At 42.6% G+C, this 128,792-nt stretch overlaps 4 protein-coding genes across 8 annotated transcripts; 2 read left to right on the plus strand and 2 right to left on the minus strand.

The window, feature by feature from the left end:
* Positions 1–9,818: 9,818 nt before the first annotated feature.
* c11orf65 (chromosome 11 open reading frame 65) lies at positions 9,819–23,261 on the plus strand. Of its 3 annotated transcripts, none has more exons than XM_002934929.5 (10): positions 9,819–9,893; positions 11,584–11,700; positions 12,542–12,634; positions 12,841–12,894; positions 13,374–13,583; positions 13,880–14,013; positions 14,867–15,037; positions 17,513–17,568; positions 19,422–19,517; positions 23,000–23,261. In XM_002934929.5, exons 2-9 carry the CDS (start codon positions 11,608–11,610, stop codon positions 19,514–19,516), a joined length of 906 nt encoding a protein of 301 aa, XP_002934975.1. In that variant the 5' UTR covers positions 9,819–9,893; positions 11,584–11,607; the 3' UTR covers position 19,517; positions 23,000–23,261. The 3 variants fall into 3 exon arrangements, with proteins under 3 accessions (XP_002934975.1, XP_031753173.1, XP_031753172.1); XM_031897313.1 differs by lacking the exon at positions 23,000–23,261 and adding an exon at positions 20,229–20,411; XM_031897312.1 differs by lacking the exon at positions 23,000–23,261 and having other exon boundaries at positions 19,422–19,536.
* atm (ATM serine/threonine kinase) lies at positions 21,435–82,990 on the minus strand. Of its 2 annotated transcripts, XM_002934928.5 has the most exons (63): positions 82,868–82,988; positions 79,378–79,479; positions 77,594–77,706; positions 77,099–77,244; positions 76,115–76,279; positions 75,138–75,303; positions 72,478–72,716; positions 71,739–71,908; positions 71,240–71,406; positions 69,882–70,253; positions 67,649–67,846; positions 67,310–67,405; positions 66,286–66,508; positions 65,609–65,734; positions 65,295–65,420; positions 64,024–64,113; positions 63,638–63,803; positions 62,365–62,564; positions 61,882–61,964; positions 61,638–61,793; positions 60,925–61,000; positions 60,636–60,766; positions 59,491–59,590; positions 57,298–57,474; positions 56,394–56,563; positions 55,519–55,768; positions 55,141–55,259; positions 54,140–54,266; positions 52,404–52,603; positions 50,756–50,936; positions 49,251–49,415; positions 48,794–48,926; positions 48,593–48,688; positions 46,923–47,094; positions 46,456–46,597; positions 45,609–45,785; positions 45,239–45,416; positions 44,584–44,671; positions 43,586–43,744; positions 42,932–43,043; positions 42,194–42,282; positions 41,993–42,095; positions 40,394–40,542; positions 39,606–39,710; positions 37,943–38,062; positions 37,466–37,700; positions 36,988–37,155; positions 36,222–36,341; positions 35,701–35,915; positions 34,652–34,859; positions 34,462–34,575; positions 33,742–33,900; positions 33,434–33,572; positions 32,066–32,148; positions 29,507–29,647; positions 27,820–27,936; positions 27,386–27,535; positions 26,089–26,254; positions 25,655–25,741; positions 25,460–25,574; positions 22,753–22,816; positions 22,449–22,576; positions 21,435–22,320 (listed from the first exon to the last, which is right to left on the minus strand). In XM_002934928.5, exons 2-63 carry the CDS (start codon positions 79,447–79,449, stop codon positions 22,140–22,142), a joined length of 9,183 nt encoding a protein of 3,060 aa, XP_002934974.3. In that variant the 5' UTR covers positions 79,450–79,479; positions 82,868–82,988; the 3' UTR covers positions 21,435–22,139. The 2 variants fall into 2 exon arrangements, with proteins under 2 accessions (XP_002934974.3, XP_031753171.1); XM_031897311.1 differs by lacking the exons at positions 21,435–22,320; positions 22,449–22,576; positions 22,753–22,816; ... (4 more) ...; positions 27,820–27,936; positions 32,066–32,148 and having other exon boundaries at positions 29,558–29,647; positions 82,868–82,990.
* Positions 82,991–85,410: 2,420 nt separating this feature from the next.
* npat (nuclear protein, ataxia-telangiectasia locus) lies at positions 85,411–105,587 on the plus strand. 2 transcript variants are annotated; one of them, XM_031897314.1, is made up of 18 exons: positions 85,411–85,748; positions 89,928–90,046; positions 90,943–91,003; positions 92,034–92,106; positions 92,380–92,420; positions 92,626–92,853; positions 93,233–93,305; positions 93,495–93,606; positions 94,713–94,804; positions 96,197–96,281; positions 96,926–97,025; positions 97,580–97,705; positions 97,899–99,347; positions 100,238–100,353; positions 101,271–101,364; positions 102,566–102,632; positions 102,715–103,825; positions 105,141–105,587. In XM_031897314.1, the coding sequence occupies exons 1-18, from the start codon at positions 85,712–85,714 to the stop codon at positions 105,222–105,224; spliced, it is 4,068 nt and encodes a 1,355-aa protein (XP_031753174.1). In that variant the 5' UTR covers positions 85,411–85,711; the 3' UTR covers positions 105,225–105,587. The 2 variants fall into 2 exon arrangements, with proteins under 2 accessions (XP_031753174.1, XP_002934973.2); XM_002934927.4 differs by having other exon boundaries at positions 85,412–85,748; positions 93,230–93,305.
* Positions 105,588–107,616: 2,029 nt separating this feature from the next.
* Positions 107,617–120,172, minus strand: acat1 (acetyl-CoA acetyltransferase 1). The gene is made up of 12 exons (NM_001030401.1): positions 120,078–120,172; positions 114,327–114,374; positions 114,067–114,184; positions 113,605–113,700; positions 113,247–113,347; positions 112,541–112,684; positions 111,881–112,031; positions 109,671–109,766; positions 108,614–108,727; positions 108,303–108,367; positions 108,061–108,218; positions 107,617–107,839 (listed from the first exon to the last, which is right to left on the minus strand). Exons 1-12 carry the CDS (start codon positions 120,126–120,128, stop codon positions 107,719–107,721), a joined length of 1,263 nt encoding a protein of 420 aa, NP_001025572.1. The 5' UTR covers positions 120,129–120,172; the 3' UTR covers positions 107,617–107,718.
* Between the last annotated feature and the right edge of the window lie 8,620 nt (positions 120,173–128,792).

Here is a 128,792-nt window from a genome sequence, read left to right on the forward strand (position 1 = left end):
CTCCTAACTGAGTTTTTAACCCTTTAATCTCCGATATACATTTTGAATTATCAGCCCCTACATTGCTGGTTGAGGTTGCAACCAAACTTTTAATGGTGCCCTCTGCATCTCTCAGCCTCTGTTTGAGCTGCGCAATCTCCTTCTGGTTTTCTGCCATTGTTTGCTGGTTGCTAATGGACATAGCAGCAGCATTTTCAACAGAAAATTTCAGAGAATCAATTGTATCATTCAAATAAAGAATCTTTTCCTCCAGATTCTCCTTCTGCACCGCTAGAGTTTTATACTGTTCTGCTATCCAGCAGGCAGCAAAAACCAGTGCACTTTTCCCTTTTGACTTCGACATACATTTTTCCTGAATTGCCCTGGTCACATAAATCTGAGCCTTAGCCCATGGATCTGGAGATCCCTTCATACACTTAACAATCTCCCCTGAGCATGTGACCTTGGCAATCTTTTTAGCTAAGACATCCATTTTTTTTTTTTTTAAACTTAAAACAAAGACTAAAACAACACAAAACAAAACAATCGATTGGTTTGCTACACAATACTATACACTTATAAATATGAATTAAATGCCATGCATTGCTCTCCTGCCTGGCTCGCCATCTGTAAGATTTTGACTATATATAATAATAATATAATATTAACAATCACCCCTCTTACTAGGGTTCCGGTTCTTTTGAGAAGCAGACAAATAACCCACAACAATAAGTGTATATTAAAATGAATATATTGAGTAGCAAATCGATGGATTGTTACAATGAAAGATTAATTAACACAAAACAATATTTATACATTATTTACATTTAAAGATTAATGACAAAATCTACATTATAGCTACCGATGAACAAAGAACATGGCGGTCTGATTCCTTGCCATAGCCTCCTCTCTGGTCTGTCTCACATCCTGCCCGGTCACTTCTGATCCAGTCCCCAGGTGCTCCTCCCAGGTTCTTCCCCCAGGTTGCTCCCCCCAAGTTCTCTGTCCAGCACACATTTATACACCTTTCAGCCACTGTCCCCCACATACCAACTGATCAGATGGGGTTGATAAAAAACCACACCTTGCCCATTGGTCAGTAACTGTTGAGTTTTATGGCTTCTCTGAGACGTACTGTCCCACCATCCACAGAAAAACCCTTAGATATGGAGATTTGGCTTCGGGTGCAACTTGAAAAACTGGTTTATAGTAATCAGTTTAATAATCAGTAGAGCTCCCCCCATACTCAGTGTATAACACAATAGAGCCACAAACACACACATATATATATTTATATATATCACAAATAATGGCACCCAAATACACAATTTCTTACATGGGCTAAAAGGTCTTGCACCAAAAACTTGTTCCATCCCCCACCTCCACAGTGAATTTGCTCACTCGCACCCACTACTGCTACATTTACAGCTTCTGCAATACACACAGGGCCTAAGGCTTCAGGGACCCTATCCCCAGTTACCCCTTAGGAATATGTCTTTTCAGCCTTCCACTAGTTCCAACCCTGACCAGTACCTCAACATAGTAGTGCAAAGTGAAGAAAATTAATTCCCAGCACAGGTAATTCCCACTTCTCAAACTACAGAATCTTTCATTGGTTCTGTTTGTACAGGTATGGGACCTGTTATACAAAATGCTTGGTCCTGGGGTTTTTTGTATCAGGGATCTTTCCATAACTTGGATCTCCATACTTTAATGGGCTTATTTATCAGTTTTCAAGTGTGTGAATTCTAAATCAAATAGACTTGCATATCAAAAGCTTGTTTATTTATTAATAAGGAAAACTCGTTTAAATAAAAACTCAGATACCTTGAATTTTTACATACGATTTGTCGTGTTTTTTGCACAAAATAAATACAAGCCATTCAAGTTTTTGAAACTTAATTCAAATTTGAGGTTTTTTTTTTCGAATTGTGAAAAAAAAACAAACTCGAACATTGATAAATCTCTCCCCTAAGTCTACTAAAAATCATTAGAACATGAAATAAACCCAATAGGGCTGTTCTGCCCCCAATAAGGGGTAATTATATCTTAGTTGGGATCAAGTACAGGTACTGTTTTATTATTACAGAGAAAAGGGAATCATTTAACCATTAAATAAACCCAATAGGACTGTTCTGCCCCAATAAGGGGTAATTATATCTTAGTTGGGATCAAGTACAGGTACTGTTTTATTATTACAGAGAAAAGGGAATCATTTAACCATTAAATAAACCCAATAGGGCTGTTCTGCCCCCAATAAGGGGTAATTATATCTTAGTTGGGATCAAGTACAGGTACTGTTTTATTATTACAGAGAAAAGAGAAATCATTTTTAAAAATTAGTACTATTTTCTTAAAACGGAGATTATGGGAGATGGCCTTCCCATAATTTGGAGCTTTTTGGATAACAGGTTTCCAGATAACAGATCCCATACCTGTATTCCTGTATTTTGAAAGTTAGTTAAGGCATCTAAAACTACATGTTTACATACTTTACCTTGGTGCAAATCAACCAGTTAGCAAAGGATAAAAACCCACAGTCATTTCCAGAAGGGATGCATGGTTTGGTATTAAGCCATCCCGGGGGCAGATTCCAATCATAAAGGTCTAGAACCGAACAGAGGAATGAACGTGAATTAAAATGATGAGTATCATTACTGTTCCAAGGCACTGAAAGTCAGCCTAATTAACTGCTCTATCTGTAATCCAGTCAAGCAGAAATAAGGCTATCGGTTTAAGCCCACTAAACATACCATTTGGAGATTTGTGTTAGTCATTAGAATTGCTTGGGATGGCAGATCCGAGACAGATGTAGTAATTAGTTCATATCTCCTGCTCCATCCCAATTACAGGGTGACAAAATAGCAGCTTTCATGAAATGAAACTGTAAAAGTCAATGGTAAATCTTTCATCCAACTGCATATAGCAAATCATATAATTAACTTTTCCACGGGAAACCGGCAGATTTCGAGGCGGCGCTATTATGTGCCAGGGAACACGCTGACTCTGCTAAATAAAGAGAGAATAATGCTGTATTGTTAGTAAGATACTCACATCTGACTCTTATAGATAGTCACGGCATATTTATTTGGCACAGATTCTTACATCTATATATATAAGGGATGTACCGAATCCATGATCTGGTTCGGGTTTAGCCTTTTTTGACCGAACTGAATCTGAATCCTTAAAATCACATGACTTGGGGGCACATTCATCAAAGTATGATTTTTGTACCTTAAAAACGCAATACAAAAAATTTGTATTAAATCCAATATTTTCTGATGTGCGCTTTAAGTACGAAAATTTAGAATCGTGGTCGTACGAAAATATCGTGGTACGTAGTTACAAATTTTTCGTATCCGAACGATTGTAAACGGTGGGAAAGCCTTTCTGACTTTGAACCTTCTGTGCATGATTTTGGAAGCCTCCCATAGGGCTTAATGGCACTCTGCAGCTCCAACCTGGCCCAAGGAAAGTCTCCCATAGGGCTCAATGGCACTCTGCAGCTCCAACCTGGCCCAAGGAAAGTCTCCCATAGGGCTCAATGGCACTCTGCAGCTCCAACCCGGCCCAAGGAAAGTCTCCCATAGGGCTCAATGGCACTCTGCAGCTCCAACCCGGCCCAAGGAAAGTCTCCCATAGGGCTCAATGGCACTCTGCAGCTCCAACCTGGCCCAAGGAAAGTCTCCCATAGGGCTCAATGGCACTCTGCAGCTCCAACCCGGCCCAAGGAAAGTCTCCCATAGGGCTCAATGGCACTCTGCAGCTCCAACCCGGCCCAAGGAAAGTCTCCCATAGGGCTCAATGGCACTCTGCAGCTCCAACCTGGCCCAAGGAAAGCCTCCCATAGGGCTCAATGGCACTCTGCAGCTCCAACCCGGCCCAAGGAAAGTCTCCCATAGGGCTCAATGGCACTCTGCAGCTCCAACCTGGCCCAAGGAAAGTCTCCCATAGGGCTCAATGGCACTCTGCAGCTCCAACCCGGCCCAAGGAAAGTCTCCCATAGGGCTCAATGGCACTCTGCAGCTCCAACCCGGCCCAAGGAAAGTCTCCCATAGGGCTCAATGGCACTCTGCAGCTCCAACCCGGCCCAAGGAAAGTCTCCCATAGGGCTCAATGGCACTCTGCAGCTCCAACCCGGCCCAAGGAAAGTCTCCCATAGGGCTCAATGGCACCCTGCAGCTCCAACCCGGCCCAAGGAAAGTCTCCCATAGGGCTCAATGGCACTCTGCAGCTCCAACCCGGCCCAAGGAAAGTCTCCCATAGGGCTCAATGGCACTCTGCAGCTCCAACCCGGCCCAAGGAAAGTCTCCCATAGGGCTCAATGGCACTCTGCAGCTCCAACCCGGCCCAAGGAAAGTCTCCCATAGGGCTCAATGGCACTCTGCAGCTCCAACCCGGCCCAAGGAAAGTCTCCCATAGGGCTCAATGGCACTCTGCAGCTCCAACCCGGCCCAAGGAAAGTCTCCCATAGGGCTCAATGGCACTCTGCAGCTCCAACCCGGCCCAAGGAAAGTCTCCCATAGGGCTCAATGGCACTCTGCAGCTCCAACCCGGCCCAAGGAAAGTCACCATACTGAAGCTTGAATGAATCTTTTGTACTTGGCACGACAAATACGGTTTTGTTGCATAAATTTTGTTGCAAAGTACGAAAAAGTTGCGCAAATTAATGAAAAAAAAATGCAGAAAATACGCACTGTTCTATAAATTAGAATAAATATATTTTTTTTGTATTCGGGCTCAATTGTACTTTGATGAATGTGCCCCTTTGTGTCACATAAACACGGAAGTTGAAATTTTTTTTATTTATCTTTCATAAAGAATTATTTAGGGTCAGCCAAATTCCATATTAGCAGATTCAGTGCATTCCTAATATATATATACAGGGTGGGCCATTTATATGGATACACCTTAATAAAATGGGAATGGTTGGTGATATTAACTTCCTGTTTGTGGCACATTAGTATATGTGAGGGGGGAAACTTTTCAAGATGGGTGGTGACCATGGTGGCCATTTTGAAGTCGGCCATTTTGAAGTCGGCCATTTTGGATCCAACTTTTGTTTTTTCAATAGGAAGAGGGTCATGTGACACATCAAACTTATTGGGAATTTCACAAGAAAAACAATGGTGTGCTTGTTTTTAACGTAACTTTATTCTTTCATGAGTTATTTACAAGTTTCTGACCACTTATAAAATGTGTTCAATGTGCTGCCCATTGTGTTGGATTGTCAATGCAACCCTCTTCTCCCACTCTTCATACACTGCAGCAAGTAGCAACATAGCAACACCACAGAGAAATTCTAGCACAGGCTGTCAGTATCCGTAGTTTCAGGTGCTGCACATCTTGTATCTTCACAGCATAGACAATTGCCTTCAGATGACCCCAAAGATAAAAGTCTAAGGGGGTCAGATCGGGAGACCTTGGGGGCCATTCAACTGGCCCACGACGACCAATCCACTTTCCAGAAAACTGTTCATCTAGGAATGCTCGGACCTGACACCCATAATGTGGTGGTGCATCACCTTGCTGGAAAAACTCAGGGAACGTGCCAGCTTCAGTGCATAAAGAGGGAAACACATCATCATGTATCTAGTAGAATTAAGTCTAAAACAACTGGACTTTTCTGAGTTTTTCTTGAAAACGTTTCACCACTCATCCGAGTGGCTTCTTCAGTTCAAATGACTGGTAGGGAATTCCCCGGTATTGTCACAGACATCCAATCACAATGGTTCCATTGAACTTGTTCAGTTAGGTGTTAGCTGAAACTGACAGGTGTAAGAAGGTGAGATCCAATCACAATGGTACCAAGATTCTCATTGATGAAGGTGTTAATCCTTCAAAGTACATGACTGGAAGGGTGAACTGTTGTGAAACTGCCGGGGTAAGGATGTCAACGCGCCATTGTATGTTGGTGACAAGCGGTGTCTCAGGCCCCCTCCTCTGTTCAGGGATGGTTTTTCCAGGCTGGCATAAATGGCCTCTTTCACACCTCTTTCAAACCATCTGTCCTCTCGGTCCAAAATATGCACGTTACTGTCCTCAAAAGAGTGACCTTTTTCTTTGAGATGTAGATAGACCGCTGAGTCTTGTCCTGAGGAGTTTGCCCGCCTATGTTGGGCCATTCTCTTACAGAGAGGTTGTTTTGTCTCCCCAATGTATAAGTCTGAGCACTCTTCACTACACTGGACAGCATAGACCACATTACTTTTTATGTGCTTGGGTGTTGGGTCTTTCGGGTGCACCAGCTTTTGTCTCAGGGTGTTGCTGGGTTTGAAAAACACAGGAATGCGATGTTTGTTGAAAATTGAAGTTGAAGTTGAAGTTTTTCCGATGTTCCAGCACCGCTTGTCACCAACATACAATGGCGCGTTGACATCCTTACCCCGGCAGTTTCACAACAGTTCACACTTCCAGTCATGTACTTTGAAGGATTAACACCTTCATCAATGAGAATCTTGGTACCATTGTGATTGGATCATACCTTCTTACACCTGTCAGTTTCAGCTAACACCTAACTGAACAAGTTCAATGGAACCATTGTGATTGGATGTCTGTGACTCTACTACCATCAAGAGTTTAAATACCGGGGAATTCCCTACCAGTCATTTGAACTGAAGAAGCCACTTGGATGAGTGGTGAAACGTTTTCAAGAAAAACTCAGAAAAGTCCAGTTGTTTTAGACTTAATTCTTCTAGATACTGTATATCATGACCTGGATGAATGAGAATCTTCATAGACACATCATCATGTAGCAATTTCGCATATCCAGTGGCCTTGAGGTTTCCATTGATGAAGAATGGCCCCACTATCTTTGTACCCCATATACCACACCATACCATCCATCTATCCAATGTGGTTTAGTGTCAGACCAATAGCAGTGGTTTTGTTTGTTAACTTCACCCTTCATCTTTGGGGTCATCTGAAGGCAATTGTCTATGCTGTGAAGATACAAGATGCGCAGCACCTGAAACTATGGATACTGGAAGCCTGTGCTAGCATTTCTCCTGCGGTGTTGCTATCAGTGTGTGAAGAGTGGGAGAAGAGGGTTGCATTGACAATCCAACACAATGGGCAGCACATTGAACACATTTTATAAGTGGTCAGAAACTTGTAAATAACCATGGAAGATTAAAGTTACGTTAAAAACAAGCACACCATTGTTTTGCTTGTGAAATTCTCAATAAGTTTGATGTGTCACATGACCCTCTTCCTATTGAAAAAACAAAAGTTGGATCCAAAATGGCCGACTTCAAAATGGCCACCATCCATCTTGAAAAGTTTCCCCCCTCACATATGTGCCACAAACAGGAAGTTAATATCACCAAACATTCCCATTTTATTAAGGTGTATCCATATAAATGGCCCACCCTGTATATCATAAATTACTCTATTCATAAAACAGGATATAAGCCTAACACTTAATTGATATAAATTTACTCATGTTGCTTCTCTATACAGTTTTGCAATTTGTATTCATTTTTTATATTAGTGGTCTCAGATATTTGCAGTTTTGCGCTTTCAGCCAGTTAGGATTTTACATCCTTTACAGTATTAGACTTCGATGATTTAAAATGTGTTTTTATTATTATTATTTTTTCAAAGGAGACCGCAGTGATTCTAGTTATAACATCACAAAACTTTAATATCATATATTAAGAAATAATATCAGTTGTGAAAGTGCTTGGGCAATTTTGCTATCTGTTGTGAGGGTTCATTTTCTTTCAGTCAGTGAGCAGAGGAAAGTTCACTGGCTTCATTTGCTGCTGACCACAACCGGTTGGCCAAACTGAGCAACTTGGCACTGTTGCTATAAATTCATTATGTTGCCAGTGTAAGAAATATCTTTAAAGGAGAAGGAAAGGCTAAGTCACTTGGGGTGCCAAAATGTTAGGCACCCCCAAGTGACTTTAATCACTTACCTTGTACCCTGGGCTGGTGCCCCTGTTAGGAGAGAACAGCACCAGCCCGGGGTACCTGCAGCGAGCGCTTCCTTCTTCCACGTTGGCGCACTGCGCAGTAGAGTGAATAGTGGAACTTTAACAACAAAGTCGGCTTTTCACTCTAATGCGCATGTGCCTGCCCAGAGATTTTCCGGATGAAGAAAGCACTCGCTGCAGGTACCCCGGGCTGGTGCTGTTTTCTCCTAATAGGGGCACCAGCCTGGGGTACGAGGTAATTGATTAAAATCACTTGGGGGTGCCTAACATTTTGGCACCCCCAAGTGACTTAGCTTTTCCAATCGAAAAATATATATGGGGGGAGCACGAGACAAAATGCAAAATTTCTGCAAAAAAACTGCTTTTATTTTTATTCCATACGCGACATGTTTCGGCCCCTTTCGTGCCCTTTATCAAGTGTCAAGTGACTTAGCCTTTCCTTCTCCTTTAAAACAAGAAAAAAATGAAAGCTAACTGCAAAAGTGCTTAGAAGAGCACTCTAAGCAATTTCACTTTCATTGGTTTGAGGGTTTCTATTTTCCTAAAGTTTGTGCTTAAAACTGACCAGCAGTATATCAGATGACTCTTTTCTGCTCACTAATTTTCTAAGCAGAGCGACCTCGCAAGAGTTTTGCAAGAGTCATTATGTGGTGTAAAAAAACACCAGTAAAATTCAACCACACATCACCACACAAAAAAATGGTTTCATTTTTTTGTTTGTTTTTTCCCGTTTTGTTCACCTTTGAATTAACTTTTAGTATGATGTTGACATTGCTCTTATTTACCCTAGCAACCAAGCAGGGGGCTGAACAAGAAACTGCAATATGAACAGAAAAGGACCTGCATAGAAACACAGGCAATAAAATGTAACAATAATAATCCAATTGTAGCCTCACAGAGCAATCGTTATTTACTTCTGGGGTCAGTGACCCCCATTTCAAAGCTGGGAAAAGGCAGAAGAAGAAGGTAAATAATTCACAAACCATAAAAAATAAATAACGGAAACCAATTGCAAAGTTGCTTGAAAAAGGACATTGTATAACATACTAAAAGTTAACACAAAGGTCAACAACCCCATTTAAAGCAACTTCTGACAGAAATAACAGTGTCATATCTGCCATTCGGATGGTGCAAAATAAAACACTGATAAATTTGCTATTTTACACAGCTTTTTTCAGCAAATGTTGTTTATTAGCATAATAATTTGGCTCCATAGTATGTTGAAAAGTTAAAAATGTTTATTGTAGAGGTGCTTAGAAGAGTTCTGCACAAGTTTTCCATTAATTTGTACCAAGGGTTTACATTTTCTTTAGAGTAACATGGAGAGATGGCAACACAACACATTTAGGCATATACACCAGCAAAGAGAAGCAGAACCCTATGGTCCAGGGACAAGGTTATTATAACATTGCCATCTTTTCTGGAGAAAAATACCAGCCTATGTCTTTAAAGCCTGTAGCCTTTAAGGTGGTATTAAGGTGTTTTAAGGTGGTATATGTCTTATTTTCATTTGTTATAGGTTTATGTAAAAAAAATAACTAATTCCAACATCGCACAGACTGGAAATAGATAACTGTAAATAGATAAGTGTTCAGTTCTAACTTTTCCCTTGACATGCAGGGGGGCCAGGGCGCAATGATTAGATGTAAAAAAAGGTAATGGTATTGTTTTTTTTGCGTATGTCTCTAAATAGCTGTCAGGGTAAAGGCCTGACAGGTAGGGGCTGCTTTATTATACGGAGGAGTTCGTGCATGGAGCGCACCCTGAGGTTTGAGGCGCCCCTACACGAACTACACTTTATCACAGCATGAAATCACAACGCCCATTGGTCCGCTCCCGTAGGCGGAAGTTCCAGCAGTATCCCCGCCCACTGATACGGACCTGCGTTCCAAACAGAATCACTGCTTCTCATCGTCATATCCGGTCGAAGTGAGGTGTAACCATAGAAACGGGACGCTGCCATCTGCTACGCAGGTGAAGTATTGGAATGGGGGAAATATGGATGCATCTTGCTTCCAGGGCAAGTTTTAGGGTTGGGCCTGGAGTAACATAGTAACATAGTAACATAGTAAGTTGGGTTGAAAAAAGACATACGTCCATCAAGTTCAACCATAATGCCTATATATAACCTGCCTAACTACTAGTTGATCCAGAGGAAGGCAAAAAAACCCATCTGAAACCTCTCTAATTTGCCACAGAGGGGAAAAAATTCCTTCCTGACTCCAAGATGGCAATCGGACCAGTCCCTGGATCAACTAGTACTAAGAGCTATCTCCCATAACCCTGTATTCCCTCACTTGCTAAGAATCCATCCAGCCCCTTCTTAAAGCTATATAATGTATCAGCCAGCACGACTGATTCGGGGAGGGAATTCCACAACTCTCACTGTAAAAAATCCTTTCCGAATATTTAAATGGAACCTCCCTTCTTCTAAACGGAGTGGGTGCCCTCGTGTCCGTTGGAAGGACCTACTGGTAAATAAAACATTAGAAAGGTTATTATATGATCCCTATATAGTGTATTTCTCTAAATCCCTTAGAAATACAGAAGCCATTTGGGAGAAAATAGCACAAAGGACATATTTATGTTGTTTATTAAAAATATATATTAGCAGTCAGTGTATACAGCAGAGAGGAACAGCTTCCTACTGCCAATGGGTTTCTGGGAGTTGTAGGCGGACATGGGAAGGAGTTACTGAGCTTGACTGAGCTATATTATTATTTATTTGTTCTTTCAGCAAGTCTCTGGAGCTGCCCACGTCTCTGTGGCCCTTCATGATTCCTACTGGGGCCAAAAGTAGGGTTAGCAAAAGGCTGGGGATATGGTGAGAGCCCTCTATCATAGTAAAGAACACATGTCCATCCTAGAGGTCAGGTAGGGCAGCTCCCTTAACACTATGGTGCCCCACACAGGGTATTTTGGTTTCCAGCAGAATCAGTAGCGCTCAATGCATTTTTGGCCCATTACTGTTATTTAATGGAAATGCCAAGACTTGGAGTAGTAACGGGCAGCCTCTGTGGTGCCCTGTAACCCTTTCTTGGCACACTCCCGCAGAGCAGGATCACACCCTCTTTACCTCAGGCGCAGTTTCTGTGGCAATCAGGAAGGCAAGTCTCTTTGCTATGAAAGATACAGGGAACTGGGATTTACAGCTCAGTGTCTCCACCTAGTGGGCAGTGAGGAGCACACCTCGGGGGAATTACAGAAAGACCCCTTATCCATAAACCCCCGAACATTCTGGATAACAGGTCTCATACCTGTACAAATTTTAGATATTTTTTACAGTTCAAATCATGGTGTTTAACCTGTTATCTTTTGGCTGTTATTAAACTGCAGCTCTAAGGTATGATGCTGAGAATTGTAGTTCAGGTTGGACAGCCCTAATGTCTCAACACCTAGTGTCTCAACCCTTTCTCCTTGTAGATTGTAAGCTCTTTTGGGCAGAGCCCTCTTCACCTCTTGTATCAGTTATTGATTGCTTTATATGTTACTCTGTATGTCCAATGTATGAAACCCACTTATTGTACAGCGCTGCGGGATATGTTGGCGCTTTATAAATAAATGTTAATAATAATAATAATAATTGTATAAAAATATCTGAATATTGTTACACAATAGATAGATGCCTATATATAACTTAATTCTAATTGTGTGTGTATTGCAGGTTGAAAATAGAGAGGTGGGAGAAATGAGCGACTCGGAGAAAAGCTTTCCGGACAAGTACACTGCTGAACGGGAACGGGCTGCGAGAGTGATCCAGAGGGCATTCCGTCGGATTCTGGTTAGTGCCACCCACAGACACTGAAACCAAACATTGCACTGAATTGCCCTGAACACAGTCAGCCCTTCCACTGATTTCATGTTCCTCTGATTGCCCTTTCTGTAATTCAGTGTCATTAGCTACATACAAATATCTGGAACAGGGGTGGTATGTACAAAGGGTACCATGGTATTAGAGAGAGAGAGAGAGAGAGAGAGGGAGAAACAGGGTCCTGCACCACTCCACTCATACACCCTACAATTCTTATTATAGGTTCTGTCCAGTAACTTTAATTATAGGATAAAGCAAGGGCTTTCGCTGGCTGGACAACCACAGCTTTTCTCTTGAAATTGTGTTGCATAATGTCAGGCTTTACATACTGATGTTGCTGGATGGCACCATATTGTCTACATAGCATAAACCTATGTTCTTTACTATCCGCTGCTTTGTTGACCTCAGCATGAACTGGGCCAAATCGGGCTGATCCAATTGTTTGTCCTCTGGCCATTGATTAAAGGGGCCTATAGAGACAGGTTTTAACACTTTGTAGAACTAATTGGTGCTCAACTGCTCAAAGCAGCAGCTGTACTTTGTGTTTTTTTCTTGGGTGTTCTATTATAATGGCTTACTCAGGTTTACTGCCCATGTGTACCCTAGGAAACCTGCCAACTGTTAGAGGGTGTTGTATGGCATGTGGTTTCTCTGAATGGCATTAGGCCTATGTATGTCTGTAAGAGATGCATGTTCTGCTCTTATCTAGCACATTGTACTGGGGATGGAGGTAATGGGAGTTAACCAAAGGGAGACAGCAGATCAACTAAGACAAACTAGTAATATGTAACTACATTATTTGTTTTATTAGGACATACAAATCTTTCAGTTCTACAAAAATCTCCTCAGTTTCAAAGGCAAAGGTGATCCACGGCTCTTGCTGAAATGTGTAAACCCTTGTGAGGTGAGTTCTTTTTTATTCTGTACTGAAAATGCCCAGAAATATAGCATATTTGCCTTGGCAGTATCTGGAGCTAATGGGCATCTCTCCTACCTTTTACAATTTTCCTGGGTTTAAATACAGGTACCCCAACCTACCTGCCAGTAGCACTGCTACAGTACAAATGTAGGGTAGCACTAACAATTGCTTCCATTCTTTTCTCTTTATAGGCTGAGCTAATTGATGCTGCAGCAGGAGTCCATGCTCGCTTCAGATTAGGTGGGGTAAGTGAAATCACATATATCATCTGTTTCACAATATAAGCTACACTGTGCTTTACCTTTAAATGGGGCAGAGCAGCTGTAGAGGTGCACAGCCAGAGATGTTCTGCTTGCAGCACTGTGCCATCTATCCTACCAGGCTAAGCAGTTAGAGACACACAGCCACAGCTGCACTCTACTTGCTGATGGACTATAGGGGCACGCATATTTTCTGGGCCCCAAACATGAAGAAGACTTATTATATTATGTTAGCTATATAATATATATTAACAATGTCCACCCTAAAGGCATGTTCTTGAACTGCAACTCTTTGCATCCTAATGAAAGCCAAAGGCTTCTTTCTTCTTACATAACAGAAGGAATCTTTTCCAAATTCCTCAGCTTATTTAGGATAAATGTAACATTTCTGTTATGGAGAAACTTAAGAGATCAGAGCTTTAGCATTATGTATAAATAATTCCCTGACTCATTTCTATTCACAGACTCAGTTTCCGCCAAACATTTACTACAAGTTGTTTACTCACAGACCTATAGTGGACATGTGCGCCAATAGCCCGAAGGATTACACCCAGAATTGCCTGAAGCAGCTGTTGCCTAAACAGATGCACAATCGGGGGCTTGTGCCAAAGCAGGACCTCAGTGGCTGGTACGCACGCGTGGAGAACAACGGTTGGAGACTTCTCACGCCTAGGGTCAGTGAATGAGAACATAAATGCAATGTGCTCTCTAATAACCACAGCAGGCAGATTTAACACTTGAAAATTTGCATCACATAAAAATAACCTATACAGGAAGTAAATGAACAGTAGCTTGTTCTGTAATCGGTTATGTTGACTTTTCCTAATGTCAGTGCTTAAACACAAATGTACTGAAGCATTTTAGGATGGCGCCTGTGTGCAAAGCTTGCTCCAAGTGTAGTTATCAGTTAATATGTACATTATTGTGCCCACCATGGAACACTGACCACTACTCTAGGTTTGCTCCTCAGATATCTCACAGCCTAGATCTGGTAACCATAGCCGACAGCAGGAAGAGGATTCCGTTTCATCACTCCAAGCTACAGAGGAGGCAGGATGTGGAGAAAAGGCAGAAATATCGAAAAATTGAGTGGATGAAGAAGATGTAAGTATAATCAATCTGTCTACCATACAGGCATTTGTATAATCCCATGCCTATTAGAGAAGTACAGTGGGGGTAATTTATAAACACTGGGCAAATTTGCACCTGGGCAGTAACCCATGGCAGCCAATCAAAAGTCTGCTTTCAGTGTTATACCTGCAGCTGATTGCTGATTGGTTGCTATGGGTTACTGCCCAGGTGCACACTTCCTCAGTGTTTATAAATGAGCCCCATTGTCTCATTAATCAGCTGTAGTGTCTCAGCTTGAAATGGTTCCAAATACAATTCCTGCAAGGAGTTTGTTTGTTGTCCCTGTTCTTGGGTTTCTCCTTTGCATACTCTGGTTCCCTCCCACACTCCAAAACTTACAGGCATGTTAATTGGCTCCTGAGCATACTAGTTACCCATGGTATGTGTGAATGTGATAGGCAGGACCTTAGATTTTAAGATGCAGGAGTGGAAAACTAGTAAATAAGCACGGTTTAATACCTGGCACAGTGGATGCCCATTCTGTAAATGGTATTTGAGAGCAGCGCCACCTGCTGTACAGTGAGGGCTAAAGCTGGCCATTCACGGAGAGATGCACTCATTTGGCAATGGAATGTGGCCTAATTTGTACACAAACACATTGGGTCACATTGGGCTGATCCATTTATTTAGCCCTTGTGGGGGGGTCTATGAAGATCCATTAGGAGAGAACTGTATCAACATGCCCATGCTACCCCTGCCTGACTGGATTTTGAAGCCTAGTTCATTCTAACAATAAAAGATAAGAAATGAAATATGGATTCTTTATTATATTGATAATTAAATTAGAATATGTTAAATAACACAGCTGATGTTCCTGTTCGCTTAGGTATTATGAAGGCAGCCTGCATGCCGAGACCTCAGACCCAGAAATTGCTTTGTTGGTCCAACAGGCCACAGAAGGGGTGATCCAAACAGCAGAGGAGCACGGTGCAAATACCGTCATGGATTGGGAGGTGGATGAGCTGCTGAGTTGGACCAATGCACTCAGCTACGAAGAGTAAATATGCTTCTATGTGTCTAAATGGAATAGGCCTTCTCCCTGCCCAGCTAATGTGGCAATTCATTTTAACTGCTTGCAGCAGCAGCAGGGCATGCCAGCGTGCCAGAAGGGCTCAAATCATTTTAGTCGAGGGAGCCAGCATGATGGCAATAAAGAAAATATACAAACCATAAAAGCTTGTTAGCAGAGCAGAATTCCACAAGGACATCTGTGATTACATAGTGTGAGACACCGCCGGACTAAGTTATGACTCTCACAATAAATTCTTTTTATGGAAGGAACATCTGGGCTGGAGGAATCCGGCAGAATTATTGCTGAATTGGCTTTCCGCTCACTGGTCAGGCAACAAGTATATAATGAAATCACTATAGAAAGGCCAAGTTAGGTCAAGAACCCCAGGGAACCCGTATGCATGTTGACTCTAGCCCGGGGTACATCATCAGAACAGTGAGTTCTTTCCTGGCCCAAATAGACACATATCACTATTAGCTTAACAAAAAGTCTGGAACTTTCAGACCAATTCAGCCTATGTATTACAGGCTCATTTAGCCAGAGACATCTTTGTACTTTGTTACAGCAAGGAATCTCTCATATCTCAGTGCTCTTCAAACTCGGGACGCAATTTTTCTGACATATATGGTGGAGGGCCGGTAATGGAAGCGTGTGTTGTCCACGCCCAGTTTTTAAATCACAACCACTTAGCCCATGTTACCACACCCACCTTTAAGGCCAAACTGACTGCCCCACATTAAACGGCAAAGCAACTTCCAGCATCATATTGCACTGACTGCCCAACATTATATGGCACAGTTATATCCAGCATTACAGGCACTGACTCCCCAACATTAAATGGCACAGTTATATCCAGCATTACAGGCACTGACCCCCCCAACATTAAATGGCACAGTTATATCCAGCATTACAGGCACTGACCCCCCAACATTAAATGGCACAGTTATGTCCAGCATTACAGGCACTGACCCCCCAACATTAAATGGCACAGTTATGGCCAGCATTACAGGCACTGACTCCCCAACATTAAATGGCACAGTTATGTCCAGCATTACAGGCACTGACTCCACAACATTAAATGGCACAGTTATGGCCAGCATTACAGGCACTGACCCCCCAACATTAAATGGCACAGTTATGTCCAGCATTACAGGCACTGACCCCCCAACATTTAATTGCAAAGTAGCATCTAGCATTAAACCCTAGAGTAACCAGCATCAGTGACCTTCAAAATATATAATAGTGCAGGTACTCCCAGCATGTACCTGAACACCTTAAATTTGTTTTCCACAGGCATGCCGACCTCTTCAAGGGTAAGAACCCACTAAGTTAGTCGCCACAATAGATCTCTGCCATCACGGGCGAGTAACCAATAGTGCGAAGTTTCCTCCTGCTGGCAACTTCGCACGAGTTCGGAAAGGGCTTTCCCTCGGTGACTTTTATTGTTGCCGGTGGAAAGCCTTTTCAGAGTGGTTATTTGCACGCAATAGCAGAGATCTTTTGTGGGCGAGTAATTACCCTTAAAGTCTAATACCTTACTGTACTGCACTCCTCCATGCATCTGATAAAAATGTCTGTGTGCTCTCCTGTGTCTCCTTGCTCTACTGATTATGTCTGATGTCAGATGTAATTAATGGATCGCAATACGCAATACACAATACATCACAGGAGCAGATGCGAGGAGGAGTGCAATGGGAGGTTTTAGGACTTTTGAAGAGGTCAGCGTGCAACTTGTCCTTCTCTTCTGACTCTGTAGCTTTAAAATGGGGGTCACTGACCCCGGCAGCCAAAAACTATTTTTTTATACTTTTTTTTTATACTTTTTTATACTTTTTATTACTTATCTTTTGTTCAGCCCCTCTCTTATCATATTCCAGTTTCTTATTTAAACCACTGCCTGGTTGCTAGGATAATTTGATCCTAGCAACCAGATACCTGCTAAAATTCCAAACTGGAGAGCTAAAAAGCTAAATTGTTCAAAAAGCACAGAAAATAAAAAGACCAGTTGCAAATTGTCTCAGAATATCAAGCTCTACATCATACTAAAAGTTAACTTTACGGAGAACAAAGCACTCAGATGTTAAACCTCGCCATGTAAAGACCTGTGAGTTTATGTAGAAGTCAATGGGAGTTACCCTAGGCAAAATTCAAGCTATTTTTACAATTTTTGATTTTTTTTTGCCATCTTCTTCTCTTTCCAGCTTCCATATGGGGGTCACTAACCCCTGACAGCCAAAAACTATGTTCTGAGAGCCTACAAATGTATTAATATTGTTACTTTTTATTCCTTATCTTACTATTCAGATCCTCTCCTATTCATATTCCATAGTCTTTCATTGTCTGGTTGCTAAGGTAAGCAAGGCCATAGCAACCACAACTACTTACTGTACTGTTCAACCATGACTTAATGAACTTTACCAGTGTGATTAGCACTAATAAGTCTTACTGTGTGTTGCTCAGGTACATAAGCACTTGGAAAGAAATTGGAACCAGTAAATCATCCTGCGCATTTAAAGGTAAGCGAGTATTGTATGGCTGTGTATTAAGTTGGGTCGTCAGTAAATACTGTACAGCCTGCCCCATTCAGCTGCTGGAACAGAATCCATCACATGAGCCAACATGATAGGAAATACTTTCCCTTATCCAATCCTGCAGCTCCCCCTGGGGAATCATTTCTGCTGTATCTGGGCTAATGTGTGTACAATGCTGAGTATTCTGCTACACTGCCCCAGCCTGCCGTACAGCACTTCCCTGCAACGTATTAGATTCCTACCCAGAAATCCATTTACTTGCCCTCTCTGGGGAACACACCAATTTTTATTCTATTAAAACGACTCTTATCTTTTTCGTTCTTCATTTCTCTGTGCCGAGTGTGGCCGGGACACAGCCAGCTCTTGTTGCTTGGTAACTTATTTCCTATTACTCCTCAGCGCTCACTTTCATCTTCCTACACTCACTGCACATATTAGATTTACTTCCAAACAGTTTGTGATTAATGTCGTTTCTGTGGCTCTTCTTGTCAGTTCCTTACTCGCTCTGCAGTTGTTCATTGCTTTGAGCTGTGATTTAATTCATGTACCCAGAGTTCTGAATCCGTGCATTGTGCCTTCTGGCCTCTCCCAGCAAGTTCATGTTCAGCCACAATAGTGAGCGGTTCAAACACTGTTTGATTAATTGTTTCATGGTGGGATTCAGTGTAACTTGTATAATTTGTTTCATTGCACACTAAAGTAGATGGACAGCCTGTTGTTGAAAGCCGGGTCTTGATAAGGATCTTCAATTGGCCTCTCTTAAGACCCAGGTCTCCACCCTCTCTGTGCTGAGGCCAGATTGCTCAGGATCTTCCCCAATGCATCAACCAACCCCAGGCCGGGACCTGAATTTGCCTTGTTCCTGCTGAAGGTGGTTTATGCTTTCCTTTTAAACTATTACATTGTTATGCCTTCCTTTTGTTCTCACCCTAAGAATCCTAAGGAGGTAGCCCTTTATTCCCTTCATGTGGTCCTGGCATTGAAATTTTATGTTCATAGGGTGGCAACTTTTAGGAGATCCGATGCCCTTCTTGGTTGGCTTCAAAGACAACCCTTGCCAAGTGGATCAGGGGAACATCAGGTTGCTGTCAAACCTTTTCCCCTCAGACTCTTGGCTCATTCAACCAGATCCTTGGCCGCTTAATTGGAAAACAAAGAACCTTGTGCTTCTGTGGAGCAGATTTACAGAGCAGCCACCTGGTCCTGTATCTATAACTTTACATGATTTTAGCAAATGCACGTGTCCCCCCATGGCGGAAGCTACTTCTGGTAGGAAGGTTCTGCAGGCCGCAGTGCAGGCTTAGGCGTGATTTTTCTTAGGACTGATCTTGGATGTCCTTTTAGTGCCTTTTCTCTCTTCATTGAAAGGGGGACACATGAACTGAAGGCTTAACACTACCATCTGGTTGGAAGGGACATTCAAAGTACAAGGTCTTGACAACCCTCCCAGGGGGCGCTGCCCTTCCGTATTGATCCTTCCAGCCTCTTATGGTGAAGACTTCTTGGTGCATTTTTCTGTGTTGCAGCAGCTTTCCTTTGGATCCTTTCTGGTGGCCTTCTGTTCTGTGTTTATAATTCTGCCTGAATTGTTTTGTACGTTCTGGGTAGTGACAGCCCCTGCAGGGGGTGTAGCCTGTTAGGAGAGGAGGCCAGCCCCCTGGCAAGTCCCCCCCTCTGTTTTTTTAACGTAGTTTGAATAAAAAACATTTGGCCAATGTCTACAAACCGTTCCTACTGCCCTACAGTTCCCAGCACGTGCCAGCCACACTCCTATAAAAGCTTGAATATTACAAATCTTTCATTATACTTAAAGTCTGTTGTAACCTCTTCTCTTTTAGGAACCACATTTATTCAGTCTCCGTATGATCATTACGAATTCTCACAAATAAGCAGCCAGACTTCCCCCGACCTCAGCGTGACTGAAGAACATTAAAGTGAGCACTTGTTACATTGTGTGTGTGTGTGTATATATACACACACAAACACAGGTATAGGATCTATTTTCTGAAAACCCCATTTTCCAGAAAGTTCCGAATTACAGGAAGGTCATTTCCCATAGACTTTTAAAAACTATTACCTTTTTCTCTGTGGTAATAAAACAGTACTTTGTATTTGATCCCAACTAAGATATAATTAATCCTTATTGGGGGCAGAACAGTCCTATTGGGTTTATTTAATGGTTAAATGATTCCCTTTTCTCTGTAATAATAAAACAGTACCTGTACTTGATCCCAACTAAGATATAATTACCCCTTATTGGGGGCAGAACAGCCCTATTGGGTTTATTTAATGGTTAAATGATTCCCTTTTCTCTGTAATAATAAAACAGTACCTGTACTTGATCCCAACTAAGATATAATTACCCCTTATTGGGGGCAGAACAGCCCTATTGGGTTTATTTAATGGTTAAATGATTCCCTTCTCAGTAATAATAAAACAGTACCTGTACTTGATCCCAACTAAGATATAATTACCCCTTATTGGGGCAGAACAGTCCTATTGGGTTTATTTAATGGTTAAATGATTCCCTTTTCTCTGTAATAATAAAACAGTACCTGTACTTGATCCCAACTAAGATATAATTACCCCTTATTGGGGGGAGAACAGCCCTATTGGATTTAATTAATGTTGAAATGTTTTTTTAGTAGAATGGTATGGAGATCAAAATGATTGAAAACCAGGGGTCCAAAGCATTCTGGATAGCAGGTCTTGTGCCTGTATATATAAAATCAGTGCTTCAAAGAAGTGAAAACACAGAGTTCTCTGTGTACAGATATGTATATGAAATAAATCACATCCGCTCAGTGACAGCTGTTTCACACATCAAAGGAAAAGTCAATGTTTCTGTAACTGATATTTGTGGAGCTGCTATCATCAACAAGTACCGCTATTCCTTGTTCACCAATTGATTTATTCATTTACCGGGAGGTTAAACATGCCACAGTGGCAAATATGGTCATTTCGGGCCCTATACCAATTACTTACTTATAAATGGGGCCAGGACATATTTTTCCCCAGACACCTGAAACAGGGCCTGTCCCCAGGAGCAGACAATAATGACAATTTGATAAGAACACTGCAGCTTTAATAACAGATGTGCTTCCAACTATTAGAACTGTAAAGGTCCCCACACATGGGCCAATTCTAGCTGCCGATACCAGCCCCTTAGACCGATTCAGCAGCTTATCGGCCCGTGTATGGGCACTACCAATGGGCCTGCCCAACCGATATCTGGCCTGAAATTGGGCAGATATCGATCGGGCAGGTTAAAAAAATGTAGTCAGATTGGGGACCGCATCGGCACATTGATGCAGTCCCCAAACCGACTTTTCCTATACCCGTCGTAATAATTTGATCGTTTGGCCCCAGGGCCAGATTGAATTAGCCTGGATTCTCCTGATATCGCCCACCTGTAGGTGGGGGATATCAGGAGAAGATCCGCTCACTTGGCAACATCGCCAATCTGAAGGTGTATGGGGACCCTAAATGCCATGCCTACAGTGCGGATGACAGCTGCAATTCCATATAAACCTATAAGGCACATAATAAGAAGAATTTCTAAAGACACAAAAACAACCAGAATGGCTGACTGTTGGGTCCCCGCACACTGGATTCTCTTTCAAACTAAAAGAATCAAGTGGCATCAAGCACATAATACGTTGGCCTTTCATCCAATTAACTCCTGCAGAGAAGGCGTTGTACACCCCCATACCTAGTGAGCCCTATCTTTGGGCAGTCAGCTCTATGGCAGATTTATTTATGGAGTGTGGGAACTCTGAATGCAATGCAGGATGAAAGGCCTTAGTGTGGGCACAGTGTGATAGTGTGAGAGAAAGAATCCAGCATACAAATAAATACAAGAGATGATTTATTATATTTTTTGGTTTTATTAATAACAAAATATACAGTCCATCATTTTTCTTAAGAAATTAATCAATCACTCCCCACTGAAGTGAACATAGAACAATTGATGAAATAGCTACTGCAGCCAAAACTACAATGTTCAGGCCACAACTGCAATTTAATCTTAGATAACTAAAATACATTTGTGCCACACTATGCTACACTAAAGTGCTTTATACATATATTCGGGACTGCATGGCCTCCTTCCAGATACCTGATATACACCGCGGTGCTACTGAGAGCTGGAGGAGCCACTCACAGACCATCTGATCAGTTAATAATAACCATTGCAGCACTAGCCTATTAAAGACCTTGTGGAACCAATTCACCTTGAAACGAGAGGGCTGATTTACTAAGACAGGGGCTAAATTGCAGCAATGCAGATACCCACGGCAACCAATCAGAGGACAAAGGGCAATGGCTGAATTGTTTGGGAATTGTGGTTCAGCAGCAGTTGTTGATCACTTATCTGGGCCCTCTATTAGAGGGGTCTGATTGGGTCCTGGAGGCTCCACTAGTTTCACAAGTCAGAACCAGCAGTACAGATAATAGCAAGGGGACAGATGGATACTACTTTTGATAGCCATTGCATTTTAAAGCAGTCACTGCAATGTGCTGCAGTTGTATTAAACAAATATCCTCCACTCCCTCACCTACACCCAAGCCTTCCAGCCAGGGAACAGCCTACTGAGATTCTTTGGGTCCATTGCCTGCTGGATGAGATGATTGACTTGTCCCCCTACACTCAGAACCATCCCCTCTTCCACTCCTTTCAGCTTTTCCTGAAGGCGCAGGAGAACACGCTCTGCCACTTTATTGACGCTCTGGCTGTCACTGTTGAAGAAAACAAATTGGCCGATTTACATGTTGGTCATAGGATGTCAAAAAATACCTGTGTTGTGTGGTTGTGTTACAGTAGAACAACCCCAATAAACAAAAGACTAAACTAACAGCTTCTTTACCATGAATTTCTGTTGCATTCTGGGTCATCACCACCAAGGGTGGCATTGAAATCCACTTCATCCTGTTGCAGGTACAGAGCTTTAAGGGGATTCATTGTCCAATCAAAGAGCGGGTCATAGAGTAAAACCTGCAAGAAAGAAATATCACTCAGAACTGTAGCAGAACCAAGGCAATGGCCCTAAAAGCACTCCTGGGAAATGTATAAAAAAAGTGCTCCAATTCAGTGCTCCCAGTGTTCAGAGCCACCACTCAGTGACAACCTTTAATTGCTGTGAGAAAGGTTAATGCTCAAGGGCAACAAACCTCAACAATGGTCAGAAGAGCTTCTTGGTTGTTCCTCATGACTTCCATGGTCTTCTCACAGCACCTGAGGAAGTGGAGGCACATCAGTCACGAGACACATGCACCCTATGCACTAGGACCATTATGACACCATAACTAAATGATAGCAACATGCAATTTATGGCCCAAAGTATAGGGACACTGGTCGGTCCTGCACTTCATCTCAAAACCAATTGTATCAATATAACGTTTTTTCTCTTTTTTTCAGCTAAAATAGCCTTTACCCTCTACTCTTCTGGACAAGATTTCCTCTAGATGCTGGAACACTGTTGATGTGTTTGCTTCCATCCATATGCAAGAGGTTGGGCACTGATGTTGAGCAATCAGGCTTGGCTGCCATTGGAATTATAATTAATGCCACAGGGGTTCATTTGGGTTGAGGTCAGAACTCTGCGCAGGCCAGTCAAGTTACATAGTTAAGTTGGGTTGAAAAAAGACCAGAGTCCATCAAGTTCAAGCCTTCCAAGTAAATCCAGCACCCACAAACCCATACTGACCTATCTATCCACTCACATACAGACCCACACTGACCTATCTATCCACTCACATACAGACCCACACTGACCTATCTATACACTCACATACAGACCCACACTGACCCATCTATCCACTCACATACAGACCCACACTGACCTATCTATCCACTCACATACAGACCCATACTGACCTATCTATCCACTCACATACAGACCCATACTGACCTATCTATCCACTCACATACAGACCCACACTGACCTATCTATCCACTCACATACAGACCCACACTGACCTATCTATCCACTCACATACAGACCCATACTGACCTATCTATCCACTCACATACAGACCCATACTGACCTATCTATCCACTCACATACAGACCCACACTGACCTATCTATCCACTCACATACAGACCCATACTGACCTATCTATCCACTCACATACAGACCCATACTGACCTATCTATGCACTCACATACAGACCCACACTGACCTATCTATCCACTCACATACAGACCCACACTGACCTATCTATCTACTCACATACAGACCCACACTGACCTATTTATACACTCACATACAGACCCATACTGACCTATCTATCCACTCACATACAGACCCATACTGACCTATCTATCCACTCACATACAGACCCATACTGACCTATCTATCCACTCACATACAGACCCACACTGACCTATCTATACACTCACATACAGACCCATACTGACCTATCTATCCACTCACATACAGACCCATACTGACCTATCTATCCACTCACATACAGACCCACACTGACCTATCTATCTACTCACATACAGACTCATACTGACCTATCTATCCACTCACATACAGACCCATACTGACCTATCTATCCACTCACATACAGACCCACACTGATCTATCTATCCACTCACATACAGACCCACACTGACCTATCTATACACTCACATACAGACCCATACTGACCTATCTATCCACTCACATACAGACCCATACTGACCTATCTATCCACTCACATACAGACCCACACTGACCTATCTATCTACTCACATACAGACTCATACTGACCTATCTATCCACTCACATACAGACCCATACTGACCTATCTATCCACTCACATACAGACCCACACTGACCTATCTATCCACTCACATACAGACCCACACTGACCTATCTATCCACTCACATACAGACCCACACTGACCTATCTATCCACTCACATACAGACCCACACTGACCTATCTATCCACTCACATACAGACCCACACTGACCTATCTATCCACTCACATACAGACCCACACTGACCTATCTATCTACTCACATACAGACCCACACTGACCTATTTATACACTCACATACAGACCCACACTGACCTATCTATCCACTCACATACAGACCCATACTGACCTATCTATCCACTCACATACAGACCCATACTGACCTATCTATCCACTCACATACAGACCCATACTGACCTATTTATACACTCACATACAGACCCATACTGACCTATCTATCCACTCACATACAGACCCACACTGACCTATCTATCCACTCACATACAGACCCACACTGACCTATCTATCCACTCACATACAGACCCACACTGACCTATCTATCCACTCACATACAGACCCACACTGACCTATCTATACACTCACATACAGACCCATACTGACCTATCTATCCACTCACATACAGACCCATACTGACCTATCTATCCACTCACATACAGACCCATACTGACCTATCTATACACTCACATACAGACCCACACTGACCTATCTATACACTCACATACAGACCCACACTGACCTATTTATACACTCACATACATGTTTAAGAACTCATCCAAGTTCTTCCACTTTTATCTAAGCAAACTCATTCTGTATGCGCCTTATTTTAGGCATGGGGGCATTATTGTGCTGAAATAGGAAAGGGAATAGAAATACCCAAACTGTTGCTACAAAGTAGGAAACACGGAACGGTCGAGAATGTAGTTGTACCATATAGAGGCACCTGTGTTGGCAATGATGGGCGGTGCTTAAACTGCCAATATTAATAATAAGAAAGGGTGTCCGTGTATTTTTGCCTTCCACTCCCAAACCAATCAACTGTATCTGAGCAGCAGCACCTTGCCCTTCACAAGCTTTTTTGTTAATTATGTTAATAAAACAAACTTACCTTCTAAAAACCCCTTCAACTCCAGTGATGCCCATACCATCCACGATATCTCTTGTGAGCCGGAAGGGAACAGTTTCTGGTGTAGGCAGAATCTTACCCTGCTCGAAAGCCACTCCTGCCAGAGGTAACATGGGAATTAGTGCAGGGCATGACTAGATACAACAGTTGAGCTAAGGGAATTCAATCTTCCCCTACCTAAGTCAATGTGTACGAGTTCAGCGCTCTCCTCATCTATAAGGATGTTCTGGACATGTCTGTCTCCGAGCCCAACAATGTAGCCGACTAAGGACACAGAAGAACAATATTGAGTTATGGTACATTTCTTTGTAAACAACCAACAAACCTGCGGCACTGAAAGCAAGCAGCATGGACTCCTACAATGTGACTGCTCAGATACAATCTGACTTCTTCAGTTCAGTTCCTCTGAAGTGTAACTGTCTAGACTACAATATGACTCTGATATGAACCCCTTCTTTATTCTAACTGCTCAACTGCAATGTGACTGCTCTACTGCAGCCCCAATAGCTGAATAAGAATGGTAAATGTCAGAATACAGAATGACTAGTTGGAATTGGGCAGCCATGGTGCCGGTAAGGCTCACAGAGGCAGTTAATATAGGGCTGTTGTACCTATGGAGGATGTGGCCACACTGCGAGTGTATGCTAAACGTTTCTCAAACCACATGGCAGGATCCAGAAACTTCTCCATGCAGAAGTAGCGAAAGACTGGGCGGAAGTTCTCGGAAATGTCGAGAAATGTCTGGTACTTCTCTTCGAAGCGTCCTCTCTGCACCTCCTGCCAACACACAGCAAAGGAGAAATAAGAACAAATGAGTTTGCCAAATGAATGGGACAGGACAAACAAGGTGATCTTTTATTAAACATTATTTTCTAGTTGCAATTACACCCAGACTCTAATTGACTTAGTCGTGCTAATTGATAGCTGCCCAATACAGCTTGCTCATACATGGACCTATACTCCTCATACATGGACCTAATTAGCTCCACCCTCAGCCCCTCAGCTTAAATAGCCTGTGTATGGGAGCAATCCAGCAACCTGTCTTACCAATACATGGCCTGAGATCAGCCAATTGTATATCTGAAAATATCATGGCTTGAGTACTTTATCTGCCCGTCTGATATAGTTTCCATAGGTATTTATTATGATCTGATCATCGGCCTAGGGTCCAAATAACTGGATCAGTCCAATTTGCCCAAATCAGGCAAAAATCCAGGAAATGAAGGGATTTATTTATGCTCAGCTTTACTGAAACATAAAACAGCAATAGATTGAAGGAACGCAGCCCCACTCAATGAGGAAAAATTCTAGATTAGGATGTGCGCAAGATCCAAATGATAAACTAAACAAAAAATAGGAAAAAAAGAGGATCCATTGGTTCCACCACTCACTTACCATTCAGATACAGAAAGCAACTAAGTAAAACTTAACTTTTAATTACATTATTCCTAAATTTATAGTCACATGTCAAATCCCCCACCCTCTGAGTGGGGAGAAAGAAAGATTATTGAAACAATTAGGTAATTAAAGGTTACGTTTTACTTAGTTGCTTTCTTTTTTTTGCTATTTTTTGTTTAGTTACCTGGCACATAGACTTAGACTGTAAGCTCTATGGGGCACGGACCTCATTCCATTTGTGACTCTTAGCGCTAACCGTATGTTTATGTTCTAATATTCATTGTTCCCTTTCACATCTATTAGAATGTACAGCCCTGTGTACACAAGTAGCTATATCTATAGATACACACACATGCTTTTCACCCTAACAGGGCTCTACTGGTACAAGCCATTGCTTCTGCGCTCAGCCTGGGACTAGTTTGCAGCAAGAAAATATGACTAAACAAACACACAGATGGCCCTGCTGACAGGACAGTGAGAATACTGTAACAAATATAGCAGAAAACTTGCCATCATTTTCCTTTGGCACTGTAAGCTGCCATAATCCCTTGGGCGGTAACGCTTGTGTGCACCTTCTTTCTCATTGACAAGGTATTCCCCAATCGGAACTGTCCCCGTGCACCACTCGAGCACGCCACTTCTCTGGGACAAGGGGACGACCTGCACAAAGACACAAGTTAATAGAAATAAAAAGAGACTGCAAAGTATTCAGATCGCATCCTCACTTTATGGCATCTCCTGTCAGAAACAATAAGAAAACCTAGGGAAATGCACTACTATAGAAGGAGCCATTTACATGGAAAGTAACAATGAAAAAAGTACTTGGACTGATTTGGGAAGGATAAATATTTCTTACAATTTTCCTATAAAAATGAAGCAAGTGGACGAGATGGAAAAGCAAGAAAGTGCAGAATGTACAGGTGTCGCACAAGGTGTGTACCTACCTTGTATCTGCGGATAGTCAGCTTTCTTTTCCTCGTCTCGCTGTTGCGCTGCAATAATGTGTTGCACATCTGGAACACTTGCTGCATGACTGCATCTTGCCTCAGGTCATCTCTGCCCTGTCAGACAGCAGGGGGGACACGTCATTTCACCCAAATTATGCGCTCAATGCCTCTACTCTTCTCTCACTCCCAAAAATGGACACCCATATCCTCTGCTTCTTTGGGGGGTCCAACTATTTTCAGCAGTGCAGCCAATGGATGATGTGCACTTTGACTGACTGAATGAATCCACTGTCTGGTACAAGCAGCTGATTGGTTCCCCACATTTCTAGCACTCAATAGTCACTTACCCAAACATAGCACATCCCTGTAGCAGAAGCCCTTATGTAAGGGGCTGCTGATCTCAATAAAGAGGCCTCTAGAACAGTGAAAAGTACAACAAATTTGTGCAAAAAGGCAATTTTTTTTGCACCCCCCCCAACCCCCAATTCCTTACGCATTGCTCAAGGTCAGGAAATGCCAGTTAGCAGAAAGTGCTGGGAAACCCTATACATACTGCCTGACTATTCCAGGTATAATACACAGTGTATATAGACTATTGCCCTGTGCGCAAGTGTGGGCCCCAAGGGAGAGCAATTCTGCACCCTTAGTGCTCTAGCACTTGCACAGGGGGCAATGGCAAATACCCAATGTCCTGCATACTGGTTTTATCTCACCTTGGATTTGTGTAGCCTATATGTGCTCAGCTTGTTATACACATCTGTGACCTCCGCATACCCTTATATGTAATAATAGAGAACGCATTTTCCCACTGTTTGTAAAGTGATATTTATCCACCCAGGGAACTGAATTCTACCTGCCCAGTAGATGTGTGTGTAAGGCCACTCCTGGGCACTGAGCTTTGTGCTGGCAACAGACTGTTCCGCTGTTCCACTTGTCACTAATTGTGTTTTAATAAAAGGAGAAGAGCAGCACAATGCAGATCCAATGCTATAGCAGGGGGGCTGGAATATGTAAGAAGGATCAGGTGGCGGTAATGTTCATATACGTGCCTATTTCTCAGGCTCTGCACGTGGCGCTAAAATATAACTGACCAACCAAACTGCTCGCTGGGCAAAACACACAAGTTGTAAACAATTAAAGTAAACGAATGGTTAAGAATTAGTACATTATGTTTTGGGCTCCTGTACCAGCCCAAGGCACCCACAGCCCTTTAGCAGGGAAGATCTGTGCCCCCAAAGATGCCCCAGTAGCCCCCCATCTTCTTTTCTGCTGATTCCTGAGCTTAGGGGCCCACTCACAATGTACTTTATATACTGAAGCCACAATACAAGGTTAATTATTAAATATTTTTTTCTATCAGCCAATTAGGCCTGCAAATGCCCAGCTACACAGAGAAAAGCATTAATGCTTTATTGTGCTCCTATTAAAGGGCAGGTTCTAATTGAGACATAACCCATCCTATTATACAGTTCCCTTACAAGGAGGCTGTTTTAATCTAAACACATTGGTCTTTACATAATATATAACCAATTAACCAATTTCCTGTGCTTTTATGGTCTCAGTGTAAACGTTTCCATGAATAAATAAATAATCCCATAATTGAATGAATAATACAAGTTGGTGGAGCAGCAGCGGTTTATACAGTGTATGGTACAGCGCTTGGGATGAAACTCATGAAAGAAACCTTGACAAGCTGTCTCCTCTCTTTCCCATCGGAGCCGACACAGTCAATTATCTTCGGCAGATTAAGGCCCCCGGCCAGGCGGAACTCAGGTTTAAAAGATACGATTGTCACCAGGTTTTCATACTTCCCACTGGGGTCAACCTGCCAAGTGATATTAAGCAGAGATTCAGCTAAACATGGGTCATTATTCATGTGCCTGGGGCACCCAAAGCCTCTGCTCTATCCGGCCTGCTACTGTCAGCACCCACACTTCCACATTAACTGTCAATTCTGATTTTGCATTACAAACGTTATGGCATATTACAAGCGAATAAGCTGTATTGCTACTTGTGCCACTGCCACCACAGGGACGTTGAGCCCTTAATGAACCCAAAAGGCATTGATCTTTATCAAAGGGTGCCCTCATACTGATACTCCATAAGCTTATAGGAACAGATTGTCCTTTCAGCCTTTAGTAACTGTGCCCCACACTATCATTTACACATAGCAATTCTTCAGCAATTTGTAATTGGTCATCTTTAATTGGTTACAAAAACAAATTGAAAAATGAGACAGAGAGAAAGGTGGAATTTCGAAAGATGAACTAAAGTCGAGAGCAAGAGAAATAAAAGCTACTGATAGAAAAATGAGCTAGAGTAACAGAGAGATGATGAGCTAGAGATAGAGGGATGAGCTAGAGATAGAGGGATGAGCTACAGAGATAGAATGATGAGCTAGAGAGAAAGAATGATGAGCTAGAGAGAAAGAATGATGAGCTAGAGATAGAGGGATGAGCTAGAGATAGAGGGATGAGTTACAGAGATAGAATGATGAGCTAAAGATAGAGGGATGAGCTAAAGATAGAGGGATGAGCTAGAGAGATAGAGGGATAAGCTAGAAAGATAGAATGATGAGCTAAAGATAGAGGGATGAGCTAGAGAGATAGAGGGATGAGCTAGAAAGATAGAATGATGAGCTAAAGATAGAGGGATGAGCTAAAGATAGAGGGATGAGCTAAAGATAGAGGGATGAGCTAGAGAGATAGAGGGATGAGCTAGAGAGATAGAATGATGAGCTAGAGAGATAGAATGATGAGCTAGAGAGATAGAATGATGAGCTTGAGAGAAAGAATGATGAGCTAGAGAGAAAGAACGATGAGCTAGAGAGATAGAATGATGAGCTAAAGTGGTAGAAAGATAAGCTAGAGTGGCAGAGTAAGAGAAAGATGAGCCATAGAAAAATGAGCTAGAGGTCTAGAAAGATGAGTTAGTGAGAAAGATGAGCTGGAGTGATAGAGAGAATGATGATTTAGAGAGACAGAAAAAAGGGGAATTATGACCAAGAAATAGAAAGATGAGATAGAATGATTAGCTCAGGGGTGGGCAAACTTTTTGGCTCAGAGGCCACATTGACTTACAGATGGCCCGGGCCGGGCCGGACCAGCGTTATGCCCAGGGCCGCCATTAGAAATCACGGGGCCTCTCAGCTCCCACCCAGCATCCTGCAGCTCCCCACCCCAGCATCCTTCAGCTCACCCCCAGCATCCCACCCAGCATCCTGCAGCTCCCCACCCCAGCATCCTTCAGCTCACCCCCAGCATCCCACCCAGCATCCTCCAGTTCCACTCCCCAGCATCCTGCAGTTCCCCCCAGCATCCTTCAGTTCCCCCCTCAGCATCCTACTCAGCATCCTGCAGCTCCCCCCAGCGTTCTTCCCATCATCCTCCTCAACATCCTCCCACCAGCTCTCCCCCCCCAGCGACCTACAGCTTCCTTTGGCTCCATGCTCCAGCGACCTCCTGCCTCCTCTGGCTGTGTCAGTCCCCCGGCTCCCGCTGCATCTGAAGTTTTATACGGTTGCGCCCCGTGCGTTCTGACGTCACGCGCACGCACGGGGCGCAACCAATCAGGAGTCTGCGGGCCGGATTAAAAAGGTAAACGGGCCGGATGTGGCCCGCGGGCCGTAGTTTGCCCACCCCTGGATTAGCTACTTTTATTAAGTAATTTGTAAAAGAAAATACAAGTATAATTTATCTTCCATTTATTTTTCAATAAAGCGTAGTTTACCATCAAATAAACTTTAAAGGGCATGTCAACTCTGAAAAAATGTTTTTGCCTAATAAAAGAAAACACAATTCTAAGCAAATCAAATTATTAAAAATGATTAGTGATTTAAAAGTTATTTGTAAATGTAATTTCTACAGAAAGCAGCATTTGCTGAACTCCTGGTTGTTACTTTTTAAACAATGTTGCAAAGGTCAGTCTCCTCCAGCAATACAGGTCTGTCAGTCAGCTGGCTTGTGTTACATTGTTTCAGTCAGAGCTCCCAGGGTAGGGAATAGAAAAAGACTGACACTGCTCTTAATAGCAATTATAAATACAAATAACTCAGAAACCATTACAAATATGTAATGAATGTATACTGCAAAGTTGCTTAGAATTAAGATTCTTTTATTAGGCAAAAAAATATTTTTGGGGTTGATATGTCCTTTAAGTATGGCGTAGTCAGTGATATTCTGAGACAATTTCAATTGGTCTTCATTTTATATAGTTTTCGAATTCTTTAGCGTTATTTACGCACCTTGATTTCCATAGTTGGAATCACAACGTCATGCAGTTTATTCAGTTTAGTGATGGGTTGGTCTGATGGGATGGGGATGGCATCTACAATGAGAGAAAGTGAATGTAATGTAACCCCGCAGCGTGTGCAACGTAACCCCGCAGTGTGTGTAATGTAACCCCGCAGTGTGTGTAATGTAACCCCGCAGTGTTTGTAATGTAACCCCGCAGTGTGTGTAATGTAACCCCGCAGTGTGTGTAATGTAACCCCGCAGTGTGTGTAATGTAACCCCGCAGTGTTTGTAATGTAACCCCGCAGCGTGTGTAATGTAACCCCGCAGTGTGTGTAATGTAACCCCGCAGTGTTTGTAATGTAACCCCGCAGTGTGTGTAATGTAACCCCGCAGTGTTTGTAATGTAACCCCGCGGTGTGTGTAAGGTAACCCTACAGTGTGTGTAACGTAACCCAGCAGTGTGTGTGTAACGTAACCCCGCAGTGTGTGTAACGTAACCCAGCAGTGTGTGTAACGTAACCCAGCAGTGTGTGTGTAATGTAACCCCGCAGTGTGTGTAATGTAACCCCGCAGTGTGTGTAATGTAACCCCGCAGTGTTTGTAATGTAACCCCGCAGTGTGTGTAATGTAACCCTGCAGTGTGTGTAACGTAACCCAGCAGTGTGTGTGTAATGTAACCCCGCAGTGTGTGTAACGTAACCCAGCAGTGTGTGTGTAATGTAACCCCGCAGTGTAAGTAACGTAACCCAGCAGTGTGTGTGTAATGTAACCCCGCAGTGTGTGTAATGTAACCCCGCAGTGTGTGCAACGTAACCCCGCAGTGTGTGCAACGTAACCCCGCAGTGTGTGCAACGTAACCCCGCAGTGTGTGCAACGTAACCCCGCAGTGTGTGCAACATAACCCCGCAGCGTGTGCAATGTAACCCCGCAGTATGTGCAATGTAACCCCCGCAGTGTGTGCAATGTAACCCCGCAGTATGTGCAATGTAACCCGCAGTGTGTGCCACGTAACCTCGCAGTGTGTGCCACGTAACCCCACTTTGGCAGCACGCTCACCATCCCATATTGTTCTATTGTATACAAGGATGTATCTACCTTTACTACACCATGGTACGGCTGAATTAGACCAACACTGCCCCATCCTGCATGGTCTCTGATTAATACCAAATAGACACCTACCAAGTGGTTACACCCATGCACAGCCGCCTTCAACTGTTCCGTTGTACCCACCAAACAACCCAATGACTGAAACTGCAGAAAATGAGAAAGAGCTGTGGCTCCTCATTATGAGGAATGCATGGGCCCAGCGTTTGGTTTCTATATTCACTGAGGTACCATTTTGTTGATGGAGTAACTGTGCTGATAGAATAACTTACTTCTCTGGGATTTCCACTGGTTGGCATCCATGTTGGCAAGGGTTATATAGGCATCACAGAGTCTCTCCACATCTCGCACCATGTTAGTCCTCTGCTTTTTTATGGTATCGACGATGTGGCGCGCGGCTTCCATGCGATCCTACAGGGTCGTTCAATGATTAGTGAAAGCAGTACAATTAAGCACACACTCTTAATAACATAACAGCCATCTGATGTTTCTCTGGTCAGTTCCAGACCCAAGGAAATCATCAGCAGGGAAATATCTCCCATCCAGTTGTTGAAGATGAAGAACCCAAATACAAACGTACCTCATCTAGCTGGGAGATCTGTTTGGGGGCATTCTTGGTGAGCCGGCCCCGTTTCACAGCCTCCGGTTTCATCAGCTGATCGTCTTTGTTTGCATTGGCCAGAGCCAGGATAATAAACAGCGTGTGATGTGGGTGGTCCATTGAAATCCGACCAATCAGCTGTTAGTAAAAGGAAGCAGTTCACCAACAAGAAGCATGCAATCTCTATATAAAGTAACGTTCATAATAGGGTTATGTTTAGCATATACAATAGGTGTTTCTTAGAGGTCATAACCTGGGTGGCCAGTTCAAGCACACTCATGATATAATGAATAACGTACCCCCTATTGTAAAATATAAGGATATTAGGAAGTCACCAAGGTGTTCCATGACCACATAAAGGCACCAGGCTGAACACAGGGTACTTTTATACAGATCATGGAACTCCAAAGTGACTTCTAATAGCCTCATATTTTACAACAGGGGGTTCATTATGATAAACAAGTTTCAATGAGTCATGTGACAACAACGACATCACTAACTAATGACATCACAAAACACCATTTATAAGGATATAATTTACAGTTTGGTCCCATAGGGAAATTAAAAAACTGTATATTGTAATTAAAATAAATTACAAGATGATCCTATTTTGAGCTCCATTTGATTGGCCAATTACATGTCTCAATCAAATGGCAGAACAATCGCCCTGGCTGGTGTGGCAAGGTAGAATGTCATTACATTATTAAGGACGTCATGAAATCCCAGGTTTCCCATCTTCTTGGTGCCCATACGAGCAGCCAGTTGGTACATCAGAGGCAGGAATTTGTGGGATGGGATCCTCTGGGCATCTTGCTGTAAATGACAAAACAGATGACTGAGCATTTTTTTTCCCTAATTGACCAGTTGCTCCTCAGGGGATGTGCCGTACCCTCATCATACTGTTCACTTCCGACACTGCGGAATTCTCAAGCCAGAGGGAGCAAAGGCGGAAGATCCACATGTCGTGTTCCTCTCCAGAAACGAGGCAGCTGATGTAGTTCTCTACTGCTTTGCACAAGAACCGCTTTCTGTCCTCCCTCAGCGCCAGGATGGCACATTCATCCAGCTCCAGCTCTCGCTGCACCTTCACCGTGTACCTGCCGGGCAAATTGCAGCAGGTGATTGGGCCACTTTGTGAATTTATTTCCCCATGGCATTGTGTTCAAGGCAAAAAAAAAACAGACTCATAAAAGTATTTGTAAGATTATGATATGGGCATCACTAATGGGTTGGGTGGACATGCAAAGCAAAGAGTGATGATAGTGCTAGACAGTAGTAACCTTTTGGTCATTTTGGCATTTTACTGCCAATAGATTTGCCACATTAGTGACACCTAGAACGCTATATTTATTCTGCAGAAACCATTACCATACCTGAGTAACAGCCCTAGAAGCTCCCTCTGTTTGTTTAGTTGTTTTAGTGTGGTCTCAGTAGCTTCCTGCTGCAGCTCTAGCCATTGGTAGCTCAGATCACACATTCCTAAGGGAGGGGGAGTGAATTCTTATGGGAGGGGGGAGCAGGAGAAGGGAGAGAGGAGAGAACTGTGCATACTCTGGCCCCCGGGAATGAAGGATTTTTCTGAGAGAGGAAATCATATACCTGAAGAACATGCTTACAAAAAAGGAGACAAGAAATCCTGTGTTTCTTTTGATAGAGGACTCAGGGCAGCGTTTCTGTGAGTACTTGTTTTTACCTTTCCTTTCTTTAATTATTTAATGAGAAATTATTTAAGGGGCACTAAATCAACCTACCCTGGGCAGCAGAATGTATGGACACAGGGGCTTATTGATTTATTAATATAGGCGAATAACAAATGCAGGGGTGCAGTGTCTAACATGTTTATATATGGTGGCCTTCCAGCATGTAGGTAAGCGCAGTATACAACAGCGAAGGAACAACTGGCTACTATAATACAGAATGTGCCAGTGAGGTACCCACCTATTGGTCTGAACCTTGTGCTGCTTCATTAGACCAACTTCCTCCTTGGCTTTTCTCAGCAAGGCCTGTTTGTTCTCAAACTCAGAGGACTTCATGTAGTTGTCAATCCTCTGATACTGGGCATCAGAAAAGCGAGCTAGAGACAGGAAGGCCTTCATTCTGCCCTCCTGCAGCTTCTCTCCGGCCCCATCAGGGTACTCAGCAACTTCCACAGCCTGAGGGAGGGGGGAAAGGGATCACAGGGGTCTGCCATGCACCACTTGTGGGTCAGAAAATTCAGCAGGGCCTAAGTATCAGAAACACTGATTCTGAGCAATAAGAATACAGGGTACCAGACTCGCCGCAGTCATAGAACTCCCCAGTCAAGTAAAGCGGAAGTGGTTTGGGGGGGTATGATGTATGAATGGTCACAAGCAGCAGCAATGGAAACACTATACCCCATATGTAATAAAAGGCACTAAGTTTGCCCAGGAGCAATAACCCTTTTATTACATAACCCCCTATGTGTCTTTACTGCTTACCTTTTCTAGATAATTCTGCATGATGACTGTGGGACTCTCCAAGCAGGTCTCTGCCAGCCAGTTTCCACATAACCTCAGACACTCGGCATAGAGCAAGCGAAGGGTGGAATCATTCTCAGTCTGTTGATAACAACTAAGTTAGTCAGTTTTGTTAGACACAAATATGAATTGCTCTCACACTGGAATGCATAATCCCATCAGCGCAACAAAAGCAAATTTGATTTTTTGGAGGACTCCATATAATCACTGAACAAATTCTGATTGTTGGCAGTGATGTGCAGGCAAGTGGTGCTATGAATGTGTGGATGTACCAAGTCTATTTCAGGTTTTACTGGGAGTCCATGATGTTGGGGAAATCACCATGACAAACCCATACTTCACTTAACCCAGGGGTCCCCAGCCTTTCTTACTCAGGAGTCACAGTCAAATGTAAAAAGACTTGGGGAGCAACACAAGCACCATAAAAGTTCATGGAGGAGCCAAATAAGGGCTGTGATTGGCTATTAGGGGCCTCTATGCACCCTATCAGCTTACAGGGGGCTTTATTTGGTAGTAAATCTTGTTTGAACCACTGGTTGGGGATCACTGATCTAACCCAACAGCTCTGAGCAGCACGTATGGCCAAATATTGATAGTGCTTAGAGCAGCCCTCTCATCCATTTGACATCAACTTATAAGTTTACTTATCCTATAATGTGGTGCTGTTTCTATGGTGCAGTGAGTAATAAGTGTGTTTGTAGCCCATTAGCCAGACTTTCTTACAAACCTCAAAGCTGTTTAATTCCAGCTTATTAATCATTTGCTTGAGTATCACCCGCGCTAGGCTTGGCTCCTCTTTATCCCAGAAGATCTGAGCCTCTTCGAGCTGCCACTCAGACACACCAAACGGACTGGGGTTATGCTGCTTGATCTGGAACATGGCTTTCTCTGGAAGCTGCAAGACAATTGAATTCTGTGTGAATCTTTTTTCACCTTAAAGCAGTGCCTGCCTTTTCAGGTTCAAGCTCTTGGAGGTCAACAATCTGGGCCTTTCTTTCAGAGTTACAGATATAAGGAAGTATCAGTGTATCAGTCATCTGGCAATAGTTCCAAGAAAATCTAGGGCAGCTAACAAGGCCCCCAACAGCACACTAATTTGACCGTCTAGCTGGGCTTACACTTGTTTACGGACAGCAAAGCATTCTACCCAAATCTCCCCACAAACTAAGCTTCAGGCTGAGCCCCCACAGTTTGGGAACCTGTACCTGTGTGTTTCCAGCGCTCCGGGCTATTCTAGATAAATCCACCAGGTGCTTAGTTAGGATGTTCTTCAGGGACTCCTGGCTGGGTTGCTTCTTCTCCTCCTGTAGCAGCGTTTCCAGAATCACAGACCGTAGGGACAGGACGGGCTCAAGGAATTCAAAATCACTGTCTTTTAGAAACTGGGATTGCCTCTGCCACCTCAAGTAAGTATCCATTAACCCATGGTCAGTGATGGACCTGAGAAGGAAGCGGCATAGGGACTCTCATTACAATTCACTTCATCCTGTGAATTGTGAGAGTTGCAGAGTTAAACTACATTATAGTAGCCAGACAGCTAACCAATGACACATAGTGGTTCCTATCCCAAACTGGCTTTAGAGGTTATAAAGAGGATCAGCTGCCCTGAGCAGTTAGGAACAGTGGGGTAGCAGAGGTAGTAGGGCAATGGTACAAAGGTGGCAGGAACATCAACGACATACCTGGAGCACATCTCCCCCACACTTGCAAGCTCCCCGATAGCTTGTAGCCGACACAGCGCAGGGTAGAGAGAGTACACAGATTCCAGGCTGCCCCGGCACAGCTCTTCCACCTCCTTAACCCTAAACAGAAATGGAAAAGCAAATTTGCAATAAAATAAAATCAGTTTAAGGCCAGAATACAATTTTTAACAATTTTTTGCACTTCTCTACCCTTTTTTTTTTGTTTCTGTCTCCCCTGCCAAAAAGACTGTAAGCTCTTAAAGCCAGGGACCTCATCCAACTGTGTACTGAAACACCTAAGCACTGCGCACATTGGCGGTGCTATATACACACATACGTCCCAGCACATTGAAAGGCCTAGTTATGTGAGAGTGTAAGAGTGCCACCTATGGGTATCCTCGCTATACCTGAACTTTACTTGATGCTAAATAATGTGTGCACAATCCCCCATATGTAATAAAAGGCACTAAGTTTGCCCAGGAGCAGTAACTCATAGCAACCAATCAGCAGGTATAATTTACTGGTGATCTGTTTAAAAGCAAACATCTTATTGGTTGATACAGGTTTCTGCTCTTGGAAAACTTAGTGTCTTTATTACCTATGGGGGAATGTGTGTGAGGAATTGCACTTACACCAAGCAATGCTGAACGGAAACAAAACAAGCAGGAGGGCATTACCCCTTCATCATGTAGGGCAGTGATCCCCAAACAGTGGCTCAGGGGCAACATGCTGCTCACCAACCCCTTGGGTGTTGCTCTCAGTGCCCCCAAACCAGGTAGTTATTTTTGAATTCCTGACTTGGGGGCAAGTTCTGGTTGAATAAAAACAAGATTTCCTACCAAATAAAGCCCCTGTAGGCTGATAGTGTGCATAGAGGCCCCTAATAGCCAATCACAGCCCTTATTTGGCTCCTCCATGGCTCCTTTATGATGCTTGTGTTGCTCCCCAAGTCTTTTTATATTTGACTGTGGCTCACGAGTAAGAAACGTTGGGGATCCCTGATGTAGGGTAACAAAAGAAGTGTGCCATCAGCCATCAGACAGTGAGAATATAAAACCTGGAAGGGTCTGAATGCATAATAACAGAAGTATGGCTGCAGGGTGTGGTGCCCAGTGGGAAGGAGTTACAGCAATAGAGGTAAACAGAAGGCACATGACAATTTTATAATAATAAGTACAACTTATAAGTGCCCAGAGTCAGATGAATGCCCAGATGACTTGCCAATTGGCTTTGACAGTAATACTGACAGAATGAATATGTTTGGGCCAACCCAACAGAAATTTTGAAGGCTTTCAATAATGAAGCGAAGCTGGTAGCTTTGGCTACACATGGATTGATGCTTGGCCATTACTGTTGAAAACTGCCAAACCATATGAAAATGCTGTAATGTATCATTTTACCATTTCAACAATTCAAACAGTTGTACAATTATCCTTGTGTGTGCCCCTAACCCACCCCACCCCTTTTTGGAAACGGCCTGACCAATGAACTGCTTCCTATGCACATGTAGTTTTGGTGCTCCTTTAATTCCACCCCTCACTCCCCTGTCCCACCAATACCATAGTGTGCCGTACAATGGCTTCCTGCCTGTCCCACTGCTTAGCCACATATATACAGCCATCACACTAGTCTGGGTGGGGGCCCAAGGTTATATTCTACTTGCCTGGCGTATTTTATATGCTCATGAAAGCCACAGAATTCCTTGTCCCTCAGTGACTGTACGGCCCGATAGAGCGATTCATGGTAACCAGGTCCACAGGTCTCGTTCCTTTAAAAATAAAAGACTAGTGTGTTTTATCTCCCGTTGTAAAATTATTCTCAGCATAACCCCCTCTATGGCATTACCAGCTCATGTGTTAACTCTGATACCTGCACACCCCAAGATGCCAAAATGATACCAGGGAGTTTTGGGGTTGGGTGGGGCTGAAGAGTGAGCCACATAATAAGGATAAATGAGTGTAGCCAGTATGTCAGGCAGGTAAGGTTGGCACCTTTTTTAGCAGCAATACCGGCCTTCGGGTAGGGGACAGGGAGTGATGTCACTGGAGGGATGATGATGTAACAAGATGGGAAAATGAACAGGCAGGGCAGTAACTAGGCTGGGCGTGATCTGCCATGGAGAGGGGCAGGGAAGGGAAGGATTTATAGGCAGGGTTGCCACCCTTACAAATTTACTTTTTTACTTACTAATTTACACAGGCAGAAAAGCTGCCGAATCAGTCTGAAGGACCCGAATATGCCCGTGTATGGGCACCTTAACAAATTAAGTACATGAAATGAAGTTGGCTAGTTAGTTTGCTAGTCAGCTGTTTGAAAACAAAAATTGAATTGGTAGCTATGCTTAACCAGACCTAGGCAAACTTTTTGCCTATTACTATTATATCACTCATTAAGGCTGTGTGAGGGGAGGGGGACCCAAGGGAATGAAGTAGACAGAATAAAGTACAATACTTTGTCTGTGAGCAGTCGTCCCACTGCATGTTCCTCCAGGCAGCCTGGAAATGGATTTCCTGCATTTCTGAGGTCCATTCTGCATTTTCATGTTCGAGTCCTCGTAAATAAGAAGAAAGTATATGGGAGAGCCCAAAGTTCTGTAAAGCCTATGGAACAGAAATGCGCTGGTAAGAGATGAGATCAGAACCATTCAGAACCAAGTGACCCATACAGCAACTACAACTGCCACCTTTCAATATCCTTGTACCACCCAGGCTTAAAGGGGGTTGAGTCATGATGAAAAGGGGTGGGACAATGACCTAATCAAGACAGAGATTGGTGGACCAGGGATGGGCCGTTGAGTTGGGGGGATCTGCTGTTATAGGGGCATGCATAGGGCAAGATCTAGGTGTATGCTGGAGCTGACTGGGGGCAGAAAGCTTATGCATTACAATTGTATCAGGAAGTTCATTGCCAGTAAGTTTATAATGCTGCTGAAAATACTTGGGGGAAAAGAGCATTTAAAGGAGCCCTAAAATACAATATACATTATTTATAGTACCAATAGCCAGATCCTGAGAGGATATTATTCTAAATCAGTGCTGTCCAACTGGCGGCCCGCGACCCCCCTCTGTGTGGCCCCCCACCTGTCTGGCTGCTTTGATGGCTTACCTTTGAGTAAGCATTAAATGGTATCAGTACTGAGATTAACTGCCCCCCCCTGCATGGCTCTCACCTCAGATTCAGGCTGTAATCAGGCTGTATTGTTTAAAAATGTAATCCCCTGTGTTTTTCACACCTTTTAATCTCTGCATTGTTCACCCTCTGCAGTGTTCACACCTCAGGCTCAGACTGTAATCACTCCCATTGTTCACTTCTTCACACCTCAAACATAGGTACTGTAGGCAGAGTATGGCACATACAGCCAGCATAGGGCAGGTAGAGTATGGCACACAGAGGCAGCATAGGGCAGGCAGAGTATGGCACATACAGCCAGCATAGGGCAGGTAGAGTATGACACACACAGGCAGCATAGGTCAGGGAGGGTATGGCACACACAGGAAGGGTAGGGCAGGCAGAGTATGGCACACACAGTCAGGGTAGGGCAGGCAGAGTATGACACTCTGCCTGTGTGTGCCATACTCTGCCTTCCCTATGCTGCCTGTGTGTGCCATACTCTGCTTGCCCTATGCTGCTTGTGGGAGGTGAACCTGGCAGGGGTTTGTTGTGGGAGTTTGTTAGCAGTTGGAAATAGCCATTAAATGGCCCCTAAGGTGTGTAATTATGTACTGGGGGTTGCTCTGCTATCCACAGGGGAGGAGGAGGCATATGTAATTTAAGGGTATATCTTAATATGACATAATTCTTTCACATATGAATGATGGTTGATATCCCCACTGTAAGGACCAAGCATTTGGGATTTTGCTGTGCTACCACCATTGTGATAAAATAGGTGTGGTTTGAAGTGGGTGTGGTTTCAAAAAGGGGAGTGGTCAAAACTGGCTTCCATTAGCGGCCCTCCACCATGTATGCTAGAGAAATTCCGGCCCTCGGCACCGTAGAAGTTGGACAGCACTGTTCTAAATGATGGAAACAGGAGTGACCAACTGCAAGTACCTGCATAATCCCTGCCTGGCGGGTAACCAGAGGGAGGTTCATTTCCAGGTCATAGGTCACCAATGCTTTTCCCCATTTAGCCTCATGTTCATAAGTGCGGATTCTATTAAAAATGTAAAATGAACAAATTATTATTTAATATAAAAACAGGCTATGTACCTAGAATTTATATGAATTTGTTATATTAAATGTGTTACTCACCTTGCAAGAGGATGGAGCATTTTTCCACCACCGCAGCCATACAAGCTGTCAGGCTCCCCAATGCTCCTATAGATATCCATCAACAGGTCCTATATACAAACAACAAGGGCATTTTCCTTAATGGACCAGCACACAAAAATATTAAAGCTTTTAACATATATTTTATTATACCTGTATAAATGTGTGTTTGTGTCAAAGCACAAATACAATACAATATACACATGTACAGAAGCACAAATACAATACAATATACACATGTACAGAAGCACAAATACAATACAATATACACATGTACAGAAGCACAAATACTATACAAAATACACATATACAGAAACACAAATACAATATATACATATACAGAAGCACAAATACAATACAATATACACAAGCACAAATAAAATATACACGTGTTCAGAAGCACAAACACAATACAAAATACACATATACAGAGACACAAATACAATACAATAAACAGAAGCACAAATACAATATATACATATACAGAAGCACAAATACAATACAATATACACATATACAGAGACACAAATACAATACAATAAACAGAAGCACAAATACAATATATACATATACAGAAGCACAAATACAATACAATATACACATATACAGAAGCACAAATACAATACAATGTACACATATACAGAAGCACTAATACAATACAATATACACATATACAGAAGCACAAATACAATACAATATACACATACACAGAATCATTACCTGTAAGCTTATCCCAGTCTCCTCTTTGCTTTTCTCACTCAGGCCAGTAATATCCAATGTCTGACTACCCTCTTCAAATTTCAGGCATTTGCGTGCATTGGACCTGTTTGTACTGAGAAAAAATGTTACAGTTACAAATAATTTGTGGGTAAAAGCTGGCTATGATGGGTTTAGCTGAAGGGATAGACATAGCGCCAACGGGTCACTATACTGGGGCCAAGCTGACCTGCTGCCCCTAATTATGCAAAACCGGTGCCAATTAATGTCAATTTTACCTTGTGATATAGTCATAAAGAAACCACTAATGAAATAATATGAAATATTAGCGCATCTACTCTTTACCCCCTAAGCCAATTCTATGGAAGATCAAACACCAGCTATCTGCCCCATCTGCCATTTCACCCTTCCCACCTACTCTTGTCATTCTCCACTAGGAAAGAGTAGGTAATATGGGAAAAGTCTGATCTCTGGGGGGGAAGAGTCATTCCTTTTGCTAAATTTCTAATGGCTGATCTTTAAAGCAACATGTGAGTGAGTGGATCCAAAGAGAAGAATTGAGTGTCAGTGGCTGCCCCATCACTGCTCAGATGCCCTCCCCTTTGCAATATCAGCCATTTTTATCCCTGGCGCATTTTGATTTATGAAAGATCTTACCTTGCTCGCTGTTCACCATCCTGTTTGATCTTATCGGCATAGATTTCAGAGTAGAGTAAAGCAGTGAAGTGTGCGGCGCAGGACTGGACAGCCATTGCCACTTCGAGGTAGTTTAAGTCCAACCAGAAATTGTCATCAAAAGCTGTTCCTGGCACCGGCCTAAAGTAACAAATTACTCATAAAGGTCAAAAAAGAACAGGGCATCAGGGCTCATACTAATAATAAGGATTATATGTTTGTGAATGGAAGAACAGTATTATCAGTATGAAGAGACTATCACTACTAGATTCTAATAATGTGCCACAGAGCCAAGGAGTTACAGTTGTGTTCATAAGTTTACATTCCCCTGGTAGAACATGGATTTTATTTTAAAGAAGATATTTTGGATAAATGAAAAAAAAAACACTAATCTTGTAGGCAATTACGAATAATATATGGTGCTGGTTTTACTTTGCTCCAAAACTGGCACCTTTACTGGAGCTTCCTATAGGTCCTATCAGGTCTCTGTCCCTGTTACATATGAGGGGTGGGCGTGTCCTAACGGTCCCTGCCAGAAGCACAGTAGGAGGGGGAAAGCCAATCACAGACCTGCAGTCATACAAACAAAGACAGATTTCAGTTCCCTATCAGGTCAGCCTAGCTGCTGATTGGTTCCTGTCCTACAGTGCAGTGTACCGAGTGCTGCCAGCTCCCCAGCTCATCCAGAGAATTCAGTCAGAAGGAAGTGGAACAGATTGGGGGAATTTCTCAATAATCAGTCTGAAACAGAACTTTTTTTAAGCACAATCCCTCTATAATTAGAGGAGTATAATGCACTGGTACAGTCATTTCACATGATATGTCTCCTTTAAATGTGATTCAAATGAAACCAATAGGAATAGCAGAATCATTAATGAAAACCAAGTATGAGCTCAACAGAACTTTAAACTGCCCCCAGCAAGTAGATCAGATAGTTTAATAGTTTAGGATTTGACCCATAATGATTAAAGGCACAGTACCTCCTTTGTTTGCGCAAGTATTCGATCACAGATAGCATCGTCCTCCTGGAAGCAATGTCTATGGCCCCACGTGCCAGCACGTCCGATTCTGGGTTCAAGCATAAGAACTGAATTAATTTGGATATTTGTCTCCGTGCTAAGACTGCAGTAGATGGAAGTGGCAGACTAGTGTTGAGAAGCTAATTATTGTTGAAAGACTTTCATCTTCAAATATCTCTAATTCAACGGGAAGGTTCCTTAAATGCATATGTACAAATAAGTGGATCTTTTTCTACACTGGACCAATCCAATCATTTGGTCCGTGGGAAACCAGACCATGCCAGATACTGGGACTGCACTCACAGCCTGATAAGGTACTCAGCCAATAGGATTTGTTTCCTGGCCAAATCTGACACTGATAAAAGGGAACTATCCCTTTGCCAATACAGAGCTGGCAGCCAATACCTGATCATATAGGGGCACCCTACAAAATCTGAAGGCCGCAAGGCTTATTTACAAAGGCAATGCAAAGTATTACATTTGGATGAAAACCACTATTATTTACCAACAATACAGCAGTTTCCCCACTACAGTAATTTCCACTACCTCATACTCTATGCCAATCACCACCTAGAGACATCGTTTAACGTAAACCAGAGACACAAACAGTAGGTACCTGAATCTGAACTTGCTGGAGTAGCTGATCTACTTGACGTTGGCAGAGATTGGCAACATGAGGTGAAAAACCTCTGGACGTTCTTTGAGAGAAGAGCCCTCCACGTGTTATTGGGGTCATTTAGAAGAATGTTATGTAGAAGATAAGGCACCACTGCCTGACAGTAATCTGCTTTCACCTACACACAAACATGGCACGCATTAGGTTGTATATAGGAGTGGAAATAAAAATAACACAGAATAATGATTATTCAAAAGAAAAGATACCATTATGAATAAGCATTTTCATTCATTATATCACATATACAGCTATGGATGCTGGAGTTCTTAGCCCACTGCTCGTCTAGGCCCCCTGGACATACAGCACTCACCTCACATAAAGGCTTTAATAGGAGCAGAACTTCACTCTTCACCCCACCGCTCTCCAGCAAAGTGCAAGTCAGATGTTTTATCCAACTCTCATGGTTTCCGTTCTGAGGGATCCAGATACAGGGGTCATCCAGGCTTTCCATAGCACCAGCTCTCTGAATTTCTTCCACTTCCAGAAACTGAAATAACAGCACAAAAATGTATTGATACAGAAGAACAATCCCTGTTTTGTTTAAAGAGGAGGGTATTTTTAGTATCCTAATGTATAAAATATCAGTGTCCTATTTATACTCACAGCCTCAATGAAGCCCTGCCTAGTGGTATAAAAGAGTTTAGTGCTGGGCACAACTTTCCCTTCTTTTGCTATAGTTTATACAGGAGCAGGAGCCGGCTCCTTGTTGTAGCTCCCATCATTCCCACCTACTCTCATGTAATCTCATTGATGTCCAATAAAAACAACAAGCTTTTAGGAGTTTTAACCTTAGAAAAGCTAGCCACAAGTAAAACTTCCCTATAGAAATACAGTTCCTAAAGAAATGCCTAAGAAGTAGTAGAATGAGTAGAACTTTCCCTTTTAAGTAAGGAAAACTTTAGGCTAATGTCCCACGGAGAGAGTCACTGGGGATAGATCTCTGCTAATCGCTCCAAAATGGCTTTCCCAAGTTGTGCAGTTTCCTCCTGCAGGCAACTTTGTGCAACTTCTGAAAGCCAAAGTGATGCGTAGGCCACTGCTGGTGGAAAGGCATTTCGGAGTGGTTAGTTGCCCGCAGTAGCACTGATCTATCACAGGAGACTAACTTGCTCTGTTTGACATTAGCCTTAAGCATTAAGAATTTACAAAAGACTTACTTTTTTCTTCGGAACACGGAAAGGCTGGAAGTAGAGAAGCATTGGTTCCCCTTTGTCTTTACAGGCCTCCCAAAACATAGTGCCAGTTTTTGTGGCCAGAATGTTTTTTAAGCAGGTAGCAGCTGCCGACCGAACCTGGATGCTGAAGAAAGAGAGGTTATCGATTGTTGTTAGAATGAGGCCTGCACTGTTCTCACTAAATGGCTGTATTTTGCTGCTTGTGCCACAGCACAGATTAATGAAATTATCTAAATGTTTCCCATAAAAAATAATTTCTATATTGGTTCTGTGTTATTTAGCACTAGTTTCCAAATTTGCTCCCCTCGGGTCACTCAGAAGGAACAATATGTGCAGACAGAGAGGGGAAGTGTTGATCCCATACTCCAGCTACACTACAGGCACCACTGGGTAAGCAGAACCATTCCACAGGGAAAGCCCAAGAGAATGGAACAATGAAGGGTACGCACCAGTGATCCGTCAGGGCATTATTTATTAATGTCAGCATGACCAGGACGCACTGAAGCTCTTTTTCTTCAAAGACTTTGTCTGCTTTGAAATAGACCGAATCGTTTTTGTGCTGGAGAGCAATGGTGGAGAAGTCAATAGGTCCTAATTCTCCAAGGCAACTGCCAACAGCTTCTGCAAAGGAAAACACAGTGACTTATAGGGGTGGTTCCAGTTAACTTTTAGTGTGTTATAAAATGTCCAATTCCTAGCAACTCTGCAAATGGTCTTCATTATTCATTCTTTTTAGTTTTTGAGTTATTTTCCTACCTCTTCTGCCTCTTTCCAGCTTTCAAATGGGGGTCACTGACTCCGGCAGCGAAAAACTATTTCTCTGTGAGGCTGCGATTGTATTTTTTATTGTTACTTTTTATTCCTTATCTATCTATTCAGTCCCACTCATATTCATATTCAAGTCTAACTCAAATCACTGCCTGGTTGTTAGGGGCAATAATACTATAAATAATAATATGAGAAGGGGGTACTAAATCCACGTACACTTAATATGAAGGAGGAGATGTATATGAAAACTAAAGATGTATTTGAAACTAAACACCGATTTCTCTGGCCAGTTTTTAAATATGGAAACAATAACGCCATCTGCTGGTCATTTCAGCTGACTGGCTACTGTCTTGTATAATGGAATGTCTTGTGATGTTACTCAGAATAAAAAGTTAATGAGTAAAGAAGTTAGAGGGAGTCACCTGACAGTTGTCTGGCCAGTCCTAAGCACAGCAACATCACAAAGCATTACTTTTCTGAAGGTAATTTATATTTAGCAGGTTGTAGCAGTTGGCCAAAATGAGTGGAGTGAGGCTGCACTGTTGTTTAAAAATGTTTACATTTCCTTGAAGCCCTACATACTCTGAATGTTTTTCACTCGTTATAGTACATAGGTTCACAGACCAGAGCACTGATTCCATAGATGATTAAGGGAGCAACAGGGGCATTATTCAGAAAACATCAAAATTAATGAGACATCTCCTAACCTGTATGAAAGGGGAACTCCGGCTTCCGAAACAAAATTTGTTAAAGAGCTCCACACAACACAGAAACCCCTAATATACCTATCCCTGTAATCTGTTCCTTCAAACAGTAGGAATAAATACAATTTTTATATGCTGAAATCCAGCTGCAAAACAGTTCTTCTCTTTCTGTATCATTTAACATCCTGGCAGGGGAGGAGGGACTAAAATACTGATGTTACAGATAGTAACAATTTCTCCACAGCTTACAGACAGCATGCAGGAACTACATAACCCACAATGCATTGCACTGTTATGTTCCTTTCCTTATTGACATCACGTGTGCAGGGGATTGTGGGATTGGGAGGATGCAGGCTGAAGGCAGGCTGAGGGCAGGCTGAGGGCAGGCGACTACTGTTACATTATATTTGAGTCTCAAAGTAGTCAGCCAGATCAGCAGGGGAACAGGGGGCGGGGCTTAGGGAAATGTTCCAAACTATATTATTACATTACAAATCATGAAAAGGCTGCATATTTTTTAACTGATGTTTATTGCAAAGTTGTTTGAAATAATGTTTACTTTTCAAACAGCTTAAGTTGTGTTTGGGTGGCGTTCCTTTTTAACACTGAGCAGCAGCAGTGCAACTGTAGAAATGACACAAACTTACCTAGAACCTCTTTCCCATTAGACTGATGCACTGCATTCTTGGAGAGCTGTAACAGATTCACTACTAGACTTGCTATAACACTGTCCTGGGGGGTTCCTGAGTGAGACATAACAAGGATGATTACGGAGCATGCATGAATGGAGATGTACCTGCCTGCAGTAGCCTAGCTCTCTTCACTTACTCGCAGACAGTAAGGCATACCTTGGCAATCTCTCACAAGCTCCTTCATCTGATCCTTATGTTGCTCTAACTGTTTCCTCAGGTCATTGAGTCCTTCTAGTCTGGTCAGGGGAAGGGAATCACAGATGCTGACAGAGAGAAAATTCTGAATTTCCTGTCAAAAAGAAAGAAATTGGTTTCACAAATACGCAGGTAGCAAGTGCCAGGTTCTAAGTTCTAAGTTACTTTCACTGGGTGAAAAACTCACTGACAAAGGCAATGTTTTAGGTGAAAGGGAATATAAAGTCTCAAAGAAATGAATGTAAAATTGCTCAGAGCGCTCTGCTAGCCACCTCTGCAATTAACATTCATTTGCAGCTGCTACAGAATCGTTACACAGGTATGGGATCCGTTATCCAGAAAGCTCTGAATTACAGGAAGCCATCACTCCATTTTAATCAAATAACTTAATTTTTTGAAAACAGATAGAAGCTGGTACCTTTAGAAGGGAGAATGGGCCTTTGCTGTACTTGGTTTTTTGATGGGCCTGACGCAGGTTCTTAAAGAGAGGAATGTCAGGGAAGGGATCCAGAAGTGTAATGGTATGATAGAGATTCTCATTGTCCTTGTTCTCTATCACCAGGAAGTTCAGCAAGTCGCACACCTGCACAATGAGACAAAAGCGGATTTCACTGTGTAAACCTGCTACAGTCTCTGTCCTTAGTGTCCTGCCTATTGGCTGCAACCATTCAAACTGCGGTACCAGTATCAGTGGCGTAAAAACAACTCACCAGCCCCCCCCCCCCCCCCCCACAAAAATAAATCATCGGGGGGGGGGGGGCAGCATGCACAACAGCCCCTACCTGGCCCTTCTTCCAACCAACCACCTGCCTGCTTGCATCCCCTGCACCCCAATATAAGGCTGAAGACACACAGAGCTACTTATTAGCAGCTACTTTTCAGGACTACTAAACGCTTGAAAATCCCCTGCCATAGACAATACTGAGAATTGCCTCTGCTAAAACACACGTAGAGACAATTATCAGAAAAAGATTAGCATTGTCTATTTTAGTAGCTGTGACAAGTAGCTGCTACTAGTAGCTCTGTGTGACTTGACACTAAGGGGCACATTTACTAATCCACTAATCCGAATCCCGAATGGGAAAAAAATCGGATTGGAAACGAAAATTTTGCAACTTGTTCGTCACCATAGCGTTTTTTCCGTATTTTGCGCGATTTTTTCATCGCCGTCACGACTTTATCGTATTTTGTGCTACTTTTTCGGCGCTGTCGCGATTTTTTCGTATTGAGCAATTGTAAAAGGCGGAAAAACCAATCCGATTTTTTCGCGACCGCGACGAAAAAGTCGCGCAAAATATACAATAAAGTCGTAACGACGACGGAAAAATCGCGGGACATACGTAAAAGTCGCGACGGCGGCGAAAAAGTCGCAAAAATACCGATCATTATGAAAAAACGCGTTCGGTTGCTTTCGGTCCATTCGTGCATTAGTAAATCTGCCCCTAAGAGTATGCAGAGCAATGCAGTGCACTCCAATGTGAAGGCCAGAGAAAAAGCAGGAGGGTTGGGGCCCTAAGTCTAAGGCAAATAAAACTGGGTACATTCAATACCCTACTCTCCTACTAATGTTTAACTACAAACCATGTCATGGGAGGCCATACCAAGCTGTGGTCAGCAAATCAGATCTTACAGTATGTATGGGGAGCCCCACAGACCCACCCACAGCCTAGTATCTCTCAGCTGCATAACTGGGGTAACAACTAGATAAAGGTTCCTCTGCAAAGACTTTCCATTAGAACTGTCCATGAATAACCTCCGTACACAATATACTTCTTATAACAGAGCATACATATTATTCACACCAGACATAAAAAGGTTCTTTGCATTAACACGAGTTCCGTTCTTCTCCATATAAAAATCCAGTCTGTAATAAATGGGTAGTGAGGCTCTAGGCCAGATGACCAATAATGCCAAATCCCTTACCTTTTCTTGAATTCTTTCCTGACTGTTTGCCAAAGGTATCAGACTGCCCACAATGACATGGAGGTGACTCTCTAAAGCATCTCCGCAGTGAGTGACAGCTGCTTGGCAAACTCGGTGCAAAAGGTCGAGGCAAAGCAAGAGACTGCGCGTAGATACATCATCCATTTTGCAGGGCGCAGGTCTGCAAAGGAGATTTATAATTAGAGAGAACAGAAAGTGCCCTGCGTCCTACTGATGGCCAAATGAAATGATCCCTAGTGTCATTACATTTGCTAAACAGCCATTTATTAAACTGTTAACAAAACTCTAAGTATTTCAAATGACTCTGCAGTGATCTTACAAACATGGAAGCATATGGGCACCTGCAAAATAATCTGATACAAGATTTAGAAAATGGCGAAAGGAAGAGTTAAGAACTCTGCAGAAGGAGGATTGCCTACTGAAAATAGGGTTGTGAGCAAACCTAAGCTAGACATGCAAAAAGTAACCCTTTATTGCTGGGAAAATGACTAAACTGGGCTTTTGGAATACTAATCCCCCCCAAATAAGGTAACCAAAGGCATTTGAAAAGGTAAGGCAAAGAGAGACCCCCTCTAACTCAAACCAGTAGCGAGGCACATACAGGCAGGGATATGTGCCAACCCCACTATTGGGCACCACACTAGAGGGATGGAGGCAGGTAGTACAGTTTTTTCTTGGGAACACAGCTTGTACAACTCAAGTATCTGGCTCTGAGCACTGGAGCATGCTTCCTGAGTTCTAAAAGAGAGACCTCCCACAAACTCAAACAGAAGTCTCGCACAAGGGTGAAGGGAGAAGGGAAGGACAGAAAGTGATGCGCCAAAAAACTCTCCATGTGCCTGAGCCCAGGCCAACACGGTGGCTGTAACTGCACACACAGAAGAGCACTCGTTCAAGTTTAGGGGCGGAATGTTGCCCTGTGTTTATGCTCAGGCTGAGAATCCGCCACATGTGGCATAAGCCTAAAGGAAAATTATCAGTAAGTATAAGTAATAAGATCCACAGGCAGTATTTCAAACACATAGTTCCACTGACTTCTATGGAAGCTCTTAGTTTTATACACATAGCGCAACCCTGTTTTACCAGATTTTACCAGTTGTCCAGCTGTATAGTTTATAACTTAACCAGACCAAGCAGCTGTGCACTGCTCTGTACACTTGTACAACTAGACATATCTCCTCTTGTATGACTATGTACACTGGTACAGCTAGCCAAACCCAAGACATGTAACTGCCTTCATACTATTCTATAGCAAGCTAGATCCAACCCTTGTACTGTGCTATGTGCATTTGTATATCTATCCTGTCCTGCTAAGTATGCACTGTACACTCATATAGCTCACTGGACCCAGCATCTGCACATTAATAACTTGTATATCCTGTTCTACCAGGTACGCAACACAGTGTATATATTTAAAGGACCAAGAAAGGACCAAAAACCAGGACTGGGATTTAAAATAGGCAAAACAGACCTACCACCTGTTCAATGTTTTGTATGTGGTAAACTGCTACAAACATACATATGTTTGTAGCAGTTTACCACATACAAAACACTGAACAGGTGGTAGGTCTGTTTTGCCTAGTTAGCCAGATGCAGATGCAGCAGTTGTGCACTACTACAGACATACCTGCTGTTGATGTGATGGATTATGGTGTAAATGATGTCCCTTAGAACAAATGCCCAAGCATTGCCCAGACCATCTTTTATTTCCAGAAGTAGCAGATTAACAAACAGGTGATAGATAGTGAGAATGCGGTGCTTCTTGTACACATTGTTTGTTTCCGCAGCCTCATTGCATATAGCCAGCAATATCTTCTGAAATGAATCCTGCATAAAACGACAAGGGTAGTGAGAGTGAATGGGTCTTTCCATACCCTAATCCCAAAAAATGACAAATGAGCTCAAGTTATTTATAGATAAACAGTGAAATGCAATGGGCTTCAATTATTAATTAAAAATAGATGCAACAATAACACTTTAATGACTTGCAGGTTGAAACTCATCCCCTGGAAGACTTCTCTGTCATGGCAAGTGGGTTAAGCTGGCCGTACATGTTGAGATTTTTCTCTCCCTAATGACCAATTTCAGTGCGATCCGACAAATCCATCAAATTATCATAAGGTTAGTGAGCACCAAACGATGGCACATCTAGAGATTTTTCATCCGACATCAGTCAGAAAATCGATCGGGCAGGTTTGAAAATTTTAACAATAAAATTTGTCCATTGTCCGATTGTATCAACTAGACGTTTAGCTTGAAATGGTCATTTTCATTGATGGACAAATGGTACTTTTAAACGATCGTTTCAGGATAAGCTCGGTCCTACAATAACTAAAAGATCTTTTAAAAATCTTAACGTGTATGGCCAGCTTTAGTAATATACCAGATTTTGCAATAAACCAATGGGAGACAATACTAACAAACCCCTGCTCCTCTTAGCCAGATCTAGAGATACATTTATTCAGTTTAAATACTTACACCAGGCCTACTACCCTCCCTGTTTATTGCATAGAATTAATCCCCGATATTTGTAATAAATGTATGAATTCTGTTGTGAATTTTTCCATATGGCATTTATTATTTATTTCCTTTACGACACATTGTCGCAGCACTTTACAGAGGTGGGACTGTCCTTAAATTAGATCCTTTTGGACCGAAATCTCTGCCAGTCACCCTACAGTCCTCCTGTATAGGACTGATACAGTAACATCCAGAATTAAACAAACTCTACTTATGTTTCTGTTGTTCTATGCAAAAAAGTTATAGCCGTGAACCATTAAGCCAGTCATCCCACTATGCTTGACTTCTGGATAGAACTGGAGGAGCAAGCCCTCCCGTCAATTAAACATATATACACTAAGGGGCTGCCCGGCCAAATCCCCAAAGGTTTGGATGTTTTGGATCTTATGCAGGGAAATCAGTTCTGGTTCTCCATGTACCCTCCCTAAATGAGAAGATATAATGTAAAATATGGTATAATAACACCCTTACTGTTAAATAAAATAGCAGGCGTCGCATTTGGGGTTCCGTGACTTATAGAAAAGCATCTGCTAACTTATACCTTGAAACAGTCACAGAACATTAAAAGTAGGGGTGACCTTATTCCATATAACAATGCTGGTTAAGATGTGCTTACCGTTAGTGTTAAACATTGTCTTACTCCTGTATGGACTGTTGGTAAGACCAGAGTAAGGGTCTGTGAACCTATAAATATTATGGAAATGGCTACTTTCCTTAGAACTTTGCTTCTATGAAGCAAAATTTTGATTGCTCAAGAATTTGTCTCAAGCAATCACAAAGGAAACCCCATGTTACTAGGGGCTCAATTGCAATCCTGAATTGAATGTACAGGCTCCTACTCACCGGGGTCTTGGACAATATTGTTACCAGACTTTTCATTTTGCTTTTGTGGCAGCTGCTGATGTAGTGCAATGTTGCCTTGATAACAGATGATGGAAAATAAGGGGGGTTTGGGGCTGGATCCAGTTCCCTTAAAAGAGACAATCAAGTGTCAATCATTATTAAAGTTATTTTAGATTTACACACAGACCGACTGAAACCAATGTTTGCCCCTGCATGGCCAACTTTACTGCACTTTTCCTTTTCAGGTTTCCAGCCCTCCACACAGGAAGTGGTGCATACCCAGTGTTACATACACTGCTAGTAACTGGTTTGGGTTAGACATCTTGTGTATGTGCAGACTGAGTGGTGAGTGCTCCTACACCAAGGGTGGCTTGAGGACACTGGATTTTAGGGGTTTACTTGCCCTTTAAAATACAACTATTTTAGCTTCTTTATACTGGGATGATTTCCATTACCAGATATATTGAATTTCCTAAAAGAACACAGTGGATAAGCTAAATGGATTTGTTCCCAATTACAGATTTACCCTACAGCAAATGCCACTGAGAGATAAAAACCCCAGGTGAATGATTGCTTATAAAAATAGCTAAAATCTCAGCTGTAAAGAAGGAAAAAAACTACTGCACTGGGTGAGAAGGGAAGGACAATAACCCTTCCTAATGCAAACAAGAGTTACAATTAAAAATGTATTTTAATAATATTTCCCTAAGACTCCTCTGCCAAAAATTACTCATTGTTTTCTGACACAAATTAAAAAAATAAATAAAAATCATGGTATTCATTTAAAGGGTAAGTAAAGCTACATTATTTTTATTTTTGACTTTCTGAAAGCAACCCTTTTTGGCATGTGGACCACTCCCTGTGGTTGGGTGACCCATTTGATCGAGATTGCAGTGAAAACCTATTCAATACAGCATCTCTTTGGGAAAAAAAGCCCAGAAGGAAAGACAGTCGGCACAGCAAAAGCTCCAGTAATACTATACACAGATCTGTACCCGTACCCTGCAAACTGTATCACATCAGGGTCCTCTCTGGCGCTGCTGCTAGAAGTTTCATGCAGTGTCATCAGCAGCTCCACCACAATCTCTGGAAGATTTCGGAAGAACAAGTTGTCGATTTGCTATAAAAGAAACACATTCATTTATGTAACAAAAATACTGCATGGATTATTTTGAAGGGCCACTATGAACCAAGACTCCTCTGCAGGTACAGACTTAAGTACCTCTCTGTATAGGCCTAAAGATAAAACCAGAAAGTAGTCCATAATGACATTTTAATCAGCATTTCCATAGCTGAAAATGGGACTTGTGATTGGTGAAAAGCTCTAATCTAGTGCCTATTCCCCCTGTGTAGGAACCCACTACAGCCTAGTACATTACCTGCTTGCCCAAACAGCTTTCATCTAGCAGCAAGTCATATACTTTAGTAGCAACCTCTCTCTTTTGTGCCATCTCTTCATCATCAGCAGCACATTCGGAGACAAAGTAGGGGAGGATGTTCACTAGAATTCTGGGAAAGCAATCATCAAGCAGAAGCTTCCAGTCCTCCTCAATGCACGTAGCAAGGGCCTTCACCTCTTCAAATTCACTCCTTATCACCAGATGGGGGACAAGAACTTTGTAACAAGATCTGCAAATTGACATCAGATACATATATATAAAGATGTGAGTCCATGGTTTGACTGGCAAGGTCAGGTCTTACTCCAGATTAAACCAACACATGGGATCATGCTGTTTGGATCACAATATACTGTACATGACATTTACAGCAGCTAAAGGGGTCACCTTTAAATATACTAATATATTGTAGATGGACCTATTTCAAGCAAGTCCTCATTTTTTTTCACTTATACATTGTGGCACAGAACTTGAAACGCTTTCTGGTTGCCAGGGTTTGCTGACCCTGGTAACAAAAAAAAAACCAAAAAACAGACTGAAGCTTCAAGTTTATCATTATTCATGGGTTTTATTGCTTTTGTTTTGATTCAGGCTCTCTACTTTTTTAATTTTGACATGGATAATTAAACCCTAGGGTCCTCATTAGCCTGAATGTTTGAGCACTGACATGCCTGCGATCAGCCTGAATTTCAGCATGCAAACTACAAGGTATGCATTTTTGAGCCAAAATTTGCTCTGTGTTTGAGCTGACTGGCCATAAGCTTTGGGAATAAATACACTATCCCATGGTATGGGCAGTAAGTTGAAAATAAAGGGACAGATGGGGTAATTAGCAACATTAGGTTCTCTAAACATACCTGTAAAACTCATTGAGAGAGGAGTAATTTAGCAAGATGTATGGGAATGTTGAGAGACTGTACCCAGAAACCTTCATTCGAAGCCACTCAAGGATCAGATAGTCTAAATGGGAAGCCATGAAGTCCTTTACTCCTCTGTATCCCAGAGCAGCAGAAACCCTGCCCAGCTCCTAGAATGGGAGAAGGAATGAAGCATTATTGTACCATTGTCACCATTTTAACTCTGTGTATTACTTCTCTGCCAGATACAGTTATTATTTACAACTGTACAGTAAAAAGTCTGATAAAGTAATCTGTGGCAGGCTTGGACAAGACCCAAGGAATTAATGACCCATTAGCCAATTGGTGGTACCGCTTGCTCCAACAGACGCATGAGAACAAAACACTTTAGGATGCTTTAGTAACAAAATCCAGAGTTTCTCTCAAATGTCCTGTGCCAAACAGGACTGGGTCATACAGGTAAAGGATCCATTATCAGGAAAGTTCGGAATTACGGGAATGCCATTTCCCATAGCAAATAACTCATTTAAAAATTATTTCCTTTTTCTCTTTAATAATAAAACAGTACCTTGTACTTGATCCCAACTAAGATATAATTAATCTTTATTGAAGGCAAAACAATCCATTTAGTTAATGTTTAAATGAATTTTCAGTACACATAAGGTATGGAGATCCAAATTATGGAAAGAACCCTTATCTGGAAAACCCCAGGTCCCATTCTGGATAACAGGCCCTATACCTGTATACCTTAGACAGACAGTAATACCATATCCCCCAAAAAGCTCTTTTGAAGAAGTAAATTCAGATTTCTACAGCCTGGACTGTCAAAGGAAAACAGCAAAATAGCCAGGTCCCAGAACTCTGTAATGTTCTACTGGTCCATGGTTTGTACAGCAAGACTTGCCTTTCTGATAAGCTGAGGGTCCAGCCCATTCTCTTTCACAGACTGACAGATGGCAAACAGAGCCTGCTTCTCACACACTGGGCTACACCGCAGAATCATCGATATCAACATCAGCAACGTAGATCTTCGGTTCCAGGTTTCATCAGGGAGCTCATCTGGGTCACAGCTGCTACGAGACTGAACAAGATAACAATGGGGTCTTTAGCTACTCTGCAATCAGTTCTACTAGTGTCAATTATAGCATTAAGCCAGCAGAACATATTGACACTGTATCCCTAACCTTGGCCTGCGGATATTTTGCTAAGGCTGATTTTTTAAGCTCATTCCATATCAGAACTCTCTGGATCTCACATTCGCTACAGATACATCAAGCACCTTTTTACTGTGTCAAGTGCCATGTCAAGAATGAGCGAGAGCCAAATAAAATCCATTATTTATGCAGAATGATTCAGGCTGAATATGAGCCATACAGTTAAGAGGAGGTGTCTGAAGCTCTCAAATTTGTCTGAAAGGCCATCACCCAATATCCAAATATCTTTCCTCCTGATTTAGAGATCTCAGTGTGTGCTGCGTGAGTAAATCAAGAGCTGTCCATTAAGCTGCACTTATACACAACCTGTAAGTTACAAGTCATTGCAATAATTTATAATCAGTGTTTTACAATATGATCCTGCCAAGGGAACAGCTGTAAATTATGCTGACAATAGCTGGCTGTACATTCTTAAAGGGCAAGATAGTACTTTTAAGGACCTGTTAATGGAGCGCTAGGTGCTACTCCACCACCCTGGCCTTAGACCTGCAGGTACTACAGGATTGTGCCTTTTCTGTTCTGCTACTGTGCTATTCTCCAGATTATAAATCCAGCTCAGGGTGCAGAGTGCAGTCAGGCACAAGAAAGCTCATGTGAATGTAGTAAGTACGGGTGTCCCTAGAGCCTTTTGTCCCCTTAAAGGGGTTGTTAAGTATGATGTAGAGAGTGCTATTCTGAGGCAATCTGTAATTAGTCTTCATTTTTTGTTATATATATTTTTTTTAATTGTTTCACTTTTTTTGTTCAGCAGTTCTCCAGTTTGACGTTTCAACAACTATCTGTTTGCTAGGGATCAAATTACCTTAGCAACCAGGGAGTAGTTTGAATAAGAGAATGATATGTGAATAATAGGACATGGATAGTAAAATAAGTTATAAAAAGTAATAATAACAATAAAACTGTAGCCTAACAGAGCAATGCAATAGTTTTTTGGCTCTGGGGTCAGTGACTCCATTTTGAAAGTTGGAAAGATTCAGAAGGAGGCGGCAAATAATTCAAAAACTATAAAAAAAAATAAATTGGCCGTTCTATAACATACTAAAAGTTAACTTAGAGGTGAACTACCCCTTTAATTGTGCACATTCTGATTAATACCCAATCTAGGGGTGTTTTAGGAGATGCCACTATGCCTCCCCCTTACATCTCCCCTGTATGCAGCTCTGTATACAAAAAGAAGTGCACATTGCAAATCTATACTTATCGTATTAGGGAACGGTGTGCTTTGTGTCCATTTTTTGCTTTTTGTCCAACTGATGTTATATGCTATACTGTGCTGGTACTATAGACGTACAGACTCCTGAATGGCTGCATCCACTGGTATCAGGCAGAGTCACACAGATAACAAAGTCAAGTGACACAGTCTTATAAGATGAAGCTACCTCCATGTAGGACCAGTGGCACAAGATGCTGGAGTGGTTGGGCAGGAGAGGCGGGGCAGACTGATCGGCTCCACTGGCTGGCACTGTATATTGTACCAACACCTAGCATTTCCTAAGAAAAAAGCAATTTACTCTGGAAATGCCTCCTGCGGTGTCCTCTGGTGAGCATTACTGCACCTATACAGAGTGCAAGCTCAGCATCCAAATAGGAAACAACTAGAAGAGGGCAAACACAAGAGCAGATGTTGCCCCAAGATCAGATTCCATACCTAGATAGCCCATCAAGAGCTACAAATATTTTGCTCATAAATGAAATTTATTAACGCTCCAAGTTTTGCCCATATAAGGCATATGTGTGAAACAAAAAAGGATAAAAGGTGTATATAGTGTGTATGAAGGATGTATGTGCTACAGTGCTGTTGGGCCCCTGGCCAAATCTGGGAACTGTTGGATTGCATCAGTTCTGACTATGATAATATTTTTACATAAATAAAGGCACATTACCAGATAGCGCATTCCTTCTTGAACCTTCAGGTAAACGTTATCAAATGCCTTCTGCTGCAGCTGTAGAGGAAGGGCTTGTGCTTTTACATCCTGGAACAATCTAAAGGCCAAGAAAACACTGTGATGTGTGCATGTACAGGTATGGTATCCCTTATCCGGAAACCCGATATCCAGACAGCTCAGAATTACGGAAAGCCTGTCTCACATAGACCCCATTTTAATCAAATAATTCAGATTTTTAAAATTGATTTCCTTTTTCTCTGTAAAAATAAAACAGTACCTGTATTTGATCCCAACTAAGATATAATTAATCCTTACTGGATGCAAAATAATCCTATTGGGTTTAATTAAAGTTTTATTAATTTCTTAGTAGACTTAAGGTTTGAAGATCCAAATTACAGAAAGACCCCTTATGCAGAATACCCTTGGTCCCGAGCATTCTGGATAACAGGTCCTATACCTGTACTTACAAGATTTCTTCTTGGGCTTCATAGAAGAATTCACTGCGCAAACCCTGATCTCTAGTATTTCGTGAAGGAGAGGAATTTTTTATTGCATTCTGGATTACACAGACCTGAAATTTCCACTAAAGGAATGCTGTTATTGCTATGGTAATGGCCTTTTTACTAAGCTGCAGGCCGTATTTATATAAAGGCACCCTAAGTTCTGAGCCTAGGGCAGCAGGTTTTTTGTATGTGACATGACGTGTGTGCTGCGAATTATGTCACTTACACGTCAAAGGGGGGTTATTTGGGTCCGGTGCGACCTAAATACAGCCCTGCTAAGCTGGATCTGTAATTTGACTTTCATTCTTCTTAAAGGCCAGTAGTTCCCAAACTTTGTAGCTGTCTGGAATGGGGGGAGGTGCAGCTTGGAGCAGTCGCAGAGGGACTTAGAGGATGTCTAATAGACTGTTCTAGACATACCTGTAATGCCAGATTGTAAGATTTGGGGGTGAATTCTTATTTGAAAATATAATGGCAATATCTTATCTTGACAATGTAGTCAGATGCTTTAACGGTGCCGGACTTACGCTAACAATTCTTAAAAACTTGACGCTATGTCGTTTGATACAAGGCCAAGGCAAGCACACAGACAATCTTCATGGAACTGTTATACTGTATATTATATTTACTCTCTGTTACCTGCTTATGGACACTGTAGTATGAAAGCGGACCTGGTGATGACAGTCAGCCAGAAAAGCTGGGAAAATGTCTCTCACAGGAACATCCTGGTCATCAACTGTAAGAATAGCCCACTTAGACTGAGGGTCAACCTGGAACAAGGCAAGAGTACAGATACCCGTGATGCCAATGTAGAAATAAACCCATGAAAATATATAACACATTTTCCTGAACTTTAACATTTAAAAAGACTGCATTGCATTTTCTAATAGCAAGAGAATAGGCTCAGTCGTAGGCTTGTGGCACATACCTCTAGCAGGGCCTTCATGCAATTCACCAGAGAGGCACGGACCACTGCAGTGTATTTTCCATCTTTTGTTAAAATCCTGTGATTGCGACAATATGGTAAAGCTAAAGAAATGACTTGTTAACATGATTTTTGTTTTTAGATCAACTATAACAATAACCAATGAATATACATAGATAAAATAAAACATTGGGCCATGTGGCCCTATTGTACACTTGCTGTCGCCACACCCTTAGCTGAGAAATGACAAGCATAGCAACCTTATTGGCTGGCTACTGGCCCATTACTTGAGCTGAGCAATCATTAGCTGTGTGGCCTAAATGGCTGCCACCAGGCACCAAACCCTGGGCAAACCACTGACGAGCTTTAATGGCTAGTTTTAATTACCTAATTGGCTGCCCATTACGGCCACACCCTTAGTTGAACAATAACAAACCGAGGGACCTCATTGGTAGCCCACTGCATGCCATGGAAATTGGATGGTGTTGTTGGATGCCCACTAATGCCAAACTCTTTATTTGAGCAGTGAAAGTTGCATAGTCTCATTGGCTGCCTACATACAAGTTTAACTGAGCAATAATAAGTTGGATGATCATATTACCAACCCTAGGGCCATACCTTGGCTGAGCAATGAAAGCAAAGCCCCATTTCTTTTAAGTAAGTCATCCCTACAAAGCTGAAACAAATTTGAGCAGAAGCACAAGAAAAGTAAATACCAAAATGCCTGAATAACATTCAGGAGTTGCTCCTGAGCATCATATGTTTCATCTGTGTCCATTGGTTCCTGCCCTAGACAGCTGACCACGGGGAGCAGTTTTTTTAGTATAACCGCACAGACATCCTGGTCTCGGCGATAGGAAGAACACACTTCACTGCAAGGGGAAATTGTCATGGTCATGAAACACATTAGGGGGCAATGGTCAGACCACATAAGCAGGGCAAGGCAATGGAACCACTTACTTAAGTGGCTTCAGCAACGTTATAATTTCATCAACAGGCAGTGGCACATCAGCTTTGGGCAGCTCATTTAAGAGCTGTAAGAACTGCAAAAGAAGAAATGGAAATAAACACCTTCTGACACAGTGAGAATATGTACTGAAGAATGTATGTCAATATCCATGTAAATTAATACAAGTAATTAACATTCCAGATGAAACCAGCAAAATTTAAACCATGTCTAATCAGACGAGTGCCACTGAGCATCATAGAGGATATTTGGCTTTGGCTCTGCTTAAGCAATACATCACCCAAATCTGATGACTACCCAAGGCACACAGCAGTTAATGTTGATAGTAGTAGAAGCCATATATACACATATATTAACAAAGATATGACTTTTAAGCAGCCCATATAATGCATAACTCTTTAAATAATGCAATATGAGGTTTGTTCTCAGCCCACTGACCGTGCTCATATGCCTAATTATTAAATGGCCCAGCTTACCACATGAAGGTGCAGCGGCTTGTTAATGTCCAGAGCATTGTTATCAATCAGGGCTAACAGCTTTCTGCGGGTATCTGAAGGTCGGAAGTTGACTGTGTGATTCTGAGCAGCAGATGTACAAAGGCAAAGGAACTCCAGGATCTGCAGCAGGACAGCCTCCGGCTTGGTGAGATGTTCCTCCGACAGGGGGCTCACTGCTCCTGCACAGAAAGTCCCACAGGGAACATTAGCACTTTGGGAACATTGCACTTGTGCTGATGCCTCTACTGCATTAATAAAACCACAGAGGTGAGGCCATAAAACACAGGTGTTCTGCTGTCCTCAGCCCAATTCTGCAGGAAAATCACTGCATACTAAAGGGGTAGTTTCCCATGAAATTAAAGGGGAAATACAACTTTAGAGGTTAAAAAGTAAACATAATTTCAAGCAATATATATCAATTACAACTATGCAGCTTTTTCATGATGTTTAATGTAATAATATGGTTTGGAACAGTTCCCTAAGCCCCGCTCCCTGTTCCCTGCTGATCTGGCTGGCTACTTTGAGACTCAAATAAAATGTAACAGTAGTCGACTGTCCTCAGCCTGCCTTCAGCCTGCATCCTCCCAATCCCACAATTCCCTGCACACGCAATGTAAACTTCAATGTTTTAGTCCCTCCTCCCCTGCCAGGATTTCAAATGATGCAGAAAGAGAAGAACTGTTTTGCAGCTGAATTTAAGCATATAAAAATCGTATTTATTCATACTTTTTGAAGGAACAGATAACAGTGCAGGTATACAGGTATATTAGGGGTTTCTGTGTCGTGTGGGGCTCTTTAACAAATTTTGGTTCAGAAATTGAAGTTCCCCTTTAACTTTCACTATAATGTGGACAGGGCTGTTGTAAGATATTTCCAACTGGTCTGTTTTTTGTTGTTGTTTTTATGAAATACAGGTAGGGGATATATATCATTAAAATAAATGGTTTCAGGGGACTCATGCATACTACCCTTTCCCATATGATTGCAGTTAAGCTGAACGTAGGCAGTACAGTATTCAGAGCAAGGGGAAGCTCTTTGCGTGCTATTCTAGGAATACAAAGACCTGCACTTCATGGTAGAGTCCTGCACAGGTCCGGTTGGGCAACCCCGTGCCCACCATGGACCCGCAACCCAAATTGCGGGGAAACATACATGGTGCAAAAAACAGGGAACCTGCGCCATTTTCTTAAACGTTGCATATTTCCCATTGCTTTTTTAATTAGGAATTATATCTCCTTATCAGGATACTTACCAGTAACATTCTGAAGCTCCCCAAACTCCATGTTTTCAGCTGGTTCAGCAACACAATGATCATCAAACAGGTCCACAGCTCCCTGGTCTTCTGTCTCCATTCTGGAATCTGTATCATCTATTAAATCATGCTCACCGGCCTCCACCGATCCTCCAGTGTTGGTAAGCTACAGGCAAATCAAATTACAGACAGTATACAAGGATAGGAAGACTTCAGTGACAGGAATAGTTCCGCCACACCTGCCCCCCAGCTCCTGTTCAACTGCCAAGCACTTGCCTTTGAGCAAAATGCGCATAAGGTGCTATTTTCATTTAGTGAAGCTTATATTAAATTTTCATTTTTTCCATAGTTCCCCTTTAATGTTCAGTACTATAAATGTTACTTACTAAATGTTTACTGATGTCTGTCAAGTCATTTAACATTCTTGGGGTTAAAAGACGTAGGAAAAAATCTGTGAGGAACCACATGGGACTGTTCTGTAACAAGAAAAACAGAATGAATGTGTGGTGAAAGCAGCAACTGAATAGGAAAGAATAGTTGATGCCTTTAAAGTAACAGTAACACCAAAAAATGAAAGTGTATAAAAGTAACTAAAATATAATGTGCTGCTGCCCTGCACTGGTAAAAGTTGTGTGTTTACTTCAGAAAGCCTACTATAATTTATATAAATAAGCTGCTATGTAGCCATGGAGGCAGCCATTCAAAGGAGAAAAGGCACAGGCACATAGCAGATAACAGATAAAAAACACTATTGTATTCTACAGAACTTATCGGTTATCTGCTATGTAACCTGTGCCTTTTCTCCTTTTTCCCAGCTTGAATGGCTGCCCCCGTGGCTACACAGCAGCTTATTATATAAATTATAGTAGTATTACTGTAGCAAACACACCAGTTTTACCAGTGCAGGGCAACAGTGCATTATATTTTTATTACTTTAAAGCTCTTTCATTTTTTGGTGTTACTGTTCCTTTAAATTCTATATTCCCTTTAGGATGATGTAGATTAAATTAACAAATACACATTTGCAAAATTCGAGTTAAAAAATCTGTTCGTAATTTCTGCTTGAAGGAAAGATTCCTTATAACAGAAATATTACGGGGTGCTTCCCTACAGACTGGAAATAAGTTAACTGACAGGTATATAATGCACAAATTAGAATGAACTTTGTATGACGTACACAGCAGAATCCTAAACTTATACATTTATTGTTTTTTTTAATTATTTAAAATATCCAGTTCTTAGGAGTTTATTGCCTATAATCATTTATTATTTAATTATACAGAAAAACTGAAAAGTTGCTTAGAATAGGCCCATTTACAATGAGTTCCTATAAAGATAGTCTATGGGTACCTGGTTAGAACAGAGGCTCTCATCCCTCTACCCACCCCAGTTAAAAAGATCATTTCCTCTGAGCTGTTTGATCTGTCTCTGGAGTGAAGTCACTTCAGGCCAACAGTGACGTCACTTCCGGTTTCCAGATCAGGTTAGAATCTAACGACTGCAGACGGCAGGAATGGAGCATAGCAGGTTAGTGGGTTCGGGTCAGGTTGCGGGTCAGCTGGTTCGGTTGGGGGCATGGGTCTGCCCAACTGGACCCGTGCAGGGCTCTAACTTTTTTTTTTTTTGGAAGTAGGAGATTAGCAGAAGTCTACATTACCTTTGCACAGTTACATACACAGGCCACACACTGAGTTAACAGCACTGCCAAGGAGCTGATCTTGGTATCCTCATTCAGTTTTGCCTTCAGGAATGCAATGCTCTCCCCAGCACACTGCATCAGCATCTTAATGAAACACACAAGGCCAAGAGCTGCATGAATAAGGGTCATTCACCTCAACATCCCCACTGTTTCCACACAGATACTGACTGGCAGACTGAATGGTCAGTGGTTGTAAACAAAATATTACTTTCAGTTGTGTGTGCATTACTTGGGCCCTATACAACATCATTTCCCCAAAAAAAGGCACTTACCTTGGCTTTTTGAAATAAATTGGATTTAAGGGCATCCTCTTCAGTGATAATATCTGCATAGCGGTAACAACCCAATACCCCAGTCAAAAGGCAGGCACATCGGACAAGATTGACAGGTGGAGTGGCCTTGAATAAAACAGCAACAAGCCAACAAGTTAGCAGAAATAGCTTGGTAGAAATTGTATAAATATATGGTATAAATGGTACCATAAATATATGGTATAGATAATGGAATGGAATATAATTTAAGGGGTTAACAACCAAACAGCAGTTTGTTATACAGGTCTAATGTAGTTAAAATACATCTTCAAAACAAAAAACATGCCCTTGTGTCTTCCAGGCATATTTTTCAGGACATATTTTTTTGTTATTCATTTATTTATATGTATATAGCAATATCCACTTGGTCACCTCCTACCTGACTTTGCATGTTCCTTACTACTCTAGGAGATGGCCTAGAGTTTGTGATCAGCTTTATAGATGTGGGATATACTACTAGAGATTCTGGTTTAACTCCGTGACGCTCAACAAGTCACTAAATCTCCTGGTATCCCGGCATATTTAGTGTACCTATAATGGCTGCCTTGCTTGCTCTGAGTCCCACTGGAGAAAAGCACCATATGAATCATTCGCTTAAGCTAATTTGCGAGGGATGTTTATAGCCACCAGATATGTACCTCAGAGGAGTAGGAGTTAAGTTGCTGCTCAGACACGGTGAGCAGGTCTTGCTCCAGTTTCTCTCTTATAGCTAAATTCACAGTCAGGCAGGGAGAGCTTCCATTTCTGTCAGCGTCCATAGGACCCACATGAGGCCCCCCTGGAATTTCACTAAATGAGGTATGTAAGTATAGTTCTTCTGTATCTGCAAAACTGGCGTCATTTTCCTTTTTGATGTGTGAGCTTTGAAGGATGAAAAAGTACACAGTCATGATTAATAAATAACAGCCAATATGTTATGTTTATACACTTTTTGGAGGGGAGAAGAGAGCTGGCACCTTTAGTGCAAGCCAACATGGAATGTTGATTATCTGGACCCATTAGTGCAATTTAGGTACATGGGACAGATATTTCTAGTGGTCAGTTCTTCTAAACCAGCCCCTTTCCAGCTACTGGCAAACTAACAGATCAGAGAACTGCTTTCCATTAGATGTATACGCCTTGAATGAGATTCTGTTCACTTCAGTAACACTTTTGTGTAGCTAAACAGAAGGGATTGGACTGTGTGGCGGTCCCTTACACTGCAATGCACGTCTCTGTAATACATAATGTGTGAGAGACCAGAGTAAAGATGGCCATACATGGGCAGATTTCTGGGTCCTTTAGACCGATTTGGCAGCTTATCTGTCAAATCGGCAGGTCAGGACCGCATTGGCTTGTTGATATAGTCCTCGGTCCAATGGTGCCTATGCCCGCTGTTTTAATTTGATCATTTGGCCCTAGGGCCAAACAATCAGATTAGCCTGATATCACCCACCTTAGGTGGGCAAATCTGGAGAAGATATGCTTGTTTGGCGACCTCACAAAATGAGCAGATCTCATGGGGGCGGAATGGGGGGGGGGGGGGAAACACTCATGCTATGAGTGCCTGACCAAAGGCTACACAAAGGGCTTTAACTGAAAAAGTCATACATTGACCATATTTTTCTCTTTTAACTGTAAAACTCCTACAAAATAAACAAAATTTGAAATATAATGCCTTACCACTGAGAAAGGCTTGTGAAGAATTTCATAGCAGCTCTGGAGTCCTTCATTGTCAGACTCACAAGAATTTTCTGAAGAGCAGGGTAGGAGAAGTCCCTGTGTGTATGATAATATATAATAAGGTTATGCAGAAGCACAAACATAAAGAGCAGAGAGAACCAAATAACAGCTGTGAGCTGTAATACTCTTACTTGATATACCTTCTATGCCAGCTCATGAGATATGAAGAGTTAGAGACAATCAGGATATTGCTCACTGTATACATGGAATATTCCATCTTTGAATGTACCCCAAATAACTAAAGCCGTATATGTATGTATATATGTATTGTATACTAACTTGCTTATGACAGGAGAAAGCTCATTAGTGTCTTCCATTTCATCATCCAGATGACCAAACAACAGCCATTTTATGATTTCTTCTTTCAGAGAGCTTCGAGTGCCATTGGCTTCATGCATGGGATTATCGAAACCCACACTGACGTGCTCCGGGAGGCAACATGAGGTGAGGGCCACAGCCAAGCAATGAACCCCAGGGCTGCAAGGAAACACACAGATTCAAGCAAACCTTGCCTCCTCTGCCAGGTATGATGGTGTTAAAACACACTAATAATATTCTTTAGCTCTGCAATGGCATCAGGTTTGTGGTTAATACTGTATGTATCACTATTTCACCAACTTTTTATATACTCAGCTATTGGGAACATGTCAGTTACTCTTACTCTACAGTCAGGGCCGGAATTTCATTTTTGGGCACCCAGAGGCCACCCCAATTCACATTTTATGAGTGGCTACCCTTTCCGCTGCACTGTGGCTACTCTTTCTGCTGCACAGTGGCTACTCTTTCTGCTGCACAGTGGCTACCCTTTCCGCTGCACAGTGGCTACCCTTTCCGCTGCACCGTGGCTACCCTTTCCGCTGCACCGTGGCTACCCTTTCCACTGCACCGTGACTACTCTTTCTGCTGCACTGTGGCTACCCTTTCTGCTGCACAGTGGCTACCCTTTCCGCTGCACCGTGACTACTCTTTCTGCTGCACAGTGGCTACCCTTTCTGCTGCACCATGACTACTCTTTCTGCTGCACTTTGGCTACCCTTTCCACTGCACCGTGACTACTCTTTCTGCTGCACAGTGGCTACCCTTTCTGCTGCACCGTGACTACTCTTTCTGCTGCACAGTGGCTACCCTTTCCACTGCACCGTGACTACTCTTTCTGCTGCTCAGTGGCTACCCTTTCCGCTGCACCGTGACTACTCTTTCTGCTGCACAGTGGCTACCCTTTCCACTGCACCGTGACTACTCTTTCTGCTGCAAAGTGGCTACCCTTTCCGCTGCACCGTGACTACTCTTTCTGCTGCACAGTGGCTACCCTTTCCGCTGCACCGTGACTACTCTTTCTGCTGCACAGTGGCTACCCTTTCCGCTGTCACGTGGCTACTTTTTCTGCTGCAAAATGGCTACCCTTTCATCTGCACCGTGGCTACCCTTTCTGCTAAATTTACTGGGGGTGTCTAATATATGGGCAGCATTCAGTGAATTTAGCTTTCCTTATCCTTTAAGTTCCATAACATTGTTTTTTGTACACTTGAGACCAGAGGGCTCATTTACAACACACAGAGAAAGGGGGAGAGGGCAGAAAAGCAGAAAAAGTGTTAATTACAAGACGGAGCTGCTATCTCGCTCCCTTCCCATTGTTCTGCTGATCGGCTGCTGGGAGGAGGGTGATATCACTCCAACTTGCAGCTCAGCAGTAAAGTGTGACTGAAGTTTATCAGAGTACATATAAAAAAATCTGTGTTTTTAAGGGCTCTGGCACACGAGGAGATTTGTCGCCGGCGATTTTTAAAAGAGCGATTTGGCGACAAGACGAGCGACAAGACGCCAATGGAAATCGCCAGCGTCAAAACATACGAGGCTACTTCAAATCGCCTGCTGTTTCAAATCGCACACAGACCCTTTTCTGAGCGACTTAAGTAAACATGAGGGGGGGGTTAACTGTTGAGTGTACCATGGGTAGCAGATCGCCTGGAGCTCAACTCGCATGAAATCTCTTCGTGGGTATTGTCGTGGCGACTTGTCGCCAAAGCGCCAGGAGGAAAAACGCAGGCGACAAATCTCCTTGTGTGCCAGAGCCCTAAAAAAACGGATTTCAATGCAGGATTCTGCTAGAGAAGCTCTATTAACTGATTCCAGGGCTCTGATGAGCTATATCCTATTGGAAATTGGCCACAGGTAGTTTCTAGCTCTGTTTACTGCAAGGTTATATACAGCCAAAAATGCAATTATGTGCAATGTGCCACACCCTAGTGATACCTAAAAACTAAATAACATTTACTTAACTTATCTCACAGCTGAACAGCTGTGATTACACTGAAGGCAGCACTGGTCAGGGTCTGTGCAAAAAGAAAGAATATAGGGTTCTATATGGCTGCACCCTAAATCTGAAGGTAATTTTTTGGTGATAGAGGAGAAAAGTCCCAGCAGCAAATTCTCACAACAAAACTTTAAATTTTGAAACATATCTTTAAAATACAATTCGACCTTTAGCTTCTTCTTAAAACTCTTTAAGCACCTGGATGGTTTGGCAGCAGCTCCTGAAAAAATCTTCCAGAAATCTGTGTCAGCCGGTATTAGACCTCCTTGTAAGATGGAGCCCAGTAAGGCAAAACTTTCCTCTTCTGTTTGGGGAGAACTGATGCTACGCAACGTAACAGCCCAGATTTTAGACCACAGTTTGTACAGATCTGATTTTGGTGTGATCTTCACATCTGTTTTTTGCTTTTGACAAACGGCAACCTCTTTTAGGCAGCGAAGCACATAAGCGGCCCTCTCGCCTCGTCTCTGCTGGGCAAGTAACTGGTGTAGAACCGTCAGTAATGGAGTCAGCTCATTGCTAGGCAGGCTCACTGGGTATCGGGCAATCAAGCAGGTTGCAATTTGTAACCTAGAAACGTTGAATACAGAAACTGTCAAATAACAAAATGACCACAACTGCCAAAATCCAAGTAACTTTATTCATTTTTCTCTCTATATGATCACTTAGGACCTGGGTGCATAAAGGCAAGGGCTACTTCTGGCACTGCCTAGTAGGAAACTTAGCCAAAACCGATAGGGGTGGCATACCATACCCCCCTTGGGCATTGTGATACTTAAGTAAAAGCAGTAGGAAAATCCCAGCTCTTGTATAGGAAATCAGAATCCAAGTGCTGTTTCAACAGTAGATAATCCTTGGTGGTCCACTACTGAACCACTATTGAACCAATAGGAAAGAGCAGATGTCAGCATATTATAACTTCTGTCTGCAGGAAAATAATTTTCAGTTACCTAATAATCTTCTCTGGACAAAAGTAATTGTATTTATAATATGCTGAGATCTCATCTAATTTGTAAATATTTATTTTATTATGCTTCACAAATAGTGTATAAATTTATATATTGAGTGGGGCCACCCTGAAGTGCTTTTGGAGTTGTTTTTAGGACTGAGATATTAGTTAGTGCTATGTGCCTATGGATTCTCATACTATTGTGAGAGCACCCATCTTGACCACATGCATTTTTCTGCTTAGAACAGCCAATTCTTAGCAACTTTTCAACTGGTCTTTTTGGTTTCTTTATTTTTTTTTATAGTTTAATTATTTGCCTCCTTCTTCTTTCAAGCTTCCAAATAGGAGTCACCAAATAGGGGGTCCATGAACTATAGCTCTGCCAAGCTACAATTTTATTATTAATCATTTTTATTATTTATCTTTTTATTCAAACTTCAAAGCTCCTATTCATAATATAGTCTCTAATTCAAACCACTGCCTGGTTGCTAGGGTAATATGCATCCTAGCAACCAGATAGCTGCTTTAATTTAAATCTGGAGATTTGCTGAACAAAAAGCTGAATAATTCAAAAACCACAAATGATAAAACATGAAGTTCATATTACCAAGGGATGATATCAAAATCTTTATGGGACTTCTGAAGGTTGTCACGTAGCACTTCCCACCCAAGTTCAATCCTTCTGCGCTTGCTGGGGGCTCCAGATGGTTCCCTTTGGGTCACTAGGAAAGCAGCCTGTGTGATATCCAGCACCTGAGTGTCTTCAGTGAATAGCTGGACAAAGAGAAACTGGGTTGTTATTGGCTGGAAGGACTGATCTTTTCACTATAAAGCAGATGTGGACATTGAACGGGCTATGGTAGGTAGATGGTATTAATGTCTATAAGCAATAACCTTTTCCACAATGCTCTATGAAAATGGAAAAGATAAAAACCAGTTCAACAGAGACCAAGACAAGAGGTCAGAATTTATTCGTTTTCCTAAAATGTGGTGCTGTCCTCCTTGGTGGACCAGAATTTACTGGTACCAACAGCAACATATTTTTAAAGCTCAATTAAATTAATATATATTGCTCAGAAGTTTCTGGCAGAAAACAAAAAATTTACCTGATGACAAATGTCAGCCATCAACTCAATCAAGTTTTCCTTGGCTGCAATGTTTCGGGAGCCTGAGGAATATTTCCCTCTGCTGCCTATCTGGCTGATCTCATTTACCAGTGTGTCATATAAGTTGTACAAGTTCCTTTTCCATCTGTCTGGATCAAAAGCGTAAGCACCTGGGTAAAAATAAAATCATTAAAAACATTAATAAAGCAAATTCCATATGTCTTTATCAGAGCTTTCCAGCGACGTTTCAGCACTTCACCCTTCCCATATTAAAGTGGTTGCTGTTTACTCTTGAGTTAGATTTTAGTATATTGTAGACAGTTATTTTGAGACAATTTGCAACTGATGATCATTTTCTATTAATTTGAGGTTTTGAATTATCTCTTTGGAATTTTAGCACTTATTTGGTTGCTAGGATTCAAATTACTTTAGCGACCAGTAAGTACGAATGAATGAATGAGAGACCTAAATAAAAAAATAAGTAATAAAAAGTAAAAATACCAATAAAATTGTAGCCTCACAGAGCAATAGTTTTTGTGGAAAAGATTTTGTTCGATCTACTCTGTAAATGTTTGGGTTCTTAAGGGGTCTTAAAGTATAAAAAGAGTAAATGTACTTGTAATGTACTCAGAACTACCCCTTATACAATTCTAGAAGCAGCAAGCATATCACAAATCTCAGGGGATTCAACAACCACGCATTGCATGGAAAGTTAAATGTGAGGAATTAGAAGCTGCACCTTCATCTACAGTCTTGGCTCCTTTTGGATGATGAATTCGAAGAAGTAACCTGAAGAACTCCACAATCTCCTCCTTCAGTGCATCTTTAGGCCTTTGAATTGTCCAGATCCGCAATACAGTGAGGAACAAGTCCTCCCCCAGCCTGCACACTCGCATCCGGCAATTCCCTGAGGCGCTGGTAAGGAACACATTCAGAGCAGAGAGGATCTGATCCAGACCAGGTGGGTTTCTCTCATCCCTGGCAAACAAAGCAACACCAAAACATTACCATACTTTAGAGAAGGAACCAGTCAAACATCTATTTCTTTTCAATGATTTTTATTTGCATTTTAACTTTTACAGGTTGGATATCAATATAATGTCATTTTGTATTGAACAATCTATTTCCTTAAAGAGAGAAGAGAGAAAAGAGAGAAGAAGGAAGAGAGAAGTGGTAGTCAAACATCTATTTCTACTACTGTTTAAAGGAACAGTAACACCAAAAAATGTATATATTTTAAAGAAATTAAACTATAATGTACTGCTGCCCTGCACTGGTAAAGTTGTGCGTTTGCTTCAGAAACATTACTAGAGTTTATATAAACCCTGGTGTGTAGCCATGGGGGCAGCCATTCAAAAGAAGAAAAGGCACAGGTTATATAGCAGCTAACAGATAAACCCTGTAGAATACAATGGTGTCTTATCTGTTATCTGCTATGTAACCTGTGCCTTTTCTCCTTTTTTCCAGGTTGAATGGCTGCCCCCATGGCTACACAGCAGCGTATTTATATAAACTATAGTAGTGTTCCTGAAGCAAACACCCTAGTTTTACCATTGCAGGGCAACAGTACATTTTATTTCAATTACTTTAGAACACTTTCATTTTTTGGTGTTACTGTTCCTTTAAGGAAACTAGCACATACTAGTACCCAATAATGATGTACTAAAGTCTCCCTAGTGTCCAACATATTTTTGTAAGAGAAGGTTTGTCTGTTTGCCCTCCACTGAATCAATTTTTGTTAGTTTTTTTCATGCTACCTAACCAGTCATAATATATTTACGAGCTATCTTTGTAACCTATATCAGCACAACTCTAGAAAGAAATTATTGGTGAATCCTGTGATTAACTACCGATGTTGGAGTCAGGTTGTTGTTCACCCAAAATGTGCAGAAACATGTAAAAAATATACTAAAATATATGCTGTTTAGGACAAGGAACATGGGAAATTTTGGCAAAACATATGCATCACCGCTTTATAAAGTTGGTTGAAGTCGCTTCTCAAAAAAACTAGGGGCTACGGATAAACATCCTGTGTGCAATTGCCAAAATCATTCAGTACACCCAATTTGCAATTTAGTCAGGATTAGTTTGTATTAATAATGAATGATTGTAGTTGCATTACTATGGAACAGTCAATTAGGTAAGAATGAAGAATTGTTTATATTTAAATAATATACTGTGGGCACTGGCATTTCTGATATCAAACCATTCTGCGTAGGGCCTTATGGATAATCAACTAACAAATGGAATGTTTAACCTCTTGTTAAAGGAGAACTAAACCCTAAAAATGAATATGGACAGAAATGCCATATTTTTTACACTGTACTTACTGCACCAGCATCTCAATAGCAGCAATGATCCAGGACTTTTAAACTTGTCACAGGAGCTCCCCATCTTGGAAAGTGTCTGAGATACTCCCATGCTCAGTGCACTCTGGGCAGCTGTTGGAAAGCTAAGCTTAGGGGTCTTTGAAAATTATCAAGCAGAAAATGAGGTTTGCCTGTCATATAAGTTAATGCTACAGGGCTTATTATTAAATTCTGATGATAATTGCACTGGTTTCTGAGTTACCATGGAGTAGTTATCTGTATAATTATCTGTCGGTCCCTAAGCTCAGGTAAGTGACAGCAGCTCAGAGCATGGGCAGTGAATCAGCAGAAAAGAAGATGGGGAGCTACTGGGGGCATCTTTGGGGGCACAGATCTTCGCTTCTACTATAATTAAAAGTGTAAGGTTAACTATAATTAGATTCTTACTGCATTTATATATACATATATGGAAACATAACAAGGCTGATGAGTACTAAGAAAGAGATACTTGAGGCATTGCCCTGGACAAGGAAACTGGGCACAAGGATAGGAGTTCATTTTTCATTTACAGCCAGAAATTCTAAGGACCAGATCAGATGTACCCAGAAACCTAACAAAGATCTCAACAGAAGAAACATTCAGCTGCTGACACCAACAAAATGAAACACTATAGGCACATTTACGTCTGCAACTGCAATTTCAAGGGCAATTGCCATGTTTTTTTTTTCCCCCAGAATGAAGAGTTTTTTACCTGGACCTGAATATTTTTGATGTCTGCATGGCATCTTTTCTGGTGTTCGGTTCGTGAGTGATGCGTGTAACTAAAATGCAGTTATTAACACAGATCACTAAAAGTTTGCTGGACCGACTGCCTGGTCAGGAGGTTGCAGTAGCGCCGGGTTCCCCTTCGTCAATAGGCTTTAGGTTTTACATGCAACTGACTGTGGGAAGAGTGCAGGGACTTGACAGCACTTGCAGACATACGAGAGCTCTTATATATTTATCCCATGAAGACATGTGAGCTGTCACCCATATAAAATCAAAGATCTTGTACCACAGTAGCGCTGCTTTCTGGGTAAGAACCATTTACCTGACTCTCTTCATTGTCTTTGAAAAAAATTGGAAGAACAGGGAGTGCAGTCCGTCAGTCTGCTGGCAGCATCCTCTGGTCAGAGTGTGAATTATTCTAGCAACTAGCAAGCGGTTCACAGTGCTCTCTGGTTTTAGATACAAGCTGAAGTAGAGGGTCACTAAGTCTGCAAACAGATACATAAATATGTGTGGAGACCAGAGCAGCACATACACACTGCAGAGCTGGCTGAATGGATTATTTCTGGCAGCAAGGAATACAAAGGCATAAATAGTAAAATAAATCTTTGCATATAACCATTTCAAGATATTAAGAACTTTAAGATATCCATTTAACAAAACAGGGATTCTATGCATCCCTACTTTTAAATAAAACTCCCTGCCCCTTCTGCTTCTATAAGGCAGGGTTAAAAAGGCATTACAGTGGTTTGACTGGCTGATGGCACACCACAATCTCTCCCAGACAAAAACAAAAACTACTACTACAAATCCCACTGTGTCCCACCATAAGAACATCAGCAATAACAAAGCATTGCAAAGTATAGCAAAACACTGCAAAAAATGTATTCATGCAAAGTTTTGATGTCCGGGAGAGAAGCCATCCTTTTGGTCTACCCATGAGCAATATTTATATAAAAACAAAAAAGTTGGGGAGCAATGCAAGCATGAAAAAATGTTCCTAGGGGGTGACCAATAACGGCTGTTATTTGGTAGCCCCATGGGGACAAGCAGACTATATGAGGTTCTGTTTGGCATTACACATGGTCTTCATGCCTCCAAAACTTGCCTCCAGGTCAGAAATGTAAAAATGGGCATTTACTTTGAGGCTACTGGGAGCAACATCCAAGGGGGTAGTGAGCAACATGTTGCTCCTGAGCCACTGGTTAGGGATCACTGGTCTAATACATGATTCAAAGTACCAAAGGGCATGCAAACCTGCTATATTACAATAGTGATATAGACTAAAAAGCTACTTACCTTCCCATTGCTGTGAAGTTATCTCACACCAATATTTGCGGACAGACAGGATATCTTTCAGCAAGATGCTGCTGTAGTCTGCCCCATATGCAGAACATGTTGTTGGGTCTCTCACAGTGTTGCTCACATGCAATAAAAGCTCAGTACATTTTAACCTTGGGCCTCCTAAAAAAAAGAGAAAAAATGATTTTGGTGTATAAAGTGGTTACACAGTCCAAAAGGAGTTCCTGTAAAGTGAGGAGACTGTTAAAGGGGAATTCAAATGGTAGCGGAACTAACATTACTGCCATGTTAACACTAATGGCTGCATTAAAGGCTACAACTATGGGGGCACTGTAAATTATAAAGACTCAATTAGAAGCACTGTATCCATGGAACAGCCACATATTAGTTAAATGGTTGGATCACCTTCAGATTAATTTTTAGTATGTTATAGAATGGTTTATTCTTAGCAAGTTTTCAATTGGTCTTCATTTATTTTTTATATATATATATATATATATATAGTTTTTCAATTATTTGCCTCCCTATTCTGCCTCTTTCCAGCTTTTAAATGGGGGTCAGCAGCCAAAAACGATTGCTCTGTGAGGCTACAATCATATTATTTTTATTACTTAACTTTTTATTTAGGCCCTTCTCTATTCTTAATCTCTTTTAAACCACCGCTTGGTTGCTAGGAACAACTGGGGCCTAGCAGCCATACAGTTGCTAAAATGCCTAACTGAAGTGCTCCAGAACAAAAAGCGAAATAGTTCAAAAACCGCCAATAATAAAAAATGCAAATTGTCTCAAAATAGCAGTCTCTACATCATACTAAAAGCTAATTTCAAAGGTAAACAACCGCTTTAATGCTGGTTTACCATTTAAGAAGAAGATACGAAAAAACTCAAAGTTACTGAGTTTAACAAAATCAGCAAAGGTTAAAGTGCAAAACTGAATTCATCATGTGTACACAAGACTGGAATGGGTCAGTAGTAAACTCACGCTTATTTGCACATCGAATAAAATCTTTGACCACGCTACTAATGTCTTGCATCTTCTTCCTCCGGGTGCTTTGTGTAGTCTGAGAAACACTGGGCTTTGCGGATTTAATGCTTTCCATTTCTTTGTAGACATATTTCTGCAAAAACCTACCAACACATTCTATGTTTCAAATAAAACACTGAATTCATAAGGCGCACAACTATTTATTAAAAAATACTAGGTTCCACCACCCTATAAAGAGCCAGGCAGCAGCTACAAACCTCTATATGTGACACTGTAACATGCTTAGGGTTGTGGAGCAAATTTGTATTTATTGTAATGACTGCCTGTTGTATTAATGTATTGTTCTGCTGTGCAGCTCTGCATACATAAGTAGAGCTTTATGAATAAAGAAATATATACAAATAGTGTGCAGTATGTTGTATTTATTGCTGGCCTTTATCTCAGGTCTCACTGGTATCTTCCAATTACAGCAGAGAATATTGAATGACTTACCTGAATACTGTGTCCCAGTTGAGTTGTTTAGCTTGCCGCTTGTCAGAGTTCTGATCTAACTGCTGAACTGTCTCTGAATCTCTAAGGAGCCTCCGAAACTTCTCTATTTCTTTCTATGTATGAAACAGGCCATGAGAATAAATTATCACAGTGACTCAAATAAACCCGCACAGACAGTGATACCCTTTGTAGACATAGTGCAGTTTCTGCTTGCATTTGTGTTCTTTAAATTTAATTTCGTAAAAAATGTAGAATGTGTATTCATGAAGACTCTCATCCCCTAAAATACGCAAACTCAGTATTATGAGCTTTGGTTTATTTCAGGCATACAAATTTAAAAAAAAATAATAATTATGAACAGGGGTGGGGGATAGCAAGGTGAAACAATTCAGCTTCACACCAACAGTGAGCATGGGCATTAGATGTAACATTGCTGAATATGGCACCAGTCATGGCACTTTTCACGGGCAGATTTAAGCTGCCGATTTGAGTCCTTCAGACAGATTCGGCAGCTTATCTGTCTGTGCATGGGTCTGCCAGACTAATATTTGGGCAAAAATCAGCCAGCTGTCCATCAGGAAGGTTGATTTTCCTTGATCGGAGACGACCTCAGCTCACTGATGAGGTCCTCACTCTGATGGTTCCTACTCTGATGTCACCCACCTTAGGTGGACATATCAGGAGAAATAAATTTCACCAAACAAGCAGATCTTTTAATATAGGGAAACACTTTGAAATTTGTCTATTGTCCATTAACCTATAGCAGCTGAAAACTATGTTCTTGCCAAGCAGCTCTTACTGATAGCATTCTCCCTTCACCAGAACAGGTGGATTATTGCTGGATGTACAGAGTGCCAGCCCCTTATCTATCCAAATCTATTAATTTCTCATTATTACAGAAAAATGCAAATCAATTAATTAGCATTTGTATAAAACTAAGTATTGATGTATTTCAAAGCTTTCTAGATAATAGATCCAATACCGTTAATTAAAGAATTGGACTTACTCATCAGGCAGAATATAGATATAGATAGGGTGGCCACCCATGTGGTTTTGACCTGGACAGTTTTCCAGAGGGCTGTCCAATTCAAACTTTCTCTCCAGAAAACTGGACAGAAATCCAGCCAATTGCTGGACATCATTGTGCCCACTTCTGATGTCATTATGCCCATGTCCAACATCACTTCTCCACCCGCAATTCCTCTGCCCCGTCCCTTTTGTTCTGATTTAGCTTTTGGCAAAGGTGGCAACCCTACAACCATGTTCACTATAAAGAATCAATATACCATAAGGTGGTAAGTGACTCTACATATATTAAGACTTGAATACACAAAAAGAGGTTGTGGGAACACTCCAAGGCTAAATAAAGTATACAAATACAATGGAAGTGCAACTGATCTGGCCAAATTAACTACAAACATACAAAAAGAAAAAGGGATTAATCAATGCACATTCCCTGGTCCCCTATTTCATAAGTAAATTGTCTGTTAGTTTCATGCAAGTGCATATATTGACAAGAAACAGGGGTTTTAGATTGTAACTGTAAGCTCCTTTGGGCAGGGCCCTCTTCACCTCTTGTATCGTTTACTGATTGCTTTATATGTTACTCTGTATGTCCAATGTATGTAACCCACTTATTGTACAGCGCTGCAGGATATGTTGGCGCTTTATAAATAAATGTTAATGTAATGTAATGTTTTTAGTTACAAAATTATGATCATAAGATTGGTAAGCCACCACACCACGTCAAGGTTTTCTTTTTCTTTTTGTATATTAAGACTTACCCTTCTTTCAGTGGCCTTGTCAGTTTCTATCTGGCGGCAGCAGAGCAGCAGCTCGTGTAGAGCGAGACTCATGGCGACCAGAGCTGGGCAGTGCAGGAGCAGCTGCAAGTAAAAGTCCATATATGAACTCAATGCAATATATGTGCAGAGCACCTAAAGTATCAGTTTCAAAGATGCAATTTTAGGCTACACATGCACTACAGTCAAAAATGAGGTGCCAAATATACAGTTTTACAGAAGTCCAAATCTGTGGGTCTGTCGCAACAGGAAAGAGACCGATGGAAAACACAATAAAAACACAACATATTTTGAATGCACTGAGTGTTGGTCTCAGTCCCATGGGTGCAGACCCTGAGCATTTATCCTTACAGTACAGTGCTTGTATGACATGTTCATAAAGACCAGTATTCATGACTATTTTGTATAGTAAAAAGTATCCATGCATACGAAAGGTATAAATAAATCACACTCAACTAATACATTAAGCCAAAGTCAATCTTGTAATGTAACCTATTAAGGAGATACTGTTGCCTCATAATTAACCCCTTTTATTACAATAGCATTACAATGTTTCCAGCAATTTCCAGCTCAGTGTGTGGCAAAATGTTTGCAATTGCCCCTCAGTGACATGAAAGGCCATTTTCCATGCACATTGCCACATTTCGTTAGAAAATTACTTGACCTATTGCCTGCCAAACTGGATATAGCATGGACATCCAAATGCCTATTGCCCTCTATGTTGATTTCTGTAGAGCAAGAATTCTATGTGTGGGGTACCTATGCTGTTTAGGTTTCCATGTAACCTTTAAATACAGTGAATTTCCCCCCACCACACAATGTTAGGTAAAAGTATCAATTTAGCTACAGTAACTCTCCTTATTTCATTCACTACAGAGAGTAAATCAGTCACAGGCATTCCATGTAAAAGTTAAGTAAATGGATATAACCTACTCAGTTGCAACATTATAAAAGTTTATTGATATATAGCAATATTTAGTATCAACAAAACCAAAATACTAATGAGGTTATGGCTTTTCCTTTAGGAGTACAGTCAGCATCCAAATGACTCTAAGCAGAGCTGATAAGCAGCCACAGCCCCTTTTATCCATTCTTCTGCAAAGGCAGTAGGCTGATATCCCTCAGGGAAGGCACTGCTACGTAAGCAGTATGGGGCTCAATTACATATAATGGCAACCATAAAACTGCTTACCACACACACCACCCCCATTGCCACTTTATCTGATACCTTAGTGCCCAAATTCCCCTTTGTACCAAGATGTATGAGAGTGAGGGGAGGGGGACAGTAGCGGATGCAGACTTGTGAGCCTTATAATAATCCATTCCAAAAATGACGCTGTACTCTGGTATAGGATACTCTGTGCCACTGTCTCAGCAGAGAATTCCAACATGTTTATTTAAAGAGGCAATGACTAAACATTACAGCAGTGATCCCCAAGCAGTGACTCCGGGGCAACATGTTGCTCCCCAACCCCTTGGATGTTGCTCTCACTGCCCCCAAACCAGGGAGTTATTTTTGAATTCCTGACTTGGGGGCAAGTTTTGGTTGAATAAAAACAAGATTTCCTACCAAATAAAGCCCCTGTAAGCTGATAGGGTGCATAGAGGCCCCTAATAGCCAATCACAGCCCTTATTTGGCTCCTCCATGAACTTTTATGGTGCTTGTGTTGCTCCCCAAGTCTTTTTACAGTTGACTGAGGCTCACGAGTAAGAAAGGTTGGGGACCCCTGCATTACAGAGTGCCAGGCGTGGGCACAGCTGGGGGGAGTGGCACCTAAAATAAATATATATGGCCACACTGCTTACATCCCTTTATATGAGGGTAACAGCCAACCTTGAAACATTCACCACTGACTGTGAGCGCCATTGGGGGCACATATTAAATCACAGTTAAGTTCCCATTCAACAAATAAGAACTGTAACTATCCCATGTCATTAGTGGAATCATGGCTGACAGTGGCCTGACTCAATACAATAGAAACACTGCCATACTGCTTGCACCGGTCCTGCACACATAAGAGGCACCTTACATCTTAACTTAATTCTCCCAATGCAGAGAAAGTGACTCCAACCACCTTAGTGCTCCCCTTATTACATTAGCCTGCCGATGTTCACATTACTGTGACAAAAAGGAAAATACAGCTGGTGTGCCACAAAATGTGAAATTCAGTGAGGAGGCTCAATCACAATGGTGTAGGTTTCGCCAGGTCTACAAATTGGTACCATGTAGAAATAAAAGAATCCACTGTTTATTAGTTCAGAGATGCATAGCACTACATGTTTCGGACCGCTGGGGTCCTTCCATACTGCACCAGAGGAAGGACCCCAGCGGTCCGAAACATGTAGTGCTATGCATCTCTGAACTAATAAACAACACAGAACGCATTTGGTTCTCCAGTGGATTCTTTTATTTCTACGATGTTCACATTACATCTTTCCAGCTTAACTATAAATCCCAGAATTCCCTTCTAAGATACTCACTGAGAAAACCAGTCATATCTTTCTAACTGAACTACAGATCCCAGAATTCCCTCCTGAAACTCACTGAGAACTCCAGTCATATCTTTCTAACTGAACTACAGATCCCAAAGTTCCCTGACATACTCACTGAGAAATCCAGTCATATATTTCTAACTGAACTACAAATCCCAGAACACTGAGAAATCCAGTCATATCTTTCTAACTGAACTACAAATCCCAGAATTCCCTGACATACTGAGAAATCCAGTCATATCTTTCTAACTGAACTACAAATCCCAGAAATCCCTGACATACTCACTGAGAAATCCAGTCATATCTTTCTAACTGAACTACAAATCCCAGAATTCCCTGACATACTGAGAAATCCAGTCATATCTTTCTAACTGAACTACAAATCCCAGAAATCCCTGACATACTCACTGAGAAATCCAGTCATATCTTTCTAACTGAACTACAAATCCCAGAATTCCCTGACATACTGAGAAATCCAGTCATATCTTTCTAACTGAACTACAAATCCCAGAAATCCATGACATACTCACTGAGAAATCCAGTCATATCTTTCTAACTGAACTACAAATCCCAGAATTCCCTGACATACTGAGAAATCCAGTCATATCTTTCTAACTGAACTACAAATCCCAGAAATCCATGACATACTCACTGAGAAATCCAGTCATATCTTTCTAACTGAACTACAAATCCCAGAAATCCCTGACATACTCACTGAGAAATCCAGTCATATCTTTCTAACTGAACTACAAATCCCAGAAATCCCTGACATACTCACTGAGAAATCCAGTCCTATCTTTCTAGCTGAACTACAAATCCCAGAATTCCCTCCTGAAACTCACTGAGAACTCCAGTCATATCACCTCATACTCCAATTCCAGCCATACCAGCTCGAATATACCTCCCTATACCCAAACCGCCCACTCAAACATGCCGCAGTCCCCCCGATCCCCACACCATATCCGTATCTATAGTTACCCCCGGCCGGTACCACGTCTAAAGTCTCTGCCCCACGCTGTCAGTCGCGGTGCCTCACTCTAATGTGTCCGGCCGCGCACTTTCACTTTCAGTTCCGGAGGCAGATGGCGGGCAGTGAGGCAGGGGACTGGGACAGGGAGGGTCCGTATACTGCACGCCCATCTGACAGAAAAATTACCTAAAGTATATTTTGTGAGGAGAACTACACCTTGCTGTATTAAAAGAGACATAGCTTTGCTTCAGGAAGGGGTTATTGTTGCACTCTAGAATATGCTGTGCATAGGGTTGCTGCCAGTAAAAATTATGCTTTATGCCAATGTTATTCTTAAATAAAAAAGGCTTTGACATATAGGAAGGCCAGTATTTTTTTCCTAAAAAGGTGGCAACCCTAACTGTGCATAGCATTGCCACCTTTTGCCGGGCATGCGTGCCGACGTTAGCGCTGCATGCAATTTAATTGTGTGATGCCGTTGTGTGTCATGTGGTGACGTCAGGGGTGGGGTTATTGCATCCATCAGATGCAATTCCAAGGGTTTTTGACTGGTTTTCAGAATTTTGAAGACCGGGTAGAAGGTTTTGACCCGGACAGGTTGTGACCCTAATTGTGCAGTTTTGCTCTCCAGCGCTCAATCAGGATATTATCAGTGTCGGACTGGGATGCCAGGGGCCGACCAGAAAGCCTTAGACCATGGCCCCACTCTCCAAACAATTTTTCATCCACTTCTTACTCAGTCTCAATATTTTCCTAGTTTTTTTTAATCTTTACATCTATTCTTCTATATAATTAGTGGCTTTGTTCCCATATAAAAATAAGTAATGACCATGAATTGAGCCAAATGGCTAGCAGCAGGAGGGCCCACTGACACCTGGGCCCACCGGGAGTTTTCCTGGTATCCCTGTGGGCCAGTCCAACACTGGATATTATTGAATTAGAGAGAGTTTAAATAAGGGCAACTAAGCTGCTTATGGAAAGTCTGGCCAAGTTGGGGTAGTTTAGTGGTTGTTAGCCCGAGGGCCTAACAATTACATCATCCTGAATTGGCCCACCGTGTCGGTACCCAAATTGGATGAAGGAAACTATCTTTAAGAAAATGAAAGCAGAGATCTTATTGGTTGTTATGGGGAACTTCACTTGTAACTTGTAGCACCTATGTTCAATCAGCCTCTGTGTTTATTTTCTTCTTACCTTAACTTCCTTTGTTGTCTTATTTCATTCTAATTTGTTATTTAACCCATGCCCATAGCAGTCCTCCCTTCCATTTCTTTCTTGAATAGGATGTTTATACAGACCACTAAGCTAATAGCTCACCAGGCACAGAGTTACCTGTCACTGCCCCTGCCACATGCAAGTAAAACGTGACTGTTTTAGGCCAAAAATCTACTGTATGAGCAGAGACAGGGTATACATTCATGTCAATGACAAGCAACATTGCTGGAAACATTTTTATGCCGGTGGAGAAGCCACCTGATGTGCCTCACAGCTAGGTGAGATGCCAGGTCAGAATTTCAGGCTTAGTCACATTCCATAGCATACTGCAACTTTTGTGCAATTAAAACTTACTGCCCCTATGTCTTGGGGAGCTCTGTTCAGTGTTGGACTTGGGGAAGGGGGGGACCCCAAGCCAAAAGCCCACCATTCACTCCATCCTCGCCCCACCCTCCTGCTAAGAGCTCACCACTCACCATGAATACCACCACCAGTGCAGATAATTATCATGCATTTTGGCCCTACCACTCCACCGCTGCACCACGCAGCCTGCCAGTTTGCTTGGGCTTTTGGGGCCCAGTAGAACCAGGACTGACTTGGTTTCCTCCCACTATACCAGTGATCCCCAACCAGTGGCTCAGGAGTAACATGTTGCTCCCCAACCCCTTGGATGTTGCTCCCAGTGGCCTCAAAGCAGGTGCTTATTTTTGAATTTCTGGTTAGGAAGCAAGTTTTGGTTGCATAAAAACCCAGTGTAATTGCCAAACAGAGCCTTCTGTAGGCTGCCAGTCAACATGGGGGCTATTAAATTGCAGTTAAAGCTCTCATTGGCACCCCCAGGGGCCAAACGATCGGATTACATTTGCAGCCATGGGCAGTCGGTTCGGGGACCGTATTAACGAGCTGATGCGGTCCCCGATCCGACTGGATTTTCTAACCTGGGCGATTGATATCTGGCCAATTTCAGGCCAGATATCGGTCAGCCAGGCTGCTCGTTTCTGCCCATACACGGGCTGATTAGCTGCCGAATCGGTCCAAGGGACCCATATCGGCAGCTTCTATCGGCCAGTGTATGGGGACCTTAACTGTAATGCTAATAGGGCCCAAATGCCTTCTCTGTCCCACCCTAATACCATTCCATCCAATGTCCAAAGAGGCACAGCTCGTGTTCCAACTATTATTGCTGTAAGAAGGCAGAAGCAGGGCTAGACATGCAGGAATTGCACCCCCCTGGATTGCATTAGGGGGTGCATATATAAATATTAGCCATTAAATCTGCAGCATCTCTAGTTATTGTTGCTGTACTACAACCTCTTTCTCATCAGCCACCTCAGAAGCAACTGCGATGCTAGTAGGGATTCAAGGCAAATGCCTTCTCTGCCCCACTCTAATGTAAGACTGGGTATAGGGTCTCGGACTTTGAGATGGCACTAAGCCCCTTGCCATTGCTCCCTCAGTGTAGCGTCACCAGCAAAGCGCTCCGGATAGCCGGAACTGAAGTGGCGGAGTGTGTGTAGCAGACCGGATGGAGTAGGAGCTGCACAGCCCAGCGCGGGAGAGCGGAGAGCGAGTTGGGGAGGCTGAGAGAGGGCTGTTGGACCCCCAATTGCGAAATATGCAACTCTGAATCTCCCACCATGCTTCTACCGTCTGATGTGGCCCGGCTGGTGCTGGGTAAGTCCGTACTAATGGCAGGGACGCGGGCTTGTTATTACCCAGAAACCCCCGCACTGCGAGCTCATCAGGGAAGTCTCAGCATTCTCTAGCTGCTGCGCCTTACCCATGGTGCCTAAGCTAATGTAAACATTGGGTGCCTCAAAGCTGCCACTAGCTGGGGCATCCGAGTTAGGTAGTGTATGCTGGTCTCTAATGTGCAGGGACTATGGGATAGTAGTATAGTAGGGAGAGATGGTGCCTATAGTAGCAGTGGGATAATAGCCTCTGGGAAGGGACTGGGGCTGTGGGATAGCAGGTATAGTAGGGAGAGATGGTGCCTATAGTAGCAGTGGGGGGATAATAGCCTCTGGGAAGGGACTGGGGCTGTGGGATAGCAGGTATAGTAGGGAGAGATGGTGCCTATAGTAGCAGTGGGGGGATTATAGCCTCGGGGAAGGGACTGGGGCTGTGGGATAGCAGGTATAGTAGGGAGAGATGGTGCCTATAGTAGCAGTGGGATAATAGCCTCTGGGAAGGGACTGGGGCTGTGGGATAGCAGGTATAGTAGGGAGAGATGGTGCCTATAGTAGCAGTGGGGGGATAATAGCCTCTGGGAAGGGACTGGGGCTGTGGGATAGCAGGTATAGTAGGGAGAGATGGTGCCTATAGTAGCAGTGGGGAGATAATAGCCTCTGGGAAGGGACTGTGGCTGTGGGATAGCAGGTATAGTAGGGAGAGATGGTGCCTATAGTAGCAGTGGGGGGATAATAGCCTCTGGGAAGGGACTGGGGCTGTGGGAGAGCAGGTATAGTAGGGAGAGATGGTGCCTATAGTAGCAGTGGGGGGATAATAGCCTCTGGGAAGGGACTGGGGCTGTGGGATAGCAGGTATAGTAGGGAGAGATGGTGCCTATAGTAGCAGTGGGGGGATAATAGCCTCTGGGAAGGGACTGGGGCTGTGGGATAGCAGGTATAGTAGGGAGAGATGGTGCCTATAGTAGCAGTGGGGGGATAATAGCCCCTGGGAAGGGACTGGGGCTGTGGGATAGCAGGTATAGTAGGGAGAGATGGTGCCTATAGTAGCAGTGGGATAATAGCCTCTGGGAAGGGACTGGGGCTGTGGGATAGCAGGTATAGTAGGGAGAGATGGTGCCTATAGTAGCAGTGGGGGGATAATAGCCTCTGGGAAGGGACTGGGGCTGTGGGATAGCAGGTATAGTAGGGAGAGATGGTGCCTATAGTAGCAGTGGGGAGATAATAGCCTCTGGGAAGGGACTGTGGCTGTGGGATAGCAGGTATAGTAGGGAGAGATGGTGCCTATAGTAGCAGTGGGGGGATAATAGCCTCTGGGAAGGGACTGGGGCTGTGGGAGAGCAGGTATAGTAGGGAGAGATGGTGCCTATAGTAGCAGTGGGGGGGATAATAGCCTCTGGGAAGGGACTGGGGCTGTGGGATAGCAGGTATAGTAGGGAGAGATGGTGCCTATAGTAGCAGTGGGGGGATAATAGCCTCTGGGAAGGGACTGGGGCTGTGGGATAGCAGGTATAGTAGGGAGAGATGGTGCCTATAGTAGCAGTGGGGGGATAATAGCCCCTGGGAAGGGACTGGGGCTGTGGGATAGCAGGTATAGTAGGGAGAGATGGTGCCTATAGTAGCAGTGGGGGGGATAATAGCCTCTGGGAAGGGACTGGGGCTGTGTGATAGCAGGTATAGTAGGGAGAGATGGTGCGCCTATAGTAGCAGTGGGGGGATAATAGCCTCTGGGAAGGGACTGGGGCTGTGGGATAGCAGGTATAGTAGGGAGAGATGGTGCCTATAGTAGCAGTGGGGGGGATAATAGCCTCTGGGAAGGGACTGTGGCTGTGGGATAGCAGGTATAGCAGGGAGAGAATTTTATTAAAATATATTAAACAAATACAATTAAACAATAATTACATTTCAATCAAGCAAAAAACAAAACAAAAACAAACAAACATATAAATCAATATCACATCAAAAAACAAAGCGTACCTCCCTCCAAAGCATCTTATTTCTTACAGATCATTTTAAAACACATATCAAGAGGCATCTTTATGTTTCTTTTTTTGAAAATTGTCCAAACATTTCCCAGCAGACCGTTTAACCTGTACCCGCACACCTGCCCCCTGACTCTCCATCACATCTTGCTCCCCCAACTCCCCTTCCTCCAGTGACTCCTTTTCTGCCCCCTGAGACTGAAAAGCCCCTTCTCTTTTGCTCTTCTTCCTGCTGGAGATGATATCAGATGAGAGACTTTTCCTTTTCTCCCTCTCCTCCTCCCCCTCCTCCATTCTCTCCAACTCTACCTGTTCCTCTGCTAAATCCCCCCACGACTTCCCTCCTGGCAAAACAAACCTATTTTCAGTTGGGAGGGTAATTACACCTGGGCACTGAGCCTCCTCTGTGTACTAGTGAGTCTAGGAGGCCCAGTATGCAGGTAGTTGGATTGAATATTTGGGGGAGGTTCAGTTCTGTACCCATAAATTCTGTGACTTTGTGACAAAACTTTTGTATTACGGGGCAGTCCCATATCAGGTGCATAAAGTTAGCCATAAATGCTTTGCATCTTGGGCAGTTCGCCCTTGGTAAATATTTAGCTTACTTATTTAGGTAATGGGGTTGGACTACCAGCCTTTTTATCACCTATATGTGCCCCATAACATTTTGCATCTAGGCCCCATTCTGCCTGCTACTGAAAAGGGATTTGGGATAGCAGGTATAGTAGGGAGAGATGGTGCCTATAGTAGCAGTGGGGGATAATAGCCTCTGGGAAGGGACTGTGGCTGTGGGATAGCAGGTATAGCAGGGAGAGATGGTGCCTATAGTAGCAGTGGGGGGATAATAGCCTCTGGGAAGGGACTGGGGCTGTGGGATAGCAGGTATAGTAGGGAGAGATGGTGCCTATAGTAGCAGTGGGGGGATAATAGCCTCTGGGAAGGGACTGGGGCTGTGGGATAGCAGGTATAGTAGGGAGAGATGGTGCCTATAGTAGCAGTGGGATAATAGCCTCTGGGAACGGACTGTGGCTGTGGGATAGCAGGTATAGTAGGGAGAGATGGTGCCTATAGTAGCAGTGGGGGGGATAATAGCCTCTGGGAAGGGACTGGGGCTGTGTGATAGCAGGTATAGTAGGGAGAGATGGTGCCTATAGTAGCAGTGGGGGGATAATAGCCTCTGGGAAGGGACTGGGGCTGTGGGATAGCAGGTATAGTAGGGAGAGATGGTGCCTATAGTAGCAGTGGGATAATAGCCTCTGGGAACGGACTGTGGCTGTGGGATAGCAGGTATAGTAGGGAGAGATGGTGCCTATAGTAGCAGTGGGGGGGATAATAGCCTCTGGGAAGGGACTGGGGCTGTGTGATAGCAGGTATAGTAGGGAGAGATGGTGCCTATAGTAGCAGTGGGGGGATAATAGCCTCTGGGAAGGGACTGTGGCTGTGGGATAGCAGGTATAGTAGGGAGAGATGGTGCCTATAGTAGCAGTGGGGGGATAATAGCCTCTGGGAAGGGACTGGGGCTGTGGGATAGCAGGTATAGTAGGGAGAGATGGTGCCTATAGTAGCAGTGGGGGGATAATAGCCTCTGGGAAGGGACTGGGGCTGTGGGATAGCAGGTATAGTAGGGAGAGGTGGTGCCTATAGTATCAGTGGGGAGATAATAGCCTCTGGGAAGGGACTGTGGCTGTGGGATAGCAGGTATAGTAGGGAGAGATGGTGCCTATAGTAGCAGTGGGGGGATAATAGCCTCTGGGAAGGGACTGGGGCTGTGGGATAGCAGGTATAGTAGGGAGAGATGGTGCCTATAGTAGCAGTGGGGGGATAATAGCCTCTGGGAAGGGACTGGGGCTGTGGGATAGCAGGTATAGTAGGGAGAGATGGTGCCTATAGTAGCAGTGGGGATAGTAGCCTCTGGGAAGGGACTGGGGCTGTGGGATAGCAGGTATAGTAGGGAGAGATGGTGCCTATAGTAGCAGTGGGGAGATAATAGCCTCTGGGAAGGGACTGGGGCTGTGGGATAGCAGGTATAGTAGGGAGAGATGGTGCCTATAGTAGCAGTGGGGATAATAGCCTCTTTTAGTGTGCCATAAGCAGAATAGATTGTGAGCTTCCCTGGAGCAGGGAGGGTCTGATTTAAAGCTGGTGTTATAGAAGTAAATAATACCATCTTTTGTGGCTTTCAGGCTATCTGCAGCAAGAGAAACTCTCTTCTACATGCCAATCATTTATATTAGAGAGCCCCAACCTAAAGGAATATGCAGAACATTATACTGATGAAGGGTCTATTCCAGGCTGCGTATTGGTAAGTACCCTGGTCATATTTCCATTGGGCAGATTAGCAGTTTACTTTTGTTCTTGCTTTGCAATTACAAACAGATAGACATGCTTAATATTTTGTTACTGACAGGAAAGGTTTATGTTTGGATATAAAATAGTGGTTTATGTGTAATTAAATATTACATTTTAAAGGCAAAACTACTTCAAACCAGCATTTAAAACCACAGGCTTGTTGGTGTTTTATAGTAAATCTGGTTTAAAATATCGTAGTGTAGTTCTTTTTAAGCAGCCTGTTGCAACCTTGGTTGAGAGTGCATTTTCCATGGGAGTGTTAGTGGGTCCATTCACATCATGTACTAGCTTTCACCCAGTTAGACCAGTTGCACAAGAGTTGAATTCCCATCATCATGTTTTTGCATGAATTGTTTATGCAGCCATGTTCTGTGTGCGCACATGAAAGAGACTTTCCCTTTAAAGGGGGGGGTTCACGTTAACTTTTACTATGTTATAGAATGGCCTATTCTTAGTCACTTTTTTATTGGTCTTCATTTTTTATAGTTTTTTAATTATTTGCATTCCTCTTCTGACTCTTTCCAGCAGGAAGTAGTGTCCTGGCTATAATGTTAGACATCCGCTCATTCCAGCCTTTATAGATTACATTTTTGCCTGACTAACTATATTGAAAACATTTTTTATTTTGCGCAGTCTATCTACAGTATTTTACCCAGTTACATTTTTACACTGAACTGTTCCTTTTATAGACCCCCATTTGAAAGCTGGAAATAGAAGAGGAAAGCAAATAATTCTAAAACAATTAAAAATGAAGTCAATAATACGGATTTCCTTTGTAAAGCAGAACATATACGGTGCTGCCTCTAACTCTCATTTCCTAACTTTTTTATTTTTTTGCTTTATTTTCAGTCTCTGTTTGGGAAAAACCTGACAACGATTTTAAATGAATATATTGCCATGAAAGCAAAAGGTAAGGGCCTGTATTCTTCTTTAGCTTCTCCATTAGAAGCAAAACATTTTGCTTTTCTCCATCATTGCAGTCCATTCTTCTTCATTTAGTCACTCTTCTGGTCTCTCGAAGCCCACACCCTTAGATATGACAGCGGCAACTGCCAGACAAGCAGTACAATTTAAACAGGGGGATTCTTGTATATTGGCAGCTTTAGTCAGTGTGCACTACACTATTACATATGTTATTATGTAGCTAAGGGATATTGGAACTGCGACCCACGAGTATAACCTGCAGTATCAGTTGGTAACTGAGACTTTTACATGATGTAGGGATTTGCAAGTCAACTAAAGCCAAAAGGGCTTTACTTAGTATTTAAAACATTTTCCATTTCACCTAAGTATGAATAGCTGAGGCTAGAAGTTGGTTTTGGATAGTAAAGGTAAAATGTCATTGATTTATACATGCACCAAAACTATAGTAGATTCATAATTAGTGGTGCAGCGAATCCTCTATTTTGGGATTCAGCCAAACCCTGAATCCTTAGCGAAAGATTCGGCCGAATATCAAACCAAATCCTAACTTGCATGGGCAAATCAAGACACCGAAGGGTCAATAAGAACACGCGGCACATAATTTTCAACTTTCGTGTTTGTGAAGAAAAGTCATATCTTTTTAAGGATTCGGTTCGGCCAAGGCCATGGATTCGGACGAATCTGAATCCTGCTGAAAAAGGCAGAAACCCAAACCAAAACCTGGATTCAGTGCATCCCTATTCATAATAATATTAATATTTTTTTCATCTGCAAACAATGCAACCCTGCGTGTGTTTACATTGCAGATTGCTGCCTCGGGTGGGATCAGCCAGTTATAGCAGTCTGTCAGTGGCTCACAGCAGCAGCGTTTTGGTTGCAGCTGAGAAAAATGCTAGGTTAAGGAACTTGCAACTAATGTATTGATTATTTAAACCTGTAAGAAAAAAAAATGACTATTTGTGAAGCAGATATATAAAGCATGTTGAAGTAATGATAACTCTTTGCTTTTGCTGCAGAGAATAAAGAAGAGATACCAGTCATGGTTTCAGCTCTGTGGAAGAAGCTTGACCACACTCTCTCTCAGATAAGGTAAGACGCCAAGGGGAACATGCAAATAGCAAGCAATGTAATTCTGTTTTATTTACAAAATTTGGGAGTGCAGGAACTCTTTTCATGATATGTATCGCTCATTTGTTGCCAGCATTTTACAAACAATTAAAGGTTGTCAGAGGTGGGGCCTTGAAATTATAGTTCAACACAATTTCTGCAATAAAATTGTCCTTTGATTTTAAATATTGTTTCCTAAAATTTGTACAAAGATCTGTTATTTTGTGCTCTAATTATATTCTTCCCCTTTTCCAGGAGTATGCAGAACTGCCTGTTATTGCCCACCAATCAAAAAGGTCAGTTCAACGATGGGTCTTTTGTTTTTCATTCTCTTTTTTATATTTAATATGTAGGGAAGGTTCGTGCTAGAGTATTTTTCTGCTTTTATTGCATATTAGCTGAAGGATATTGGAGTCGAATCAGGGTATTTTTTGCAGCAGTTGACCTGGGTGTTACTTCCACAAGTAATTATCACACCTTTTACTCTGTTTCCATGCACAGTCCGCACAAGATATGGAATACAGGACCTGAGACACCAAAGAATGTTGACATCACATGCAGCTTCGACAGGGTCAGCCATGGCATGCCAGCAAACATCTACTCCAATAGCAGCAAAGCAAGTCATGTTGAGGTCATTTGTGTCTCAAAGTGCATCACCAACCATTGTCAGCCCTTTGGTCATTGGTCAGTCTACTATTCAGTGTACCAACTCTCCTGCTACCGAAAGCAGTAAGTTTCCCTCTTATAAGGCAATATATAATGTGTCTGTATTAGCTGTAACCCCCATGAGTAAAGGCGGCCAAACACAGACCAATCCTCCATGCTAAATGGCTGATTGGGCCACAGGACAAATAGACAGCTACTGTATGATACTTCAGAAATGCCCTCAGACATTAGAATTTTATCAGGCAGTCCTGCTGAGTTGAGTCTGGCATAATAGATCAAACAGGGTTGTGTGATATTTGGATATATTTGTATTAAATTAGTACTTAAGGGTCTGCTAAGGTTTGACATTTTAAATGGATGATTCCTACTTCCTCCTTTTTTGTATAGCCGTTTATTATTTTCCTTATTTAGCTTTTTCTTTTCCCCTCCATTTGTTTAGAAGGAGAGACATTACAGAATTCTGCTTTGTCAGCTGCAGAGAAGAAACAGACTTCCTCACCTATGAGGCGAAAAGCGTGAGTTGTCCCCCTCCCATCTTTATTCATCCATTGCAGAGTTAGCTTACCTTAACAGATTGCTTGGGTTTTGATTGGGTCAGCAATTTCTGTTTCAAGGGACTGTTACTTAATCTTATAGAATAAAGCATAAAACCGTCAGGAAAATATTGTCTTACCATATCATGACTACTGCCAGTTTCTTTACAGGGATTGTCAAAGGAGAAGACGTGTGGCTCCGCTGAACTCTAGCACAGCTACTGAAGGAGAAACAGAAGGGGATGCTGACTCACTCCAAGAACTTATTGATGGCAACTTCCCTGTAAGTGGCAACCTAGGGTTTTGCTTATCCCTTAATTTCCCAAGTCAAGGTATCTCAGACAGTTAGGGTTTTCTATTCCTGTTTTCTGAAAGCAATTGAGATTCAGGGTTGGCGGCTGGTAATGTGGGATGCTGGATGGCTATGTTATGATTGGCTTCTTTCCTAGTACTGGGTGACCTGGGCACTTTTTTGGGCTAAAACCAAACCAGCCAAAAGAGAGGACACTTAAAAGTAAAGTGACCTATTTCTGTTGCTGCTGTTCTTCCCCTACAGGCCCTTTGTCCAGTATTTCCCTTCTGTTCTATAGGACAGAGGACAGAGGAACACTGTCATAGGGCAGACTTACTCTGGTAGATATTTCCTCAATTTACCCATTCTCTGCCCATAGTTTGACATCCCAAACTACAAAAATCACATATATTTGCCCATGCTTCCCTATTCTGTTGAGGAGATTGAAGACGCATGCAGTGACTGCATGTTTTGTAGGATTTCTGAATAAATATCATGCCACGGCAATTAGTTATGATCAGACTACTAAAAGATTTTTAGCAATTAAGCACCAACATTAGTTAATTAGCCCCTCTACTGTCTTCTTCTTACCAGACTTAGAGAAGAAAAGGAAAAAACGAAATAAGCTTTATCAGAAAGGTCTATGTAAATACAGCCATTAACACTTACAGAAACCCTGCACTAAATCCTCAGTAAAAAGAAACACCACATTTCTTTCCTTCTATTCTATATACATGATCTTCTGTGACAGACTTCCTTCTCTCAGAAAAAATCCTTCAGGGCAAGGCAAAAGCCTGCTCAGTTAGCTCCTCTCTCCTCCTCCCCTCTCTGCTGTAACCTGAGCTGAGAGCTGTTCCAGGGATCAGCATGCAGGCAGGGAAGTGAAGTCAGACCAAGCTAAAATGGTAGCTGCTATCTTAAACAAACAGAGGGAGTTTCTAGGGCTGTTAACTCAGATATGGTAAAGTTTTCGGCAGAATAAATATAGCGTTCTAGCACTATTGTAACTAATCTATTGGCAATAAAATGCCTCATTAGCTTTCCTTCTCCTTTTAAATATTAAATAATTTTTAAACCATATGTGTTTTCCATTTTAGCAACTGGTAATAGAAAATGCCAGAGAGAAGATTTTAAGTAACAAATCCCTGCAAGAGAAGCTGGCGGAAAATATAAACAAGTTTCTTGGAAGGTAATTATAAGTTGTGTGCAGCTAAGGCTTCCTTTAAAGGGGTGGTTCACCTTTAATTATTATTAACATTTATTTATTTGTTAACTTTTAATATTTTATAGAATGTCCTATTTCTAACAACTTTGCAGTTGGTCTTCTTTATTATTGTTTTTATATTAATAATATTTTATTATTTGCCTTCCTCTTCTAAATCTTTCCAGCTTTTAAATGGGGGTCACTGATCCTGGCAGCTTAAAAACTACTGCTGTGTGACCTTACAATTCTATTATTATTATTATTATTATTGTAACTTTTTATTCCTAATCTTGCTATTCAGGCCCTCTCCTGTTCATTTTGTAGTCCCTTATTCACTGTCTGGTTGCTAAGGTAAACAAGACCCTAGCAACCAGATAGCCACTTAAATTCCAAACTGGAGAGCTGCTGAACAAAAAGCGAAATAGCTGATAAACTGCTAAAAAAACAATTGCACGTTGTCTCAGAATAGCAATGTTTGCTTAATACTAGAAGTTAACCACTTTAATGTTACATGATGATTTCCTGGTTTGGGCATTCTTCCAGGGGTGCATCACACCTGTTGGATCACATGTGTAGGGTAACCTGGGTGACACTGGCCTTCGTTTAAAGGGACAGTAACATCAACATCTTTTGGTACCTAACCCACCTCTAAGGTGCTGTGCGAAGTTACATTTTACTCCCCCTTTTCAAATGCTTTGTCCATAAATAAATCTACTAAAAGCGCTCCCTAGGTGTGCTGTACACTTCTAAATAGGGCAGTCGGGCACCATTCATCCTGAGCTGGAAGTCAGCTTTACAGCGGAGAAGCTTTGGGTCCATCGGGAACTTTGCCAAACATTCCTGTCCTGAAAGTTAAGCAAAACCAAAGATACAGAAACTTTAGTTAACAATGCTGCTACGAACCATGATTCCCGAGCTGCTCCCTTACTTCCAGTTTAGAACCGGAACCAGCCCACAAAGGCATTCAGCCTGCATGGTGTCTGATATGTAATATATCCCAATATTGTGGGAAGCAGATGGGGAAAAAAACTGAAGGGTGGTGCAACAAACATAACCGTTTAGAGGTGAGTTATGTAATAACATTTTTTGTGTTACTGTACCTTTAAGGCAGTCATTTAAATCTGCATAGATGTCACATGTGGAAACAGGAAATATTCCTTATGTAGTTTTCATCTCATATTCCCCATAGTCCCCATAGTAATATGCAGTAACATGGAAGTGCTCATCGACTATTCCATGCTCCTGGGCTCCCCTGTATTCTGGATATTAGCAACTTATTACGTTGTTTCATTACACCTATTGCAAACACAAGAAAAACCTGCAAGTTATGAAACTGTTCTTTCTTGGGTGAATCCTAACCTGTAACTGTTTCTAAAGCGACGCAGCTGCCCATGCAGCCAAGCCATCCGAGGGAGGTGCTCTTGAACAGGATACTTCCATTGATGAAATCCTTGGACTTCAGGTAATGCAGCGTTACACTGCCTCAGTAATGCTTTAATAAATTATTATAGTGGAATTCATTACACTTCTGGAACCCCCTGCTGTCAGGCACAGTTATGCATGAAACAAGAATTAAAGCTCAGCAAAGAATAAGGCTAGAAATTCTACACTGTGGGGGCATATTTATTGCAGTGTGTAAGCAAGCATCACCAGTGATGTTCCCCATAGCAACCAATCAGATCTTTGCTTTTGGTTTCTAACTTGTAGGTGATCCCCGGTGATGTTGTATTACATGCTATAATAATTAATGTTTTGGGCTTTGGTATCAGCCATTTAGTAGGGAAGATCTGTGCCTCTGTACATGCCCCTGGCATCTTTCCATCATCTTTTTTGCTTATTCACAGTTTATGCTTTGGGCATATAATTCTGGGTTTATGGGTGATTGTTGATGATTTCCGACAACCCCTAAACCCATGTGCAAAGATAAGTAGATGGGAAGCTGCTTTAAAGGCCTGGGTCTGTATTGTTTTAGGGCTGGTACAGTACATTATGTAAATATATATAATAAAACACTGCATTTCTATGCATATTTTTATATTTCTAACCCTGAATTCTCCTTTTAACAGTTTTGTCTTTTGTAGACTTTAACATCCTTTGTTCTTTTAGGGAGGGGAGATTCATATGTCAGAGGAAGCTATTCATGATATTCTAGAGCAAACTGAACTGGATCCAGATTTCCAGGAGTTATATGACCTTTTTGCTTGCAGTAAGTTTCTTGTGTCCTTCCTAAAATAAATGTTGCTGGTGTAAAAAAATGAAAAAAATCCCCTGTCCTAATAAACATTATCAAGTCTTAGCAGTTGTGATGCTTTCCTTTGATCACAGGCTTGTAGCTTTGTTTAGCAGCTCTCCAGTTTGGTATTTCAGAAGCTGTCTGGTTGCTAGGGTCTTTTTTTAACCTTAGTGACCAGGTGGTGGTTTGAATGAGAGACTGGAATATGAGTGGGAGATGGTCTAAATAGGAAGATAAGTTGTAAATATTAACAGTAACATTGTACCCTCACAGAGCAGTAGCTTTTTGGATGATGGGGTCAGTGACCCTGATTTAATAGCCAGAAAGTGGCAGAAGTGGAAGGTAAATAATTAGAAACTATACAAAATAAATAATGACGACCAACTGGAAAGTTGCTAGGAATAGGGCATTCTATAACATACTAAAGGTTAACGTTAAAATTTAACATCATACAAGTCATTTGCTATGAGCTTGGCCAGATTGCTCAGTGGTTTCAAACTCACAGGCCTTTTTATTTATTTTATTAGGTTCGACAAAGACAACAAAAACTGCATCTCGTGACCCTCCCTTACAAACAGAAGGGGTTGCTTCCAGCAATACTCTAGTGGCTAATGATAACCTGGAACCCATGGAAAGCTCTTTTGAAGGAGGTGGTAAGTTATTGTGTATTTTATATTATTATTTATGGAAACTAGTAAAACCTCTAAAAAATTGGATACTCCTGTGATGTACAAATAGTGTGGGTATTTGTTTCCATCTGCCAACTGGTCAGTAGCAATCACTGAAACAGTATCGCATATTATATTAGTAACCCATTTGAGCCATTTATTCTTGTTTTCTATATAGATACTACATCACACTCCAGCAACCCCACAGGGGTGGGTGCAGAACAGAAGAAAGACCCAACACCCATCCTCACAACACAAAGTACTGAAAGCACCGGACTTCCATCTAAAGCACAGGGAATACCAACATCTGGCAGTGACAGATCCGCCATGTCAGATCAGAGTGTAGAGTCAAAGAAAAGAACTGATTCCATCATCATTCTGGACAGTACTGGAAGCGACACAGTAGTAGAATCCAGTGAGGACGTACAAGTAACACCTATGGAGATAGCAGTGTCACAGTCACAAGATGTTGAGATGAAGAACATTTCACATAGAGATGTGGTAGAAACCAACTGTCAGTTGGCCAAAGAAGCAGCTCCATTGAGTGTTGACTTAACAGTTCACGGTGTTCAGAATTCAAAGAAAGAGACTCCTAAAGAGAGAGCGCCTGAAAAGACAAGTAAAGCTAAAAAATCAACACCCTTAAAAAATGAGATTTCAGACAGTCGGCAGGTGGAGAGGGATAAAAGTGAAGGCCCTGCGGAAGAACACACAGCACAGTCTCAGAATATTGTTGTACTGGTTTCTATTGGAAGCCCTGTTACAGAGTCAAATCTTCTGAATGATAAGAACCAACAAGGGGAAGTAAATGCAACACCTAGCAAAATAGACACTCCTATTGATAGTACAGTGAGTGAACCTTTGCAGGCAGAAAGCTCTATCGCATCAAAGGAACTAAAAGTGCCCCAGAAACCATCAAAGGCAGACAAGACACCACCTCATCCGGTGGTGCCGTCTGTAAGTCCAGCCATAAAGGGAGCATCATCCAGTTCTGATGGAAGCAGTCTTCCTTTACAAGTCTCAAGCTCTGTGGCGGTACCAGCACCAGTCAGCAGCAATGTAGAGCAGTCCTGTATTGGCATGTCCTCCATCGATCCATCCCAAATAATAACTCTCAGCTTTATCACTGAGGATATCCCAGAGGATGCCGAGCTAACAAAGGCAGTTAAAAGTATCAGTGAAAGGGGCAACTCTGCTTTACTCTTGTCTCCTTTCCAAAAACTCCAGGAAAGCAGTAGCATTGTTTCTAACCCAGGCCCCTCCACCGAGACGTCGGGTTTGGCCCTATTAGATCAGAGAGAAGTAGTGACTGTGTCCAGCGATGTTGCTGCTGGAGTGAAGCCAGCTGAAGAATGTACCATCTTCTCTCTGCCTGGGACTTCTAATCTCTCCACTGACGGGGGGATCATACAGCTAATGCCGGCCACAAGCTCTAGCTTTGCACCATCAGGCAGCTTTTTTATCAGCACGTGTAACACTGGTGGCGCACAGCAGTCCAACATCATGGTGGTACCCAGTAATTGTGCTCCTGCTGCCAGCCAAAAGCAGCCATGCCATTATCAAACCCCTCCCAGGCCACACAGTGTGTATACAGTCGGACAGGCCATTTCACCTAAAATTTCACAAGGTGAGGGTCTTTCATATATATCTTCATACAAACATACAGTTAACCTATTAACAAGGTATTGGCAGAAGGTTTTTTTCAGCCTTAAGGTGGGGTAGCAGTTACCAAGAATAGCCTCCCAGATACACATCAGCAGCGCCAACAATCAGATATGGCAATGAAAGTAGCCCAAAAATCTGATGGCATTCTTTTTATGAAATTCTCATAGGTTTTGTTTGGGGTTTAGACCTCTTTAAAGGGGGATCTGTCACCCAGACACTAAAAGCTGTATAATGAAAGTCCTTTTAAAATTAAGCATGAAACCCAAATTCCTTTTTTTATAAACACAACTGTAGCCATTATAAAGTCATATAGTGCCTGCCCCGCCTCTATGCTCTAGGCATAGAGGCAGGGCAACAAATACTTTCACTTTCCATTCAGCACTTCCCAAGATGTTTTTTCCCCTTCCCTCCTTGCCATCTAATTGTGTAGCCAGTACATGGGCTTGTGCATCATCTCCCCCATTCTGGCACATAAACAAGATTTTGGGGTGATACAAAGCTTGCCTTAATAACAGTGCCCACAAAATGGTGCCTGCCTGCTTGCTGTTATTGTTATTCCAAGACTGAAGGAAACAAGATTTATATTATTTATATATTGTAAGTGATGTTAATTTTACTTGACAAACACAATAGAAAAGAATTTGAAATTATTTCTTAGGGTGACAGGTCCCTTTAAGCAACAAAGCCCCACGTGTCTGCTGCGATGTTACCAGAGTCTTTGTTTTCAATCTCTATCTGAAACCCAAATCTCTTATTTAGTTCTTATAGGATCAGTATGCATGTATGCTGTCTCTTGCACTGTTACACTCTACAGAGCTGGGTTGAAATGGTCAAAACCCATTTGTTTTGCAGGTTCTACCTTTATCCTGGCCTCCGCTATGCAGCCGGTGCTACCTGGTGTGGTGGGCATGTTCCCTCTTTCTGTTGTTGGGCAGAGCAGTAATGCGTTTGCAGCACCTTCTCACCAGGCAAGTTGGACTTTATCTTATAATCCAAATTTTCTCTGTACAATACAGGAATATCCAACACAATTCTAAGAAAACAAGGACTGTGAAAATGACTGGTTGGTTTAGAATTCATTCCTAGCACCAGATATGAAACACATATAATGTCTTTACTAATCAGCTTAAGTGCAAAAAAAAAAGTCTACATTCTCCATGTTGTCATTCAAAAAAAAGCCACTGGCATTCAGTTACAACAGAACTTCATCTCCCAACAGCTATGCAGAATAGTTTCACAACATCAGGAGGGTCAAAGTGTGTCAATGATCCCCACCCAGTGGTTCGAGGGCAACATGTTGCTCACCAACCCCTTTGATGTTGCTCCCAGTGGCCTCAAAGTTGGTGCCGATTTTTGAATTTCTCTAGTTTTGGAGGCATAAATACCATGTATACTGCTAACCAGAGCCTCTAGTAGTCTGCTAGTCCACATTGGGCTACTAATTAACCAGTCCTTATTGGTCACCTACTAGGAAAGTTTTTGTGCTTGTGTTGCTCCCCAGTTTTTTATTGAAATGTTGCTTACGGGTATAAAAAAGGTTGGGGGATCCCTAACTTAGCTGATTAATGAAGACTAAATATATTTACATTGCCTGTCCTGTGTTTCATAGCTCACACAGCAAAAATGGAGAACCCAAACAGGTTATGTAGAAACGCTGGCACAGATATCATACCCCTGTAGCCTAAGGCTAGTGCCACACCAGGCTGATTCTTGACCTGTGGATAAACATAGGCCTTCCTGTAGAACACTGCTGTAATTAATGGCATAACTGAATAAAATGAATGTTTTTGTAGAAGACCCTGGCAATGCGGCTATTCTGTTTCATGTCTTTATGCTGAACAAAAGTAAGAATACTTTTAACAGATTATATGTGTCCCCCCTGTAGGTTTTGCATGTACCAGTTTCACAAGGCGTTCCCAAGCTGCCGCTCCCTCCGAAGTCTCAGAAACTTCCATCCACAAGAAATCTGGCAAGCGCAGGTATCTACTGACATTATCTAAATTCTGTTTGCTACATAAGTACATTGAGATGTCCTTATTAACGGTAAAGGATATGCACAATAAACCGTGTCTTTTACTTGGTCATTCCTGGAGCTTAGTATTTGCAGCAGTTGCGTCAGGAGTTTGTAGTTGGAACCTGAAAATGCAGAACATAGAACACACACAACTCCAACACCTTGCTTGCTTTTTATTTCATGGCTGTTAATAGAGGAAATAAATTACCCGGTTACCATTAACTTTCAGTATTAAGTTGAGTCAGACCGTTTGGAATTGGTCTTCATTTTTTCTTTAAAATTATTGGATTATTTAACTTCTTGTACAGCAGCTCTCCAGTTGGATTTTCAGCTGCTATCTGGTAACTAGTAGAGATGCACAGAACCCAGTTTTTCAGATTCGCCCGAACCCCTGAATCCATCGTAAGGGATTTGGCCAAATACTGAACAGAATCCTAATTAGCATGTGCTAATTTGTATTTGGAAGGGTTACATTTTCAACTTCCGCGTTCACGCGGCAACATTTAACCCTTCCAAATCCTACTTTGGATTCGGTTCAGCCAGGACAGTGGATTCGGCCGAATCCGAACCCTGCCAAAAAAGGCCAAATCCTGGCCAAATATCGAACTGAATCCTGGTTTCGGTGCATCTCTAGTAACTAGGGTTTAAATTACCCTAGCAACCAGGCAGTCTTTTGAAAGAGAGACTGAAATATGAATGGAGGAGGGCCTAAATAGAAAGATAAGCAACAATAAGTTTGTAGCCTCACAGAGCAATAGTTTTTTTTTGCTGCTGGGGGTCAGTGACCTCCATTTGAAAGCTGCAAAGAGCGAGAAGACGAAGGCAAATTATTCAAGAATGAAGACCAATTCAAAAGTTGCTAAGAATAGGCCATTCTATTACATACTAAAAGATAAGCTGAAGGTAAACCACCCCTTTAAGCCACAATAAGAACATTTAACACAAAGCAGTTTGTATACATGTAACCTTCATGGCAGTATCTTTAGGTCCCAAACTGCCTGCACATAGTGGTTCTTAGTATAGCACCCAGATGCCTACATATACTGCCCTTGCAAAGGCTGGTAGAATAGGAATGTCGAGCTTATTGCAACTGATTCTCATCATTTTGGAAATTCCCTACAGTGATTTATTTTTCCCTTTTTGACTGATTTCCTTTCATTTTGTAGCAGAGAAGCAGGGAGTAGCCTCAACCACAGATTCTGTGAGCCGAACATCGAGCTCTCGAGGGCAGAGGTGAGTGGCATTTGCCTTTAATTTGCCTTGGTGCTTTATGGCTACTGGATGTGACATTCTCTTTCTCTCTCATGAAATGCAGGTCAGAGAATGTTGATAAAAACTCTGCTGCCGTGTCACAGAACAAGCCGGAAGAGAGACAGACAGGCAGCACCAATCCAAGCACTAAAGCAGCTGAGAATCATAAGAGAGTGCTGTGCTTTGAGAATTCTGCTGCCAACAGGGGTACAGCAAATACCAAGTCGGTTAATAATAGCTCAGCACCCCAAAATAAAGATATGGTGGAGACCGTGAACTCTTCTGGAGCTTCCAGTGCTTTATTGCCTTCCAAGCAGAGTGGCAAAGACAGCAAACCCGACAAAAAAGCCCCAAGCACAGAGACAAACTCCAAGTCTGAGAGCGTTCCGTCCAAGCAGCCGGTTGTACCCGCTCCAAAGGATCTGTCGGGAGACAAGAAAACTGTGGCCGTAGCGTTGTCTGCAGAAGTCCATGGTGGGGTCATGGCCAACAAGGAGAATATGTTACAGAAGGAGAATAAAAAGCAAGAGCTACCAGAGTCCAACAAGAAACCTGCCAGTAGTGATGGTGCAGCTGGAAATTCCGAGCGAGCCGCGCAACCAACCCATGAAACTGGCAGGAAGCTTGCATCTCTGCCGAGCATACTAAGGAGAACCAAATTATCCACGGAAAGAATGTGCCCCACAAGTCCACTAACTAAACAGGCCAGTGACCTATTGCAAAGCATGCAGTTTAACAGTCCCAATGCAAAACACTTCAGTGGGGGGGACTTGCCAATACCACGTACCCCAGGCTCAGGAATTGATGACAGATTGGTAGATAACCACCCAGACCATATGAAAACCCCCAAATCTAAACGCTACCATGAGGATGGAGGTACTCCCAAGCCCATGCTGCCCCCTGCAACCCCTGAGTTACCAGCTTGTAGTCCGGCCAGTGAAACTGGCAGTGAGAACAGTGTCAACATGGCTGCCCACACGCTAATGATACTGTCACGTGCCACCCTTGCAAAGACTGACAGCAGCTCTCCCCTAAAGGACAATACTCAGCAATTAAAATTGTCCAAAAGCTCTTCAAAGAAGAGAAAGCTCGATGAGCCTGATGAATATGAGAGGCGGCCGCATAAAAAGGAGTTGCAGAGCCCCTCTGCCATTCTGAAAAGAAAGAAAATAAAGGTAAAAAAAGTGCTTTTCTTCATCATCTTCCTATTTGTTACTCTATAAATATAAACAGCCCCCCCCCCCCCATACAGATTTCCCTGCTGAATTGTGTAGTGATGTCTGGGCTGATCCAAAAACCATGGCTCAGGCTTGTTCAGGGTTAAAGTTCGCGTAACCATGGCAGGTATAGGTTGGGTGTGGGTCTCAGATGAGCACCCATGCTCAGACACAGCAGTGCGGTTGCAATTGCAGGGGCGGTTTTCTTAGCCTGTGCTTATACGCAGGTCAAAAAACAGCCTGGGGTGGCTGTGACCTTCCCACTGGTCAGGGGAAACCAGGGAGCCTGTGTTAGTTGAATCCAGATTGAACATCTTGCCCAGAATTCTAAGGTATCTTCTTTATCAATTAGGATGCAAGCAATTAATATGACAAAGGGGTATGGCTGCCACCTTTCAGGCTTCCTCTTACCAGCCAGGGCAGGGGGTGGGTACAACAGATCAGGAGCAGAGCAATGACAATGGGGGCAGGGCATGAAGTAAGTGGGGTGCTTTTGAGGTGAAAGAGTTTGAGGCTGGGCAAGAAAGGGAGCTGTGAGATAAGGTAGGAGGCAGGCATGGGATGGATTCTGTGTCAGACTGGGCCAGCGGGACACTGGGGGAAAAAATTGGTGGGCCCTCAGGCCCTTGTATGCCCAGTCCTGCTCCCAGGGCCACCATGGGAGAGTGAGGCTGCCCTGGGCCTGGTGACTTGTGTTGGGGGGCCCGGTCATGCTGCACTTACTTGATTAGACAGCCCCCCCCTGCTGTCAGTGAGCTTAGATGGGAGAGCAGGAGTTCCTATGGCTGCATGTTCTGTACGATACACCGCTTTCTGTGTTGTAGGGAAAGTCCTAGTAGTGCTGAACAGGGATTGGATGGGTTGGAGGGGAAATTCAAACTTCACCCATCCAATCCCTGTGTGGTTCTACTGGGACTATATACATCTGTTTAGGGCTCAGACAGATGTATATAGATTGTTAGCACCCAGCGCAGTAACTACCCCTCCTCCTCTCACAGCTTTTGGGAGTAAGTACAGGCCCAGCCTCTCCATTGTAATTGAGAGGAAACTTCGGGTGACTTCTGCAAATCGCAGTGATGCGTATGCAATCCCACCGGCGATTTACATTGCCAGTGGGATGGCATTGCGGGGAGATTAGTCACCTGCGGCAATGAAGATTTGTCACGGGGCGACTAATCTCGTCTGTCGCCTCCCTAATGGATGTCACAATGGTGTTGCTATGGTTACTGCCAAATGTGTAACTCCCCTTTCTCTTTCTCTCTCTCCTCCCCAGAAACATCGGAAGAAATCCACGGATGCTTTCCCAGCTGGGATGGATGTGGACAAGTTCCTAATGTCTCTGCATTATGATGAATAACCCCAATATTTAGAGAGATATATAATATATATATATTTGTATGTTTCTGTAAATAGACCTACAATGTGAAGAATCCTTCATATTTTGTAATATTTTAGGCACTTAACTATTTCTGACCAAGGGGTGGATCTGTAGATATTGAACATTTGTGTACATGAAGGGAGGGTATAAACTGAAAATAAGGTCAGATTTTTTTTTTTTTTTATTAAACAGAAGCAGCTTTACTGTTGTTTTTCTCAAATTCAGTTATCGTGGCCTGGAAATTCTTTTGTTCCATAAATGTCATTAGCGGCTGCTTGGTTTCCTCGTGCAGTTTCATCATTTCATTAACATCATTGCATTAAAAAGAAAAGTTCTACTAAACACCCCACGTTTCCTTGTGTGTATAAATAGATTCTGCACAGATATACGACCCGGGGGGCAGGCACCTCCGCTGGTGGGACAGTCTGCAGCCATAGCTTCCTCACTGCTCAGGCTTAACTATTGGATTAGGGCTGCCAGGAGGGGATTTCAAGCACTGTACCTCTCACGTAGATTACAATCTAAGGTTTGGGAATTTAAGAGAAACAATAGGAGCTGCAAATGGACATTCTAGCGCCAGCACTGTAAGTGTTAAAGGAGACATATTAGATAAATGGGGAAAACCCTAATTTTGTAGGCAATTATGAATAATATATAGTGCTGGTTTCCCTTTGGGCTAAACATTAATCCTATCTGTAAAAATGGCCCCTTTATTGGAGCTCACTATAGATCCTCTCGCTTCTCAGTCTCTGTGTGAAATGAAGGGTGGGCGTGTCCTAACGGTCCCTGCCAAAAGCGCAGTAGAAGGGGAGAGCCAATCACAGCCCTGCACTCACACAAGCAAAGACAGGCTTCAGTTTCCTATCAGGTCAGCCTAGCTGCTGATTGGTTCCTATCCTACAGTGCAGTGTATGGAGGGCCGCCGGCTCCCCAGCTCATCCAGAGAATTCAGCCAGCAGGAAGTGGCACAGATGGGCGGGGCTAGTGGGGTTTTTGTGGAATTTCTCAATAAATCATCAGGAAACACAACATTTTTAAGCACAATCCTTCTATATCTAGAGGAGTATAATTCCCTGGCACATTCATAATTTTTATAGGATATGTCTCCTTTAAGCTGATGGCACAAAGCCTGTTCTGTACCAGTGCCCTGCTGTTGCCTGAGTGCCCACAGCTGTGCTGCCTGTCAGTTGCATTCATTGCAGCCATTTGTCATCATCTGGGGCAGGCGGATTTCCATCTGAAAAAAACTGAGTTTGTGTGTTTTCAAGTTGGAATACACATGTAACTGCTGTTGCTAGGCAGATTCCAGTAACGCAATGGACATGCTGTAGGTGTGGGTGCTTCTCAGTTGGACAATAACCCTTGTCTGCAATGTTGCTTAGGGTATAGGTGTGCTGTTTCCTGTAGTCAGCAGTGGTGATGTGCAGTTTGACACCCGGAACCCATGTGTTTTTCACTTAGATCAGGTGGGTAGACCATACAGAATATAGTATAAGGTTTTATTAATTGTTTTGTAAACTTCTCCCTGCTGAGAGAAAGCTGCAGCTCATACAGTACCCTTAGGCATATTTCTTTTATTACCTGAATTATCTATATGTTATCTACATGCGTTTCCTTTTTTTTCTACCCCCTGCCCACTTCTGATGATGTCACTTCTTTGCAGCAACAGCACTTCCTATTTAATGGGGGTCAGTGGGTCACGGAACGGATTTGGATAAGTCAGTTACGGGTTGGGCAGAGGGTCAAAGTTAGTAAAAATATGGGTCTCTGCACAGGATTCTAACAGATAGAGCAAACTTAGTTGGACATTACACAGCACATCGCATCATTCTTATAATGGAAAATACTGGGATAATGATATTAAAGTGACATTGTGGGGTGTTTGTGCTAAAGTTCTGGATAAAGCTGGTTTGGTCAGTATTTCATTAATTGTTGATGTCTGTTTAGGACCACCAAGGCAAATTGCACTCGAGCATTTCTGCTCCATGCTGTCCTCTCAAGGGAAATGGTCTCATCAAATCAACTTTTGCCACAAAAAGCCCCCTTTGATTCTAACAAGTGGGGAATGACTGCCTGGTGACTTATACCAGCCCACCCCCGAATGGGATTCTGATTACCAGGGAATCAATTGTCAGTGTTTGTGAGATTTCTACACTGTGGTCAAGTGACCTGTATAATTTTGAGAGAGAGAGTCAGAACTTGACATTTCCCATTCAAAGAAAAGGTGGTTACATTCTGTTACTGCTCCTCTCAGGCTGTAGAACGTTTATGGCCCCAGCAGATATAAGGCCTTTACTCATTTGCTTGGAAAATGAAACACAGTAAATAGGCAATGAGGAGCATAGGCAGAGAGAGAGTAGGCACGCCGCTATAAAACAAAGGGATTTATTGAGTGCGTGAGTGAGATGTAACAGACAACGGCGCTCTGATCAGAAAGTGCATGGTTGGTGGCTGAATGTGTCTCCTACGAACCCTACAGCTTCTCAATCAGAACTGCAGACGCGCCTCCCCCACCATTGCAGATTCCAGCGATGCCAAACTGGCCTTTCTTCAGCACGTGAGCCATGTGGCCAACAATCCTAGCGCCCGACATCCTACAGAGACACACATTCATGCTACTTGTCTGAAATCACAGGCAGCGTAAAAGGCGACAAAAAGTTAACCTGCCCACACCCACCCTGACCTGGAAATTCACCTCTATTCATAGACTTGCACCTGCCCCAACTCTGATGTCACACAGGGGGCAGGCACACACCTATATGATCTATTGCTATAAAGTCTATACAGACTTGCTTATATTAATGTGTTAACTCACCCTATGGGGTGTCCCAGGGACACTGCCCCACCATTCACGTTGACTCTGGCAGGATCAATGTCCAACATTTTGACATTAGCCAACACCACCACACTAAAGGCCTCATTTATTTCCCACATTGCAATGTCTTCTTTTTTCAGCCCGGCTTCACTCAAGAGCTATAAAACAAAAGCAAAGTTGCTAGTCAGTCGGTCATGGCCCTATCACCGGCACATAGTAGCCCCCGAATCCCACTTTCCTACCTTAGGAACAGCATAGGCAGGTGCTATGGGAAAATCAATGGGATCTACAGCAGCGTCAGCAAATGCTACAAAACACAGAATGGGTTATAGCAGGTTAGTTGTACAGTAGGATAGGGCTCTGAGACATGGAGTCCATTGCTATTGCAGTTCCATGGTTACCAGTTGCAGTAAATGATGTGCCCAACTTGCAGCCACCTAGCTGTCACCTAGCAGTTCAGAGACAGCTGCATCATACAAGTCTGTCCTGTATATAGTATAGGGAATAATAAACCCCCTGTTGCCTAATATAAGGCTATTGGAAGTCTTCATACCTACGATTCTTGCGAGAGGTGTAACATTGAGCCTGCTGGCGGCTCCCGCAGTCATAAGGACCAAAGCGGCGGCTCCATCATTCAATGTGCTCGCGTTGGCAGCGGTCACGGTACCTGTGGGGTGAAATAAAGCATATAAGGTGTAGGCAGACAAGGAAAGGGTCAGATTGTCTTTCTGAAAGGGATGAAATTTGCATTAAAGTCCCAACTCAGTGGGCCCATTTTAGAGCTACATCAAGGCCAATGGCAAAGTCATTTCGGAAACCCAAAGTGTGCTGTGGCTGTTAATCCGTATATCCATACACAGCCTAACCTATCTCTGTGTTATACCATATTCCCTTTCCTGAACCATTATTGTCTGTTTAGTTCCCCTTTAGATTAACTTCTAGTACAACATAGACCTTGACGTTCTGAATCTCGTTTTTTTGTTTCTTTTTGTGGTTTTTCAGTTATTTAGCTTGTTGTTCAGCAGCTCTCCAGTTTGGAATTTCTGCAGCTATCTGGTTACTAGAGTCTTGTTTACCTTAGCAGCCAGGCAGTGGTTTGAATGAGAGAGGAATATGAACAGGAGAGGGACTAAATAGAAAGATAAGGAATAAAAAGTAACAAAAATAATAAAACTGTAGCCTCACAGAGGAATAGATTTTTTGGCTGCTGGGGTCAACGAACCCCATTTCAAAGCTGGAAAGATGTAGAAGAGGAAGGCAAATAATTCAAAAATGGTAACAAATAATGAGGACCAATTGCAAAGTTGCTAGGAATAGGCAAACCACCCATTTGAGGACAGTTATTTTTCCATACACACAATATAGCATTATGGCTCTATCCAGTTGTTATGCCTCTGACACATGGAGGTACCCAAATGTCTGCCCCTTTGCAGCTTAGTGTCATCAGAACCTTAGAGGTGCTGATCCCTAGCCCAATACACTTCCCTTTCTCTCCTGCAGGCTTACTGGCACCAATATGTTCCAGCCGAGTGCAAGCTCCTTGAGTCAGAACAATTGAGCAGGAAATGACTTGGCACAAAGGGAATGCTGGGAAGCCAGCAGTCACTCACCGTTGTCCTTCTGGAAGACAGTCTTAAGTTTAGAGAATTTACTGAAGTCAACGCGCTTGTACTCTTCATCTTCTTGGACAATGATATCGGGTCTTCCTGTAACAGAGACCAGTTAGACATGGGAGACTGCAAGGGCACAGTCTGCTACTCCCAGCACCTGCCTGACTCCCAGTTTGCCATCATTAACAACAGTTAGTGACTGAGCATATTGGATCTTTGAGTACACAGATTTATACAGCAGTGAATGAAGTCCTGTGGAATACAGGCTAAACATTTAGGAGGTTATGTAATAAAAGTTTGCTCAGGAGCAGTAACCCATGGCAACCAATCAACAGGTAGAATTTATTCAACTGTTTAAAAGCCAACATCTGCTTTGTATATTCCTATTACCCATACTAGAAACAATTAGCCAAGTATCCCCTGCATGGAAGATATGGCCCACAAGTTTAACAATTTGACTTACTGTGGGTGGCACAAAATATTGGCAGTGTCCTTAGTGTTTTAACCTTTACTTCTCCTTTATACCCTTTATATACGGGTATCAGGGTCAAAAGCATCATGACTGTAAGTGGCAGCATATTGATTCTGCTCTTTGTTATCTACTTTTATCATTCCGATATGTTCAGTTTATTGATTAGTATAGGCCAAAGTTTAAAGCTACTCATTACAGAGAACCTATTCCCTACTGTACATTACAAGGCTTAGAAGGGGTCATTCTTGACCATTGGGGGGCGCAATTGTAAAAGCAAGCCCCTTAGTGCTCATTCTGGGAGCCTAAGAGTGTTTCTGAGAGCACTTGCACACTCCTGAACTCTACACAGAGAGTCTACACTCCTCTGCCTTCCTCTGGATCAACTAGACAGGTTATATGTAGGCATTATGGTTGAACGTGATGGACGTATGTCTTTTTTCAACCTAACTTATGTTACTATGTTACTCTGCACATCTAATTCACATGCAGGGTAAGGGGGCGGGTGTGGGGATGCCTACCTGTCTCTCTTGGATCCAGCACTAACACACTGGCTGTGCCACAGATCTCTGCAATTCATTTGCAGCTTTTTGCAGACAGCTAAACACAGCATACAAAGTGCAAAAAATGGCTGATTGTAGTTTTTTTTTGCACTTTGCGTTAAGCCTACTATGTATAAAACTCTATATAAAACACTATATAAAACTGGGACCTGTCAAGGAGGCCAGGGCAACATGTCTGTGGCAGCAAAACCTGCATGACACATGGCAAACACCTCCATTGCTGGGAATCACTATTCTGTTATTCTTTTCCCCCTCAGCCCCTTATCAGAGTCTGTGGCTGTTACACTAAAGGTGGCTACACACTGGAAGATTCATTCGTTTGGTGAGGTCGCCAAGTGAGCAGATCTTCTTCCAATATGGCCACCTAAAGGTGGGTGATTGGTTAATTCGAATTCGCCATCTGATCAGGGACCACATCAAGAATCTGATGCGTTTCCTGATCTGACGGAAAATCTAACCTGCCTGATCAAGATCTGGTCAATTTTAGGGTAGGCCCATTGGGGGTGCCCATACACAGGCAGATAAGCTGCCGAATCGGTCTAAAGGACCCGAATCAGAAGCTAAAATCTGGCTGTGTATGGTATTTATTAACATTGAAGACAAACATCAGGGGTGATGTTGCCCATAGCAACTAATCAGACCTTTGCTTTTGTTTTTTAACTTGCAGGTGACTGTTCAAATTCCAATTGCTGATTGGTTGTTATGGGCAGCATCACCAGTGATGTTGGCTTACACACTATAATAAATATGCCCCTAAATGTATGACAGTCGATCAAACTGCACTATGTCTCCTTGTTACTGACAGGGCAGCTGCTCCCATATTGGATTCTGTTGCAGCAGAGATTATATTGTGGTGCCTTATGTGGCTGTGAATGTGCATCTTACTACATTTTTGAGGGACACATTATATTAAAATGGCAATGTTATACAAACAAGTCTATGGAGCTCTTGGGCAGGCTAGGGCTGATTAAGAAACCTACTGGAGGGCCACATCTGCAGCCCCCCACTTGGACAACCCCACACTACAGAATATGAGTGCACACACAGTGATTTTGGAGAGGTGCAGGTTGGACATCGCTGCTGCTGGTAACAAATAACAACCGACGTGGCCAAAGGGGTTACCAGTTATTTTGTTCATAATTAGAGTAATCATCATCTCTCCCCTACCTAACATGTACCTTTTTGTGAAATGGTAACTGATACAATTTCATTGGCTATTAAACCAGAGTCCCACGCTGCCTTGCTTCGAGTGTAGGAGTTAATGGCAAAGCTGTCTTGTTCTTCTCGGCTAATACTGAGCTTCTTGGCTGTGTTTTCTGCACAATTCCCCTAAAAAACAGAGCAAGATGAGCACTGGGAGCAACTGAACAACACACACAGTCTGTATAGGGCAGGCAGGACTGGAAAATGCCAGAGAGGCTGCTGTAAGATGCCACAGACAGTCACTATTTATTGGGCTGGGGGGGCTGTTTGCACTGGTAATGCCAGGGCCTATTTTGAATCCTAGTTCGCGCCTCCGTATAGGGCAGGAGTGAGCAGAGATAGAACCAGCAGTAATCATATGCCTTTCAATCTTTGCACTTTACTCTGTACCAAGCGGCCGTCATTAAAAAGTATGTAGGTGGCACCGGTGTTGAGACAATGCGACACGCAGATAAGTCTGAGTGTTGAATATATAGGCAATAATATACCCCCAGTTGATGAGGATGTTAGAAGTCCCAGAGGCCTCCCATGACCATATAACGACACAAGGCTATAAGCCAAGTGCCTTTATACAGGAGATGTAACCCCAGTAAGCCCACTCTTTAAATATAATTTGGAAGTAAAGACCAGCGTACCATATGGAATTTGTTATAGACATCGGTGAGGCCATCTTTTACTATAATATCTTCCAGTTTCACTCCTCCGTACGGCGTGGCGCCTCTGCTCATGCAATAAGGAACGTTGGACATGCTCTCCATCCCGCCGGCAACCATCACTTGCTGTTACATATATATTGAATATCATTAAGGTTACTAGTCAGGAAATAAATCAGTAGCCTAAAGCAAGCTGTCTATTATATATACATATATTACATGTATATATTATATACATGTACATATTGTGCACTGTATGTGAACAGTATATATACACTCTCTCCTAAACACCAAGGACTGGGAATTGTAGTTCCACATTAGCTGCAGGGTCAGACCCTGAAGAAGAGTGCTATTCTGAGGAAATTTGCAACTGGTCTTCATATTTTATTATTTGTGTTTTTTTAATTATTTAGCTTTTTTTGTTCAGAAGATCTCCACTTTGGAATTTCAGCAGCTATCTGGTTGCCAGGATCAAATTTCACCTAGCAACCAGGCTGTGATTTGAAAGAGAGACAGGAATATAATAAATAATAATAATAAATGTTGTCTCATAGAAGAATAGTTTGTTTTTTTTGTCTGCTAGGGTCAGTGATCCCATTTGAAAGTTGGAAAGAGTCAGAAGAAAAAGGCAAATTATTTTTTATATGTTTTTAAATTAAGTTTACCTTAAATTCTGTATATAGCTCACCTGATGGCCACACATGAGACTCTGCGCAGCCAGCATGATGGATTTCATCCCTGACGCACACACTTTGTTGATGGTGGTTGTGGGAGTGGAGATAGCCAGGCCTTGGGGTGAGTGATAGAAACAGTAAGCAGAAATATTCTCCTATCAAAATACTGTATTGTAACAGCATTGACAGAGGATGATATCAAATGCCTGATTGGCTGCCTTAGGATGCTGCACTAATACCTTGCCTTTGCCAGGTTCTCCAACTCTCTGTACATGTAGCAAATTATTCAGTAATCTCAGCAATGTGGTAACGCATTTGCAGCCAACAAAGAGAACAAAATGGAGGGTGGGGGTGTTCCCTATCGTGACTTACCTGCCCCGAGTGTAGCCTGCCGGGAGGGTGCTTGCCCCTGGCCAGCTTGGAGAACATTGCCCATGTAAACCTCCTTCACCTCATCGCCTGGAATACCTGTATAATGGAAGGGAAGCATTATGCCTTCATCCTGCTTCTGGGTCAGTCCAAGACACTGGGCTTCAGTTGGTACAGTTTGCTGGGTCAGTTTGTGTGGGCACAAGTAGTGTGATATAATGGGTATATCTGGGTATACAGAAAGTCTGTGACAGTGGACAGGCTCAGACTGGCAATCTGTGGGTTCAGGCAAATGCCAGGGGGGCTGCAGTGAGATGCCACAGACAGTCACTATTTATTGGGCTGGTGGGGGTGCTGTTTGGGCCTCTGTGTACTTGCAATGCCAGGGCCTGTTTTTAATCCCAGTGCTGGCCTGACAGTGGGGGTTTCTGGCCATACTTTGTTTATGGCAAATGCCGTACTTACCTGCTCTCTCAACCGCAGCTTTAATGGCAATGGAACCAAGCTTAGTTGCTGGGAGTGATGACAGAGACCCTTGAAAAGATCCAATTGGGGTTCTAGCTGCACTTGCAATCACCACCTCCTGAACAAGAAGAGCTTGTAGTTAATGCATAGTAACCAGACTCAAGTGAATGGCACAAATATCCAACTGCAGCACCTTATACATAAAAGGGCTCATTTATGAACATGAGTGCAAATACTGAGATTGCGGATAGAAGACTTACATTTAAGGTACGCTGGGAGACATGGCCCCTGTGTGTGTAGTGCAATGCCTGCAAAACAGAGAAAATAACAACAGGTCACAACTGTCACATCCATGTACTGCATTCTGTTTGTATCTCACCCTCTGAGCATCCCACAAAGTCATTTCCATTTATCCCACTGTACAGTTACCCTCAGCTATGGGTGTAGTTATCACAATATAAAGTCTGGGAACTCCATGGTGACTCCCCGTATCCCTATATTTTACAATAGGGGGTACATCATTTTTATTTAAAGTGTCATATGGCACAAGTGACATCACTAAGCATGCCTGGAGACAGCATTTATAAGGATATGTTTTACGGCTTATTCATGGCGTTGGTTCATTGTTCATTATCTACTATTTATAGGAATAGAAAGTTAATGTTAAACCTGGAAATAAACAAATAAAATACAGGGACCCTTGAAAGGTGACCATGATGGCGCTTTTTTATTAGTACCAGTATTTGCTTGCACTTAAAAGGGGTTAACACAGGGTTGGACTGACCCACGGGATACAGGGAAAATCCCACTGGGCTCCTGTTGGGCCCTGCCACCTGCCTGCATGCCAGCCGCCCTGACACCACTGGGCCCTGCTCCGCTGTGCTACTTACTTTGGTATAAAAAATTAAATTATCTGGGTGCTGGGCCCTTAGGTGGTTGAGTGGTGGGCTGTTATGTCGGGTAACTGGTAGGCCCCAGATAGCCCAGTCCAGCTCTGGGTTAACAGGAGGCAAAGACAGAACTGAACTAATTCCCATTCAGGGGAGGACCCCCATCCCCTCCACTGCTTTGGGCAGTTCTCTATAGAGGGGCCTTTCCTATACTGCAACTGTTTCAATCAGAATGTACAGTCAGGGGGCAGATATAAATAATGGCCCTGCCTGGGACATCAGCAGAATTTGTTTCTGTTTCTGTTCTCCGACTCTTTTAACATTGCAGTAGAAGTCAGTACTCCTCCATGTCTGTTAATCTACTGGCTTCTGATACAATGTTTCAGGACATTTCAGTAGAAACTGGGTCGGACAGAGAAATGAGCAACGAGTTCCAGTACACAGTAAGGTGATTTGGCACTTACAGAGCCAGGCATTTGGCTCATATGTGCAGGAAAAGCAGCAGTCACTGTCAGTCTGGGGAGGGGGTCTTTCAGCAAAACATAACCCATCAACATGACTCCCACAGACTCCATACCCCCCCCTTCTACATAGAGAATAGTTAAAGGGAGAAAACATCTGTTTGCACCCGGTGCCCACTGGCACTACTGCCAGCTGCATGCCCTCCTGCCTCTCACCATGTAGGTTTGTTGCTCTCAGTTGCAACATCTCACTGGCACAACTGCCCCTCCTGTGCCAGCCCAGTCTGTCTCATGGATGCCCATTAGGCAACAAATAAATAGCATAATGTAATTCAGTGTGTTATGTAATAAAAGGTGCAAAGTCTGCTACTGATCTAGTCACTTATATTAGCCAATAAGCACAGAGCATAGACTAGTCACCTGTGTAAAAGCATGCATTTAATTGGTTGCTATGGGTTACTGCCCCTGGGCAAATTTTGCTGTCTCCATGTGTTCCTTGTACCTCTACTACTCACATGCCAACCCACATTGCCTTCTCCTGCCTTCAACCTCTCCTTGGTTGCCCATTTGGGCTTCTATTGCCCATGCATCCAACCTACTGGGGCACTAGCACTGCCCTCTAATGGGCTAAAATCCCCAAAAGTGGAACCACTTATACACTTAGCTTCCTATTAATGGCCCTTAGCGGGGCAATGAATAACTACATGGCCTGTGTGCTTACAAATTTATATATATATATAGATATAGATATAGATATAGAGAGAGAGAGAGAGAGAGAGAGAGAGAGAGAGAGAGGGAGACACGCGCCCATGGTGCACTCACTCACCCAGCCTAGAACCAGTGAAAGTAACAAGAGGGCAGCAGGGACACTCCATATCTCAGTGCCCTGACATGTCACAACAGTTTATCAGCCGTTTGATAAGAATAAAGTACATTGCACTTGGATGCCGACGCATAGTTCAAAGCCAAGAGCTGATCGAGGACTGGGATATTCCACCTTTTTCTCGCTTCAGAGGCTAATCTACAACTCCCGGCACTTTGCCAGTGTTTGAGCAGTGGGAGGCTGCTAGTGCAGTCCTACAGTGAGAAGGTTGTCTGCGCATTATCTATACCAGTGCTGTCCAACTTCTGTTGTACCGAGGGCCGGAATTTTTCCGACCTACGTGGTGAAGGGCCGATAATGGAAGCCAGTTTTGACCACTCCCCTTTTTGAAACCGCACCCACTTGAAACCACACCCATGTTATCACATGACCATACCCATATTAATGGTTGTAGTACAGCAAAAACCTGCCATACTCTGCCTGCCCTACCCTGCCTGTGTGTGCCATACTCTGCCTGCCCTACCCTGCCTGTGTGTGCCATACTCTGCCTTCACTACCCTGCCTGTGTGTGCCATACTCTGCCTGCCCTACCCTGTCTGTGTGTGCCATACTCTGCCTGCCCTACCCTGTCTGTGTGTGCCATACTCTGCCTGCCCTACCCTGCCTGTGTGTGCCATACTCTGCCTTCCCTACCCTGCCTGTGTGTGCCATACTCTGCCTTCCCTACCCTGCCTGTGTGCCATGCTTTCACTGTTTGTGCCATACTCGGCCTGTGTGTGCCATACTCTGCCTGTGTGTGCCATACTCTGCCTGTGTGTGCCATACTCTGCCTGTGTGTGCCATACTCTGCCTGTGTGTGCCATACTCTGCCTGTGTGTGCCATACTCTGCCTGTGTGTGCCATACTCTGCCTGTGTGTGCCATACTCTGCCTTCCCTGCCTGCATGTGCCATACTTTCACTGTGTTTGCCATTCTTGGCTGGTTTGTGCCATACTCTGCCTGTGTGTGCCATACTCTGCCTGTGTGTGCCATACTCTGCCTGTGTGTGCCATACTCTGCCTATGTGTGCCATACTCTGCCTATGTGTGCCATACTCTGCCTTCCCTACCCTGCCTGTGTGTGCCATATTCTGCTTGCCCTATGATGCTTGTGTGTATGGCACACACAGACTGCTACAGTCTGCACAATAACTATATATTAAAAAACTTTTTAATCGAAGTACCACCTCAGTATATGTTCTTTTTGTAGTGTGCAGGGATTATTTGTGGGTTTCTACTCTTCCTGAGGTGTGAACAGGGGAACAATGGGGGTGATTACAGCCTGAGCCTGAGGTGTGAACACTACAGGGGGTGAACAATGCAGAGATTAAAAGGTGTGAACAACACAAGGGATTACATATTTAAACAATACAGCCTGATTACATCCTGAATCTCAGGTGAGAACCATGCAGGGGGGGCAGTTAATCACAGTACTGATACCATTAAGATCTTACACAAGAGTAAGCCATCAAAGCAGCCAGACAAGTGGGGGGCCACACAGAGGGGGGTCGCGGGCCGCATGCGGCCCGCGGGCCGCCAGTTGGACAGCACTGATCTATACAAAGAAACAGGGGTGTATAGGATATGTCTCCCAGCATCCTCCAATATAGAATGATGGGTCGATGTAGTTCTGCAACATCTGGGGACCCAGGATTAAAAGGGCTATATTCAGTCAGGAATAAATGCAGCTAATGAAGGTCACTGTGTCTATCAGAAGAGTAAAGCCCATAGGAGCAAGGCTGTGTATTAGGAGAAACTCATACACTCTTTCATTGCAGCTAAATACACTCGGGTGTAAAGCACATTGGCCTTCCCTGCCCCTATCTATCTGCTCATATGAGTAAAAACAACTTAGCATTACTCTAATGAGGAAAACGTAGCACTTACTCCAGCGCAACACTGACAACTAGTGGATAAAAGCTGACTATGCGCTGCTTGAACTTACAAACCAACATGAGAACTGAGCATCTGTCAGACATGGCCGTTCCACTGAAATAACTGGCCCATATAATGCCCCTTTAAGGGCGGGAAGCCCAAGAGAAGCACACAGTGTTTTCCCTTTGACATTCTGGTCCAGTGCTGCTGTAGGCACGGAGCCAGTGGGCACCAAGTTGGCGCATATGCGTGGAATCACCAAGGAGTCCCTACCCCCCACCTCTGCCCTAATTGATAGTAAAGTATCTGGCAGCAGGGAAGGGGTATTTTTCCCCCAGAAAGGTTTATTCACTATTAGGCATCTGAGTGCTGCCCCCCCTAAAACTGCCACCCCTCAAGTGCCTATATGGTAATGATGCCTCTGCACAGCTACATTTCCAGATGTAGGGTAGGTGGGGAAATACAGTTGTGGGTCTGGTAACTAGGGAACCACCGGACCAAAATGCAACCTTGTTAGTAGGCAGATAAAAGCTATCTGCCATTTCTCTGGTAAGTTCAGGAAAAGGTGATGTACCGTGTTAGCCAGTCAAAAATGTTTACAGGATAACCGTTTGAAATAAAAAATAACAAAAGTGGTATGAAGGTGATACCTTTATTGGCTAACTAAGATAACCATAGCAAGCTTTCAGAACATTCTAGTTCCTTTTTCAAGCTGATTAATCAGGTAATCATCTTGAAAAAGCTTTGAAGAACTAAAATGTTCTGAAAGCTTGCTATGATTATCTTAGTTAGCCAATAAAGGTATCACCTTTATACCACTTTTGTTATTTTTTATTTCAAAAGGGTTATCCTGTAAACATTTCTGATAAGTTCCAGCATCACAAGACTTAAACAGCAGGTGGCGCTGTCATTTAAACTCACTATGTTAGCAGTGTAAAAACTGATAATATATTGAAAACTAGAATAACATAATAAATGTCAATTGTAAAAGCGTTCAGAAGAGTGCTCTGAGCAATTTAACATTCTCCTTGGGGGTTTATCACCAAAAATGAGCCCTTTGAGCACTTGCTATATATATTTAGGTCTGTAAGCTACAAATAGGGAACGGGTCAGCAGTGTCCTGTTGCCGGGCTGAGAAATGTAGCAAAGTACTGACAGGAGGGAATGCAGTCAGTGCATCACTTTGTAGGGGTTCGGAGCTGGACACCCACAAACATCACTAGGCAGGGTGCAAGGGCAATTCTGGCCCCTTGGCTTGGGTATTACAGAATGTCCTTATCAACTGCCCTTCATTTTCTCAAATTATTTGCTTTCCTTTTCTGTCTCTTTTCAGCTTTCAAACAGGGGTCACGAACTCCAGCATCCCAAAAAATGATTGCTCTGTGAGACCAATATTTAGTTACTTTGTATCACTTATCTTTCTGTTCAGGCCTTCTCCTATTCATCTCCCAGTCTGATTCACATCAGTGCCTGGTTGCTAGGGTAAACTGGAACTTAGCAGCAGCTGGGGCTGAAGGGCATTGCCAGCTTTGCCTGTTAATCAGTGAGAAGGCCTTGTACAGGAACAAAGGAATGGGCTAATGCCCCTCATAACACTGACTGATGAGTATAGTAGTAATATATATTTATTTATTTGGGATTTTACATGTGCTCTCCTCCAGCTGTTACCAGGAGTAGGGCCCCCAGCAACAAACAATTTTGAGAGAGAGAGAGGCCAGATACAACAGCCAAGGAACACATTTTGTGTGGAACAGAACGATCTGACACCCTTTCAAATGCCTCCCAGCTCCAGAACCTGCCAACCATTCATCGCAACTCTGACTGCAGAGGCCAGCACAGTGTGAGACAGCGGCTTGTCTATTCACTTGCCCTACTGTGTGTGCAGCAGTAAATGATCCAGACCAAGCCATGGAGGGCTACTTACCCGAGTGGAGTGTGAGAGGCGAGCAGCTGTACGAGGGCCGCAGAAAGCCATGGCTGTGGGACACTGTCACCCCGCTCTGGGCACCTCCGAGTCACCTCTAGCCAAAGAACAGCGCCCTCTTCAACAGCCAATCATATAGCGCTTCTGACCAGCCCCCGGATACTATTGGCTACAGCTGACAAGCAAGCGGATTGTCATGAGCTGACGGTAACGAAGGCGATGAAAAGGAAACTGGCAGGCAGCCATTTTTAATACTGGCAATGGGTCACACGGGGTTCTGCCATACGCCCCCTGGAGTGTGGGAACGCGGGAAAAAACCTTGGAGTAGTTAGTCAATATTGACCCCTGACATCTACCATAGAGTTCCAACTCTATGTCAGGGGTCAATACTGACTAACTACTCCAAAGGTAAATTGCAGGAGGAGGATGGTTGGGGGGGAGGTTACCGAATATTATATGTGATAATAGTGATGAGACTTGTGTCACTGATGCACTTTGTAACAGTATTGTGACCATAGAATGTGTATTATAAACACTGCAGACTGTTATGGTTTATACATAGGGTTCAATTTGTCTCAGTAACTATAACTATAATCATTACATAGTTACATAGTAAGAACTACTCAAACAACATCTCCGTGTATTCACCAGAGAATGTTTATTTTTAGCAAAAAAAAAAGCAATAACAAGGAAATAAAAAGACTCAACACTCCCCAAATATTCACATTGGCTCTCTGAAGTCGAACACTTATGTACATTGGAAAGTCTAATATATAAAACTAGAGGAGCTCCCAAGAAACACGAAAAAATATGGGGAAAATGGCTAGAAAAATCCACTTAGAGAGTAATAGGTGGAATTTTCTTAAAGCATTTTAAGATAACATGTTTGTAAACTGTATATGTGCCAACATCCTGAGGGAAAGGGTCGGAAATGACAGGGGAAAGGAAAATGCACGCAAAAGAAAAGGTTACAATGTATTTTCAAATGCAACATAACTCGCAACTTTTGTTACTGCAAAACATGTGTTATACTAGAACTTTATTACATTGTGTAACTCTGCCCCATAATGTGATGTATATATGCTGAACTGCAGTAAAACTTCTCAATAAACTTGCCTGAATTAAAAAAAAAAAAAGTTAGGTTGAAAAAAGACCAAAGTCCATCAAGTTTAGCCCTTTCAAAGTAAATCCAGCACCCACAACCTGTACTGACTTATCTAGAAACATACTGTGCACACACGCTATATACCAACATCAATACTAACTGTAGATATTAGTACCACAATAGCCTTGGATATTCTGATTGCTCAAGAACTCATCCAGGCCCCTCTTATAGGCATTAACAGAATCTGCCATTACCCCATCACTAGGAAGGGCATTCCCCAACCTCACTGCCCTCACCGTGAAAAAACACCTACGCTGCTTCAAATGGAAACTCCTTTCCTCTAATCTAAAGGGGTGACCTCTGGTGCGTTGATTGTTGTTATGGGAAAAAAGAACATCCCCCATCTGCCTATAATCCCCTCTAATGTACTTGTACAGAGTAATCATGTCCCCTCGCAAGCGCCTCTTTTCCAGAGCCCAGACAATAGTAACAGACTGGCACAACATGGACAGTGTTGGACTGGTGTTTTTTTTCTAAGAATATTTTTTTCTTCTTGGGTGTTATGTCGCTACAATAATGAACAACACAACTTGATTTCTTTGCACATAATGGAGCAGGGTGTAGATGGATGACTACACTATAGTATTACATATTAGTATAGTATTACATTTTTTAAAATACCACTCTACCATATATTTATACAGGTATAGGAGCTGTTATCTAGAATGCTTGGGTTTTCCGGATAAGGGACACTTACATATTCTGGATTATAGACGACAGTCACCTACTGTAAAATTTTATTTGAGTCTCACAGTAGTCAGCCAGATCAGCAGGGGAACAGGGGGCGGGGCTTAGGGAACTGTTCCAAACCATATTATTACATTTAAAATGAATTGAAGTTGCTTGAAATTAAACCCAGTACAAGATTGTTTGACCCCAATATGGGTTCATGTCGCTTAGTTACCATCAAGTACACACTACTGATTTATTTGTTATTGTGGGGCCTGAAACTACTTTATACATGGCCTGACTTCAAACAGGATAGTGTAAGCTACATGGTTATTAGTCACTAGTTACTCCCTACCATTCCACACATGGGGTATAGGGGGGAAGATGTGGGGGAAGCACAGGGAAGTTTACTAACTAATGCTAATCTTCCTTTCTTTTTGGCTTTCTGGAATAATTAGCATCAAGCATTATTTTTTTTAGAAAACAGCAAATATATACACATACATATATATATACCCCCCAGCTACAAAGAACCGCAAAGGTAAATGGTGATAATTCTTTTATTATTTACCCCATAATACTGACATACTGACTCCATCAGTAGAGGAGGAAGACATTGTTGTGAGTTGACTTGTCTCCTCCAGGGTTGTCTGTTGTGTAGTTGTAACCTATACGCCCAGTTTATTCTATAGTGCACATATGCCCAGTGAACTTTATTTGTTGTTTCTCTGTGTTTTTCTTTTGTCTCTTTCTGTGCAAACCCCAAATTCCAACGATAAGTATTTATTTCCCTTTATAGGTTTTAAATATTATAAAATAGAGGGGAAGAAACATGTACTTACTTAAAGTGAGGATGGCACTGTTGCATAATGCTTTAATCCCCACATATTTTATAAAGATCCCTTTTGCAGCAATAACACCCCATGAGGTAGGTACCAGCTCCACACACAGTTGCAGAGTCATGTTAGCCCATTTGGCCAGACAGATTTGCTCCAGGATGGATGTTGCTGGTGCACCCACGTGATCTGTTCTACCAGTGAGTATGCGCCTGGTCCGCAGTCTCCAAAGGGTAACCTGGGAAAGGATGTGCAAACATGGCAGCACTGCTCTTGGAGATTGTTGAACCTGTAGCCAGTATCTGTCAGTGGATGGGGCATCAACAGATGAGTAAGTAAAGAGGAACCACAGGTCTGCCTGCCTGGACTATTGTAACCATAGAAATGCACCCATGCCATGTATGGCCCATTCTAAACCACAGGCCAATTATACAGGAAGTGTTCACTGTTGCCCAGTGTATTGCTGCCTTAAAGCAGAAGGAAAGGCTAATAAAGAGTTAATCTCAAGCTGCAGGCATACCTTCAGTTGTCTCAATAGTGCCCTTAAGTCTCCCCATATTTCACCTGTTCAGAAGATCAGAAGCCAAACAGGAAGAAAAAACGCTGAGCTGTGTAAAGAAAGTTCCCATAATGCCTCGCTCCTGCATAGACACCCAGACCAAGTTGAACATGCTCAGTTAGTTAGACTATGAGGAAGCTTCCTGCTGATTGGATCAGATCCACATTCCTAAGGGGGGGGGGGAGTGAGTTCTTAGCATTCTTGAGGGTGGGGGGAGCAGGAGAGAGCAGAGAGCAGAAAGCTGCGTGTCTGTGGCACAGGAATTACAGACATCTAATTAAAGAAGTCAGTGTAGCATTACTGTAAGTGCTTATGGCTGTATTTACATAGACCTTTCCTTACTTAGTTTTTACCTTTCCTTCTGCTTTAACAGTTAGAAATTCCATGACTGTAAAACCATGTTTTATACACATAAGATACACAATCATCCCTTCCGGTCTGTCAGTGAAATGAATGAAAGTATAATAACACTGAAATTAATTTATTATATTTCATTATATAGCGCCACTGCATTTTAAGCAACACTGCCCCAGCGGAGCTTACAATCTAAGGTCCCTATTACAACCACACAATGCACATTCACTAGGGTCAACTTCATCAGGAGCCGGTGGGAGTGGTGGAGGAAACACACACAAAAAAGGGGGAGGGCTTACAAACTCCTTGCCATTTAATCAGCCTTTTCACTTATTGCAGGTTACCAAATGAGAATAAACACAGAGAACAGGCTTTGGTGCAGTTGTGCATATGCACAAACTTGGGTTAATTTCAGGGATGGGAAATAGGGATAGTTGGTATAGAATGTACTATTCCTAGTAACATTGCAATTGGTTTTCATTATTTATTCCTTATAGTTCGTGAGTTATTTGGTTTCCTCTTCTACCTCTTCTCAGCTCTCAAATGGGGGTCACTGACCCCTGCAGGCATAAAACTATGCTCTGTGAGCTTACAATTTGATTGTTATTGTTACTTTTTACTACTTATCTTCCTATTAAGCCCCCCCTCATATTCTTATTCCAGTCTCTCATTCAAACCACTGCGTAGTTGCTAGGGGGAAATAAGACCCTAGTGACAGCTCCTAAAATACCAAGCTGGAAAGTTGCTGAACAAAAAGCTAAATAACTGAAAAAAACATAAAAATGAAGATCAATTGCAAGCTGTATCAGAATATCACTGTCTACATCATACTAAAAAGTAGTTTAGAGGTGAACTACCCCTTGTAAAAGGGTGGTTTGCCTTTAATTTAACTGTTAGTATGTTATAGAATTGCCAATTCTAAGCAACTTTTCAAACTACCTCTTGTAAAAGGGTGGTTTGCCCTTTTTTTAACTGTTAGTATGTAATATAATGGCTAACTCTAAGCAACTTTTCAATTGGTCGTTATTATTTCTTAGTTTTTAAATTATTTGCCGCCTTCTTCAAACTCTTTGTAGCTTTCAAATGGAGGTTACTGACCCCACAGCCAAAAACCTATTGCTCTGTGAGGCTACAGTTTTGTTATTGTTAATTTAAATTACTTTTTTTCTATTCAGTCCCTCTCCTATTCATACACCAGAATCTCATTCAAACCACTCCCTGGTTGCTAAGGTAATGTGGACTTCAGCAATGAGATAGCTATTATAACTCAAACTAGAGAGTTGCTGAACAATTATTGAAATAATTAAAAAAGCTACAAATAATAAAAAATGAAGACCAATTGCAGATTGTCCCAGATGATCACTCTCTATATAATACTCAAAGTTAACTCAGAGGTGAACAACCCCTTTAAACACTATGAAGTGCTGGCTTAGGGTAATACACATACACACACTTAGGGGCACATTTACTAATCCACGAACGTCCGAAAAGCGTCCGAATGCATTTTTTTCGTAATGATTGGTATTCTGCGACTTTTTCGCGAATTGTCGCAAATTTTTCGAGCTCAATGCGAAAAAGTCGCGACAATTCGCGAAAGTCATAATGGCTATGAAAAAGTCGCGACAATTCACGAAAGTCATAATGGCTATGCTAAAGTCGCGACAATTCACGAAAGTCATAATGGCTATGAAAAAGTCGCGACAATTCACAAAAGTCATAATGGCTATGAAAAAGTTGCGACAATTCACGAAATTTGTAATGGCTACGAAAAAGTCGCGACAGTGAGGAAAACATTGCAAAACATACGAAAAAGTCGCAAAATGTTCGTTTCCAATCCGATTTTTTCCCATTCGGGATTCGGATTCGTGGATTAGTAAATCAGCCCCTTAGGGTACAGGCACATACATTCCACGTGTGCTGCATAGGATAAATACATATTTGGGGGTACAAGTAAAGATATCAGTGCTACTTATGACTGGCTACAGATCCTGGGAATAGTAGTAAATGTAAAAGGCGGCTTAGTCCTGAGTCACTGAAAAACACATGGGGTAAATAATAATGCCAAAAAACTGGTATGCACCCCAGTGAATAGTTAAGGGTAAGGGCAGGGGCACAAGGGGAGATTAGTCGCCCAGCCACAAATCTTTGTTGTCGAGGCCGACTAATCTCCCCACAATGCCATCCCACCGGCTAGAATGTAAATCGCCGGCGGGATGGCATACACATCAATGCGATGTCCCGCAGTCGCCCGAAGTTGCCTTGCGCGACAATGAAGATTTGACGCTGGACGACTAATCTCCCCGTGTACCCCTGCCCTAAGGGTGCAGACACATGGAGCTACTAGCAGCAGCTACTTCTAGTGGCTACTTAAAGGAACAGTAACACTAAAAAATGAAAGAGCTTTAAAGTACTAAAAATATAATGCACTGTTGCCCTGCACTGGTAAAACTGGTGTGTTTGCTACAGTAACACTACTATAATTTATATAATAAGCTGCTGTGTAGCCCCGGGGGCAGCCGTTCCTGCACTGGTAAAACTGGTGTGTTTGCTACAGTAACACTACTATAATTTATATAATAAGCTGCTGTGTAGCCCCGGGGGCAGCCGTTTCTGCACTGGTAAAACTGGTGTGTTTGCTACAGTAACACTACTATAATTTATATAATAAGCTGCTGTGTAGCCACGGGGGCAGCCATTCCTACACTGGTAAAACTGGTGTGTTTGCTACAGTAGCACTACTATAATTTATATAATAAGCTGCTGTGTAGCCCCGGGGGCAGCCATTCAAGCTGGAAAAAAGGAGAAAAGGCACAGGTTACATAGCAGATAACAGATAAGTTCTGTAGAATACAATAGTGTTTTATCTGTTATCTGCTATGTGCCTGTGTCTTTTCTCCTTTGAATGGCTGCCCCCATGGCTACATAGCAGCTTATTTATATAAATTATAGTAGACTTTCTGAAGTAAACACACAACTTTTACTAGTGCAGGGCAACAGCCCATTATATTTTAGTTACTTTTATACACTTTCATTTTTTGGTGTTACTGTTCCTTTAAATAGACAATGCTGATCATTTACTGATAACAGTCTAACACGTGTTTTAGCAGAGGCAATTCTCAGTATTGTCTATGACAGGGTATTTTTTGGCATTAAGTAGCCGTGAAAAAGTAGCTGCTACTAGTAGCTCCATGTGTCTTCACCCTAACAATCTATACATCACCAGCATAGTTAGCAAAAACAAAACAAAAAAAAAGGTAAAGTCACACTGGGGCCAAACAGGGTGCCAAGACATACACGAGCAGATCCGCTCGCTTGGCGATGTCGCCAAGCGAGCGGATCTTCCCCCGATATCCCCACCTATGGGTGGGCGATATCGGGGAGCATTTAGGTAAAAAAAAAAATAATCCGATCGTTTGGCCCTGGGGCCAAACGATCGGATTATGTGGGTAGCAATGGGGCAGTCGGATCGGGGACCACATCAACGAGCCGATGCGGTCCCCGATCCGACCGGATTTTCTAACCTGCCCAATCGAGATCTGGCCAATTTCAGGCCAGATATCGGTCGGCCAGGCAGCTCTGCTCTCCCCATACACGGGCCGATTAGCTGCCGAATCGGTCCAAGGGACCGATATCGGCAGCTATAGTCGGCCCGTGTATGGGGACCTTTAGGGTGAAGACACACAGAGCAACTATTAGCAGCTACTTGTCACGGCTGCTAAACACCAGAAAATCCCCTGCCATAGACAATGCTGACAATTGCCTCTGCTAAAACACATGTAGGGACAATTATCAGTAAATGATCAGCATTGTCTATTTTAGTAGCCACGACAAGTAGCTGCTACTAGTATAGCTCTGTGTGTCTTCACCCTAATAGTCCAGTATAGGAAATTAGCATTCAGTATACACACAGAAGGACCTTTTGGCAGCACCTACTTGTATGAGTTTTAAAATTAACATCAGCTTACAGCTTCACATTAAGGGAGAATGTTTGCTCCGGCTCTAGCGACAAATCACGTTTGCCTTAATCTTACTGACTGCCAAATGGTTGCTATAGGTTACTAGACCTGGATCAAACTTTGTACTTCTCGCTTTATTCAGCTCTTAAATTTTAAAGGGGTTGCCAGTGACATAACTACTCTGCGCCGGGCCCCCCCTGCAAAAAAAAAAGGGGGGGCCCATTGCAGAGTAGCAAACTTAACTGGCCCCCTGCCCTGATGCGTCCCCCACAGGCTCTCTCCACATATAAATCACTGCTTGTTACACCAGAGTGTTGTTCACCTTTAAACTGACTTTTAGTATAATGTAGAGAGTGCTATTATGAGACAGTTTGCCATTGTCTTCACTTTTTATTATTTGCCATTTTTGGATTATTTAGCTTTTTGTTTAGCAGCTCTCTAGTGCTAGAATTATCTCAGATATCTGGTTGCTAGGGTCTAATTTAAGTTAACAACCAGGCAGTAGTTTAAAAGAGAGACAGGGATATGAATAGGAGAGACCCTAAATAGGAAGAGAAGTAATAAAAAAGTAAATATAATACAATTTTAGCCTCACAGAGCAGGGTTTTTTCGGCTGCCGGGGTCAGTGACCCCCATTTGAAAGTTGGAAAGAGTCAGAAGAAGAAGGCAAATAAATAAAAAACTATAAAAAATAAAACATAAAGACCAAATTAAAAATTGCTAAGAGCAGGCCATTTTATATTTACCTGAAGGTGAACCACCCCCTTTAACTGGTTTTCAGTTTCAAATTACCTAGGGAAATAGGACTAAGCAATGATGGACAGCGGGATGGCGATCATTTGGGAAATAAAAATGGACGGCTCTTAACACACTGTAGAATAAAAAATAAATAAATGACCAAGTACTCGTCTTTTATTTCATTTACATATATTGTCGTCTTTTCAAATATGCTTACATTATCTACATAAAATATCTACACATAGATGTGCCTATTTGTATGTACACAAATATAAAGTGTATATAAGGACATGCATCCGTGGAAACACATGTGAATATATACACGGGCATATAATGGGGAGGGAGGTGCGTATATGTCTAGTTATACACACAGGGGAAATAGATGTGTGCATATCTATGAACACATAAATATGTATGTACATATGAACACATACATAG

Source organism: Xenopus tropicalis, chromosome 2, assembly GCF_000004195.4.
Source record: "Xenopus tropicalis strain Nigerian chromosome 2, UCB_Xtro_10.0, whole genome shotgun sequence".
In the NCBI taxonomy this organism is placed as follows: Eukaryota; Metazoa; Chordata; class Amphibia; order Anura; family Pipidae; genus Xenopus; species Xenopus tropicalis.

Coding starts and splice junctions, on each gene's coding strand:
- atm (XM_002934928.5), bottom strand. CDS start 79,449: ATGAGTCTCGCTCTACACGAGCTGCTGCTCTGCTGCCGCCAGATAGAA. Junction 75,304..76,114: donor AACTTCACAGCAATGGGAAG/GTAAGTAGCTTT, acceptor ATCTGTTTGCAG/ACTTAGTGACCCTCTACTTC. Junction 64,114..65,294: donor GTGTATGTAACTGTGCAAAG/GTAATGTAGACT, acceptor TTCTTGTTACAG/AACAGTCCCATGTGGTTCCT.
- npat (XM_002934927.4), top strand. CDS start 85,712: ATGCTTCTACCGTCTGATGTGGCCCGGCTGGTGCTGG. Junction 91,004..92,033: donor TATTGCCATGAAAGCAAAAG/GTAAGGGCCTGT, acceptor CTTTTGCTGCAG/AGAATAAAGAAGAGATACCA. Junction 103,826..105,140: donor TGAAAAGAAAGAAAATAAAG/GTAAAAAAAGTG, acceptor TCTCCTCCCCAG/AAACATCGGAAGAAATCCAC.
- acat1 (NM_001030401.1), bottom strand. CDS start 120,128: ATGGCTTTCTGCGGCCCTCGTACAGCTGCTCGCCTCTCACACTCCACT. Junction 108,219..108,302: donor CTGCCTATGCTGTTCCTAAG/GTAGGAAAGTGG, acceptor TTTGTTTTATAG/CTCTTGAGTGAAGCCGGGCT. Junction 107,840..108,060: donor TCCCTGGGACACCCCATAGG/GTGAGTTAACAC, acceptor GTGTCTCTGTAG/GATGTCGGGCGCTAGGATTG.
- c11orf65 (XM_002934929.5), top strand. CDS start 11,608: ATGAGCGACTCGGAGAAAAGCTTTCCGGACAAGTACACTGCTGAACGG. Junction 11,701..12,541: donor GGGCATTCCGTCGGATTCTG/GTTAGTGCCACC, acceptor TTGTTTTATTAG/GACATACAAATCTTTCAGTT. Junction 12,635..12,840: donor AATGTGTAAACCCTTGTGAG/GTGAGTTCTTTT, acceptor TTCTCTTTATAG/GCTGAGCTAATTGATGCTGC.